The following is a 121896-nucleotide window of genomic DNA, read 5'->3' as shown; positions in this document are numbered from 1 at the left end:
GGAATTAGTTTTTTAAACCAGATGTGATCTCATCTCCTGCCTGGAACAAGGGGGAGTACCATGGATTCCAGTGGGCCATGTCCCAAAAGGTAAATGAGTGAGTGAGTGAATTGAGTTAATAAATAGTGAATCAGTGAATTCTGAACAGACACAAGTTATTGCAAGCAAGAGGTTAGAACAAAATTGCTACCAGTCAGGCAAATTAAAAAAAATCGGGTTTTACCATCATACTATCAGATGAAGCAAAAATACAAATTCACAACTGAGATTAACAACAAAATTGCATTATACTTAAAGGAAGAGTAGATAATGAACAAATATCAATATAAAACTCATATCCACCAAATGGCAAAGTGCCTAAATTTACATAGGAAAATTTAATTGAATTTCAAAAAGAAAAGAATTAACACAATAATAGGAACACAAAGACAGTGAAAATAAACCTGCAAATACTTAAATCCTTTGCAACAATACACAGTAAAAAGAATGATTAATTCAGGAAGCAGCAGGAGAGATACCAACCTAAATAGAGATCTCATAATGAAATCCTGAATAATAAAAATGATAACTGTGAAAAAACAATAATACCAGTAAAGAAAATATACCAAAATTTCTGGGATATAACTAAAGGAAATATTCTATTCCCCAAAACATGTTAACAAAATTTTCAAGACAGCATTAACAAACTGAATATGAAATTTTAAAAATATGAAATTCATTTTTCCATGATTGGGCTTTCCTCTCCTAATTTATCAGAAACTCTTTGGAAGGGAAGGTGATTTCCCTTCAAGGTTCCCATCACTTCTATCCATTTTTTCCCTATTGGTGAGAATTAGGCTGAGAAAAAAAATGTGCTGTTATTGGTTATTTTGCCTTTTGAAGGGTGAAGTTATCATGAAAGGAAATCTTAAAAATTATTAGCTCAGAGAAAACTTCAGCAAATGTCTGGATAATGGAAATTCCCCATGGCAACCATATCATGTTCTTTCTCTTTTTTTTTAAGGCAATTGGGGTTAAGTGACTTGCCCAGGGTCACACAGCTAGTAAGTGTCAAGTGTTTGGTCTGAGGTCAGATTTGAACTCAAGTCCTCCTGACTTCAGGGCCAGCGTTCTATCCACTGCGCCACCTAGCTGCCTCTCATATCATGTCTTTGTATCACTCTTTTGACCTGTTTCTCAAACTCCTCATGCATTTTTTTTCTTTTTTTCTCTTGAGCAACTGGTCACAACCTCTCCCTACATCCATTTTCCTATTTGTCGAAAGTGTCTGACTAAATAAGCTCTAAGGGGCAGCTAGGTAGCACAGTGGATAGAGCACTGTCCCTGGAGTCAGAAGGACATGAGTTCAAATCTGGCCTCAGACACATAACACTCACTAGCTATGTGACTCTGGGTAAGTCACTTAACCCCAATCGCCTCACCAAAAATAAATAAATAAATAAATGAACGAATGAATAAATAAGTGAATGAATGAATGAATGAATAAATAAGCAAATAAGTGAATGAATGAATGAATAAATAAATGAATAAATAAGCTCTAAGATCTCTTCTAGTTCAGATAATTAAATGATGCTAGTCTCTGGTCCACCACCACTTCAAAGTATAGCATGACCCTTCCTAAAACGCCACCCCCAGAACTGCATGTCATACTACAAAGTCCATGTGACTAGGGCATTGTAAAACGGGGCTTGGTTCTAAATACTCTACCTCTTACAGTGAAGTCTAAAACCAAATTATGATTCTTGGCTGCCAATTCTCTATGGCAGGAGTGGGGAACCTTCGACCTTGAGACCACATGTGGCCTTCTAGGTCCTTGGGTACAGCCTTTTGACCACGTCTAGGTTTTACAGAACAAATCCTTTCATGAAGGGGATTTGTTCTGTGAAGTTTGGATTCAGTAAAAGGGCTGCACTTGAGGACCTAGGGGCCACAGTGGCCTCGAGGCTGCAGGTTCCCCACCTCTGCTCTATTGACTAGAGAAAATTCATGATTCTAACAAGGGTTCAAATTCTTAAACAATTATATTTAAATGATTATCTTTCAGCCGTGGATACTACCAGATGTGAGAAACAGGATTCACCTCCAGAGTAAGAAGGAAGAAAATCACCTGAGACACGGGGTCATGCCCCACAGGCACACATTTAGGACATATCTCGTCTAAGAGATGAAGTTACAGAAATGTATTGGAAAGCTCACAGAGGTGAATCCAAGGAAATTGCTTTCCAAGGAAAGAGATTCCAAACAACAGACCTTCATCTGTAAGGAAGCCCCCTCTAGGCAGGGAAGCCATTCCCTTGGGAGAAGTTTCATTCAAAGCATCTTCAGGCACACAAAAGCATCCAGTAATAATAAATATGGGATTCTCTCCAGTTTTCACATAGTCTTACCCAACAGAAAATACTATGAATAAGAGAGAAATCCTGTGCCTACAGGGAATTTGGAAAAGCCTTCAGTAGTCATATACACCTTATTGGAATTCTGAGTATTCATAGTAGAGGGAAGCTATGTAAATGTAAAGGATATGGGAAAGCCTTCACCCAATATTCCTCTCTTATTTCACATGAAAAACTTCACAATGGAGAGAAACTCTATGAATGTCAGGATTGTGGAAAAGGTTTCACCTCCGACTCAGCCCTTACTAGACATCAGAGAGCGCAAACTGGAGAGAAGTAATGTAGGAGGGTCTTCACCTACTGTTTTTCCTCTCTTGTTACTCATGAAAGAATTCATAATAGGGAGAAAGCCTTTAAATGTAAGGAGTGTCAGAAGAATTTCATGTCTAGCTCAGCCTTTACATGATATCAGGGAAATGATACTGGAAAAAAGCCCCATACATACAATGAATAGGGGAAGGCCTTCCCCCACATTTCCTCCCTTATTACTCATGAAAGCATTCAAAATGGAGGTAAACTCTATGAATGTGGGGAGGGTTTCACCTGGAGGTCAGTGCTTAGAGCCCATCACAGAATTCACACTGGATAGAAACCTTGTAAATACAAGAAATACGGGAAGCCATTAAACCAGTGTTTTTCCCTTATTTCACATGAAAGAATTCTTAAAGGACAGAAGCCTTGCAAATGTAAGGAATGTGGTCCCTTTGTAAAAGCTATTTAAGTCTCTGATATATCAACTATTGATATGGAGGGGAGCCCAGAGGTGGGAGTGCACAGATAAGAAAAGACATCCCTGAGCTCCCCAAGCCTACCCCCTAGAAACCTAGAGACAACCAAATCTAGCACTGCTCTGGGAGACACAACTCCGTAGGAGTGGGACGTCCCCAGAGTCCAGACAGCTTCACCCTCCTCCCTTCAGTTGCCAAAATCTTGCTGTTCTTACCTCCACCTTGTGTATCCACGCCCTTCTCTCCATTAACAACCACCTCGCCCACCCCCACATCATCCTGCCTTTGTGGGGCAGGATCCCTACCTAGCCTCTTCCATCTAGGAGATTGTACAAGCGCTCCCTCCCTTTGCAATAGGAAACTCACAAGGTGATATGGGCTTACATTAATATAATGCCTTTGACTGATTCAGCTAAGGAAAGTATCAGGGCTAATTGCCTTATAAGGCCGATAAGTGGTGTAATGGACAGAATGCTGAACCTGGAGTCAGGAAGACCTGAGTTCAAATTTGGCTTCAGATGCCAAAATTAGCTGTGTGACCCTAGGCAAGTCACTTAACCTTTGCTTGCCTCAGTTTCCTCATCTGTAAAACAGGGATAACAATAACATATATTTCCCAGGATTGTTGTGAGGATCAAATAAGGGAGTACTTGCAAACTTTAAAGTGCTAAAGAAATTCAGGCTATTTTATTTGGTACTCAAAGAGGTGGGTGATTAACTGATTGACATTTCTTAAGCCTGTCCTTACACCTATATACCTACGCGCTGTCCTCCCTGGCTGGACTGTAAGTTTTTCCGGGGAAGGTCCTGTTTTGTCTCTGGATCCCCGGGGCCCTGCACGAGGCCTGTCACACAGCTGGTGCCTAATAAAAGCTCCCTGTTTCAGGTCACTTCTCCCCTAGCCTTGAGTCCAATTCTTTAGCTCCCTACACAAGGAAGAGCCCATAATGACTGAATGAAAGTTGAGACCCTCTCGGGAAATTCCCTTATTTGACAGAGGCAGCAAACTGAGGCCATGACTTGGCCAGATATTTGCACACCCGTGGCTCTGCTGCATTTCATGGGACCTTTGCAGTCCCTATTGGACTAGGAGCTCCCGGACTGCAGGGCCAATCGATTTCTTTTTTCCTTCCTGTCTCCGGTGGAAGCACCGCAATGCGCTCTCAGCAGGTGCTCAATACTTGCTCAGTACACGCGCAGAGCCACCCCAGTGGGAGGAAGGAAGAGGAGGGGGAATAGCTTGCTGGTGCACCGGGGCAGAGAGGGACCCCGGCTGGGTGACGTCATCCGCTCGGCAGCGGCCCCGCCCCTTTCCCGGAGCCCGGCAGTGGGGGGTCTGCAGAGCGCAGGCGCAGAGCGGGGGGGGGGAGTTACGCGCCCCTAGCTTCGCTCGAGCCGCTTTGTCCCCATGGGGGAGGGGGAAGGAGAGACCGTGCGTCTGCGCGTTCGTCGGTGCAGCCCCTGCTCCCTGGAGACCGAGCCAGCTGGAGGAAGCTGCGGGGCCAAGGGGCAGCCTAGGTATGGCGGCGGGGGAGTTCGGCGGACAGAGGTGCGGTGCAGGGGGAGGGGACGCAGGGACAGTTCCATCCCCGAGGAAGTTAGCCGGTTGTAAAGGGGTGGGGGTGGGCCAGAGACCCGTAGGGAGGGGGCGGCGACACATGGGTGGACCGGCGTGCAGTGGGAGGGGGCGGGCGGCGGAGGAGGGCGTGTGCAGGGCAGAGGGGGGTCTGGCTGACTTCTAACTGGGGGCAGCGGGAGATGGTGGGTTCGTAACCAAGGGCAACAGATAAGGGCTGGCAGAAGAAAAGCTGTGTAACCAAGGGCAACAGGTGAGGGCCGGTGTGCAGAGAGCCGGGGAAGGGAGGCAGTGTAACCAAGGGCAACCGGAGATAGAGGCTGGTAACCCAGGGCAACAGGTGAGGGCTGGGGTGCAGTGATGGGGGGAAGGGAGGCTACGTAACCAAGGGCAACAGGAGCTGGCGGGAGTGTAACCAAGGGCAACAGGTGAAGGATGATTGGTCACGAGCAGGGGAGGGAGGATGAGTAACTGAGGGCAGAGGGAGAGGGCGGATTTGCCTTGAACCCTGGCTGGCCTGCAGGAACAGGACACCAGAGGCTGGTGAGTGTGCAGCGGGAGGAGGGGAGTTGGTGTGTAACCATCACCTGCAGGTAAGGGCTGCGAGGGGGTTGGGAGGAGCCCCCCGGAGTGGCTGACCGCTTGTGTAACTGGGAGCTAGCGTCCAGTTCCAGCGGCTGACTCGTGTAAATGGTTGCTGTAAGGAGGATGGTGTGTAAATGGGAATGCTTGGGGAAGGCAGGTTTGCAGTGGAGGGAAGGGACCTTCCGATGTGTAAACTGTATAACCGGGTGGGAGGAGCAGATTCTGTGTGCCCACTGTCTGGGGAATGCAAAAGGGGGGATGGGTGCAGCGTACCCTGGCTGGGGATGGAGGGAAGCGAGATGTGCATGCAGCTGGAGTGCTTTGGAGGAAGCTGGGAGTTTCACATAGTAATGCCCTGGTAGGCGTCTGTGTCCTGGGCAGGGCCCCTGTTGGGCTTTGGAAGGCTGGGCTCCGCAGTTCTGCAGGCAGGAAAGGTGCTGTGGGGACAGAGGGAAAGACCTGGGCTCCCCATGGCTCTTTACACACTGTTGTACCTCATATCAGTCTCATGCCATAGGGGCCTCGTGGTCCCCAGTGACAGGACAGAAAGAGGCCTGATGGAAGGGCACTGAGGGGTTGACAGTCCACGCCCAGACCCTACCAGCCTTGGACCAGAAATGTGGGTGTGCCCTGGTTGTAAGCAGACAGTGCATCATGACCGACAGAAGCCCGGAGGAGGGATGGGTAGTCAATCAAAGGGGCCTCTCTAATGACCCTCCCCACCCACCCACCTGCAGTGTTCTCCCTCTGTCCTCCTGCTCCATCCTTATTCTAAGCCACAGCGAAGCCCCTCCTGGCCCATGACCCATATCTTCTCTTCTTTGGGCCCCACTAGTGTGTGATCAGCAGATCTCTTCAGCTCTGGGTCTGTTTCCTCATCTCTAAAATAAGGGAGGAAGTGATCTCTGTTGCTGTTTCTTGCTCCAAATCGATTCTTCTAAAGTAAATAGAAAGCTAGGAAGACCTGGGTTCAGGTCCTCCCTCTAACTCGAATTCTAGCTGTGTCGCCCTAAGTAAGTCACTTAACCTCAGTGTTCTAGGTAGGTCATTAATGGCAAAAGGTGAAGTAGAGGTAAGTTCCTCACCCTGGAGTTCTTTGTCCCGTTGAAATCTCAGATCCAGCCTCTCTCCCTAGCCTTCTTCCACGATCTCTTCCCACTCCATTCGTATCTTACGATGTCTCTTTCTGAGTGCCTTCTTCTACTTTTATTGCTTTCCCTTTATGTCCTTGAGGCTGAGCTAAGTTAAATTTTGTGTATTATATGTAGACTCCTAAGGCTGCATTTGTATTTTGTCAATCAACACGCATTGTTGCAGCAAGCATCATCTGCTATGTGCTAGGTACTGTACTAAGAACTGGCAGATACTTATACCTCCTTATTCCTGGAATCTGTGCCTCTGCACATGTGCACCAAGGCAGCACTGCCTTCTTGGCTTGTCGCATAACCCACTGATTCATAGTGAGTTTGCAGTCCGTTAAAACCTTCAAGATCTTTTTCAGTTGTCTAAAAGCATGTCTTTCTTTATTCTGAACTTAACAAACATGCATGTTTGTCACATACATATATGTATGTGTATATGTATATATATGCATGTATAGGTGTAGAGATATATACATGTATGTATGTATATATGTGTGTGTGTGTGCATGTCTTGTTTATGACCAAACGAGAGAAAATGTACCTATGTTCTCTATAGAAGAGGTAAAATGGATAATTTTGATTATATGAAATTAAAGTTTTTACACAAATAAAACCAATACAGCCAAAAGTGGAAGGAAAGCAGGAAACTGGGAAATAAAATTTATAGCATATATGTATATGTGTACATATGTGTATATAAAGCCAATGTGTACCTATATTGCACATACCTATGCATGTATGCACGTGTGTGTGTTGTATGTATGCATACATACACATATATATATAAATATAGAGGGTTGTGCATGAAATTATGAATCAGCTTGTTTTTCTTCCCAAATGTGTAAATAACAACGTGTAATTTTTTTTGCTTAAAATAGATTTTATTGGTATTGTTTTTAATATGGCCTAGATTTCCTCTTGGATCACTTCTCCTCTTCTCTCCACCCAGGGAGCCATCCCATATAACAAATAATTTCTTTAAAAGAGAAAGAGAAAAAAATCAGCCAAATCAATTAATTCATTGAAAAAAATATGAAAATATAGACAGCGCCCCACATCTGTGGATCTCCCACCACTGCAAAGAGGCTAGGAGAGGCGTCTTCTCTTGTCTCTTCCCTGGGGATCGTGTTTGTTCCTTGTAATCCTGCGCTTTTCATTCCTTATTGTGAGGTATAGGTTCTTTCCACTGACATTGTTGTCATCACTGTTTATATTACTGTCTTGAGTCCACTTACTTCATGTGTCCATGTAAGTCTTCCAGGCCTCTCTATATTCACCATAGTTATTGTTTTTTACAGGATGGTAATATTCCATTATGTTCTTACTTGTCTGTTTGTAAACATTCCTTTTTAAATTTTGAGTTCCAAATTGTCTCCCTCCTTCTAGTCCCCCTCTTATCCACTGAGAAGGGGAAGTCAGGTAAAACACATTTCCATATAAGGCATGTTGTTTAAAAAAAGGGCAAGAAAAACAAAATTTAAAAATATGCTTCAGTCTGCACTGTGTTCATCCATTCTTTCTCGGAATGTGCGTAGTATTTTTCATTGTGAGTCCTTTGGAATTGTCTTGGATCATTGTGTTGAGAAGAGTAGCTAAGTCTTTCAAAGATGATAATCATTATAAGATTGTTGTTACTGTGTGCCATGCTTTCCCTTTGCATCAATTCATGTAAGTCTTCCCAGGTTTTTCTGAAACCTCTCACCTTTTTTCTATAGCATAATAGTATTTCATCACAATCGTATACCGTCACCTGTTCAGCCATTCCTCAATTGGTGGACATCCCATCAATTTCCAATTCTTTGCCATCACAAAAAGAACTGCTATAAATATTTTTGTGTATATAAGTACTTTTCCTTTTTTCTTTGGTTTCCTTGGGCTGTAGACCTAATAGAGATATTGCTGGGCTAAAGGGTATGCACAGTTTTATCATCCTTTGGGCATAGTTTCATACTGCTCCCCAGAATGGTTGGACCAGTTTACCACTCTTCCAGCAGTGCATTAGAGTCTATAGTTTTACACATTTCCTCCAGCATTTGTCATTTTCCATTCCTGTCATGTTAGCAATCTAGATAGGTGTGAGGTGGTACCTCAGAGTTGTTTCAATATGAATTTCTCTAATCATTAGTGATTTAGAGCATTTTTTCATAGAACTATTGATAGCTTTGATTTCTTTTTCTGAAAACTACTTGTTCATATTCTTTCACCATTTATCAGTTGAAAATGTTTCTTATGTTTATAAATCTGGATCAGTTCTATGTATATTTGAAGAATGAGACTTTTATCAGATAAACATGCTATAAACTTTATTTCTCAGTTTCCTGTTTTCCTTCTATTTTTGGCTGCATTAGGTTTGTTTGTGTAAAAGCTTTTTAACATCATGTAATCAAAATTATCCATTTTACCTCCTCTGTAAAGAGGATAGGTAGATCTTCTCTTGTTTGGTCATAAACTCTTCCCTTATCCATAGATCTGATTTTCCTGTGCTCCCCTGATTTAATTATGGTACACCTTGTGGTGGTGTGTGGTGTGAGACGTTGGTTTATGTCTAGTTTCTGCCAGACTGTTTTACAGTTTTCCTAGCAGTTTTTGTAAAATCATGAGTTCTGGCCCACAAAGTTGGATCTTTGGGGTTATGAAACAATAGGTTCGTATGGTCATTGTGTACCTCATCTGTTCCACTAATCGGCAACTCTTGTTTCTTATCCAATATGATATTGTTGTGATAATTACTGCTTTATAATGTAGTTTTAAATCTGATACTACTAAGCCACTTTCCTTCACTTTTTTCCCCAGTGATTCCTTTGATATTTTTGTCTATTTGTTCTTCCAGATGAATTTTGTTATTATTTTTTCTAGCTCTACAAAATAATTCTTTGGTAGTTTGAGTGGTATTATACTCAATAAGTAAATTAATTTCAGTGGAATCATCATTTTTATTACATTGGCTCAGCCTACCTATGAGCAATTAATATTTCTGCAATTGTTTAGATTTGTATTTGTGTGAAAAGTGTTTTGTAATTGTGTTCCTGTATTTCCTGTGCATGTCTTGGAAGGTTGACTCCTATTTGTTTTATACTGTCTGCAGTTATCTTAAATGGAATTTCTCTTTTTATCTCTTCCTCCTGGGTTTTATTGGTAAAATGTAAAAATTCTTATGATTCATGTGGGGTTATTTTATGTGCTGAAACTTTGCTGAAGTTGTTCATTGTTTCAATTAATTTTTTAGCTGATTGTCTGAGGTTCTCTAAGTACACCATCTTATCTTCAAAGAGGCATAATTTTGTTTCCTAGTTGCCTCTTCTTGTTCCTTTAATTTCTCTTTCTTGTCTTATTACTATGGCTAGCATTTCTGGTATAATATTGAATAATAATAGTGATAATGGCCATGCTTGCATCACCTCTGATATTACTGGGAAGGCTTCTATTTTATTCCAATTACAGATAACGCTTGCTCTTAGTTTTGCGTAGATACTACTTATCATTTTTTTAAAAGCTCCATTTACTCCTGTGTTTTCTAGTGTTTTTCATTGACATGAATGTTGTATTTTGTCAAAAACTTTTTTTGCATTTACCGATATAATCATATGATTTGTTATTTTTGTTATAGATACGGTCAGTTATACTTATTGTGTTCCTAATATTGAACCAGGCCCACAATCCTGGTATGAATCCCAACTGGTTGTAGTGTGTGATCTTTTTTTTTAATATTAATTTATTTATTTTCAGTTTTCAATATTCACTTCCACAAGATTCCGAGTTCCAAATTTTCACCCATCTCACCCCTCCCCCCACCCCAAGATGGCATGCATTCTGAATATCCCTTCCCCTAGTCTGTCCTCTCTTCTATCTCTCTCCCCTTCTCTTATCCCCTTCCCCTTCTATTTTCCTGTAGGGCAGGACAGACTTCTGTACCCCATTTCCTATATTTCTTATTTCCCAGTAGCATGTGAAAACATTTTTTTAAACATATGTTTTTAAAACTTTAGGCTTCAAATCTTCTCCCTTCCTCCCTCCCCACCCACCCTCATTGAAAAGGCAAGCAACTCAATATAGGTTGTACATGTGCAGTTATGCAAAACACTTCCGTAGTAGACATGTTGTGAAAAACTAACTCTATTTCTCTTAATCCTATCCTGCCCTCCCATTATTCTATTCTTTCTTTTGACCCTGTCCTCCTCAGAAGTATTTGCTTCTGATTACCCCTTTCCCAATCTGCCCTCCTCTCTATCATCCCCCTGCTCTCTTGTCCCCTTCTCCCCCTATTTTCCTGTAGGGTAAGACAGATTTCCATACCCAATTGAATGTGTATGTTATTCCCTCCTTAAGCCAAATCCTATGAGAATAAGATTCATCATTCCCTCTCACCTTCCCCATTTCCCCTCCACTGTAAGAGATTTTCTTTCTTGTTTTTTTTTTTGTGAGATAATTTACCCCATTCTACCTCTCCCTTTCTTCTTCCTGAGTATAATCCTCTCTCATCCCTTAATTTTATTCTCCAGATATGACCCCTTAATCTTCAACTCACCCTGTGCCCTCTATCTATCTATCTATCTACTATAACATACATATAATTTTTTTCCTCCAACTACCCTAATACTGACAAAGGTCTCATGAGTTACAAATATCATCTTTCCATGCAGGAATGTAAACAGTTCAATCTTAATAAGTCTCTTATGATTTCTCTTTCCTGTTTACCTCTTCATGTTCCACTTGAGTCTGTATTTGAAAGTCAAATTTTCTATTCAGCTCTGGTCTTTTCATCAAGAATGCTTGAAAGTCCTCTATTTCACTGAATGACCTTTTTTCCCCTGAAGGATTATACTCAGTTTTGCTGGGTAGGTGATTCTTGGTTGTAATCCTATCTCCTTTGCCCTCCGAATATTATATTCCATGCCCTGCGGTCCTTTAATGTAGAAGCTGCTAAATCTTGTGTTATCCTGATTGTGTTTCCACAGTACTTGAATTGTTTCCTTCTGGCAGCTTGTAATATTTTCTCCTTGACCTGGGAACTCTGGAATTTGGCTACAATATTCCTAGGAGTTTTCCTTTGGGGATCTCTTTCAGGAGGAGATCTGTGGATTCTTTCAATTTCTATTTTGCCCTCTGGTTCTACTATATCAGGGCAGTTTTCCTTGATAATTTCTTGAAAGATGATGTCTAAACTCTTTTTTTGATCATGGCTTTCAGATAGTCCAATAATTTTTAAATTCTCTCTCCTGGATCTATTTTCCAGGTCAGTTGTTTTTCCAATGAGATATTTCACATTTTCTTCTATTTTTTCATTCTTTTGGATTTGTTTTACAGTGTCTTGATTTCTCATAAAGTCACTAGCTTCCAATTGCTCTATTCTAATTTTTAAGGAAGTATTTTCTTCAGTAAGCTTTTGGACTTCCTTTTCCATTTGGCCAATTTTTCTTTTTAGGGCATTCTTCTCCTCATTGGCTTTTTGGACCTCTTTTGCCATTTGGGTTAGGCTATTTTTTAAGGTGTTATTTTCTTCAGTATTTTTTTGGGTCTCCTTTAGCAAGCTGTTGACTTGTTTTTCATGATTTTCTTGCATCACTCTCATTTCTCTTCCCAGTTTTTCCTCTACTTCCTTACTTGCTTCTCAAAATCCCTTTTGAGCTCTTCAAGGCCTGGGACTGATTCATATTTTTCTTGGAGGCTTTGGATGTAGGAGCTTTGACTTTGTTGTCTTCTTCTGGTTGTATATTTTGATCTTCTTTGTCACCAAAGTAAGATAATATAGTCTGACTCTTTGCACTGCTTGCTCATGATCCCAGCCAACTACTTGTGTTTTAAACTCTTTGTTAAGATAAGAGTCTGCTTCCAAGTGTGTACTATCCCAAGCTTCAGGGTTTGTATAGCTGTTTTCAGAGATACTTGTAGGGACCTGTAAATTTTCAGTTCTTGCAAGGTGGTATGATAAGGGGTTGAGGTGTTTACTCCTTTCCTGGCCTATGCTGTGGTCTCTTAGTGACCACAAGCACTCCTTTCTCTCTGGAACTGTGAGGAAGGTTTCCTGTCCACAGCCACTACAAGCTCCACCACGCCAGCGCTCCTCCTCACCCCAGGACCGCAGCCCAGAACTGTGACCCAGATCCAAGCACAGGCAAAGCAAGAGATTCCTGCCTCAGCACTGGCAAAGAGATCCCTGCAATCTGCCTCTGATCAGCCACTGGATTCCCCCTCAGTCTGTGAGCCAGAAGCTCGGGAAGCAGCTGCCCCCCAGGACCGCCCTCTTGGGGAATGGAGCTGAGACCCCGCCTTCCTCTCTCAGCACCGCAGAAACAGACTTTTCCCACTGACCTTCGAAGTTGTCTTTGCCATGGGTGGATAGAGGAGTCTGGAAACCTCCACAGCTGCCCGAGATGCAGTCCTCTGAGGCCTGCTCCAGGTTTGCTGTGGCCTGCGTGCCCACACCACGCTGTGCTCCGCTCCCAGCCCAGCATGATACACCTTTCTGATCAGTCATCCAGGTTGTCTTGGGCTGGACATTTGTTTCATTCTGTCTTTCTGTGGGTTCTGCTGCCTTGGAATTTGTTTAGAGCCATTTTTATGGGTATTTGGAGGGGTTTGGGGGAGAGCTCAAGCAAGTCGCTGCTTTCACTCCCCTGTCTTTGGCTCCACCTCTTAGTGTGTGATCTTTGTAATACATTGCTATACTGTCCTTGCTGGTATTTTATTTAAGATTTTTGCATCAATATTCATTAGGGAAATTGGCCTATAGTTTTCTTTCTCTGCTTTTGCTCTCCCTGGTTTAGGCATCAAAACCATATTTGTGTAATCAGAGGAATTCAGTAGGACTCCTTCTTTACCTATTTTTCAGATAGTTTATGTAGTATTAGAATTAATTGTTCCTTGAGTGTTTGGTTGAATTCACTTGTTACTCCATCTGGTCCTGGAAATTTTTTCTTAGGGAGCTCATTTATGACTTATTCAATTTCTTTTTGTAACCTAAAGTTCTTTAAGTATTCTATTTTTTGTTCTGTTAATCTGGGAAATTTACATTTTTGTAAATATTCATTAATTTTGCTTAGCTTGTCAGTTTTGTTGGCATGTAATTGGACAAAAAAACTCCCAGTAATTGCTGTTATTTCATCTTTGTTGGTGATGCATTCACTTGTTTCATTTTTGATACTGGTAATTTGGTTTTCTTTTTAATCAAATTAACCAATAATTTATCTATTTCATTGGGGTTTTTTTGTTAAAGAATACAGCTCACTAGTTTCATTTATTAGTTCAATGGTGATTTTTTTTTTACTTTGAATTTTGTTCATCTCTCCTTTGATTTTCAAAATTCTGTTTTGGTGTTTAATTTGTTATCGTTGTCCAGTTTTCAGTCATGTTCTTGAGATTTTTGAACTTGTGTTCCTCCGCATGAACTTTGTTAATAGTTTTTTTAGCTCTATAAAGTAAACTTTTGGTAGTTTAATTGGTATAGCAGTGAGTAAGTGAATTAATTTAAGTAGTATTGTCATCTTTATTATGTTGGTTCATTTGCTGTTGTTGTTCAGTCATTTTCAACCATGTCCTACGCTTCATGACCACATTTTGTGGTTTTCTTGGCCAAGATACTGGAGTGATTTGGCATTTCCATGTCCAGCTCATTTTACAGATGAAGAAACCAAGATAAACAAGGTTAAGTGACTTGCCCAAGGTCACACAGCTAATAAATGTCCAAGGCTAGAATTTGAACTCAAAAAGATAAGTCTTCCTGACTCCAGGCTCAGGATTCTGTCCACTGCACCACCTAGCTGCCCTAGTTCAGCCTACCCATGAGCAATTAAGATTTCTTCAATTATTTATGTTGGCCTTTATCTCTATGAAGAATGTCTAGGTGGTTCAGTAGACAGATTGCCAACCCTGTCAGGAGTCAGGAGGAACTGAATTCAAATCTGGCCTCAGATACTTAGTAGCTCTGTGACCCTGGGCAAGTCTTAACCCTGTTTGCCTCAGTTTCCTAATCTGTAAATTTAGCTGGAGAAGAAAATGGCAAACCATTCCATTCTCTTTGCCAAGAAAATCCCAAATGACATCATGAAGAGTCGGACACAACTGACCACCCCAAAATTATAGTCATTATTATTTCCATACATATGAGTCCTCTACCTCTTTCTTTGATCTCTGAAGAATAAGCTTAGTAGTGATACTGATAGGTCAAAGTATAGGTATATTTTGATGCCTTTTTAGGGTTAGTTCCACATTGTCTCCCAGAATGGCTGGACCATTTCACAGTTCCACAGGTAAGTGGAGCCTACGGTATAAATGTGCCTGTTTTTCCTCAGCCTCTCCAACAAAGTCATTTTCATTCTGTCACCTTAGTCAGTCTGGTGGATGGCAGGGAGGCCTCAGCGTCTACAGCAGAACTGCACAGGTGCCCAGACGATCCTCCTGAGGCATGCAGGGCCCCTCCCTTGCCAAGACGTTTTCAGTGGCTTCGCAGTGCCTCCCGGCTACCACACGAACGCATGGGTCCGGCATCTCGTGCCTCTGCCATCTTTCAAGCACGCTCCTCGGCTTATATCATACCATTTGCCCTGGTGTAGCCCAGACACCCGCCAGACGGGCTCCTGGCTGTTCCCAACACTGGGTATTCCACCTCCGTGCACCCCTATTTCCCTTCCTTGTGATGCCCTCGCCCTTCACATGCCTCGGAAGTTTTGAATCTTCCTTGAAGGTTCAGCTATGTTGCTGTCTCCTCCATGAAGGCTTCCCAGTTCCCCCAGTTGTCATGGTTTTCTCCTATGCTAAGTTATTTGACTTCTTGTGTACTGTGGTCTCATACCCTCCTCCTCCTCTGCCCCAGAGGAATGTAAGCCCCCTGAGGACAAGAAATGCTTTTGTGTGTGGCCTGATAAATGGTTACTGAATCAGTGATTTTGGTTTGGCCCCCAATCTCCAGTTCTGCAGGAAAGTGAAGGGAGAATTCTGAGAGAAGTCATCCAGCCCGAGTCCTGATCCAGAGCCAGGAGAGAGCAGATCTTGGAGCTGCCTGCGGGGGGAGTGGTGCCTGATTCTCTCGCCCCTGGGGAAAGTGAGAGCATTGAGAAGATGTCGGGGATGAAGACTCCCAAGGAGAAAGGTGAGAATGCTCAGTCTCACCTCCATCTCCACGGGGCTGGAGAGAGGAGAACAGAGAAACCTCAGGAGGAACGAGGCCATCTGGTGAGAGGGAGTCTCATTCCCTCACCAGCATGGTCATGCCCTTTGAGCAGGCCAGCCTTCTCCCCAAAAAGTGGTACCAGAATGGAGCGTCAGGAGCAGGACGATGACTTCCCTTCTGGGCCCCACGCAGCCTTCCTGTGAGGATCTCTTCAGCTACCGTCCCTCTCTGTTGGCTCTTATCGACCTAGCCACCAAGTAAAACACTAGAGTCCTGGACCTGGAGTCTGGGAGGCCTGAGTTCAAATCCATCCTCAGATACTTAGTAGTTGTGTGATACTGGGCAAGTCCCTTAACCTGCCTTAGTTTCCCCAGGTGTAAAGTGGGGATAATAATAGTACCTACTTCCCAGTGTTATTGTGAGGCTAAGATGAGATAATATTTGTAAAGTGCTTTGCAAACCTTAAAGTATTAAATCAATATTATTAATGGCAATTATAATATTATATATAATAATTGAATAACTTATTAAAACCATCAGGTTGCCTTCACATACAGTATTTAATGAAGGACTTGGGTGATCATTCTTATTAAATTGCATCTTAGGATAGTCAGTCGGTTAAGGTGGTGGGAAACAAGAAGGCATAGTGGCGTGTTTGCTGGATTTCAAATCAGAAGAGACCTGGGTTCAAATCCTGCTTCGGACACCTAATTAGCTGCATGACCTTGGGCACGTCACTTGGTACCTCTAATACCAGTTTCCATCCAAAAACATAATCCTTGGGGTACCTACCAAATAGAGTTGTTAAAATCAAATGAGATAACGTGTGAGAAGTGTTTTTACACACCGATAAGTAGTAATAAATGCTAGCTGTTTTTCTCTTTTAGGTCTTGAGTCTTAAAAGTTCAGCATAATAATTTAGCCATTTATGTGTCCATCTTTGCCTGTAATACAAATGTAGACAGTGAGGAGGTACAATGCACAGAATGCACAGTCAGCCTTCTAGAGTTCTGATTGATCATTGCATTGATCAGTGTTCTGAAGTCTTTCAGAGTTGCTTGTCTTTATCACATTGTTGTGATGGTATAATCATTCTGCTTACCGCCCTCTGTATCAGTTCATACAAGTCTTCCTGAGTTTCTCTGAAACCACTCCCTTCATTGTCTCTTAGAGCACAATACTGTTCCATGATATTTATATAACTCGTTCAGCCATTCCCAAATTGATGGGCACCCCCTCCATTCTTACTTCCTTGCCATTACAAAAGAGCTGCTTTGAATATTTTTTGTATATATGGGTCCTTTCCCCCTGTCCTTGATCTCTTTGGAGTACAGAAGGAAACTTGTTAATGAGTCACACCTGGTTGAGGAGAGGAGAGGAGGTGTAGAATATGTCTGTAACTACATTTTGTCATGTTAGAGACCTGATATCAGCTTATGGTAGCAGCATGGCCTTTTCTGGGCTTTCTGAAGGATCTCATTGTGGAATCATGAGCTCTATTCCTACTGCCCGAGTCTCCCTTCAATTCTTTAGGGTCTGCTTTTACTCCATTCACCTATTCCCCGTAATCAAGAGAGTCCCCAGGGAATCTTTCATGAAGATGACAGCGCCTGTCCCAGAACTACCCCATTGCCTCTACACTGTGGATATACATTAGGGGATGGAAGGTCTCCCTAGCTCACTCAGTGAGTGTGAATGTTGAGTGCCTTTGATGGTCATTCTATATATCCCATCCCAGCTCAAGTTTTTTCCCAACTCTGCTACATATGAAAACATGCTGTCTATTTCCGGGAGGAGAGGAAGAAGCATAGGATCATTACCAGTAATGATCAGGTGTGTTCTTGGAAACCTTTCCCTCCAAAAGCTTTCTGCTATCTTGTCCTGAAATCATCTAAGGGGTACAACTGGCTTCTCACTTGTTGAGAATGGCTTACAGCAGTTATCAAAACTATCTGGTACTGGCTAAGAAACAGAATGGTGGATCAGAATTAGGTGTACATAATCGTAAATGATGATAGTGACCTCGTGTTTGATAAACATAAAGATCTAACCTTTTGGGATAAGAACTCACTATTTGGTAATAATTACTGGGAAAACTGGAAAGCCATCTGGCACAAATTAGATATCGACCAGTATCTCACACCATTTACTAAGTAAGATACAGTCAAAATGGGTATATGATGTAGACATAAAGGGAAATTTCTTAGGTAAATTAGAGAAGCATGAAACATATTACCTATCAGATTAATCGATAGGAAAATAATTTATGAATAAAGAAGAGATAAAGAGCATTGAGGAATATAAAATGGATAATTTTGTTATATTAAAGGTTTTTGTATAAATAAAACCAATGTAGCCAAGATTAAAAGGAAAACAGAAAATTAGGTGAAAAATTTTTATGACCAGTTTCTTAGTTAAAGCCTCGTATCTCAAATATATGGAGAACTGAGTCAGATTTAGAAGAATATGAGTCATTCCTTAGCTATCATCGCATTACAATGATCCAAGACAATCCTAAAGGACTCATGATGAAAAATGCTATCCCTCTCCAGAGAAAGAACTGATGGAGTTGACAGATTGAAGCATACTATTTTTCACTTTCTTTCTTTTTTCTTTTCTTTGTGTGTGTGTGTGTGTGTGTGTGTGTGTGTGTGTGTGTCTCTCTCTCTCTCTCTCTCTCTCTTTTTCTTTCTTGTTTTTTTCCACAAATGACTAATATGGAAATGTTCTACATGATTACACATGTATAACCTATATTAGATTACTTACTGTCTTGGGTAGGGAGGGATAGAATTTGGAGCTCAGAACTTAACAACAAATGTTTAAGACTGTTTTACATGTAACTGGGGAAAATAAGATATTAAAAAAAAAGAATATGAGTCATTCCCCAATAGATAATAGTCAAAAGATATGGACAGATAATCTTTAGAAGAAGAAATCAAAGCTATATATAGTCATATGAAAAAATGCTCTATATCATTATTGATTGGGGAGAGATACAAATTTAAATAGCATGGAAATATCATCTTACACCTGTCAAATTGGCTGAAATGATAGAAGGGGAAAATGAAAATGTTGGAGGGGATGTGGAAAAGTTGGGACACTAATACTCTGTTGGTGAAATTGTGAACTGATCCAACCATTTTAGAGAGCAATTTGGAATTATGCCCAAAGAGTTATAAAACAATGTATACCCTTTGATCCAGCAATACCATTATTACATCTGTTTCCCAAGATGATTAGGGAAAAAGGAAAAGAATCTATGGGTTCTAAAATACTTACAGCAGTTCTTTTTGTGGTGGCAAAAATTGGAAATTGTGGGGAAGCCCATCATTTGGGAAATGACTGAAAAACTTGTGATTGTGATGTGTGATTGTGATGGAATACTACTGTACTGTAAGAAAATGATGAGCAAATTGATTTTTAGAAAGACTTATATGAAATAATGCAGAATAAAATGAGCGGAACGAAGAGAACATTGTATGCAGCAAAAGTGATATTGTTCAGAGAGTAACTATGAATGACTAAGCTGTTCTGAGTAATATGAACATTCACATCAACTATGAAGGTCTTAAGGAAAATGCTATGCACCTCCAGAGAAGGCACTGATCTAAAGGAGTATGTATTGTATGGTTACCCATATATATCTATGTGAAATGTTAGCCTTCTCTAATGAAGGGTTGGGATGGAGGGAGACAACTCAGAACTCACAATGTAACGAATAAATAAATTAGACTGTACGGGGAAGAGAAGGTGCCCACCTGCACCGGTAGAAGGAGTTCCTCACACTGGAACTCCCCATGCCAATGAAATCTCAGGTCCAGTCCTTATCCCTTAAGATTCTCTAGGGGAATCACCTCCAGTCAGTGTGTAAGGATCTGTGACCTGGTGAGTCCACAACTCACAAGAAAGGATTGTTCCCTCGTGATTCCTTTTCCTATTCCCAGCTCCACCTTCTCAAGACCAGAACATGAAAGAGGATCATAAGAGAAGAGGTCACAAGAGAAGAGCAGGTGCTGCAGTCCACTTGGCCAGAATTCAGGTGAGAGGGGCTCATTTTCCCTCCTGGTGTTCCAAGGCATCATTCAGGGAATGGGCTTCTCGCTTCCCTTTGTCTCTACTCCAGGCCAGTTCCATCCAGAGCCCTACACTACCACTGTTCTCATCCAGGAGACGTGGCTTGTTCTGGTAAATGGTGCCAAATTCCCAGAGTTTCTCGGTCACCGAAGCTGCACAGTGCATTAAAAGGCTTCTAGACCACTCATTTTGTGTTGATTTTATCTCTATCTCATATTTACTTATCAGGGAACATGGTCTGTTCCCATGTCCCTCTCAACTCCCCCTTCCAGGAGAATGTAAGTGCCTGAAGACAAGCGCTGTCTCACTTTTGTACCTGTATCTTCAGTGCCTGTCATGTTGCAGGGGCTTCGTACATGTTTGATGGATGGGTTGTTGGTGAGGCTCAGAACCAGGAGAGCAGTTGCCTTCGTCACTGGTCCCTTCCCCTTTCGAGGGATGGAATTATGATGAAAGCAAGTGAAGAGGCTGTCAGCTTCTCCACTCTTTCTGGCAGGGATCTGAGCGGCTCACGTGCCTTCTTTTGGAGAAAGCCCCCGGGTTCTTCCCACTGGCCACACATTCTTTCTCCTTCCCACCTCCCTACTTGTGTAAGGATTCCCCTCTGCCTCCTCAGCATCCTTCTCTTCTTTGTGTGCACGTTGAAGCCCACTCCCATCTTGCAAAAGAGGACGTCGTTCTCTGGTAATCCAGACTGTGAAGAGGCACTGGGGCACCTGACTCTTTCTTCTAGGACACAGACCAGCCTGAGAAGAGCAGTGAGTCATTCAGCTGTGGCAGCTTGGACACAAGCAGTGCCCACCCCATGCCAGTCACTGTCACGTTCTCCCTGCACTCCGTGCTTGCTGGCGTTAGATTTTCTGTCCTTTTCTCCTCCGTGCTAGTAGTGCCCATAGAGAATGGCAGGGGAAGATTCCGTGTCGGGACTTGCCCCTCCAGAATTGTTACTGCCTTTCTCAGCTCCTTTAGGGCCTTATCTACTTTGAAGTAACTCTGCCCAAAACAAGATTGGCATAGTTCTAACCAGTTTGCCACAGATCATTACATTTTCAGCATGAGCATCCACACCTTGGAAATCCCTAGTCACTACAAACTAGGGCATGATTTTGTTTGATTGATTGTCCAGACTTCAGAAAAGTGTTAATGACACAGATTAAATTTAAAAGCCCATGCATAGTTTGTTTTTTTCCCTTTGGAGAGACATTTACTGCCATACTCCAGTTTTGTTCTATGAACATTGCTTGAGCTCAGGAATGTAGTAGAAGGGAGTAAAGTCATCACCAGACTGAAGGCCTGTTTTCTTTATGCTAATAATGATGATGATGACGATGATAAGGATATCTGAAATGTATGTAACACCCATAAGGTTTACAAAAAGAATTCACATCCATTATCTCATTTGAGCCTTACAACACCCCTGGCAAGAGTAGTGAGTGTTATTTTAATTAAAGCTAATAGACAATATTTGTATTTGAGTATAGCGGTTAGTCTTGCTTTATTATAAGCTATATCTTGTCTCAGTTAATTATACACGTTGGAGGTTTCAGTAGAGTACTTGTTTTCCTTGGGTATATTTTGGGAGGTTGAGCTTACTCAGCAAAATAAAAGCTCTTGACACGCAGGCCTACAGTGGGCCCCCTTGTCCATATGTTCTCAATGGCTATTTGACATCAATAACTCAGAAGCCCTCCTTGGTGGGATGACTGTTCTCGCTCCCTCCTCCCAACTTTGTGTCCTCTGTGGCTCCTGTGAATGAATGGTTCCCAAGTGATCAGGAATGTGCCTGATGTTTCAGGGATTGGTGACCTTCGAAGATGTGTCTGTGGACTTCTCCCGGTCTGAGTGGAAACAGCTGAAACCTGCCCAGAGGGACCTGTACAAGGATGTGATGCTGGAGAACTATAAGAACCTGGTCTCCCTGGGTGAGGAGCACTGCTTCTTGGGACTGAGAATCTGTCTGCCCTTTGGGATGGATGTCTTTGTATCCTTGTTTCTTAAGAGCTGGGTCTGGAGGCTGAGGGAGGGGGGAAGGTCTGAGTCTTGGCTTGATGTGCAGGGTGAGTCAAGAATCCATATAATAATGGAGGGAGATGCCTATATACTTCAGAGACCAAACCCAAGATGTTTCTGATCTCTGTTCATAGTAGAAACATCTCTGCCTTGCAAACTGGGAACCAGCATCTTTGCTGTGCTGGAGCTATACCTTCAGCTCAAAATATTTCCCCTAAAGTTTCAGGGCAGCTTCCTGAAAACATGAAAAGCACCCTCCATCCCCACCAAGAAGGAGTGAGTTAAAATGAACTGCTTTTTCTTCAGCCCCAGTCAACTGTGTGGCCCACCCCCTTCCCCCAGACCATACTTCCTGGGAATATGGTCTGGAGTATTCTCCAGGCTGGGTCTTTTATGTCCCCCTTTAAGCTTCCTAGTGTGCCCTCATGTTACTGTAGAAAAGAAGGCAAGCTTTGAATGCTGAAATGACTCTCTTTCTCCATAACCTTTCCATTTATTTCCCTATAAACAGGGCTTCAGTCTTTTAAACCAGAAGTGATCTCCCGGCTGGAGCAAGGAGAGGTACCATGGATTCTGGCTGACCATGTCCCAAAAGGTGGGTGAGAGAGTGAGCCAAGACTGGGCAAACACTGTGCACACCCTTTGACTCAGCAGTCCAACTCCAAGTCTATACCCAAAGAGATCAAAGAAAAAGGAAAAGGACCTATATGTACAAAATATTCATAGCAGCTCTTTAATGGTGGCAAAGACTTGGAAATTGAGGGGATGCTCATCAGTCAGGGAATGGGAGAACAAGTTGTGGTATATGAGTGTGATGGGATACTATTGTGCTATAAGGAATGCCAAGGGGGATGGTTTCAGAAAAACCTGGGAAGATTTACATGAACCGATGCAAAGAGAAGTGAGTCAATGTGGGAGAACATCGTACATAGTAACAGCAAGATTGGAACGATGATCAAGTTTGAAAGACTTGGCTACTTTGATCAATACAATGATTCTCAACAATTCTAAAGGACTTAACAATGAAAAATGCTATCCACCTCCAGAGAGAGAACTGATTAACTCTGAGTGCAAACAAGTATAATTTTCTCACTTTTTAATTTTTCTTGCTTTTTTGTGACATAGCTCACATGGAAATATGTTTTGCATAATTTCACACATACAGTCTATTGCTTGCCTTCTCAATGGGTGGGGGAGGGGCTTCAGGGAGGAAGAGAATTTGGGACTCAAAATTTTTTTTAAAAGGATATTGAAAATAAATAAATAATAAATTAGGGGGAAGAAAAGTCTTGAGCAAACACAAATTCTTGCAAGCAGCAGCCCAACCAGGTGTTAGCACCTGGAGAAAACCCGCCAAGTAGCGCTCCTCAAAGATGCAAGGGCTCTGGAGAAAGCTGAAGGCGGCCTAGCATGAGGGCCTTCATAGAGCCTCCAACAAATCACTTCCCTGGTGTCTCCTACCTCCTGTTTAACTCCAGGCCCCAAGAAAGGGGCGTTCATTCTTTTTCTCATACTTGTCGCTCTAACTGTACTCTGCACATTCTTTCCTTCCTGTTCCATAGAGGCAGCTAGGTGATGAAGTGGATAGAGCTCTGGGCCTAGAGTCAGGAAGACCTGAGTTCAAATCTACTCTCAGACACTCACTAGCTCTGTGACCCTAAACAAGCCACATAATCTATGTTGCCTCAGTCTCCTCAACTGTATAATGGGGATAGTAATAGCACCTACCTCCCAGGGTTGTTGTGAGGATCAAATGAGATAGTATTTATAAAAAACACTTAGCACAGTTTCTGCCACATGGTAGGCACTATATAATTACTTGTTTCCTTCACTTTCCTTGTCTTTTACCTTTTTTTGTTGTTGTTCAGGCATTTCAGTTATGTCCAACTCTTTGTGACCCTGTTTGGGGTTTTCTTGGCAAAGATACTGGAATGGTTTGCCATTTCCTTCTCTAGCTTATTTTACATATGAGGAAACTGAAGAAAACAGGGTTAAGTGACTTGCCCCAGGTCACACAGCTGGGAATTGTCTGAGGCTAGATTCAAACTCAGGTCTTCCTGATTCCTGGCCCAGAATTCTATCCACTGTGCCACCTAGGTGCCCTTTTTCCTTTCTTTATCCTCAATTATCATCTCAGAATTTGCGTTGGAAAGGATCCGTGGGGTCTTCAAGTCTCCTAAGTCATCCAGCATCAGCTCAGAGACCCCCCAGGGAAAGGAAACCCACTCTCTTCCCAGATGGCTCATTCTACTTTACACTGGGCAAGGTACTACAGATTTATGTATGGGCTCTCACTGCTGCCAGGCAATCCTTCTACGTCTCCTTTATCAGTTCGCTGTCCCACTATCTATGGCAGATCTTCCAAACCTTTTCATCCTTCCTCAAATCTCTCATGGCTCCCCTTTCTACCATCCTCAGCTGAGACCCTTTCCTCATATTTTCCAGAAAAAAACAAAGTTGTTCTCTGCGAACTCCCTCTCCTCCCGTCATCCTCTTCTTCTACCACTCAAATGTCGTTTGCCCCCTCTCCTACTTCAACCCTGTCTCATATGATGAAGTGGCCTTACTCCTTACCAAGGCTAATCTACTCATCCAAGTCATCCCATTCCATCCCATCTCCTCCAATAGATTGCCCCCTTCTTCTGTCATCCCTACTTTTTCACTTATTTTTAATTTCTCCCTCTCTACTGGCTCATTCTCTACCGTCTACAGCCAAATCCTTTTAATTTATGCATCATTTTCCTTGATGAAAGAGACAGACTCTATAATGTACTATAAAGCATTTCCCTTTCTCCCACCTTAGCAAACAGTACATATTCATACTTTTTTGGATTTCTTTTCAGATTCCCTTCATCACAAGACTATCTGTGGGACCAAGAAGTCAACTGTAAAGCAGGATCTCTGTGTAAGAGAATCTTCTAAGAAAAGATGCACAAAAGATAATTCACAAGATTCAAGGCTTAGAAAAGTTTCAGGAGGCAATAGCAAGTCAGAGATACGGAAGGAAAAGGTGGAAAAACAATCCAAGAAGGAAGCACTCAATCACAGCAAAACTTCCAATGAGCCAAGGGCCCAGAACTGCAATACATTTGAGAGAAAATGTAGCCCAGTGTCACTACCTACTTCACAACAGTCAGTTCCAGTGGAAAGAAGTGTCCATAAATGTGATATATCTAGAGAGAGCTTCTTCAGACAGCTTTCAGAACTAATTAAACATAGTAAAATCTCCTTTGGGAAGAATATTTGTAAGTATAATAAAGATAAGCAGACTTTCAGTAACCACGCAGATTCTACTCAAAACCATGAAAGATGTAATGGAGAAAAACTTGGCAAAGATAATAAATGTGGGAAGGATGACGTGCCCAAGAAACCCCATACTGAACATCAGAGAAGCCATACTAAAGACAAACGCAATAGATGTAACGAATGTGGGAAAACCTTCACACGAAGCACAGGACTTTCTGAACATAAGAAAATTCATAATGGAGAGAAACCCTTCGAGTGTGATGAATGTGGGAGAGCCTTCACAGCACAGGGAAGACTTAATGAACATCAGAAAGTTCATACAGGAGCGAAGCCTTATAAATGTCATGAATGTGGGAAAGCCTTCACTGGAAGAGGGCGGCTTAATGAACACCAGAAAGTTCATACAGGAGACAAGCCCTATGAATGTAATGAATGTGGAAAGGCCTTCATACAGAAGGGTACACTTCTTGAACATCAGAATGTTCATACTGGAGAGAAACCCTATGAATGTAAACAGTGTGGGAAAGCCTTCAGACAGAGGGGACAACTTCGTGAACATCAAAAAATTCATACTGGAGAGAAACCTTATAAATGCCATGAATGTGGGAAAGCTTTCTCAGGAAAGGGACGACTTACTGATCATAAGAAAATTCATTCAGCAGATAAACCCCACAAATGTAATGAATGTGGGAAAGGTTTCATCCAAAAGTCGCACCTTACTGACCATCAAAAAGTTCATACGGGAGAGAAACCCTATAAATGTAATCAATGTGGGAAAGCTTTTGTAAAGAAGGCGCTACTTAACGGACATCAGAAAATTCATACTGGGGTGAAACCCTATGAATGTGATCATTGTGGGAAAGCCTTCACACTGAAAGGACGACTTAATGAGCATCTGAAAATTCATACTGGAGAGAGACCCTATGAATGTAATCAGTGTGGGAAAGGTTTCATTGTGAAGGCACGGCTTACTGAGCATCTGAAGATTCATACTGGTGAGAAACCTCATAAATGTGCTGAATGTGGGAAATCCTTCACACAAAGTGGACAACTTACTGAACATCTGAGAATTCATTCTGGTTTAAAACCTTTCAAATGTAGTCACTGTGGGAAAGCTTTCACACATAAGGGACGACTTGGTGAACATCAGAAAATTCATACTGGAGAGAAACCCTATGAATGTAGTCAGTGTGGCAAAGCCTTCACACAAAGTGGACAGCTTAATGAACATATGAAAATTCATACTGGAGAGAAACCCTATGAATGCAAGCAGTGTGGGAAAGCCTTTACACGGAAGGAAAGACTTAGTGAACATCAGAGAATTCATACTGGAGTGATACCCTATGAATGTAGTGAATGTGGGAAAGCGTTTACGCGGAAGGAAAGACTTAGTGAACATCAGAGAATTCATACTGGAGCAAAACCCTTTGAATGCAGTGAATGTGGAAAAACTTTTAGTCGTAGGACATCCTTTTTTTATCATCAGAAGACTCATACTACATAAAAACCTTATGAATGTAATGAATGTGGGAAAATCTTTGGTCATAGAATATCCCATGTCATCAGAGAAATCTTACTATAAAAAACTCTGTGAGTGTAATGAATGTGGGAAAGCCTACAGCAACAGCTCAAATCTTAAAAAAAAAAGAAAAGTATAAGGTAGTTTATATCAGAGAGAATCTCTGTGAATGAGAGTATATGAAATATAATTTTATTATCAAGTTGTTCACACTGGAGAGAAACCATATGAATGTAGTGCATGTGATAAAGCTTTCAGCAACAACTCAGACCTTAAGAGCCATTAAAAAACCTATAGAGAAGGGAAGTCCATAAATACAGTGAGTCAGAGTCCTCAGCAACAACTTGAGTGCTATAAACCATCTGTGAACTCATACATTCTTACAAAAAATGAGTGTAATGAGTATGTGAAACCCTTCAAACAGATAAGATGGCTTATTAAATATCAGAAAATTCATGCTGGAGAAAAACTCTATATCTGTAATGATTTCTCAATCCTGTGCTAACCTTGCATCCCTGGTGTAAATCCAACTAGAAACTAATGAGTAGTTTTGGGATATATAGCTGTAATCTCTGTTAAATGTTATTTAAACATTTTGCATCAATACATTAATCTTTAGGTTTTTTTCTCTGCTTTATCCCTTCTTGGTTTAGGTATCAGGACCATTTTTGTCTCATAAAATGAGATTGGTAGAGTGCCTTCTTTATTATTGAGAAAAGTTTTTAAAATGCTCCTTTAAAATGTTTTTAAGAATTCACTTGCTATCCATTTGGACCAGAAGTTTTTGTTTGGTAGCTCAATTACGGCTCATTCAACTTCAGTATGTAAGACTGAGTTAAATGGCACCTCTGTTTTTTGTTTTGGTAATATTGTTAATTAATATTTTTGTAAATGACCCATTTTTAAAAAATTTTCAGTCTTTCCAGCATCTTCATTGTGTATAATAGTTTCTTATAATACTTTGTCTGTTCGTTATAAATCACATTGGTTATTTTCATTTTGCCCATTTGATCTCTCTCTGTCTCTCTCTCTCTCTCTCTCTGTCTCTCTGTCTGTCTGTCTCTCTCTGTCTCTCTCTCTCTCTCCCCCCCCCACCTCTCTTTCAATTTAGCTGATGGCTTAACCACTAATATTTGTCCTGACCTGTGATTTCATTAGTGTGGGAAATTCCTGATATGAAAATTCTTTCCACCAGTGCACATCAGCAAATGTTCTGTAGCTTATGCTTTTAGAGTGGCTTCGGGTTTTGAAGAGGTTAAGTGACTTGTCCATGGTCATATAACTAATATGTGTCAGAGGCAAGACTTGAACCCAGGTCTTCCTGACTTAAAGTCTAGCCTTTTGTTTTAACTACATGCCTGGTTTTACTATTCTTCTTTCTATGGGAAACATCTCTAATTACTTCACTGGATTCTTAAATTGCATAAAATTGAGGCAATTCACCATCCTGGTTACCTTCCTCTAGACACTCTGTCATTTCTTCCTCTTTGCCCAATTGTTTGCTTTTTAGCATTGCTGGACACCTCATACTATTCTTTTTTAACTTATTATTTCATCATACATAGATGTTGCTTTTTATAGTTTCTGGTTTAAAAATTGTGTCTAGGCACTTTTCTTACTCTCTCCCTTTCTCACCAAACTCCTTGGTATCAAATAAGGATTTCCCCCAAAATATGTTCTTTATGACCCAGGTATTAGTCCTTACTCGATGCAGTCCATCCATCATTCCTGCATCTTGAATCTTGAACAATACCAAAAGTCGGATTCCATTGCCTGCTGCCATGTTAGCCAGCTAATCATTGGCCATATAATCCTTTCTCTATCATTGCAGTCTTCATTTGGAAGTAGTGAAGCAAACCTTCTCCCTGTAATACATTTCAACAAATAATTAAATTCACCATATATTTAGTAAGTATGTACAAGGTTCAAGGCATTATAATAGAGGCTAGAGATACAAAGATAAATATATGGCTGGTTCTGCATTCAAAGAGGCTACACTCCAATGGGGAAAGGTTGGGTATACCAGTAACTATGATATAAGGGCAAACCGCATGTACAAATGTACCAAATACTAAGAGGGCTTGGAAGAGAGAGATCACTTTCATCTGGATGCGAAGGGATAATCAGAGAAGGCTTTTTCTAGGGGCAGCTAGGTAGGGTAGGGCAGTGGATACAGTGCTGAGCCTGAAGTCAGGAAGACCGAAATTCAAATCTTGTCTGAGACACTATCTGTGTGACCATGGACAAGTCGTTCAACTTGTCTGTCTCAGTTTCCTCAACTGTAAAATGGGGATCATAATAGTACCTGCCTCACAGGGGTGTTGTGAGGATCAAATGAGATTATATTTGTAAAGTGTTTTGCAAACATTATAATACCATATAAATGCTGGCTATTGTTACGCTTCATAGAGAAGGTGGTGTCTGCATTGAACCTTGAAGGAAAGTTGTACTTAAACAGGTGGACGTAGTAGGGGACAAGGAACAAGTTCATTTCGTGGATGTGAATTGTGGGGGTCAAGTCCTGGAGATGCAAAAATACAAAACAAGAATGGGGCCTGAAACTCAATTCCATTTGGTGGAGATAATGGGACACAAAAAGGGGGACAGAATAAAATAGGACTGGACAAGCAAGTGGGAAGCTGATTGTAAGTGACCTTGAATGCCAGAATCAATGAGTCAGCAAATAGTGAGCAATCACTGAATGCTTTTGAGTAAATGGTCGATCAGCTCTGTTCATTATCTGTGCAGCAAGGCTGAAGATTATTTGGAGAAGAGATAGCCAAGATAGTGTCGTAGTACTCTAATAAAGTAATCAAGTGCCATGATGAGGTCACTTGGGCCGAATTCATAGCAGTTGTGTTATAGGATATGATTAATGAGGTGGGTGTTGACATAATTACAACTGGCTTGTGTTTTTAAATTTTCTTATAAATTTAAATGTTAGCAAAATATTTCAATAGCTTTAAAAAAAGACAATTGTCTATGAAACCATGAGTTCCTACTACATATCCTTTGCTTACCATTGGCTTTGTAGAATTTCTGATAATGATTGAAGAAAAAAAAATGAAAAAAAACCCCAAGAAATTAGGAAAGCATTCAGATGTTTGGTAAGGAAAAGAAGGTCTAACTGGTACATGTAGCAAAATTTTATCTTGTGATACCAAATCTTAGAAAGAACTTAACAGTGTGACGAAGGGATCCAAGAAACAAATGTGGACAATGTTGGTCAAGTAAACCATGAAGAATTTCTACAAACCATGGTTGCAGAATGAAGACATTGTATGGAATTGTTTATTTGTCTTTTCTCTGTGAGTTATCTGTAAAAGGTCACCCCTCCACCTAAATTCAAAATTATGTGTGTATGTAGTGGTTAGGACCTCGTTCCTCTTGTGGTCTCATGTTACTGTCATTGTCTCGGTATCTTATTCTGGAAAACTGATCAAGTAAATGTTGCCTTTGGCTTTCTCTGCCTCTGTCAAAGCTCTTCTGTACATCCAAACTTAGATGAAGCCAGTCAAATGAGGGAACATCTGAGTTCAGCTTCAGACATCTTCCTGATGAGTGACTCTGGGCCCCGGCATTTCACTTTTCATTGACACTCTACTCTGCATCTGCTGCTCTGCCTGGTTTGGTTTTGTTTTTTTTTTTCCATTCTATGAAACAAGATGCTCCTCCCAGGGTAAGCTGTAATCACCTCTGATCTTATTCTGGTGCTGCTAACTCAAGCCTTGACTGATATCGTGTCCCTCAGCCTCCTCTTGCCTCTGACTGGAAGGCTGGAGGATGGAGAACCAAACTCCTCCCAATGGCTTCCTTTATAGAGGCAGGAGCTGGATTTGGGGGCTCACTTCACTCTGCATCTGCTGCCCTGACTGGTTTTTATCAACTTCATGGAACAAGATACCCCCATCGTGGTAAGCCCCAATTTCCTCCCCCCCCCACTTCCTTTTGTGTATGGTATCTTCCTCACATTAAATTGTAAGGTCCTTGAGGACAGGCACTGTTGAGGTCAGATTTGGGAGAGTGGTTCAGGTGTGAAAGAATTCACTTAGAGCTTCTCTAAAGTCATTGGGAGCTTGATTGCATAAAAAAGCATCATGGGTCTCCTCAGAAAGCAAAAGGAGACCCCAGTATTTGGGGGAGTTATGCTTATATAGAGATTCCAGAATGATGATGTAGTTTGGGGGTTTAAAGATTAAAGACAGAACAAGGATTTTATGACATAGGATGAAGGAGACAAAGAGAATTCTTTATGTCTTAAGGATTTAAGGATAGGGCATGAGGACACAGGTTAAAATTAAAAGGTGGGGGAACATAGGATAAAGGACACAAAAAGCAATTCTTTTAGTACAGGTTCAAGATAATGTGGAAAGGACTTTAGTTACAGAATAAGCTACAGGACATTCACAAAGTACTAGAAAAACAACCCTTAACCCTTAGGGCACCGTTTGTATCCACATCAGTACCACCTTTCTTTTTATTATCCCTAGTGCTTGGCACAGTGCCTAGGATATAGTAGGAGATCAACAAATGTAGATTGGATGGTTTGCCATAGGAAACTCTTTAAGACTATAAATTGCTGATCTGCATTGGTAGAGGGAATTTCCTTGCTGGGAATTTTCTGCACCAGTGAAATCACAGGTCTGGACCAAAACTACTGAACATCTAGAAAAGGAGATGATGATAATTGCAAAGATAATGGGATTTCATCAAGAACAGGTCATGCTCATGAAAAAAAAAATGCTGGATGGGGGGGTGGGGGAGAGGAAGACAACATATATAAAGAAACGGTGGCCAGGGAATGTAATTATGATCTGGAATGTCAAGAAGGTAGTAAGTAGAATAATAGGGTGGCCCATTGGCACCCTCTTTGTAGAAAACAATGGTAGGATACTCCCCCACAACCACCACCATCACAACCTACCAACTCTACACAGCTTCCTAAAGAACTGAGAAGTCTCCACCCTAAGATCAAACCCCTGGACATGTTAATAATCTATCTGAACTCATTCCTCAATAATTAACCAACTCTCACCCCATCATATCTTCCCCATCCCTCTAGCTCTTAAGTCCCAAGCCATCTTTATTCAAACCTGATTCATTATCCCCTACTGCATGCTCTCTTTTTATCCCCCCTCAACTCAAGATCCCCCCTTCCCCGAAACATCCCATTCTAAAGCTACTCACCCCTTCCATTGTGCTCTGTGAAATGTCTACTCTGTAGGTAACAAACTTGCTTTCATCTTAAGTATTCCTTTTCTGGTCCTTCCATCTTCATGGAGTCACCGAAACCTGGCAAACCACCCTTTCCAGCTCTGGTTGCACATTCATGCATACTTCCTCTCCCTCACCCCCCAACACTTGCACTGGTCCACCATGGGTAGTTAGAATATTTTTTGCTCCCCATTACCACTTCTAGGCTCTGCCTTCATCACTTAGTAACCTCTCCAACTTTGAGGTACACTTAATCCATTTTGCCACCTAATCAAGATTCTGGTAGCCTCTGATAACCTCCAGGACACTCTGCTTTCTTCAAAGAGTTCAGTACCTAGGCCAATTTTTTCCCCAACTCCTGTCCTCATACTAAAACACTTCAACAGATAGATAGACAGATACAGGTATAGAGATACTCCATCAAGTACCCTAACTTCTCAGTTACTCAATTTACCCACTTCTCATGACCCATACCCTTGGTTTTGCCATCACCCACAAGTGTTCTGTTTCTATATTCATGAATTCTGAAATTCTCGTAGCTGATCAGTCTATGTCATTCTAGATCTCCCTCTGCTTTACAACCACTAACCCTGATCTTCATCCTCATCATAATCTCTAGACTCTTTACCACTTAGTTCTCTCCTAGGCCATCATCCCTGCACAGGCTATACTCTTCTTCCTTACCTATCTTGACCCCTTGGTGAACCAGTTCAGCTAAGAATCTTGTCTCATATTTCACTGAAAAAATAAGGACGTCTGCCAAGAGCTCCTGTTTATCTCCATCTCCTCAATTGACATCCTGCACATGCCTTTACCCCTGTCTCACATGATGTGGCCCTTCTCCTTGCCAAGGCCAACCTCTCTACATGAAAAAGGGATCCTGTTCCATTCTGTCTTCTTCAGCAGATTATCCCCTTTTTCATTCCTATTCTTTCACTTAACTTCAATCTGTTCTCTACTGGCTGCTTTCCTACTGCCTACAAACATGCCCAGGTTTCCCACAGTCTCAAAAAACCCTCACTTGATCCAGAGAAGTATGGAAAGATCTAGATGAACTGATGCAGAGTGAAGTCAGCAGAACTAGAAAACAATGTACACAGTGACTTCAACAATGTAAATGGAAAGAACAACTAAATACCAAAAGAAAATGTAACAAAGTTATAAAGATCAAGCAGGGCTCAAATGAAGAGAGATGAAAAGACGCTCCTAACCCACCCCGTCATGGAGGTGGTAGGTCCACAAATGTTACACATTGCACAGGTTCCAGATTTTTTTCAGCATAACAATCAGTTGTGCTGACTTTTTTCCTCTCTAAAAAATACTGTTTGGTATATAGAATAGCTCTCTAGGAGGGGGAAAAGGGATACTTGGGATGGTTATTGTGATGTAAGAAACTGAAAATATCAATAAAAAAAATTTTAGATCAAAAGGCAAAAGTCAGGAGATATAGTACTGCCTTTAAGGAACAGCAAGGTCAGTGTTGCTAGATGGTAAACTCTCTGGTGGGAAAGGAGAGAATCAAGTGTAAAAAGACTAGAAAGGTAGGAAAGGACCAGGTTGTGATGGGCTTTAAAAGCCAAACAGAGGATTTTATATTTGATCCTAGAGATAATAAGGAATCACTGGGTTTATGGAATAGGGGATGACATAGTTAAGACCTACAATTTTAGGAAGATCACTTTGGCAATCAGGTAGAGAATGGACTGGAATGGGGAGAAAGTTGAGGCAGGAACATTTCAATTATACGAAAAGCTGATGCCCTAACAAAATCAATGTAGTTAGACAAAAAACACAAAGTGTTGATTGGAGAAAATCAACTATCTCTAAGTGTCCAATACCAAACATTTTTAGAGAAGTAGCATAGATATGTACAACAAAGAGCTGTTTGCTTATAGACAAGTGTCAAAGGATAACAGTTTTTTCAGAATTGCAAGTCACATTCAAAGTTGTTGAAGACACAAACCAGGATTCCTCCATATATTAAGTGTAGTAGGATCCTTTGTAGTAACAAACTATTGAAATGTCATGAGTAAAATTCAGCAAAGATAAACTGAGGCACATTATCTCTGAGCAAGATAACAGTTTATTAACAGGGCACAAACCAATTAACAAAGGGGGAAATGGATTACCTTGATTTTTGCTAAAGACCCCAAAATGAAGACTTAACTCATTTTTATAAGGTTAGAACTAAGACAAGACCAGGGTGGTGACATCATGGGTTTGAGGACAACATGACTGGTTACGTAGCTGAGACATGGGGGACAAAATGATTTGTTGGAAGCAACAACCCCCTTCTTTCCTTCTGTGACTAAGAAATGGCCATTGTTTGAGTCTACCTGCAAGGTTAAGAGATAGTGGCCTAGACATCCTTTGAAGGATAGGTTGGTAGTATAAAGATACTAGACCAGACTCCCTGGTGTTTACCTGTATCCCCCAAGGACAGCAGAAGTCCTTGAGGGAAGAATAGAACAGTGATTGGCAAGAGATTTGGATTTTTAAACTTGAGCCATTACAGGCCTGCTGAATTTCTGCACTAAGTTCCATGACAGTTATAGGACAAAATCAATTAACTATAAATAAGATCAATAAAAATGATACAGAATCAATTTAGTCTTCTCAGAAAGCAAAGTTAAGGGTTGTTGATACAGGAATAGTTAAACTGGCAACTCGATGTAAAAGTACTTTTTCATTATTATTGATATATATTATGATAAAATAAACACTTCCCAACTATACCCCAAACAGGCCCTCAAGAAGATACGTCTTCCCTAAAATATGAAATAAACAGCGATTAAAAAAAAAAAGATAGAATACCTGAACTTATTGGAGCCCCAGGACCTCAAGAGAGACCTCCTAAAGAGGACAAAGATTTAATTGAAGGAAATACTTTACTATTTCAGCCAAAGTAGGAGCTCCAGCTCCCATTCAGCCCTATGCCTGTGCCTGCCCTGAGAATCCTACCTAGCCCTCTTGAAGCTAGACTTCCAATGCTTAGATGTGAGATGGTCTGCTGAGACAGCCATCTGAAACTAACCTTGGGCATCTTAATGCGAGTTGGAAGAAGCATCAGTGTTATAGGGATAATACAATATAATCCTCCTCCACTGTTAAAAATGATGGCCAAGAAGAATTCCACAAAGCTTAGCAAGCTTTATATGAGCTGATCCAGAACTAGGAAAACAATATATACACAGATTACAATGCAATGGAAAGAAAACAAAATGAAACTGTAATTATACATCAACTGAAATGTATAATTATCATGCCCCAGCTTGGCCCCAGAGAATGAAGGAATAAAAAAGCATTTTAAGCACTTACTATGTGCTATGCACTGCACTAGATGCTGGAGATGTAAATATAAGAAGACCATTCTGCCCTCAAGGAGCTCTTATTGTTCTAATGATAGAGACACCATAATGGAATGGTGGCCAGGGGAAGCCATTTTGTTTTGGGAAAGTCAATGGGATGGTGAATGGAAGTATACAGGCATTTGATTGTCATGCTCTTTCCAGAGGCAATGATATTATAAATTGGAGCAAGAGGTGAAAAGGGGTAGGGGGAGCACAGATGCCATAGCAAGACAAGATATGACAGGGGGAGATGGCTGCATGGGATGTGAAGCATGGCCTGGGACTAGTTAGATGTGATGGGTTAGGTAAATTTGTACCCATTCACTCACCAGTCAGGACAGCTCTTCCCTGGAGCAGAGTTAGGCAAGTGAGATCACTCCTTTAGGGAAGGGGAAAAATTGGGGAAATGTACGTATGTCCCCTCTTTCTACAGGTGTGGGGCTAAGGGTGTGGAATATTGTATACTCTGACATCTCAGATAACTGAAGCTTTTATTGATTTTGCTGAACTGCTTTTTTTCCTTTAAATCTTTGTTTCAAGAAATAACTTGTTGGATAGTGGGGGTGGTGGAAATATTTGGAAATAAAGGTGCTGAAAAAAATAAAATACATTAATAAATTAAGATTTTTCAAAGAAATACCAGGTTATACCAGAATAAATTCACTTTCTTTTTATCAGGCAAAATTAGTAAACTGGTAGATTCAGAGAACACTGTTGAGGGAGGTGCTTAGATCTTAGCAAAGCATTTGCTGAGTAGCTCATGCTATTTTAAAAAGCCACATGGGACAGATGATAGTAAAATGACATGGCTTCAAAACTGGCTGAATGCCAGGTTCAAAAGTAATGTGATCTCGGCTGCACTAAGAACAGCATAACATGTGTAAGGCACTTCACTGACCATCACCTCCCATTTATCCTGCCTGCAGCTTGCTTGCACATATGGGTTGTGGCCTCCGTTGGACTGTGAGCTCCCGGAGGGCAGGGGCTGTCATCTGTCTTTCCTTGTATCCCCAGCACTTAGCACAATGCCTGGCACTGAGAAGGACTGAAAAAAGCCTGTGGACTTGACTAGGTGCCATGAGGGCAGCTATCACAGACAGCTCTTTCAGAGATCCTTCAGTCTCACTGGGGTCCCAAGGCTAAGACATTCCTTTTGCTCTATACTAATTACTCATTTTCTTGCTCCATTTCTGAAGCGTCAAAGTGAGATGGTGCAGGAGTCGTGCGTAGCCTTTGTTCTCAGAAGAGAGATGTGAGTGTGGCTTGGAATAATCAATCAGCAAGCATTTATTGAAAACCTTCTAGGTGCCAGGCACGACGCTCGGCTCTGGCTGTACAAAGCCAAGAAGACCATCTCATCCCTCAGGGAGCTCACCAGTATTTGATGGGAAAACAGTGGGATATGTGTAAACAGGAATAAGGGAGATGAAACAAACATTTAGATAGTGCCTACCATATGGTAGCCCTGTGCTAAGTAGTTATTACAAATATTATCTCATTTGAGCTGCATTCAGAATGCATACAAAACAAAAAAATGGCCATGGGGAGAGAGTTACTAGCAGCTGGACAGATCAGGAAAGGCTTCGTGAAGAAAGAGCTTGGATTTTGGAAGGTACAAAGGAACAGGGATGGGAGGTGAGGTACCATGTGTAAGGAATAGCAAGGCCAGTTGGGCAAAGCCATCGTGTACATAACAGGGAATAGTGAGGCAATGAGGTAGGATCTGTTGAGAGCCTGAACAAGAAATCTATGGGAACCAGTGTGGAAGCAGCTAGGTGTTACAGTGGATACAGTTTGGGGCCTGTGAGTCAAGAAGACCCGAGTTCAAATGTGACCTCAGACGCTTTTGTGCCCCAGATCCTAGGCAAGTCCTTTACATTTTACCTGCCCAGTAACCTTAGGGGATTGGAGTGAGGGGCAGGGTTCTCTCTTCTCTGCCATTGGCTTAAGCCCCCAAAGATTATGTTCCCCCAATTTTAAGGGTCCCCTGTGCCCCAGCAGCCATTTAACCAATTAACAGATCAGCCTTTACAAAGAATAGTTACCTCAAAGGCATAGTGAGTGCAAGCATATAAACATTCCCCCCAACACCTGGGGACATAATCCCCCTTTACACCAACCCAGGCACTGAAGAAAGAAAGGGGATTAAGTCCTGCCAAATTCCAAATCCAAACCCCACTGGCTTCTCTGGTCTTCCTTCCCTCCTGGCCTGGCTGCAAACTTCGGCCTATGTTCCTGGCCTCCCAGACCTCCATGGCTGGAACTCCTGGGTTAGGGATTCCCCTCTCCACATCTAGAATTGAAAAGGACAAAGAAATCAGACCAAAACCCCAAGCACACTTCTCAAGGCCACATGACCTAAGGGGATGATGGAGGTGACCCTCAGGTCCTGCCCAGCTGATTGGGGTCATTTATTATCTGGATTCTGGGGGAGGGGAGAGAAGGGAGAAGGAATGTGTCAATCAGGTAGATTGAAAAGTCAAACCCAGCCACCAGGCAGGCCAACCTAGAATGTCCATGTACATGCCAGTTTTTCTGTTTCCTAGAAGCAGGTCCCAGGCATGTTCCAAATGGGTTCTTTCCCCTTAAGTTTTCTGGGCACATGCATTGGATGACATTGGTGTCTTCGATGTCTGACCAAGCTCTAAGATCTCCAGAGCACCTGCTTCAGCCACCATCGTGGCTCAATCCACTGGGGAAGTCTTCATATGCTTGGGGTAGACACCCCTCTAGATCACGAACAGGTTTGAGGCCTATCATTTAAAGATTATTCCACTGAACAAGGTGGAAAGGAGAAGGAAGACTAGGTGAGGTAACTTCACTGGTGTGGGAGCTCCTTTCTGGTTCCACTGCCACTACCACAGGGCCACCTAGCTGCCTCTATTAAGCTGAGAGTTATGCAAAGTCAAGTCATGGATTATTTAATCTCAACCAGTTCATAGGACTTTGTTATGCTCACAGTAAGTACTTCATAAATGATCACTGAAGTAACCCACAAGCTGAGGAGGGAGAATGCTTACCCATGGATGCTTGTGTTAGAGTTATTAGGGCTTATGTTTCCACAGGTAGAATAATGCAGAGATTTAAAGAACAAAGGTCCCAGGAGGTGGCACACTGTAGGTGGGCTGGGCTTGACCAATAGGAAGTAAGTGGATTGTTCCAAGAAGACCCCTAAATCAAGATAGGGGTCAAGCCAGCTCAGACCAGTTAGGGTCAACCTGAGGACACCTGAAAAATGTTAGTGCGCCTGCTTAATGAACTTCATTGCTATTATCTGACACACCCCGCATAAAATTAGAACCTCATTAACGAGTCACGGGACGTATGACCTAGGGAGGGGGAACATACTTGAGCATATCAAGGGGAAACATGTAAGGAAAGGTGTAACCTGGGAAGGGATGGCCCAATCCCGGCCTGGGAGGTTTCACGCCGAATTCAACTGCATAAAAGCACACTTGCCCTTACACTCAGGGCCCACCCCTCCTGAAGAGGGGTGGAGCCCCCTTCTGGCCAGAAACGTCTAAATCCTCTGGACTTTCTTTATAATAAATTTTCTTGATACTAAATTTTTGGTGTCAAGTCTATTTCTAACACTTGCAACAAATGAAATAGTAGTTTGGAAGAGAGGACCACCTGAAGACCAGGAACTCTGTTTCTTCAGTTCATAGATTGTGGGCAGTCTCCTGAGTAATTCTGCCCCAACTGTGGCCTATGGGCATCTTAAATAATTATTTCCTGAGGGACTACAGAAAAGAAGTCGTAACCTGGTCCTGTACCCTTCATTTGGGTATTTGTAATCTGGAAAGTGGGTGGCCGCAGAACTGTAATTAGCCATTTTTGCACCTGGGACAAGTAGGGGGTGGGGAATTGGGGGAAGGGGGGGAGGTAGGCTCAACTGTGGTGCAGCTGCCTAGTGGTTCTTATATTGCTGAAGGATTGGCCCACTGGTTGGGGGTAGGGGGAAGGAATGGGGAGGAATGGGGAGGAGGAGGGAGCTCCAGAAGGTGAACTCTAGATTTCCTGCTGGAGATGAGAAATAGGGCACCCCAGATCACAGCCAAAAGGTGGAGGAGCTGTGGTTGAGGGGATAAAGGAAGGATTTTATCAGCCTGATTTTACTTTTTAAATTTTCCAGTCTATGACAGGCAGTGATGGATGGCTGCTACAAACCAGACAAAATAAACATGAGTGCCTTTATCAAACTTACAGATACAAAAGAGATTGGAAAATTACAGGAAACTGTAGGACAAAAGCAAAGGGCCAGACAATGTTATTAAGTCTGTGGTCTGCACAGTCTAGTTAAATAGAAACTGAATTAATTGTGGGAGTGGTGAGAACATCATGTGACTAGCTGTTTCAGTAGAGGATGGCTTCCAAGACCTTTTCTTCCGAAGTACAGAACTAGCTGTTTTGACCCAGCCCTTCAGAAGAACCTTCTGGACTTTTAAGGAGCCTTGGCCAATTAAGATGGTCTTTATCAGTCTCTCCTGCATGCACCTTCCTGCTGTGTCCAGAGGGTAAAGATCCCAGTTCATCCACAGAGTGGGTGCCATGAACTGAGCCAGTGAGAAGGGAAAGATGTCCTTCCCCTGCTCTCCCTTTATTTACTCTAGCCCCAGGAAATAGACCTGGGCTCTCTATTCTGTGCGTGTGTCCTCAATTTCAGGTGCCATGGTGATCCCCACTAGACTGGGAGTTGTAGCCATGGCAACCTTGAAGCCAGGCTTCCTGGAGAGATGATGCAGCCAGCCAGCCTAGCAGGGAAGCCAAGATAGAAGAAACTAGGGAAACTCTCCCTCCCACTCCAGGGGCTTTTGCACTTGGAACTGGGACTGGGCGCTCTGTAGAAACTTAACTAAGCTATGAACCCCAATAGCTTCCCCTTCCCAGGGGAAGGTGCAAGGTGGGAGAGGTATGCTACACATGTTGGAGGAGTGTGTTTGTATATTTGTTATTATGCCCTTTGAAGCAAATATTTCTTTGTGAGTGGGGGAGGGGGAGATAGGCTTTGTCCCCAATTTTATTTCTTGTCTTACCTGGCCCTCAGGCATTCCACGACCAGTCTGGAAGCAATGCCCAAACTGTCAGGCAAAATGGAGGCTGTTTTCCCCTATGGGCAGAGGCAGCAACCCCTATCCTGGGCCCCAGTATCCAGATGATCAAGTCTTCAGGACTGCAGCTGGAGGGTAGAGGCTCAGAATAGTTTTGGTGGTGATAGGGGGCAGGGGCAAGAACTGTATCCTAGTGTGCCTTCCCTAAAGCAGCAGAGAATAAAGGATGGTGCTGTCATGCTAGAGAGACTTTTACAACTGGGGCCTCCTAGCTAGGCTTGGGGCTAGGAGGCTGAGCCAACATGGAGGCTGTTCTATGTGTTCCTAGCACTTTCAGGACACGAATAAGGACAATCTAAAATTCATATAAATTTGTAGTGGCTCCAGCTGGCCCAGTTGCATGACTTGGTTCTGCTGCATTCAGCAGCAGGTGAGTTTGAAGTAAAGGTCAGACAAATGGTAAGGCTTGAAGCTTGAAGTCTGGCGAGGCATCGGTGGCTATAGTATAAGGGGCCAAGAGATTCGACAGTAAAATGAAATGTGGAGTTGGACAATTTATAGGGTCAAGATTGCAAAGGGAAGAAAGGGAAGCCAGAACAGAAGTGAGGAAGTGGGAGAGCAAGGAGGGTCGAAGTAATTGGAAATGGTAGTGAGAACAAAGACAAAGTTCTGCTACATCGAGGCCCAAGGGAAAAGTAGAATGATAGCAAGTTGTGACCTGGATCATGGAGGGAGTGCAGTTATATGTGTGAGGATGAGATCAAGGCTATGAGTTTGATGTGACAGCCTGAGGTGGAATGAAGCTGTATAATAGGAGTCAAGGAGTCTGAGTGAAAAGGTCAGGTCTTTTATCACCTCTCACGTGGGGATTGCAAGAGCTTTCTAATGGGCCTCGAGCTTCTATCCACCCTACTCCATGTTCCACTCAGCTACCAAAGTGATTTACCTAAAATGAATATCTGGTCATGCCACTGTCCCACCCCTGCTCAGTAAACTCCCATGGTTCCCTATTATCTCCAGGATCAACAGCAAATGCCTCGTTGGGCATTGAAAGCTCTTCATGAGACACCCACCTTCGCTTCATTGCAGAGATGGAAGACTCATGAGTGTGCTTACAGTATCAAACTTTTTCAATATGTTGGCTAGGTTTGCTAACTTTTTAAATTCCTTTTTTTATTCTTTATTATTAGGGATCAATCTCTAGGAAGGGGAGGAGAGAGAAATATCAGAAAATGTAGGCGATATAAAAATAAAATGTAGGAATAAAAATTTATTTTAAAGTATAACAGTTCTTTAAAGTATAAAGACAACACACTGGACTTTGCCTATCTTTCCAATCTTCTTACACAGTGCCCTCTACTATGAATTTTACAATCCTCCTGTTCCTCCATATGATGTTCCATCTGCCATCTCTATGGGCACTGGTTGCCCTTAATTGCCAGAATGCTCTCCTTCCTCACTTCTGCCTCTTAGAAACCTTGCTTTCTTTGAAGACTTCACTCAACCTCCTTACCACCCACTGCAGTAGGCTGTCCACCGTTAGTGTCTTTCCCCCTAAGTTTAGAGGGGGGAGACTCTCATCTCATCATATGTATCTTGTATGTTCTTCTTAATGTACATTTTGTCTCTCCAATTAGAATGTAAGTTCCTTGAGGGTAGGAATTTTTTTTGCTTCTTTATGCCTAATAAATGTGTTTAATGATCATGACAGTGACAATGATGGTGATAGTGATGATGATGAAAAATTGGGAATTATAGGGACTTCTGATTAAGATGGCAGTGTCAAAGATTTACAAGAGCTCAGCTCTTTCACATGTACTTTAACACAGATCCAAAAATGTCACCAAATTGAACAGTGGTCAAGAAATGCAAAGAAAAACAAGAGTAAGCTCCGTTATCCAGCTCAGAACTAGGGGGAAGAAAAGACATCCAGAAACCTAAAACACTCTTCCCCCAGGGAAGCCAACAGAAGTGTAGGTAAACAAGTCAGAAGTCTGCTGGTCCTCTGACAAGAAATACCCCATGGGTATCAGAAACCTGCAGGACTCTATTCCCAAGGGGCAGAAATCCTGGAGTACTCAGACCGGTAAACTCTGGGGATCAGAAGCCCACAACACTCTGATCATGGGTGATGGGCCAGGAGCCGGAGACCTTTGATAGGGATACTCCAGGGGACCAAAAGTCCACAGCAGTCTGACTTTGGATGCTCCAGGGGGTCCTAAAGACCACAATACTCTGACCCCCAATGATCCAGGTGAGCCTGAAACCTCTCAGCCCTCTGAGAATAGAAATGGTTGGAAGAAGCTAGTGGCAAGAGTCAAGGAAACAGAAGTTAGAATCTAAAACAGGGTTTGACCATTCAGTCCAAAAGGGGTAGATCTTGGCCCTAGCACAAAGTCCCAAATGAGGAACTAAGGCTGAGTATACAAGTAAACAGAAGAAAACACCTGCCAAAATGAAAAGACAGTATGACTGAAGAGACATCCAAGAAGTAAACCAGAAGTAGAATAACTCCACAACCATGTGCAGAGCCTCAGAGGGAACAAATGGCTTGGCCAATAGGGCTAGAAGAAATTAACAACGATTAAAACATTAAAAGTGAAGTAAGAGATTGAGATGAAAGAATTAGAAAGCAAGTAAATAGCTTCGAAGGTAGAAAACTTTATCCAAGTAATAGACTTCCTGAAACTTAGAATGGAGGAATTATTGGCCTGCTGTAGAGCAATTCTAGCTGTAGACACGGGATGGGCTTTATCTCATCTAAAACCAGGCCACCAGGCCGCTTCCTGGGCATTCCCAAACCATGCCCCCACAAGGATCTCTACCGTTCCTTTCTAATCCACCTTTATGTGATGTCTCCCTCCAATAAACTCTAAGTCCCTTGAAGACACAGTCTGTCTTGCTTGTATTTGTAGCGCTAGCATTTAGCACAGTGTCCGAACATAGTAAGCATTTAATAAATGTTTTTCACCCACTTGAGAACTCAGACAAGGCAAAATCCTTGTGAATTAACACAGGAGAATATTAATCTTAAAAGGACTCCCTGGGCACTCCTCCTTCACCAGTGTCCCTGCTTCTCACAAGGGCAAACAAAATGACCAACCGCAAGAGAAGAACTTGTGCCGGGGCTATCATGAATGCATGCTGGGCCTACAGGAAAGGGGACTGAAATCCAGCTGGGGACACTCCTGTCACTTCAGAGGCCACTCAGGGCAGGCGCCCAGGTCAGAGAACCCCAATTCCCCCAATGACCAGAAGCTGAGGCACCTTTGTAACCCACCTACTGAGATGTACCCACCAACAAAGGGGGAGAAGTCAAAAAGTAAATAATGGGGGAATACAATTTAAAAGGCCAAAACACTAAAGGTTGCAAAAGGAAACAAACTCAATAAACATTCAGAGTACAAGCAGATAAGTAAACAGAAAATCCTAAAACTAGAATGAAGGATGAGACTCCATCTTTCCTCCCATTAAAGAGACTGCAAAACTCTCTTGAAAACTGCAAGAAAAAGGAAAGTGAACCAGTGCCTCATGAAATACAGAATCCTGCAAACTCCCAAGAGAGCACAGAATAATAAGAAATTCCAAAATGGTTCAAAAGAAAAATTAAATACATTAAGAAATCGAAAATAAATGTCAGCAAATAAGAAACAGAGGTTTATAGGAGCTAATATGGATGTATTTGGTTCCATAAAATTTTAAAGTTTCACACAAACAAAACCAATATAGGTAAAATTAGAAGGAAAGCAGGAAACTGGAAAAAAATTCAGCAAGTTTCTCTGATAAAAGTCTCACTTCTAAAATATTTTAGGAAACTGAGTCAAATGTACAAGAATAGAAGTCATTCCACAATTGATAAATGGACAAAGGATGTGAATATAGTTTTCTGAAGAAGAAATCAAAGCTATCACTAGCCATATGAGAAAATGTCCTAAATCACTAATAATCAGAGAAATATATATTAAAACAACACTGAGGTATCATTTTGTACCCATCAAATTATCTAAGATGACAAAAAAGGAAATTACAAATGTTGAATGAGATTGAAAAAGGAACACTAATGCACTATTGGGGGAGTTCAGAACTAGTCCATCCATTCTGGAAAACAATCTGGAACTCTGCCCCGAAAGGCTTTAAACTATGCGTACCCTTTGATCCAGGGATACTGTTACTACGTCTGTACTCCAAAGAGATCGAAGAATGAGGAAAAGGACATATATGAACAAAAATATTTATTGCAGCTCTTATTGTAGTGGCAAAGAATTGGAATCTGAAAACACAACCATCCATTGGAAAATGGCTGAATAAGTTGTGCTACGTGAATGCGATGGACTACTATTGTGGTGTAAGAAGTCATGGAGTATGGTTTCAGAAAAACCTGGGAAGACTTGGATGAAATGATACAGAGTGAAGTGAGCAGAACCAAGAGAACACTTTATACAGGAACAGCAATACTGTGAAGAGAATTAACTTTGGAAGACTTAGTGACTGATCAACACAATGAGCAACTGTAATGTCAAAGCGTTTATGATAGAAAAAAAATGCTATCCTTCTCCAGAGAGAGAACTAGGGAAGAATGCAGACTGAAAAGCATGTTTTCTTCTTTTTCTTCTTTTTCTAATGGCTAATATGGGAAAGACTATACACATTTGTAGTGAGTTACATTTTTCTTGCCGTTGTGGATTATTATTTATCACCGATTACTATTGTTTGAATTTAGCTCTATGTGGCTAAAATACTGTTTCAACCAGAAAGCTTACCATAGAGGTCAGGCTCACTTCAGAGATGCTCCAGGGAAGCTGGATGGTTGTAAGAAAGGCTTAGATCCCACCTAGTGCCTGTTCCTAGTACCCTCAGGTCTTGTTTTGGGTCCACTCAAAGTTTCTGTTTTGGGTTCAAATAGATTGACTTACCTGCTGGTATACATTTCAAATTGCCTTTCTCTTGGAGACTGCCAGCTGCCTACCTGAGGTCAATGCCCTTACTCCCTTGTCTGAACTCTATGTAATATAACCTCAGGGAGACTTGAGGAGGAAGCCACCCTTCTTTCTGGCTGGCTGACTGACTGGCTCTTTCTCTCTCTCTCTCTCCTAAATGACTTAATAAATTTCTTTCTAAAACTATTTCAGATTTTGGGGTTTATTCTCACCAATAACACCTTCTCAGTGGGCGGGAAAGGCAGAGGATGAAAGGAGAGAATTTGGGTCTGAAAATAAAATAAAATTGAATTTATTTTTAAAGCTAACAAACATGTCACATGTTACAGCTTTAAAAGCCAAAATAAAAAAAAAACTGAATTAGCAAATTAGCCCACATTTAATCCACAATGGAGAGTTTCTCTAAAGAAGCAAGAGATTAGCAGATTTGGAATATAAAAATACTGAAGTGGAGGCAAGTCTGGCAGAAAAGTAGCAAGAAACAAGGCTCAAAGAACATGTGAGCACTCTACAAACCAAAGCAATCTAGAAGACAGAATGCAGAGAGAAACATAAGGATGTTGATCACCCAGCAGAATGTGACAAATAAGACAGCCTGAGAAGGGAGAATGACAAGAATCTGAATAGGACGATACAGGCTAATAAGAAGAACCTCTAAGTAGAAGAGGATACTAAGTAATAGTGGTAGAAGGAGGCTCTGGAACTGAAAGTGGAACAAAGATTATTATGCCTACCCCGGTGTCTTCACTTCCTGGCCCCACATCAGAATCATTAAAGAAGGTAAAATCTACTGTGGAGAAAATTGCCAGGAATGCATTATCTTCTAAACAAGTAAGGTGTCCATGAATGCAAGATAATGGAAAAAATATACATCAGAAAGGTCTGAGACAAAGGGAAGTCTTTTAACAATAAAACAGGCCTTCAAGAGGTCACTGGGGAAAGGGAGAGCATAACGAACCTAAATACTTGGGAGGCCTAAGGCTGAGGTGGATAGGAATGAAAAAGCAAGAAACAGCTGCAGGTAAGAGGATTTTTGTCAAGGCAGTAGATGCCTGAATTACAAGGCTAGGGAGAGGAAGATGTGGACATTTGTTGGCCAAAGACAAGGAGGCAGTACCATTTGGCTGAGGATACCACACTTAATGGCCTTAGGATGATAGAGAGTGGTGGCACAAGATCTCACTCAAGCACCAGAGAAGGCACCTTGGTCTGTAGATACCTGGCACTCTCATGTTTAATGCTTGTTCCAAGATGGGTAGGATGCATGGTCAGAAGATTCTCTGCCTATGAAGTATGCTTGGCTTTTGACTGGTCCTGGTATTTTCCTGGAAGAAGTCCTGGTGGCAGAAAGCCTGGTGTCTGAAACTCTGGTCCTGAAGGCAAGGAAACTCAGGTCTGGGCACTAGATTGTTTTGTGGTTTGGAAGGCTGTTCTGCTTTCTGTGCCCTGCTTTTCTTATGTGGAATGGTGAGACTGGTTGGAGTGGGCAGTGTCTCCATGGGAGACAGTAAGATCAGGCCAGAATTGGCCATCGTAGTGAATCAAGAAAGAGTAGGGGACAGGAATTGGAACAGGACTCCTAAATGGAGGACAGGAAGAAGGGGGCCAGAGCATCACTCTCATCACCTCCAAGATAATGAAAAAGGAGAAAACTGACTCAGAGCAGAATAGTGGTAGACATAGGTCTGTTGTTGGGTGAGGCTTGGGGTGGGGGTGGGATACAGAGAATGGTCTGAACTATCTTATAATTATTTAAGGCTGTGCTGTGCTACTAGCCCCATAGCCCAAGGTGATCAAAGAAAGTGGAACAGATCCTATAATTATTTATAGCCTCTCTTTTGTGTAACAAAAAAAAAATAGAAACTAAGGTAGTGCCTATCAATTGGAGAATGGCTGAACACATTATGGTGCATGAATGTAACCAAATACTATTTAGCTGAAATAAATGAAGAAAGAAACCATCTCAGAGAAACCTGGGAAGATTTACATAAATTGATGCCGAATGAAGTGAGTAGAACCAGAAGAACAATTTATACTATAGTACAAATATTATAAAAACCAACAAGTTGGCGGAGTTGTGAACTGGTCCAACCATTCTAGAAAGCAACTTAGGATTGTGCCTAGAAAAAGCTATTAAACTGTGCATACCCTTTAGCCCAGTGATGCCACTACTAAGTCTATACCGCAAAGAGATGAAAAAAGAAAAAGGACCAATGTATACCAAAGTATTTATAGGAGCTCTTTTGGTGGGGGTAAAGAATTGGAAACTTAGGGAGTACCTATCAATCAGGGAATGGCTGAACAAGATGTAGTAAATGAAGGTAGTGGAATACTATTGTACTGTAAGAAATGATGAAAGGGATGGTTTCAGAAAAACCTGGGAAGACTTCTACGTACTGATGCAAAATGAAGTAAGCAGACGCAGGAGAATAATTTATACAATAACAACAATATTGTAAAGATAATCGACTTTGTTCACACAGAACTGGTACCTCTGGTGGGAGGTCTGCTGAGCCCTTCTCAGGGCCACTCACCCACCTTTGCTGTCTACCTGTCACCCAGCTCTCACCTGTGGCTCCAAGAAGCTACAGCATGGGCAGTGGTCACACCCTGGTAAACCTTCTCAGGAGACAAGCTAAACCAGGTTAAGGGTAACTGATAGGTCTCAAACCTGCTGGTGATCTAGGGGGATGTTTACCCCAAGCATGTGAAGACTTTCCCCAGTGGAATGGGCAGATGAGAACAATTTGTTCCTACGACCATGAAGGCAGCTCAAGCAGGTACTATAGAGCATTTAGAACTTGGTCAGCCATCGAAGACACCAAAGTCATCCACTCTGCATCCCAGCTGTCAATAGCTGTCTTGACTTGTCTTGCCACTGGACTTAGATGACTCTGAGAGAGTAAAGCTGACAACTTTGTACAACTCTGCCTCACTTAAATCCAATTCAAATGCAATTCAAGACATCACCTATGTAGAGATGGAATGAATAATGAGTTTACTAATCACCTTGATTTGCCCGAACTCTTTTATCATACAGGAGAGGCTGAAATAACCTGAGAATCAAAATCAGTTTAACATTCCAGTGATCCTCTGCAGCGTTCACTGCAGAACACGCAGAACACCTCTGCTTGTGCCAGCAACCCCAGGCCTGGCTCAAACTGGTTCATACCAATCCCAAACAGACATGGCTTGCACACACATCTTGGTTCTGGGTACTCTGCATTCCTACTATTCTCCTGCCTCCCTTTGTTGTAAACCATATAATCCATTCCCTAAACCTTCAATCAATTGGAGCAGACAACCAAGGTCTACTGTTCCCCACATGCACCTGTGCTATACTCACCTAATAAACGCTTCTGGGTTTTACCCTTGCACTGTGCCCCCATTCCCTCTGTTCAGGTGGACACTGTACCCCAATTAATCATTCTTCCACAACTGATCAACCATGATGTCATTGGTCCTCTCTGAAATGAAGGACGAACAACAACTGATCAATACAATGACCAACCACAATTCCAAAGGGTTTATGATGAAATGTACCATCTCCAGATAGAAAACTGATGGACTCAGAGGGAAGGGTGAAGCATACATCTTCTTTCTCCCTTTTTTTTTTCGGACATGACTAATGTGATCATTTGTTTTGCACGATTATACATACTTGTAACGGGTTTTGTTTTTCTTGCCTTCTCAATGGGTGGAAGGAGGAAGAAAATCTGGAACTGAAAGCAAAATTAAATTAAATTTAAAAAATTAAAAGGCTTAACCAGCTCTGATCCACATAATGATCATTCGTGATTCCAGAGGATTAATGAGGAGGAATGCTGCCCATTTGATACAGAGGTGATGGTTTAATATGCCAGATGAGATATATTTTTGGAGCTGGCCAATGTGGGAATTTGCTTTGCTGTGCTTATTTATTACAAGGGTTTTATTTTTCTTTGTTTCCCCATGAGGGTAGGCAGTAAGACAAAGAAAAAAAAAAAGTTTGATAATTGAAAAAAATAAAATTTAATTTAAAAAATTAAAAGAAAAAACTAAATTAAGGATGTGCCGATAAAAGTCTCTCCTCATTCGTTACATCTTTAGAGGTTTTCTTGAATGAAGAATTCTCTGATCACTAATGAAGACTCTCCAGTCTGGTTTCTCCTTTATTGATTATATTTATAGGATTTCTTTGTAGAATGAATTTCCTAATGTTCAGTAAAACAGTTACTCTTCCAGTTTTTAAACTAGAAGACAAAGCTGTGTACATTTATTACACCACAACTACATCCCACTTTAAAAAATCATTGACTCTGGAGGTGGCAACTAGGCAAAAGTAAAGATAATTCTAGAACTGAAGTCTCCAGAGGTGCTAGTTCCACTGTACTCTATGCTGATCAGACCACAGCTAAAGTTTCATTTTCAATTCTGGGTGCCACAATGGAGGAAGGAGGTTGATAAACTGGAGAATGTCCAGAAGAAGGCAACTAAGACAGTGAAGGACTTCCAGATCATACCATATGAGCATCTCCTAAAGGAACTGGGAATTATTAGCAAGGAGAAAAAGATTTAGTGGGGAGATCATGACTGTCTTCAATGAAGTATGCAAAGGACTGGTATTCAGAAAAGGGAAGCCTTCTTGGCCCCCAAGTACAGAAGTAATAAAACTGAGTGGAAGTTACAATGAGGCAAAGTTAGATTTGATGTAAAGGAAAACTTCATAATAATTAGAGCTATCCAAAAGTGGGATGCACTGCCTCAGGAGCTAGTAGGTTTCCCTCGCAGGAGGTATGCAAGCAAAGACTGGATGACCACTTAGTAGACTTTTCAAGAAATCTATGCTGTACACAATGACCCACCACCATTCTAAAAGGCTCATGATAAAACATGCTCTCCAATTCCAGATAGAGAACCGATGGATTCAGAGCACACACTGAAGCATTTTTTCCCCTCTTTTTCTTGTTTTTGGGCTGTTTTTTTTTAACATGGCTAGTGTGAAATTTGATTTTGTATAACTATATATATGCTTGTAATAGGTTTTGCTTTTTTTCTCATTAGTTACAGGAAAGGGGGAGGGAGATAATTTGTAACTAAAAAAAAGAAAAAGTAAAAATAAAATTATTTCTAAAAATAGGTATGTTGTATGATATAGTGAGGATTCATGTCCAAGTGTGACTTAGACCAGTTTGTATCTACGATTCCTCTGAACTCTGAGATTCTGTGATCCAGACTGGTTAGCTAAGTGATCTTCACTAGCTCAGATTGACTGATTGACACTATGATTCTATCCTAAGACAATACAGTTAATATAACTTGGAACTATCCAATCCACAGGTAATTACTTAACATCTCAAGAGATATTCTTTTATAAAGAGTCTCCAAATTAAGAATAACCCAGCCATAGGCAAGAAAGTTATTTTAAGTCACTACCTTCCATCTTTTTGTTCCTTGGCTCTAAAAGGTAACTAAAGTGAACCGTATTCATATCAAATACCTAAATGTTTTAGTAAACCAATTTTGAGATCTTATAGTTTAGATGCTACTTCAAATCCTAAATTTATGCTACCCAATTGTCACCAAATGGCAACTAATGTGTATATCAAGAGAAAGATGAACATAGTTAGTTTTCTCTTAAGAATATCAAAACAATTTTATAGTTTGTTACAAAATCTGCGATCTTGACTCTAGAATCGAACAATTTACAAGTCTTTATGAAGACTCTTCTATATTATTATATCTCTGACAGTTAATTTCTAGGATTAAATCTCTGATGGAGCATAAACTACAATCCACAGGTTTTCCCATGGTCAATTATATTGACAGAGTTTTGCTTCAATATGAATTCTTTCATACTTCCTAAGGATGAGCACGTGTTGAAGGCTTTCAACATTCATTACATTTATAGGGATTCTCTCTAGCATGAATTTTTTTATATTATTAGAATGTTCCTTTGAGCTAAAAAAAAAAATTTCCCCAGATTATTATATTTCCCTGGGTTTTTCACCAGTATGAGTTTTCTTGTGTGTGGTAAAGTTTTGTCTCTGCCTAAATGTCTTTCCACATTCAGCACATTCAAAAGGTTTCTCTCCAGTATGAATTCTCTGATGTTGCTTAAAGTTTCCACTCCGGTTGAAAGCTTTCCCACATTCACTACACTGAAAAGGTTTCTCTCCAGTATGAATTCTCTGATGCTTAGTCAAGTCTCCTCTCTGAATGAAAGCTTTCCCACATTCATTACATACGTAGGATTTCTCTCCAGTATGAATTCTTTGATGTTGAGTAAGGCGGTAATTGTTGCTAAAGGCTTTCCCACATTCATTACATCTAAATGGTTTCTCTCCAATATGAATTCTCTGATGGTCAATAAAGGATGTAATATTGCTGAAGACCTCCCCACATTCACTACATTCTTGGGGTTTTTCTTGAGGATGAAGAATTCTCTGATGATTAATAAAGAATTTCCTTAGGCTGAAGTTTCTCCCACATTCATTACACCTAAAAGGTTTCTCTCGTGAATGAATTCCTTGATGTTCAGTAAGGTATTTCTTCCTACTGAAGGCTTTCCCACATTCATTACATTGATGGGGCTTCTCCTGAGAATGAATTTCTTGATGTTCAGTCAGGTACTTTCTTTGACTGAAGGCTCTCCCACATTCGTGACACTGGAAAGGTTTTTCTCCAGTATGAATTCTCCTATGTTTATTAAGATCTCCCCTCTGGCTGAAAGCTTTCTCACACTCATTACACTGAAAGGGTTTCTCTCCCGTATGAATCCTCTGGTGTTGCACAAGAGATGAGCTGTGCCTAAAGTCTTTGCCACATTCATTACATTTATAGGGTTTCCCTCGAGCATGATTTCTCTGATGCTCACTAAGGCGGGAACTATTACTAAAGGTTTGCCCACATTTCTTACATACATAAGGCTTCTCTCGAGTATGAATACTTTGATGTCGAGTTAGTTGATGATTGTCACTGAAGGCTTTTCCACATTCGTTACATTCAAAGGGCTTCTCTCCAATGTGGATTCTCTTATGTTTCTTAAGGTACTCTTGCTGGCTGAAGGCTTTTCCACATTCATTACATACATAAGGCTTCTCTTGAGTATGAACGCTTTGATGTCGGGTGAGGTGGTAATTATTGCTGAAAGTTTTTCCACATTCATTACATTCAAAGGGCTTCTCTCCAGTGTGGATTCGAACATGTTGCTTAAGGTATCCCCTCTGGCTAAAAGCTTTTCCACATACATTACATTGAAAGGGTTTCTCACCAGTATGAATCCTTTGGTGTAGAATAAGGGATGAATTGTTGCCAAAGGTTTTCTGACATAGATTACACTCAAAAGGTTTCAGTCCAGTATGAATTATCTCATGTGTATTAAGGTTTCCCTTCTGGCTAAAAGCTTTCCCACATTCATTACATTTATAGGGCTTCTCTCCAGTGTGAATTCTCTGATGTACAATAAGGCATGAGTTGTTGCTAAAAACTTTCCCACATTCATTACATTTGTGGGGTTTCTCTCCAGAATGTATTCTATGGTACGGAATAAGGTCTGAATGGTAACTGAAGGGCTTTCTGCACTTATACTTAGAAAGTGTCTTTCCCAAGGAGAGTTTACTATATTTACATAGTTCTGAAAATTGTTCAAAGCTTTTTTCAATTGTACATTTGTGGAGACTTTTTCTCATTGGACCTGTCTGTTGTGGAAGAACTGACACTAGATTGAACTTTCCTCCAAAGTCGTGAACACTCAACTCATTAAAAGGTTTTCTGTGAGTGACTATTGATCTCCAGTACTGTCTTTCTGTACTGCCCTTTTGCTTGGCTAATCTGACATCACAATCCCAAGTTTCTTCAAACTTGGGATACGAGGGGCCATCTTTTGTGAATCTCTTCTTGGATAACTCTCTCATAGAAATACCCTCCTTTGAAATCGACTTCTTGGTTTCATATCTTGTCTTCTGAGCAAAAGAAGCTGTAAGAAGGGGAAAAAATTGTTAAAATTCACTGATCTCTGTATTCAGAAAAAAGAAGTTATTTTATAAGACCTAGATTCCATATCTCCAAATCTCCATATTCCAACGATGTTTGCCCAAGCACCACCTTCTGCATGAGGTCTTTCCTGTTCCTCCCAGCTACTGCCTTCTCTACCAATATTACCTTGTGCCTTTTTTAAATTAAATATTCTATTTTTTTTCAATTACATGCAAAAAAACCCCAATTTTAACATTCATTTTTTTAAATTCTGAGTTCCAAATCCTCTCCTTTTCTTCCTCCCTTAACAATTTGATACAGGTTATACATGTGCAGTCAGTCATGAGAACATATTTCCTTATTAGTCATATTGTGAAAGAAAACAGACCAAAACACACATGGAAAAAAAATCAAGTGAAAAATAGTATGCTTTGATCTTCATTCAGACTCCATCAGTTCTTTCTCTTGAGGTGGATAGCATTTTTCATATAAGTCCTTTGGAACTGTCTTAGATCACTGTATTGCTGAGAAGAGCTACGTCATTCATAGTTGATCATCGTACAATATCGCTGTTACTGTGTACAATGTTCTCCTGGTTTTGCTCACTTCACTTTGCATCAGTTCATGTAAGTCCAGGTTTTTCTGAGAGCATCCTGCTCATCATTTTCTATGGCATAATACTGTTTCATCAAAATCACATATTACAACTTGTCCAGCCATTCTGCAGTTGATGGGCATCCCCACAATTTCCAATTTTTTGCCACCACAAAAACAGCAGTTACAAATATTTTTGTACGTATAGATCTTTTTCTTTTTTTATTTCTTTGTGAAAAGACCTAGTAGTAGTATTGATAGATCAAAGGGTATGCATGCTTTTATAGTTCTATGGGCACAGTTCCAAATTGTTCTCCAGAATGGTTGAATCAGTTCACAACTCTATCGACAGAGCATTAGTATCCCAATTTCCCCACATCTCCTCCAACATTTGTCATTTTCCTTTTCTGTCACATTAGCCAATCTGATAGGTATGAGCTGGTACCTCAAAGTTCTTTCAATCTGCATTTCTCTAATCAATAGTGATTTAGAGCAATTTTTCATATGACTACAGATAGCTTTAATTTCTTCATCTGAAAACTGCCTGTTCATATCCTTTGACCATTTATCAATTGGGGAATGACTTGTATTCTTATAAATTTGACTCTGTTCTCCACATATTTGTGAAATGAGGCCTTTATCAAAGAAACTTACTGTAAAAATTTCCCCAGTTTTCTGGCATTGGCTTCATTGATTTTGTTTGTACCTTGTGCCTTTTTCAGATGGGATATGCTAGTTTATGTGAATGTTGTCTCCTCTATCAGAATGTAAGTTCTTTGGGGGCAAAAACTGTTTAATTTTTGTCTTTGTAACCCCAGAACCTAACATAGTTTGGCACATATTTATTATTTGATAAGCACTTGTTGATTAATTTTTAAAAACACACACTCGGGGGCAGCTAGGTGATGCAGTAGATAGAGAACCGGCCCTGAAGTAAGGAGTACCTGAGTTCAAATCCGGCCTCAGACCAAACATTTGACACTTACTAGCTGTGTAACCCCGGGCAAGTCATTTAACCCCAATTGCCTAAAAACAAAACCAAAAAAACAAAAAAATGAAAATAAACACATACACACACAAAGAATGGTCAGTTTGGAAAAGATAGAACAAACATCTTCAAGGAGAAATTGAAGACAAAAACAGGTAAGAATATAGTAACAGAGTAACTACCCAGAACTAAATGTATAACACTCCAGGTTATGGAAAGAATATCATCAGAGAACCACCAGAAGCAATCTTTTATAAAATATTTGCAAAGCGAGAAATAGGAAACAGGTTATAGAAACTACAGATCAGTCAACCTGAAGCTATCTATGGCAAAATTCAGAAAACATAAAATTGATGTTTTGCAAGGCCTCAAAGGAGGAAAAGGCATGGATTCAATAGGAACACATTGGCAAAACTAACCTTTATTGATAAGATTTCTGAACAAATAGACGAGGGGATGTTAAAGGCAGCCAATATCTAGAGTTTGGCAAAGTCTTTCAAGAAATCTTTGTGGTGGGGCACCTAGGTGGTATAGTGGATAGAGCACCAACCCTGGAGTCAGGAGGACCTGAGTTCAAATCCAGCCTCAGACACTTAACACACACTAGCTGTGTGACCCTGGGCAAGTCACTTAACTCCAACTGCCTCACCAAAAAAATAAATAAATAAATGCATAAAATGGGCTTTCTTTGTGGTCAAGATGATGAAATGTGGTCTGGATGAAAGTATCTCAGCTGTTCCTCAGAGATGGTGCTCAGTCTCCTCTCTCTGCCTTTGGTTTTTACTAGCCATTCCCCACGACTGGAATGCTCTCCTCTCTCATCTGCACCCCAGAATCCCCTCCTTCCTTTGAGCCTCCACTCAGGCACTACCTCATATCGCCTACAGGGACAGCTGGCTGAGTAACTTTACCCACAAAGAGTAATGAATAAGAAGATGTCCTCAACCTATGGGGAGTCCTCTAGTAGCACATCTTAGATATGTTAGATATGTTGGCCCTCTCCTCGTCTATGTTTTTATCAAGATGTTCAATGAAATTATAGATAGTTGGTAGAAACAAGCGTGTGTGCAATACTTAATATACCAGATAGCTGAATCAAAAACAATGTTTTTTAAGCTCAGCAGGCTGGGATAATGAGCATGCCTTGTGATCCAATGCTGCTGGTTCCTTCGCTCTTCCTTGAATAAGATACTCCACATTCCTGCTCTAAGCATTTTCACTTGCTGTCCCCCGGGCCTGAAACTCTCTCTCCTCATCTTCACCTCCTGGCTTCCATGACTTCCCTCTGGTCTCAGCTAAAATCTCACCTTCTGCAAAAAGCCTTTCCTATTGGGGCAGCTAGATGGTGCAGTGGGTAGAGCACCGGCCCTGGATTCAGGAAGACCTGAGTTCAAATTTGACCCCAGACACCTGATACTTACTAGCTGTGTGACTCTGGGCAAGTCACTTCACCCCATTGCCTTAAAAGCCTTTCCCAGTCCTTCCTAATTTTAGTGCCTTGCCTCTATTGATTATCTCGAATTGATCCTCTTTAATATACTGAATGTACATAGTTGTCTCCTCCAGTAGACTATGAGCTCCCTGAACGTAGGGACTATTTTTGTCTTTCTTTGTATCTCCAACACTTGGCACAGTACCTGGCACACAGTAAGTGCTGAATAAAAGTTTGATGACTTGGCATGAAATTTAAGGATAAGTGTGAAGCCTTACACTTCAGTTAAAACATCATCTCCACAAATGGTTTGTCAGGAGTCACACTCAAAAGACGTAAAGATTCTGATTGCCACGAGCTCACTACGAACCAGAGTTTCTTGTAGACACTGCAAAAGTGAACACAATCCTGGGCTCCATGAAGAGAGAAGCCTTTTCACATTCATTAGTGTCAAGGTCATAGGAAGCCCTTGTCTTACTCTACTCTATTCTACCCCGCCCACATTTGGACTTTTAAGCTCAGTTCCTCCTGTTGTTCAGTAGTTTTAGTCATGTCTGACCCTTCATGACCCCATTTAGGGTTTTCTTGGCAAAGATACTGGAGTGGTTTGCCATTTCCTTCTCCAGCTCATTTTTATGGATGAGGAAACTAAGGCAAATGGGTTAAGTGACTTGCTCAAGGTCAAACAGCTGTCTGAAGCTAGATTTGAACTCCAGTCTTCCTGACTTCAGGCCCAGAGCTCTATCCACTGAGCCACCTAGTTCAGTTCTAGACACTGTATTTTAAAACCCATGCAGATAAATCATGGTTTGTCCAGAGGAATGGGGCCTTGGCCTTGACAGGAGGCTACCACTGGCCATTTGAAAGCAGCTGAGCAATCGGCCAATCTGTTAACCAAAAAGCATTTAGCCTGCATCTTTCCTATGCAAGATGCCATTCTAGGTAAAGGGATACAAGGTGATAGGAAACAGAAATGAACTAGTCCCTGCTCTCAAGAAGCTCACTTTCATTTGGAACTATGCCCAAAGGGCTACAAAGATGTGCATACCCTTTGATCCAGCAATAGCACTTCTAGGGCTATATCCCAAAGAGATCAAACAAATGGGAAAAGGACCCACATGTACAAAAATACTCATAGCCGCTCTTTTTGTGGTAGCAAAGAATTGGAAGTTGAGAGGATGCCCATCCACTGGGGAATGGCTGAGCAAGTTGTGGTATATGAATGTAACGGAATACTATTGTGCTATAACAAATGATGAACAGGCTGACTTCAGAAAAACCTGGGAAGACTTATATGGTCTGATGCTGAGTGAAGTGAGCAGAACCAGGAGAACGTCATACACAATAACAGCCATGTTATGCAATGACTAATATTGTTAAACTGAACCCTTCTCAGCATTACAAGGATCTAAGACATCTCCAGAGGCCTCGGGATGGAAAATGCTGTCCACATCCAAAGAAAGAACTATGGAAGTCGAATCGCTATCACTTATTTTTACCTTCTGTTGAGTTTTGTTTCATCTTTCTGATGGTTCCTCCTATTGGTTTTAATTTTTACTTACAATTTCACTAATGTGAAAATATGTTTAAGAGGAATGTAAATGTATAGCCTATATCAGATTGTGCGCCATCTTGGGGAGGGTGGGTGGGAGGAAAGGGGAGAAAAATTTTCAACTCAAAAGCATATGGAAGTGATTGTTGATAAATCAAAATAAATTAATAAAATTAAAATAAAATAACTTTAAAAAAAAGAAGCTTACTTTCTATCGAGGGAGACAACATGTACATAAATCCAGGCTATAAAGAATAAAGACAAATAAATAGGCAGTGTCGGGAATGAGGGGCAGCTAGCACTTAGGGCAATCTGGAAAGGCTTCAAATACAAGGTAGTACTTCGGCTGAGACGTGAAGAAAGGAAGGCATTCCAGGCATGGTGGATGGCCATTGCCAGGGCATAGAGCTAGGGAAGGAAAGGGAACACGCATTTATTAAACACCTACTATGTGTTGAGCTAAGTGCTTTACAAGTATTGCCTCTTGATAGGAAATAGAGTGCCATGTGTGAGGAACCGCAAAAAGGCCATTTTGGCTAAGCAGTGTGGGAAAGGACAGAAAGTATGATAAGTTTGGAAAGGCAGGTTGGGGCCAGATTGTAAAGGGCTTTCAAAGCCTCGTAGGAAGAATCCATATTTTATCTGAGAAGTGATAGAAAGTCACTGGAGCTGACCAAGAGGGGAAGTGACATAGTCAGACCAAAGCTGAAGGAGAATCACCCTGGTGAGCATGTGGAGTGAAGGGGGAGAGAGTAAAGGAATGAAGACCAATCATGGCACCACTGAAGTAGTCTAGGTGAGAAGTGCTGAGGCCCTGAGCTAGGCTGGCAGCCATGCAAGAAGGGAAGAGATGAGAGGAACTTAGCAACTGATTAGATAAGTGGGTGAAAGAGTGAGAAGTCAAGGATAACGCCGAGGCCGCACACCTGGGAGACCGGAACAGTGATGGCACCTTGGGCTGTCCAGAAAAGGGGTGGGGGGCGCAAATTTGGGGGGAGATAAAGAGTTCTCTTTGGAATATGTTGTTTCCCCCCACTAAATCCAACCCTCTTCTGAACTGACTTCTTTCCAAGGCATAATTAGTTGGCCAGGTTCAAAACATCAGTCAACCTCGGCAGCATCCCTAATTCTGCTTTCTCCTTTATATCACAGATTTAATCCATTGCCAAGTCTTATCTTCCTTCAAGGCATCTCTCTCTCCTTTTCTCTTCTGCCTGATACAGGCCCCCATGCCCATCCATCTCGATTATTGCAAAAACCTCCAAATTGTCCTCCCTGACTCAAGTCTCTACCTTCTCCCATCTATCTTTCACTTACTCCCCAAAGGGATGTACCTATAAGACAGGCCTGGACAAACTTCTGAAGGAAAAGGGGGATTCTAAGAGCCAGGGGTGAGTAGGGAATGCATGATAGACATGGGGCTGGGGGAGGTAGGGCAAGGCAGGGCAAAGATGAAGAGACAAGTGATTGAGCTTCAGGTCTGAAGAAGGAAGACCATTGTGTTCAGGTGGGAGTGTAATGGATAACGGGGCTGGAAGTCTAGGTTGAGGCCAGGTGGTGAAGGGCTTTAAAAGCCAAGAAGAAGTTTATATTTTATACAAGGTAAAGTTTGTAACCTTGGTTTTGAAAAACATATAGTTTGATAACTGGGTTTCCATGTAATTGACTTCCTCTGTAATTATATTTTTTTAAAAATATTCTTAGAAGGGAATCCTTTGGAGAAAATGTCAGCAGACACCAAAGGCATCCAGGCCACAGAAAAGGTCAAGAACCTGTGTTCTCGAGGTAAGAGGGAGCCACTTATGGGGGCCACTGTAGAGGGAATTCTTGCTCCAGTGTGAGCGATACCAAATGGCTTCTGATTGCCTCTTCCAACTCGGATCTTCTGTAAATCTCTTCAGGTGGTGGCAGTAGGGTCAAGGGGAAAGAAGGAATGACTCTTTCTCTGAAACCGGAGGAGAATTTAACTGGAGAGATACCAGGAAGGGTCTCCTGCTGGTCTTCCAAGACTTACTTAGAAAAGTGCATCTTGGGACACCTCCATCTGGGAGCCACAGGGCTTTGCCTCTCTCCAGCTGGGAAATCACTTCTGGTTTGGAAACAGCAAGCCCTGCTCATGAGAAAGAAACAGGAAGTACTGAAGACAGAGCACCACCCCAGTGCCTTCCCTCTGTTAATTATTTCCTATTTTTCCTGTACATCATTTGCTTCCCTATATATTTGTTTACATGTTATCTATACCATTAGATTGTAAGCTCCTTGAGGGCAGGGATTCTCTTTTACCTCTTTTTGTATCCACAGGGCTTAGCACATAGTAGGTGCTAATAAATGTTTACTGAACTGAATTGAATTGAATCAAATTCTATAAGAAGGTCCAGGGAGTAGTAACAAAAGACTTCAGTAGAACACCCTACATTGTGTTCCCAGGGAGTGCAGGGAATGGATCACAGGGTGAACTGAGGTTCAAATCAAACTAATCCATTTTGGTCCAATCCCAGCTAAGAAATATGAACCTTTCATATCTCTAGGATATGTATTTGAATAATCAATCAATGGACAAACCCCATTAAGAGCCTACTGTGTGTGAGGCAGTGTAGAAAGCACTGGGGATACAGACAAGTCTTGCCCTCAGGGAGCTTACATTCTATAGGGGGCTGTAGATATATAAGCACATGCAAAGTAAATACAAGATAATTTAGAGGGTGAGGCACTAGGAGCTGGAGAGGGCCAGAAAAGGATTCCTATGGGAGGTGGTTTGAGCTCCTCTGACCTTGGAAGGTAAGGATAGCTTGAGCCCCTCCAAAGAGGGCCGAAACCTGGGTTAACCAATCGAAAAGGGCCTCTGATTGGCATAACAGACGTGCCTTGCATGCTGGTAGAAGAAAACCAGACATCCTAAGCATCCTCTTGGAACTACAACGTCAACTGACACTACGACTCCTCTCTTCTCTTATTCCTTTATGGACCCTATCTTATTACAGACTCTGTCCCATTCCCATTTTATGTCATTTCCATGGTCATGGTTAACAGACATGGGGACTATCACTTTGGCTGACACAGGCATCCTGAGTCAGGAGGAGAGAGGGGCTTACTCTGAGGATATAAAAGTTCCCTTCAAATAGCTCTTCTTTGAGTTCAGAATTATTTCTGACTCCCATACATATGTTTCTCTAGCTTAAAGAGAATAAACAGCACGTATACAACCTAATTCCATTTGTTTCTTTATAGACCAACCCTCTGACCCAGTTGACAAAGAAAATGATCCAGAGAGTCTAATAGACAGAGGAGAGCAGAAGGTGCATTCCAGGCACAAGGGAGAGAACTGTACAAACCATGGAGATGGCTATGGGGTATGGTGCATGGGGAACATCCAGGAGGCCAACTGGGCTGGTCAAAAGAACGCACAAAGGGCGGTGCCAAGACTTGGGGAGAGAACCTGTCACTGACAATTCGATCCAACCGCCATTCGTTAAGCACCTACTAGGTGTGTGCCAGGTACTATGCTAGGCTCTGGAAATAAGAAGACAAAATGGAAATGGAGCACCAACACAGAGTGCCTGGCACTAAGAGATGAAGGAATTCATCCACTTTGAGAATATCGCCATACAGCAAATCAGACCAGACCTAAGCACCCCAGACATCTGCAGCCTGTAGGAGGCCACCAGCCAGGAAGAAATAGACTCCATATGTTTCAATGGTGGCTAGGGGAGATTCAGTGGAAAAGCAGAACCATTGATCTACTGTTAGAGAATCCTCAAAACTAGAAACTATGGCGGGGGGGATTATCATTGTAAGAGCAGTCCTGAAAATTACAATTTCTACGTTGCCACCTGGCAGTTCCTCACCCATGACACTCTGTCTCTGTCTCTCTGTCTCTCCCCACTTCTCTGTTCTGCTCTGTCTCTGCCTCTGTCTTCTCTCTCTCTCTCTCTCTCTCTCTCTCTCTCTCTCTCTCTCTCTCTCTCTCTCTCTCTCTCTGTCTCTCTCTTTCTCTGTCTCTCTCCCCCTTCTCTCTCCCTCGCTCCCATTCCTCTCTCCCTCTCTCTCTCTCTCCCTTTCTCTGTCTCTCTGTCTCTCTCTCTTTCTCTGTCTCTGTCTCCCTCTCTGTCTCTCTCCCCCTTCTCTCTCCCTCTCCCTCCCTCCATTCCTCTGTCTGTCTCTCTCTGTCTGTCTCTCTCTCTGTCTCTCTGTCTGTCTGTCTCTCTCTCTCTCTTTCTCTGCCTCTCTCCCCCTTCTCTCTCCCTCCCTCCATTCCTCTCTCCCTCTCTCTCTCTCTTTTTCTCTGTCTCTCTATGTCTCTCTCTCTTTCTCTGTCTCTGTCTCCCTCTCTGTCTCTCTCCCCCTTCTCTCTCTCCCTCTCCCTCCCTCCATTCCTCTCCCTCTCTCTCTCTGTCTCTCTGTCTCTGTCTCTCTCTGTCTCTCTCTCTCTCTTTCCCTCCCTCCCTCCTTTCTCTTTCTCATCTCCTCCTCTTAGCTTTCCTGCTTCCTTCAAGTCCCACCTAAAGTCTGACCTTTTGCAAGCAGCCTTTTCCAAGAAATGGGTTCTGCATGACCGCACATACTTTTTTGTTTCTTGCCTTCTCATTGGGTGGGGGTAGGGGTAAGAGGAGGGAGAGAATTTGGAACTGAAGATGACAAAAATAATAACCACACCAATAATGAGGTCTCTGTGCTTTAAAATAAATAAGCACAGATAATTGTTTTAAAAAAGAAAACAAAAACTGAACTAAAAAGGGAGCTGTTTGCAGTCTTCCCTAACCTTAGAGCCTTCTTTCTGAAGCCATCCCCACTGTCTCCTGTACATGCCTTGTTGGCACACACACACGGTCTCCCCTATCAGGCTGTGAACTCCTTGGGAGCAGGGACTGTTTTCGCCTTTCTTTGTATCTCCAGTCCTCAGCACAGTGCCTGGCACATAGTAAGCATTTATAAATGCTTCTTGACTTGACTATTAGCTCCTAAATATTTTCATCAAGCTCAGAATGAATGAATCAGGAACTGAAAAGGACCTTGGAGACTAGCTGATCCACCTTTTATGTTCCACATTAGACAGCTGAGGCCCCAGAGATGTGAAGTGATCTGTTCACAGTCATATAACTAAAAGGAAGCAGTGTCAGGATTAGAACCTGGACCTCCTGAGTGCGAGCCCATTGCTCTTTCCACTATCTCATGCCTTGTACCATGGACCTCCCAGATAGAGAGGTCTTTGTTTGGAGATGAGAGTTGGGCAGAAAAGAGTGGCATGATGGCTACTGACCCAGTAGCTGCTGGGCTAAAGCAGGGTATGCCTGATCCATCCTCAACGCAGCTGTCCAACTGACATTCCTAAAACATGGACCTGACACAGTGCTCCCTTGTTCCGAAATGTTCAGAGCTACCATACTGTCTCCCCTACAACACTTAGAATATGACTCAATTCACAAAAGTTGTATTGCCTCTACTCTAAAGCACAAAATTCCCAACTAGGCCTTAAAGCCAGCCCTACAATATAGCTCCCACCCAAAATGGTTTTTCCAGACTTGCTTATCTCATGAAACATCCTCCCTTCAAGCCCTTTCCATGCAGATCAAATCGGGCTGGTTGTATCCTGGACATAACATCCCACCTCCTACCTCCATGTCCCCACCATGGCTTCACCTCTGCCACCTGTTAGAGTCTCTAGCTCCCTGCAAAGCACAGCTCGGGTCTGATGTACTATAAGCAGCCCCGCCAGATCCCTCCTGTTTCTCTCTAGAGTAATTTATGTAATTTTGTGTTACTTATCTTCACAGATGTTGCATCCCCCACATCTAAGTTAAACTCCTTGAAGACAGTGTTTTGTTTCTGTGTTTGCCTCTCAGGCACTTAGCACAGTGCCTTGCACATAGTAGGCACCTCATAAATGCTTCAGAACTGCACCATTGACTTTCCAATGGTCAGATATTTGCTCCGGGGGCAAGCTGTCCTTACCAAGGGAGACAAAGTTCTGGTAGTTCTCCAGCATCACCTCCCTGTACAGGTCCTTCTGGGCCGGCTCCAAGTGCCCCCACTCCTCCTGGGTGAAGTCCACAGCCACATCCTGGAACGTCACCAATTCCTGAAAGGGCAAACATTTTGGTGGTGCAGTGGATGGAGCACTAGGCCTAGAGCTGTGAAGACTTGAGTTCAAATCCAGCCTCAGCCTTTTCCTGTAGGGTTAACCACGTCACCCACACTCTCCTACTCAGATTCTAGCGATTCCTTCTTACGTTCAGGATGAAACGTTGGGCATTTAAAACTCTTAACAAGTAGGCCCCTTCCCACCTTTCCAGTTTCTCCCTTCCCCATATTCTATAATCCAGCTTTACTGGCCTCCTTGCTATACCTCATATGTGATGCTCATTTCTCATCTCTACGCCTTTGCATTGGCTGTCCCTCACGCCTGGAGCGCTCTTTCTCCTCACCTCCACATCTTAGCTTCTCTGGCTTTTTTCAAGACTCAGCTTATGGCCTTTGCCTTGGGACTATAAAACAGCTCCAGGCAGTCCCGGTGCTTGGCTGAAAGACCACCATGAACACTCAGCAGCAGCCAGATCAACCAAGGATGTCCTTGATGCACTGCCTGGTTGAACAGCCTTGTGCAATGGCTAAATAAGTCTCCTTTTGTGAACAGCTGAATGGCCTACAAGCATTTCATTTCATTTCAGTACAAAACATAGTATTTGTATTATATTCTACCCAGGAACCAGCCCAACTCAGAGCCAGCGCAGAAAAGAAGGAACAATGTTTTTGCCTCTCTTTGCATCTCCTGGACTTAGTGCACATATGATCAGAGCTCAATGCATGCTGGCTGATTGATACTACTTTCTTCCTTTTTTGTTTTTTGAGGCATTTGGGGTTAAGTGACTTGCCCAAGGTCACACAGCTAATAAGTGTCAAGTGTCTGGTCTGAGACTGGATTTGAACTCAGATCTTCCTGACTGCAGGGCCGGTACTCTATCCACTGTACCACCTAGCTGCCCCTTGATGCTACTTTCTAATTAGATATATCACTCTCCATTACTGACCACAAGGTTTGGGGAATAATCAATCAACCAGCATGTACTAAGCATTTACTGTATATGAGGTACTGTCCTCAGGAGTCAGATTATAAACCACAGATTTATATGTGAGCTTTATCTTACACCTAGGCATTAACAACTGTGACCTCAAACCACTCCTCCCTTTATACGAGCTATCCATGGTGCCCCTTCTCCCCTCCTTCCAGGAGAAGGGCAGATCACAACTCACTGGCAGGAATACAGTCAGTGGACCTTTGTGGATTCATAGGATTTTCAAGTAGGTGCACATACATCCCAATCAGGCTTGGAGTTGGGAAGACCTGAGTTGAAATATGACCTCAGACACTTACTAACTATAAAATCATGAGCAAGTCACTTAACATCTGTTTGCCTCATTTTCCTGATCTGTAAAATGGGGATACGATAGCAATCTACCTCCCAGGGTTGCAAGGAGCAAATAAGATATTATTTGTAAAAGTGCTTAGCACAGTGCCTGGCACATAGGAAGCATGGCAGAAATGTCAGCTGCTATTGTTATTATTATTATTATTATTATTATTATTATTATTATTATTATTTAAAAGGGAGAGGCAGGACAGGCCACAAGGATGGTGAAGAGACAATGCGGGCTGGTTGAAGGAACAGGGGTGCTGAGTCCAGAGAAGAGAAGACTCAGGGAAGACATGATTTTGTCTTCAGGTATTTGAAGGGCCCTCCCATGGAGGCGTCTTCTGCTTGGCTCAAAAGGGCAGATCAAGAAGCAACAGGTCAGACTTATGAAGACTTGCATTTAGGTTTGAGGCAAAGAAAAGCCCCCTAACCCCAGGAAAGCGATCCAAAAGTGAAGCAGGCTTTCTCAGGTAGTAAGGGAGTCACCAGAGGTCTTCCAGAAAAACCCAACGGCCATATGGGCACAGAGGGGACGCTTGGTCGTTTCACATCCTCAAAGCCCTAGATGTACTCAAAGGGGTCAACGTTCGAGAAGATATGTTGTATTGTTTGGTTTTTAATCTGATAGCTGCATGGCACGGTCAATAGAACACTGTGCCTGGGAGTCAGGAAGACCTGAGTTTGAATCTGTCTCAGACATTTACTAGCTGTGTGTCTCTGAGCAATTAACAACCTCCATCTGACTCAGTTTTCCCATTTGTAAATGGGAATTACAATGGCATCTACCTCACAGGGTTGTTGTGAGGATTAAAAGAGATAATATATGTACACATTTATTACAACAGAAAACACTAAAAGACAACTGAATTCAAGTCAAATACAAATATAGTTTTTGACCCAGGTAGCCAAGTCTGAAACCTACATCCCTTCTGTTACAAACGGTACTCAAAGAGTCCAAAGTTATGCATACTATCAGTTACATGAGATAATTTTTCTGAAGTGTTTTTTTTAATTGGAGAATATTATGGATTTGGGGAATTGTTTGTTTGGAAGTAATAGATGTGTCAAAACAAAATGTATTAATAAATTTTAATATAAGGAAACAAAATAATTTACGGGGGGCAAGGTTAATAGATTCAATTATATAATATCTACCTGATGAAATATAAGAAAATTTTAAAAATAAAAGAAGTGGAATAAGAAACATGATTCTTTCTACATATGCATCATAAAGCTTCATTTGTAGAATTTATAGGCAATTGATACAAATCTATGAGTACAGTATGTAATCTCAGTGGACAAAGGGCCAAAGGGCCAGACAGTCTACCAATGAAGAAATATGCCTAGTAATAATAATAATAATAATAATAATAGCTAGCATTTACATAATGCTTCAAGGTTTACCAAGTGCTTTACAAATATCATGTCATTTGAGCCTCCCAACTCTAAGACATAAGTGCTATTATTATCCTCATTTCACAATTGAGAAAACTGAGGCAGAGAGAGGTTGAGGGACTTGCCCAAGGTCACCCAGCTAGTAAGTGTTGGAGGCCAGGTTTGAACTCGGATCTGCCTGGCTCTAGGTCCAGTGCTCTATCCACCAGCTACGAATACTTTGAAAAATGTTCAGCATCACCAATGACTAAAGGAATAAAAAGTTAACTCATGAGATTCTGCCTTACACCAACTAAAGTAACAAAAATAAACTAAAATGATCTAACTTAATGTTGGGGGGCTGGGAGGAAATGGACAAGCTTAGACATTCTGGTGTCTTTGAAATATCCAGTATTTCTGGGTAGCGATCTGGCACTTCCAGGCTTCCCTCATTCTAAGAAATCACCCCAGCCCTCATTTCCTGTCCCCGTATTTCCAGCACTGCTACCATATGTGGGTAACCTCTTTCCCCACTTTCCTTTGCCTTTCCCATACCCTCCAGAAGACTAATTTTTTTCTGATCGAGTTCAAATCAACAAGCATTTATTAAGCACTTACTATATGCCAGGCACTGTGCTAAGCACTGAGAATAGAAATATAAGCAGAAGACAGTCCCTACCCTGAAGGAACATACATTCTACAGGGGGAAATGATACATTAAAAAAAAAGAATTTTTTTTTCCCAAGGAAAAAGAAAATATACAAATTCAGGGGGAAAATTTAGCAGGACATGATAATGAGGAAGAAAAATCTGCCTAGTCCCAGAATGCCAAGCGAGAGAAAGTCCTGATAGGTCAAGCTAAAAACAAAGAAATAAAGCTGAAGAAAATAGCTTACGAAGCTCATGGTGTGGTCAATATGGAAATATGTTTTGCATGACTGCACACACATAATCTATATCAAATTGCTTGCCTTCTCAAGGAGAGGGAAGGAAAGAGAATTAGGAACTCAAAATTTTAAAACATGAATGTCAAAATTTTGTTTTTACATGTAATTGGAAAAAAAATTAAATATGTTTTTTTAAAAGAAGTTAATGGTGGCAACTTTTCTGTGGTGACAACTAGACACTGAGGGGAATGGCTGAACATGTTGTGGTATATGAATGGGTTGGAATACTCTTGTGTTATAAGAAATGAGGAAGGGGATGGCTTCAGAGAAACCCAAGAATACCTTTATGAACTGATACAGAGTTAAATGATCAGAACCAGGACAACAATTCATACAATGACAACAATATTGTAAAGACAAACCTTGAAAGACTTAGAAACTCTGATCAGCCCAATAACCAATACGAGGAATTCAGAAAAACACAGAAATATTTGTGTGAAGTAAGCAGAACCAAGAAAAAAAAATGAACGTAATGAAGATACCACTGGAAAGGTAAAAAATGATAAAAATGTAAGTGAACTCCATAGAAGCATAATGACTAAGCTTGGCCCCAGAGAAGAGATAGGAAAGCACATTGCTCTCCTTTCAGGGGAGCAGTGAGTGGAGGAGAAATAAAAATAATAATGAGGGCTAACATTTATACAGTGCCTCCCATGTGCCAGGCTCTAGGCGAAGTGCTTTACAAACATTATCCTATTTGGTCCCCCCGAGACAACCGTGAGAGGCAGGTGTTGTTATTAGATGTCACTGACGCTGTCACATATGATTCATTTATTGGTGGGCTTTGCTGAACTGCTGTTTCTGATCTTTGTTACTGAGTAAGGGAAGGGAGAGAAATATAGTCATCATTATTGTTATTGCATCATTAATAATGATACCTAGCTTTTACATAGTGCTTTAAGGTTTACAAAACACTGTACATGTGCATTTTCTCATTGGATCTTCACAGCAACCCCGTGAGGCAAGAGCTATTATTATCCCAATCTTAGAGATGAGGAAACTGAGGCAGATAGAGGCTAAGTGACTTGCCTGTGGTCACACAGCTAGTCGGTGACTGAGGCTGAATTTGAACTCAGGTCTTCCTGACTCCAGGCCCAGTGCTCTATCCACTGCACCACTGAGCCGCAAATCAACGAATGTGACGCAGTAACAGATTTTTAAAAAAAAGCAAAACACTTTTTTTAAAAAAGGGAAACAACCAAAAAGAACCCAAATGAATGGCCAAAGAGGAGCCTTCTGCAGCAGGCAGGAAGCTTAGAGGAAGCATTCACTGGACAGGGCTAGGGCACAACGGGAAGATGAATGGATCCTGGCCCAGGTCCTACCCCTGGTGAACCGAGGTAGGTATATCTCATCTCTGGGCCTCAGTTTCCCCATGTGTGAAATGGGGAGGGGGGAGGCTAACATGATTTCTCATACCCTTTCCAGTGCTAACCCCCCTCCTAAATCTACCCATATCCTAAGTCAGATTTCCCGATTGTTTGCTGGAGAATAACCAAGTGGTGGGACGTTGGATTGGATTTGGTTGCAGGGGCACTGGCCAAGCACAGGGGAAAGAGAGGTTTGAGAAACAGGACGGTATTTCAGAAGAGGCAGGAAAGCCTAACTCACCTGGGACTTGGCCATCAGGTGCCCAGATGTCACGCCCTCCACCTCCTCCTTCACTCTTCTCATTGGGGGAAGGACAAAATCTTGAGAAAGCAGAGCTGGGGGAAAAGAAAAGAGGTAAGCGGCCAGTCCTAGCAGGCAGCTTCCAGATCCCCCCGGGGGGACAGGTCCCCACACAGCAGCTGGCTGGCAGCCCAGAGGCAGACGAGAGGCAGCCGTGTCAGTTCTCCTTGGATCACAGCCACAGCTCATGGGCCCAAATGGGCAGGTTCCCAGGGACAGAGAACCTCCTGCTATGTCCTGGGTGACACTGAGTGTGAGACTCAAGGTCTCCATGACTCAATTGCTTCACTCTTGGAGGGGGCAGGAAGGGCAGTCCAAATCTGTGATTTAACTCATGTCTGAAGCTCTCCAGTGAGGAACATCCCTATAACGATACTCGGCTACTCCTAGTCCTAAGAGGGTTGCTAGGCCACTGGGAGGCTAAGCGCTTTGTCTCAGGTCACACAGGCCATGGACCTAGAGGTGGAAGGGGGCCCTGCCTCTAGCCCGGACCCTTGAGCATCCAGTCTACTGATGTCTGTGGATGCCTCACAATCGTGTCTCTAGGTGTATAAAATAAAATGCATAGGATTACAAAGAAAACCAATCATATTGAAATACGGTCACTAAAATGATTTTAGCTCATACGTCCCAGGTTAAGAACCACTTCAGTCCTAGAAAACGGAAATGACTTGCCCAAGGTCATGCAGGTAAGAAGCCTCAGAGATGGACTTGGACCCAGATCTTTCTGACACCAAGGCAGGCTGCCAATCCCCTCTGCTGCTAGGCTGCCTCTCCACATCAAATTAAATGTTTCCATTCCCTTCTCTGGTTTGTGCGCAATGTGTGAGACCTGTTCAGGTTGGCCTCTGATGGCAGAGCTCAGGGCAATCGGTGGATAAGACTAGGAGCCACAGGGCAGAAGTCACCAAGCACCCATTTAGGCCTGATGTTGGGAGAAACACGATGTCCCAATGGTTAGAGCCATCTCTAGGGAGGATGAACTGCTTGGGGGCAGTTCAGTCTTCCACCTCTCATTTGGTATATCTTTTTCCCAAAAAGACTGAACCAGAAGGCTGCCAAGTAGCCTGGTGTTCTGTGATTTGGTGTGAATCAACTAGCTGAACTGGTGGAGAAAGCTAATTGAAGGTTCTCTGCAGACACCTAGCTTTCAGAAGCCCCCCTCGCGTCAGCAGCAGTGAAGGGAAGATCACTCCCAGCCTTGCTGGGGTTGCACACATTTGGATTGAACAAATTTTACATGCTAAAGCTTGGAAGAAGGAGAGAAAAGGATGGAAACGGAGTGATTGCCCAGGAATGGGCTCTACTGAGGGATGAGAAAGGCAGTGGAAAGTGACAGTGGTGCTTTTAAAAATGAAGAAAGGAATATCAGTAAGACCCTTTTAAAACTAGTCTAAAGGATGCAGTCATAGATTGAGAGCTGGAAGCAACCTTAGAGACCACTGAGTCCACCCCCTCATTTTACAGGTGAGGAAACTGAGGCAGACAGCAGTTAAGTGACTTGCCCAAGGACACATAACTAGTAAGTATCTGAGGCAGGATTTGAACTCAGGTCTTCTCAGCATACTACTCAAGATCCACCTCGCCACCTCCATCGGCCTGTAAGAGTCTTCACTCACTAAGCCATGGAGATCTGCTCTTCCCTACCTCACATCAGAAGAGCAGAAAGGATGCGGGTCTGCAGGGCCCAGAAGGTGAGCCCAGGGATGGCACTCTCCCATTGACTGCCCTGCTCAGACTGAGGCGTGGCAGGTGAATGGAGCTAGACCCAGACCGCCTTGGCTACTCTTGCAGAACCGAGACAGAGAATTCTAAGTCCCTTCTAGCACGGTATCTGTGGCCCAATGAACGGTGTTTGAGGCAGGAGGGGAGCTGTTACGTCTGGGCTCCTGCTCTCCCTGCCAGGGTTCCCTCATCTACTCTCCCCAAAGGTGTCCCTCCCACACGCCTCTTCTCCATACCGCTCCACGCCCCCAGCCCCAGAACTCCTCACCTCTCTCTTCAAGCATGAGGAGCCAGGAGGCCTCCATGGTCACCTCTCAAGGCTGGTCTTAACATCTGGCTTTTCTCAGGTCCTCTCTCCCCAGCCCCAGTGACGGGGACTTGCCCGATCACCCGAAGCTCCAGGACATCTTCCTTTCATAGATCTCAGCACTGAAGGTCCGGGCAAAGGTCTGGGCATAAGTGGGATGGATTTGGGCTCCCAGAGGGCTGTCTTCCAATCCCTCCACCTTTCTGAAGAGCTGGCCACTGGTGCTCTGTGGATTCACCTTCAGGGTGCTGGGGGCCAGAGACAAAGCAGAGTCAACAATGAGACCCAGAAAGCACCCCCAAGCACTTAGCCCAACACAACAGTAGGCACTTAATAAATGCTTACTGGCTGACTGGCTGACAATCACACATTCTAGGCCAGGCCCACCTAGAGTATGTGCTGTTTTTTGCATGTCATTGTCTCCCCACCCAGCCCCAGAATGTGAGCTCTTGGAGGACCAGGCTGTCTTTGCCATTCTTTGCAGCCCAGCACTTATAGCAAGGTACCTGGCACACAGCAGGCGCTTAATAAATTCTTGTTGATGGAGTAAGTCCCAACACAAAACTAGGCATGAAATCATCTCCCGCGATTGCACTCCATTCATTTGACAATTGCCTAGTACACACAGCATGCCAACCTGTGGCAGCTACTACTAGACCAGGGATCTTAGGAGGCGGGAGGCTGGAGAGACACCCGAAGGTGGGAGGGGGCAAAAAGCGGCTGAACTGAGACAGCTAAGCGGCACCGGGAGCAGAATCAGGAAGACCTGAGTTCACATCCTACCCAGCCACTTAATTAACTTGTGACCCGGGATAAGTTACTTAACCCACAGCCTGCCTCAGTTTCCTCATGAGATAATATACATAAGTGTCATATGAATGGCAGGCCTGAAGGAAGCCTTTCCTTCTGAAATCACCTTCCATCTACCCTCCGTATGTGTATATGTGTATGTGTTTATATGCATGCATGTGCACATAACAGTCTCAGCCTCACTCTCTTCCCGAGCTATCAACGTCCGGCGGTAAGACAAAAGTCAGGAGGACTGGCGATGGCCCGGGACGCAGGGGGCAGCCTCAGAATCTCCAGTGTCTGCCCAGGCTCAACAGCAGCATATGGACATGGTGTATGTGTATGGTGTGTGCGTAGGGCACAACAAATACAAAATACGTTGTCTCCCCATTAGAATGTCAGCTGCCTGAGGGCAAGGACCGCATCTTTGCCTCTCTTTTTATCCCCAGCTCTTAGCTTTGTTCATCAGTCCTGTCAGACTCTTCCTGACCCCATTTGGGGTTTCTTGGCAAAGATACCGGAGTGGATTGCCATTTCATTCTCCAGTCCATTTGACAGATGAGGAACTCAGGCAAACAGGGTGAAGTGACTTGCCCAGGATCACACAGCTAGGAAGTGTCTGAGGCCGGATTTGAAGTCAGGAAGATGAGTCTTCTGATCTCAGGCCCAGGGTTCTAGCCACTGAGCCACCCAGCCTAGTGCTGGCACACAGTAAGGGCTTGTTGCCTGACATCCCTGCAGCTACCACCACCCCCATCTTTCCCTGTCCTAGGCATCCCAGCAATCTCTCAAAACGGCATCTCCCTGGACCTCCTGGTATCACACATACGTGAGGTACATACATACATACATACATGATATGCACCTGCCATCATGGATACTCACAGCTCCAGCTTCCTGAGACCCCCAACACCCAGCCCTCAGGTTCTCCAGCCCAGGGTCTGAGAGTGTTACCCAAAGACGGCTGGATCTGGTGCCTAGGACGGAGCTCCCTGGGTGGGCTCATACACACAGGTGTGTGTGTCTACACAGGGAGACAGACCCCAGGCAGAGACAGAAGCGGGCCATGCAAAACCCCGGACTCTACTCTCAGAGTCTGAGCACACCCCCGCCCTGCCCTCCACCCTTGCAGAGCCCCTTCCCCTCCCTCTGGCACGCATGCACATGCAATCCCACACATACATGACTGCACGCACGCACGATCCCCAGCCCCTCACACACTCACACACGCGTGTCACGCCCATGCACACACAAGCCCAGCTCCCCTCCCTGGCTCCTGTCCAAGTGCCCCAGGAACAAAGCACCCGCTCCATCCCTACCCCTGCCCAGCCCTGGAGATCTGCGCCTGCGCACCTGAACCCGGTCCTCAGGACAACGCTTAGGACGAAGTTTAGGAGATCCTCTCAGGACCAGTTTAGGGGATCCCTGGACTGGTCACTTACTCTTCAGGGACTCTGGGAAATGGAGGCATAGAAGCGAACACAGCCTGAAGGACTCTGGGAAATGTAGTCCAGAGAAAAGTGCATGCTCCAATTAAGTGTGTAGTAAGAGGAATCGAGGGGCCCAGGAACATATTTTGGAAAAAAAGATTTCATTAGGCTCAGCAAATATTGATTAAGTTTCTATTGTGTGGAGGACCCCATACTAGAGACTGGGGGAAATATGAACGGTCTCTGTGTCCCTCATGTAGCCTAGAACCTAGTTGGTTGATACATGGGTAATAGCTGATAGGTGAAATGTACAATTAGATATGTGACTAGTGAATTAGAAAGGCACAAGAAAAGTGCTTTGTAAGGTCTTAAAGGGAAAAGGCAGTTACTAATTTGGCGCATCAGGTAAAACTTCACAGGAAAACAGCTTTTAAAATGGGTGTTAAAGGATGCATTGGAATCCAACAAAAACCTTAAGGAGACCATGCCAAAGGGAATCAACAAGGAAGGATAGAAGGTTATCTTAGTGGGAAGGAAAATAAAAAAGAATATATTTTTAAAAAAGCTTGAAGAAGGTGGTGCCAGATTGCTAAGGGTCTTATATTCCAAGAAAAGAAGGTTGAACTTTATTCAGCAAACAAAAAGAAGGCATTGCTTTCTCTCTCTCTCTCTCTCTCTCTCTCTCTCTCTCTCTCTCTCTCTCTCTCTCTCTCTCTCTCTCTCTCTCTCTTTTGACAAAGATAGTTGGGAGGCAGCATGCTGCAATGGAAAGAGCTCTGCACTTGGGAGCCATAAGACCCAAGTATGAATCCCAGCTACTGCCATTATAAACTCGGGCAAGTCACTTAACCTTTCTGGGTCTCAATTTCCTCACCTGTAAAATGAAGAGGTTGGACTCCATGACATTTAGTGTCTCTTCCAAATCTAGCTCTGTGTACCCGCATAGAGAACATTAGTCTGATAATGGCATGACTAATGGATTAGGGCAGGAGGAGTAGAGAACAAAGAAATTATAATTGCCTCCATAAGACAGTCATGAAGGCCTGAACTACGCTGCTGGGAGTAGCCATTGACAGGAAGATACAGGTGTTAATAGAACTACGAATACAGAGAAAGATGGGCAAGGTTGAACTTATTAACAAATTTGGTATGTGAAATGAGGGAAAGAAAAGGGTCAAAGAGTCTCTTGGAGTGGCAATCTTGGAGTCATCCTTGGCTTTTCTCTCTCTCTCTCCTCTCATATCTGAGCAGTTAGCAAGTCTGGTGAATTCCTTCATTCAAGCAGCATTCATTAAGCCCTTACTATGTTACATTTCCCATTTCCATGCCTTTGGTTGTCCCTCATGCCGGGAGTGCACATCCACCTCACCAATGCCTCTCGGAATCCTTTGTTTCCTTCGAAATTCTGCTAGAGTAGCACCTTCTACATGAAGTCTTTCCTCATCACCTTAACTACTAAACCAATGTCACCCCCCCCAAAAAAAAATTACCTAGTATTTATCTTGTATATATAATAGGGCATTGGAGATAGTATTGTCAGAACAGTGTGGCATCCCCATGGGGCATGTTCATCTGGCATTCCAGGCCAGCTCATTGAAGCATGGGGAAACAGGGTAGAAAGAAAGCCTTCAAGCTTGTGTTATGGAGTATTATTCTCCCCCTTCCCCACCCAACTTCCAAATGTGCATTTATCCTCTGAATGTTTATTGTTAAGACTCAGAGATTCATATTGTATGGTGACAAAAAAGTCTTTTCAGTGGATGCTGAGCTGGAAGTCCATGAATACATCCATAATGAAGGCCATCCCCCACATGTGGCATGGAGATGATGTTGTACTGTTTGAAGGAAGGCAGAGTAGTACCAAGCTGAGGACAGGATCATGCCAGCTCCTCTCATGCCAGCTTCTTTCCAGAGTCTTTGCCTTCAGAAATCTCTTTTTTTTTTTTTTTGGCGAGGCAATTGGGGTTCAGTGACTTGCTCAGAGTCACACAGCTAGTGAGTGTCACCACCTAGCTGCCCCTGCCTTCAGAAATCTTAAGTTGAGTTGGACTCATCCATCTTCTCTCTTGAAATCAAAGCCAGGGGAGGCAGAGCCAAGATGGTGGAGAAAAAAACCAGGACGCATCTGAGCTCTCCAAAATTCTCTTCCAAACAACTTTAAACAATGCCTCAAAGCAAATTCTGGAGGGACAGAACCCACAAAAGGATGGGATGAAATAATTTTCAGTCCAAAACAATTTAGAAGGTCAGCAGGAAAGAGCTATCACATGAGGATAAGGGTGAAGCACAAGCTGTACCAGCCCAGGCTGAGCCTCAGCTAGCCAGCAGAAGGCCTTGGGAGTGACTGGATCAGCAGCATCAGTGGTTGCTTCCAGAGCTCTCAGACCACAGATGGTAAGGGCATCAGACACCTGGAGATTATAGGGGTTCCTGTGTTGGAAGTGGCCACAGGATTCTGTTACATTGCCTGTACTCAGATCTGGGTGGCAGTCCTGGGTCACAATCCTTGGTCACAGTCCCAGGGCAAGTAGGAGCATTAGAACACCAGAGCTTATGGCCACAGGGGAGAGAAGTCCCTGGTCATAGTTCCAAAGAGAAAAGAGTGCTTGTGGTCACTCAGAGACCAGAGCATAGACCAGGAGAGTAGTAAACACACCTCTCCTTAGATCAGACCACCTTGAAAGAACTGAAAGGTAAAGACCCCTAGAACTAGCTCTGAAAACAGCAGCACAAAAAACCTGAAGCTTAGGACAGTGCTGTCTGCACTCCAGGATCAGAGACCAACTTTAATGTAAAGTGAAAAGAAAAGAAATAGGCTGGGGAAATGAGCAAGCTACAAAAATTTCCCCTTGGGTAAGATCTGGGAGATCTCTCTTTTAGTTAAACTGTTACTTTGCTCCCAATGGGAGAGCTCCTTCATTTTGTATTGTCTGGTATATGTATATGTAGATAGATAGATAGGTAAGTGTATGTAACATGTATATGAAAAAAAAAAGAACTTGACCATAAAGTTACTATTGTGACAGGGAAGAGCAAAACATAAACTCAGAAGATAATAAAGTCAAAACTGCTACATCCAAAGCCTCAAAGAAAAATGTGGATTGGTCTCAAGCCATGGAAGAGCTCAAAAAGGATTTTCAAAATCAAATAAGAGAAACAGAGGAAAAATTGGGAAAATAAATTACAATGATGCAAGAAAATCATGGAAAAAAAACAGTAAATAGCTTGATAAAGGAGGCATCAAAAAATTGATGAAAATATTGAAAAAATAGTGAGGAAAATAACACCTCAAAAAACAGAGTAGGCCAAAAGATTAAAAGGGCACAGAAATCCAATGAAGAGAACACCTTAAAAAAGCAGAATTGCTAAACGGAAAAGGAGGTACAAAAATTTACTGAAGAGAAAAACTCCTTAAAAAACAGAATTGGCCAAACGGAAAAAGATGTACAAAAATTCATTGAAGAAAATATTTCCTTCAAAAGGAGAATTGACCAAATGTAAAAGGATGTACAAAAGCTCACTGAAGAAAATAATTACTTAAAAATTAGAATTGAGCAAGTGGAAGCTAATGATTGCATGAGACAATAAAACAAAGTAAAAAGAATTTAAAAAAAATGGAAGAAAATGTGAAATATCTCATTGGAAAAAACAACTGGCCTGGAAAATAGATCCAGGAGAGATAATTTAAGAATTATTGGACCACCTGAAAGTTATGATCAAAGGAAAAGCCTAAACACCATCTTTCAAGAATTCATATAAGAAAACTGCCCTGATATCTTAAATCCAGAGTGTAAAGGAAAAGCCTAAACACCATCTTTCAAGAATTTATATAAGAAAACTGCCCTGATATCTTAAATCCAGAGTGTAAAGGAGAAATGGAAGGAATCTACCAATCACCTACTGAAAGAGATCCCAAAATGAAAACTCCTGGGAATATTATAGCCAAATTCCACAGCTCCCAAGTCAAGGAGAAAATATTGCAAGCAGCCAAAAAGAAACAATTCAAATATTATGGAACCACAGTCAAGATAACACAAGATTAAGTAGCTTCTATATTAAAGGATCAGAAGGCTTGGAATATGATCTTATGGAGGTCAAAGGAGCTAGGATCACAATCAAGAATCACCTACCCATCAAAACTGAGTATAATCCTTCAGGGGGAAAAATGGATATTCAATGAAATAGAGGACTGTCAAGCATTTCTGATGAAAAGACCAGAGCTGAGTAAAAAATTTGACTTTCAAATACAAGACTCAAGAGTAGCATAAAAAGGTAAACAAGAAAGGATCATAAGGGACTTAATAAGGTTAAACTGTTTACATTCCTAGATGGGAAGATGATACTTGTAACTCCTAAGAACTTTCTCATTATTTAGGCAGTTAGGAGTGTACATAGAGGTCAGAGATGTGAGTTAAATATGCTATCTAAACATCTATAAGATATCTAAAAAATGAAAGTAAGGAGTAAGAAAGAGGAACACACTGGGAGAAAGGGAATGGAAGAAATAGAATGGGACAAATTATCTCAAATAAAAGAGGCACAAAAGAGTTTTTACAGTGAAGGGGAGGATGGGGGAAGAGGGAGAGAACATTTAAATCTTACTCTTATTAGGACTGGCTCAAAGAGGAAATAACATACACACTAAGTAGGGTATAGAAATCTATCCCACCCTATGGAAAAGTGGATGGGAAAGGGGATAAGATAAGTAGGAGGAGCTGATAGAAGGGAGGGCAGATTAGAGAAGGTAACAGTCAGAAGCAAAACACTTCTGAGGATGGACAGGATGAAAGGAGAGAGTAGAATAAGTGGGGAAATAGGATGGAGGGAAATACAGTTAGTAATCGTAATTGAAAAAAAAAATTTACAGCAAGTTTCTCTGATAAAGGTCTCATTTCTTAAATATATAGAGAACTGAGTCAAATTTATAAAAATAAGAGCCATTCCCCAATTGATAAATGACCAAAGGACATGAAGAGGCAGTTTTCAAATGAAATGTTCAAAGCTGTTATCAACTGGACCAAATCTCATGGCCTGCAGAGGCCAGAGCTGAGCAGACAGAACAGGCAAAAACCACTGTGCAGAGACTTAGACAGCAGTTTATTTTCTATAGTGAGGGAAATGGCTTTCAGGCAAGAAGGGATTAGACACATGTGCTGGGGCCCCACCAGGGGGGACCCGCTTTAGTGCGGGCAAATCTCAGTACTCATACCAATGGCCACGCAATGAGCTGTGGCCCTGACAATGAGGGGTAGCAGCAACAATGATTCATAGCAGAGCTTCATGACTGGAACGTGGGTCCTGCAGGGACTTGTCTGAGATCAGAGAACACCTGGTGTTGGCATGACACAATTCTGGGATTTGCTGCAGGAGATCATCCAGAGGGTGAGCACAAAGAATTGGTGTTATGCCAAGCTCAGGGCACAGCCTGCTTGCTGGGCCTTAGTGCTGGAAAAGAGAGTGTCTCCTAATAGTATCCTGACACTATCTATAGTCATATGAAAAAATGCTCCAAATCACTATTGATTAGAGAAATGGAAATTAAAACTATTCTGAGTTACCACCTATCAGATTGGCTAATTGACAAAAAGGGAAAATGACAAATGTTGGAGGGGCTGTGGGAAAGCTGGGACACCAGTGTTCTGCTGGTGGTGTTGTGAACTGATCCAACCATTCTGGAGAACAATTTGAAGTTCTGCCCAAAGGGCTATAAAACCCTTTGACCCAGCAATACCACTCAGCCTGCCTCAGGTCTATATCCCAAACACATAAAAAACACAAAGGAAAAGGACCTATATATACAAAAATATTTACAGAAACTCTTTTCTGGGTGGCAAAGAATTGGAAATTGAGGAGATGTCATCAATTGGGGAATGGCTGAGCAAGTTGTGGTATAGGATTGTGATGGAATACTATTGTGCTTTAAGAAATGATCAGCAGATTTTTTTTCTTCTGTTGTGTTTTGTTTCCTCTTCCTGGTGGTTCCTCCTATTGGTTCTAATTCTTACTTACAACATCACTAATGTGAAAATATGTTTAATAGGAATGTATACGTATAGCCCATATCAGATTGTGTGCCATCTCGGGGAGGGTGAGGAGAAAAATTTTAAACTCAAAAGCATATGGAAGTGATTATTGATAAATCAAAATTAATTAATTAAAAAAGAAAAAGAAATGATCCACAGGATGCTCTGAGAAAAACCTGGACAGACTTACATGAATGATACAAAGTGAAATGAGCAGAACCAGGAGAACTTTGTACACAATAACAGTAATATTGTATGATGATCAATTGTGAACATCTTAGCTATTCTCAGCAATACCATGATCCATGGCAATTCTGAAGGACTTGTGATGAAAGTGCCGTCCATTTCCAAAGAAAGAACTGATAAAGTCTGAATGCAGATTGAAGCATACTTTTTTTTAACTTTATTTTTCTTGGGGTTTATTTTGGTGTTTTTTTCCCACAACATGACTAATATGGAAACATATTTTACATGACTGCATATCTATAACCCATATCAAATTGCTTGCCTTCTCAATGAGGGGGGAGAGGAGGGAGGGAGAGAATTTGTAATTCAAAATTTAAAAAAACGTTAAAAATAGTTTTTACATGTAATTGGGAAAAAATAAAATACCAAACAGAAATGCAAAAAACAAATAAGAAAGGAAGAAAGAAAGAAAGGAAGAAAGGAAGGAAGGAAGGAAGAAAGAAAGAAAGAAAGAAAGAAAGAAAGAAAGAAAGAAAGAAAGAAAGAAAGAAAGAAAGAAAGAAAGAAAGAAAGAAAGAAAGAAAGAAAGATAAAAGACAGGGAGGAATGAAGGAAGGAAGTGTTATAAATGAGCCCACCAAGCCCCCTCCCTAACTACAGCAAGGCTCAAGTTCCAGGCCCAATAATTAAAGAAGATTCATGTATTACTTTTCTTTCAAGAAGCAGGGGCGTTCCCAGTAAAGAAGTGCAGCCAATACATAAGTGAGAGCGAGCTTTATACTGTTAACCCGGCGCAGCCCCTCCCTTCAGAGCTCGGATTGGTCCGAACTCTTCCAGGTTACAATCTTTTCGAACCACTCATCTCATGTTCCTCCTCAACATGTTTGTCCCTCCTTCATCCCACGTCCCACATTATGTGAAGGAGCAAAGTTCCCTCCCTTGGGGTGTGTCAGATAATACGTATGAGGGTAATTAAGCGTGTTAGCCCAAAGTTGGTGACTGCCCCTTGACCCTGGCCAGTCTGAGCTGGTTTCAGCCTGGGCCCCCTCTATCGGGAAGTTTTTGGTTAGACTGGCGTCCTCTTCTAAAAGCTGATTGGTTGGTGGTGAACAACTTTCTGGTACACCTTTTACACACTTACTCCTTGACATGTTTCTCCTCTTTCTTCAGACATCCCCTGCTCGGAAAATGGCGGGTCTTAGCCGCTCCCCGAGGTGGAGAAGCTAATATTTATAAGTCTAATAAGCATGCACACCCTAAGCAAAGCTGAACCTTTGTCCTACTTACTAACTTCTATCAGCAAAAAAAGATAAGACCAGCTTTATCCCATTTTACTTAGCTCCTTTTTAGTGGTTGTTTCAATCTTTTGGAACTTTTTGTTCTACTTGACTAACTTCTAATGGCAAAACAAGATAAGACCGGCTGTATCCTGTTTACTTAGTTACTTTTCTAGTGGTTGTTTCAATTTTATGGAAACAAATATTTTTATTACATCTCTCAGAAAGAAAGAGAGAGAAAGCCGGAAGTGCCCGAAGCCCTAAGAAATGGAAAAGATTTGAAGAACCTAGGGCTCTCAGCTCACCACATCTGCCCCACCTCTCACACAGGTCCACGAAGTGGATCTCCACCAATAAGGGAAAAATTCCATACCAATGGGCTTTGAGACTTAGGTTACATATTTTTCCAGATTTCAAGTAAATGAATATCTGGGGTGAGAGTACCTAGGTGACCGATTAGACTGAGATATGCATCAAAGCTATCTGAGAAGTCCCACGAGAAACCAGAATTGGTAGCCAAGTCTGTAGTAGCAGATGTCAGAGAAAGTTGCCACAGTCTAAAAACTTACTAATGTTCTTACGAGGCCATTTCAGTAAATCTCTTTGCTTTGAGCTGATTGTGTCTGTAGGTTGACTATTAAAGAAAAAAAGCACCCACGGCCGCTTATGAGCTATAATCTCAAGAGTACAGACCAGCACAATACTTTGCTGTCCCGTTGGGGTCCCAACCTGTGGGCAGAGTCGGCAGCGATGGCCCCACTGTAGTGGTGCTGTGCTACAGTCTAGACACTGTATATATTGTTCTCTTGCTCTGCTTTTTTACTTTGCCTCAATTTATACAGATGTTCCCATATCCCTTTGAATTCCTCATATCTGCCATTTCTTACAGCACAGTGATATTCCACAGCATTCATATACCATCTTTTTTTCAACCATTCCTGAATTAATGGAAACTCATTTTCCTTCTGACTGCTATCACAAAGAGAATATTTTGGCATAATATATACTACATAAGATAGGCATATAGGAAAGGACTAGAGAAAGTCCTCCTAGGAGCTGGAAACCTAAAGACACAGAACTGTCAGTGGGTGAGTGAGTGAGTGAGTGTGTGTGTGTGTGTATGTGTGTGTGGTGGGATTGAAGGGGCTACAGCGAAAGATTGACCTTAGCACAGCCAGAAGTGACCTTGGGGAGTAGTAGACAAGATTAGACAAATTCTGTGGAAGCCTTCAAGGAGTTGGCTCCTCCCTATTGTACAACCACATATTTTTTCCCAGAATCAGAATCAGACGAATCCACTCTAGAGCCCTGAATGTAATCAATCAATCAATCAGTGAGAATCGACGAAGTCCCTTCTACATGCAGGAGATGTGCCGGACACTGAGTATACAGACAAAAAAAAATTAGAGTCTAATTCTTCCAAAGTAATTATCCAGTGTTTCAAGGAGCATTTAGACCAGGCAGGGACATTAATAGATAAATAAAATAGTTTTACTATTGCAGGCACCAGAAACAGGCTATATGGAGCACTCAGAGCTCAGTCAGACATCAACTGATGCCACCCACTTCATCCTGAGCCATCGCCTATTGTTCTGACCTTTGTCCTGCCACTGGACTTTGAACACTGTGGAGGAGAGAGTGAGGCTGATGACTTATGCAACTCTGCCTCACTGAAATCCAAGTTACACACAAGTTAAAAGACATCACTCATACCGTTTTTACCATTTCTACCCACCTCAAAGTCCCGTGGCAGCACCTAGCGACATCCACAGGTGCGGTCACACTAGAAGCCATAGTCACAACCCTGCACACAGGCGGCCCAAGCCACTGGGTCGTCTTCTCACTGAAAGCAGCAGAGGGATTTGGCAGCCTGTGGGTGTCTGAGCAGCCTTCTTAAGGACCGAACTGCTCACCTCCTGGTGTGAGGAAGAGGCTAGAAAAGGTGCCCTCAAAATTGTGTGCTTTGCCTGCTTACTGCAGCAGGCAGGGAATCCCACCCTGTGGTCAAAACACCAAAAAAAAAATTGCAAAAACTTTTCCAAAGATGATTCGACTCACCATCGGTAGGTGGAATGTGCCCACACTTATGGACAGCATGAAATCAGGCACACCTGAAAGCGTTAAAGGTTGTTAAGGCGTCCCATGAACTTGTCTTTTTGAGTTGCTATGTTTTCCAGAAACACTGGACCCATGGGGCAGCTAGGTGGCGCAGTGAATAGAGCTCTGGTCTTAGAATCGGGAAGACCTGAGTTTAAATGTAACCTCAGATAATTAACACGTACTAGCTGTGTGACCCTGGGCAAGTCACTTAACCCTGATTGCCTCACCAAAAAGCAAAAACAAAAATACAAAAACAAAAACCAGAAACACTGGACCCAGAGCATGCAGGAGGCTCTGGATGTGTGGAGGACGAAGCTCCCTCTGAGCTGATATAATTCGTTGTTGCACCCCAAGCTGGACTCCCTGTGCATCCTTGGGAGGCAAGACAGGCTTCAGCCAGTCTGTGCCAGGCTGGGATAATGCTTGTGCAGCTGGGGTCCTCCCAGACGAGCAGACCCTCCTATCTTCATGGTCTGGCAGTTCCCACGGGAAGGAATGCAGCTCTTACCTGGCTCCTCCTGGTGAGGCACGGTCTTGCCTTTTTCCCACCTCTGCTGCCCAGCTCCCTCTCCCATGTCCTGCCCCTTCCTGATATCCCCTCCTTCCTTTGTCCTGCTACTAAAAAAATGTAAACTTCTGTGAGGACTGGGAACTCTTCCGGCTCTGCTTGCATGTTCATTTCTCTGGTAGTAAGCCTGGCTTTCACAGAAGTCTCCTGACGCTGTGATTGCCTGTTGACAATACACATTTGTTTGCATGTTGTATCCTCCACTAGATTGTCAGCTCCTCGAGGGCAGGGGCTATCTTTTGCCTCTTTTTGTGTGCTTAGCACAAAGTAAACATGTAGCCTGGCACGCAGTAGGTGCTTAATAAATGTGAACTGAATTGAATCTAGAGATTAGTAGGTGAGAGACGAGTGCAGAGGACAATCTGCTGGATGGGAATAAGGTGACAAAGGGAAGTCTTGGCCTTATTGGGGTCACTCACGGGTCCGCGTCTGGAATAAAGCCTGAGTCTGGGGTGGCCCCAGCCCGCACACTTCGAGCCCTCCTCAGCTCCCCTCAGCAGGAGGTCCCTGGGGGGGGTGGGGGCACCCAGGATTGGAGCCTGGCTTGCAAGCAGCTTCCACAGGAGGACGGGACAAAGGGGCAGTGGAGGCCCAACCGGGGCAGGCTAATGTTGAGACTGGGGACAGACTGAGGCTATGGCTCGGCTGGTTGTTAAATTTTCAGCGTGTCAGCATTTACACCTGAAATGAGCCGACCCTACAAATGGGGGCTTGTTTGATTGTTTTATTGATTTCTAGAAGAGAAAATGATGGAGAAAACTAACATTGCGGAATTCGGCCTACGTTTCGCAGGATGCATCTATGTGGCTACGCCGGGATCACGACCCCACGTTCCGCTGAGCCATTCACGGCAGGTCTTCCCACAGCGAAGGGCGGGGCGGGGCCGGAGCTCGTGGCCCCGGAAGTTGGGCAGGGCTTCTGGCGGAAGTGACCGCGTGTAAGAAAAGGGGCGGGGACGGGAACACTGGGCCGCGCCTCCACTTCCCCCTCCGCTCCGGCCGTGTGCGCGCGCGCGCTTGCTCTGCTGCGTGAGTGCGTGCGTGCTGGCGTGCGTACGCGGCCTTGGCGCCCTGGCGTCGGACTCGCCGGAGTCGGGCGTGTCCCGAGGCAGTCGAGGTCGCGTAGGGGCTGGGGCAGGTGCGGGAGGAGCGGGCCGGGCGGGGGCGTGTCCCGGGACTGCGGAGAAGCCGGGCCTGAGGCGCGAGGAGAGCGGTGAGCCCCAGGAGATGGGGGGGCGGGGAAGGGGGGGGAAGAGAGGACACGTGACCCTGCGGAGCGGGCACGTGATCCTGCGGGAGAGGGCACGTGACCGTTGGGGGCGGGAGCGGCCGGGCGGCGCTGACACCTGCGGCCGTCCGGTGCCCGGCTTGGGGTCTTTTGGAGGGGAGCGGGGGGAGGGAGGGAAACGAATGTTTGTGACACTTTGGGGTCTTGCTCCCAGACCCTCCACCGATATCACGAGAGCAGCCTGTAAACAGCAGTGAAGTGGTGGCTGATCATGACGATAGCTACGGCGGGTATGGCGCCTGCTGTGTGCCAGGCGCCCTCCATTATCGCCGGTGAAGGCTGGCCGTAGTCGGTAGACGGCAACCCAGGGAATTCTGGGAAAGTGAAGCCGAGCAGGTTAGCGTCACTGAGCAGACCGGGCCCGACCCGAAGCAGGAACTTTGTTCAGTGCTCCCTTTTTGCATGCCGTGTGCAAACAAGCCGTTGCCCGTGAAGGATCGAATTTCAGGTTCTCTGAATGTTCTGGAAAGCTCACAATTGTGATAGTGACGCTTCTGCTAAACCGTCATAGAGGGGTCCAGGACCGCAATTATGGATTGGGGGGGCGGGTTCTGCGGTCTCAGAGCCATCTCATCAACAGCTGCCCCCGAAGCCTTTTTTACTGACCTTCTTTGGGCCCGCTTGTAGGGCTCTAGGTACATCTCTATTTAATTTCACCCTCCTGACTTTGGTCTGTTGTTCTCGATCACTAAAAATTGTTTGGGAGCCCTGATCCTTTCAGCTTGGTCCTTCCCAATTTTGAGTCATCCACAAATTTGCTCATCACGTGAGGAAGCTCCTCCATGAAAGACCTTGATTAAAATATTGGACCTAATGGGCAAGTACCTCCCTGAGGCAGTCCCCTGAAGAGCTTGGCATTGACCCGTGTGTATACAAGGTGTCCCAAAGGTCTTAGGGCAGTGTTTAGCGGTCAAACCATTAAAGCTTAAAACTGCACTAAAATTTTTGGGACAGGTGTGAGCATGCCACACTTGTGGTATGCTTATTCAACCAGTCTACATAAGTGTATTGCTAACAATTTATATAATCACATTTTTCTACCTGCATGTCTCCAAATAGTTCAAGGAGAAACTTTAAAAATAATAATAGCTATCATTTGTAGAGTGCTTGAAGCTTTGCAAAGTGCTTTACATATGTTATCTCATTGAATCCTTAGAACAATCCTATGAAGTAGGCACTATTGCTATCTCCATTTTGCAAATGAGGAAACTGAGGCTGAGAAGTAAAGAAACTTGCCTAGGGTCGCACATCTAGTAAGTGACTAAGGCAGGATTCAAACTCAGGTCTTCCTGGCTCCCAAGACCAGTGTTCTTTCTACTTTGTGGCCACCTATCTGCTTCAAGCCTTGCTGTAATACAGGTAACCTGTGGTTATAGCATTCTTCTTATCTATCAAATGAGTGTCCTGTCGAAAGGGAAGTATGGTTACTCTGTCATGCATCACAGACTGTCTAAGTTGGAAGAAACCTCAGAGGTCATTGGATCATAGATTTAGAGTTGGAAAGGACCTCTGAGACCACCTATATGTCTCAATGGAGTCCTTCCACACATCTCTGACAAGTGATGTGACATCCTCCACCTGAAAATGTCCAGTACCGGGGAACCTGCCGCCTGGAAAGGCGGCCTTGTACTACCTTCTGTGTCCAAGCACAACAAACCAAATATTTTTATCTGTCATGCACAGCCTGAATCTTCTCTTCTGAAACTTAGCATCCCCAGTTCTGTCAACTGATGGTCACGTCCCCAGGCCCTTTTCCATCCTGCTTGCCCTCCTCAGGAAACTCCAGCCTATCAGGATCCTTTCCAAAATGTATCCTTTCTAAAAAAAAAAAAGAATATACATATATACATATATATATATATATATATATACACACACACACACACACACATATATACACACACACACACACACACACACATAGTGCCCAGAATGGAACACAGTATTCCAGATATAATCTTGGTGGTGATATGGCCATATTTCAGTGGTGGCGCTTACAGTCTACTAACACCCCAGAGTTTTGTTTGAGACAAACTGCTTACTGTTCCCCCATGCCTTGCCATCTTTTCTTTTCAAGCTGATTCCTTTGAACCCAGATGTAAGACTTTACTTTTATTCCTGTTAACTTTCATAACCTAACATTTGTCCCAAGTCCTTGGTTACCAATGCTAAACACAGAAGTCTGAGTCAAGCCATTATGATGTGCCTTTTTTACCCACTATCTCTAAAACCTCCCTTTAAAAAGTCCTTTGTGGGGGCAGCTAGGTGGCGCAGTGGATAGAGCACCGTCCCTGAAGTCAGGAGGACCTGAGTTCAAATCTGACCTCAGACCAAACACTTGACACTTACTAGCTGTGTGACCCTGGGCAAGTCACTTAGCCCCAATTGCCTAAAAAAAAAAAAAGGGAATAAAAAGTCCTTTGTGAACCTCAGTAAATTCAGCTTGTTCTGAATTTTTGTTCTCCCAACATTATTCTTTTATTTTTGTGTTCATCATTTGGTACCTCCTGTTATTTCTTCTGTCTCCTGAACCTGAGTTGATCAGTGAATTCCCTGTCATCCACATTGGTCTTCCTAGCCAACTTCCCCTTTTCTTCTCTATCAGAATCATTTCCCTTTGTGTTTTCAGGATTTCGTTTTTTCTTATCCCCTATTTCTTCCTAGCTTGACTCTTCTGTAGAATTTTAGTCCATGGAATGCTACCTTTCCTCTTTCACAGATTCTAAGATTAATAAGCAATTTTTCTCCAAGGTTTCCTTTACTTCCACATGAGCAACACATTTCTTTATATTTGTAAGAATCATGTCCAGAAATGAATCCTATTGGTTCTTTTACTTTTCGAGGATGAAATAGCAGAGAGAGCCCCAGCAAGCATCTGGATAATTGAAATCCCCACTCACTACCCTCTCTCAGGCCTCTTTGCCAGGTTTGTGAGTTCCATGTGCCTCTCCACATTGGTCTGTTTCAGATAGGTGCACCTTTTCTTCTATCTACATTTTTTTTTAAATGTAGCCCTTTCCCCACACAGTGTAATTGGTTTTCCCTTAGGCTCTCTTACCACCAGCTCTGTCCTTAGACCTTCAGGCTGGTCTGATCTGTGACTTAACCACTGAGTTTCGATGCTGTGTCTGAACTGAATTTTCTGGGGGGATGTTTGAGGGTTGGCAGCCTCCAGCTGTTTGTTTCTCACAGCCCTCAGGCATAGAAGCTATTCCCCAGGGGAATCTTACACACCATACATGAAGGACCACTTGTGTTGTCTCCTAAGTCGGGGGGGGGGGGATGGGGGGCGCGGCCTACATGTGAAAGAGGGAGTTAGTTGTTGTCTGTCTCTCTCTCCCCCTCCCTCTGTTCCCCCCTACTCTCTCCCTCTCTCCCCTCTTCCCTTTTCTCCCCCCCTTACTTCTCTCTCTCCTCTTTCTCTCCCTGTCTCCCTCTGATGTATCCTAACTTCTACTTCAGTTTTCCTCTTCCAGATCTTCTATGTGCAGAATCTAACTTCTAAGCCAGTTTGAGCGGGAGTTGAGTCTGCTTTGTGGTTTCTGCTTTGGGAAGTGGGGGGAGCCCAGTCTCTTTCTTGTCCCCACATCTAGCCCGCCCCATAAGCTCTCCCCTGAAAACATTTGTGCCATCCTGGACTTAAGCCAGTGGGTCTTTGCCCCTGACTTTCACCTATCAAAATACATTCATGTCTTTTATCTCATTTTGTCCTGGTGAGAAGCCATTATGCAAGTGGGGCAGTGGCTGAATCATCATTTTATATATGCAGAGCAAAACCAAGTGACTTGTTTAGCCCCTGGGGACAAAGCTAGGGCTAGAATCCAAGCCTCCTTGATAATCGCTAACATTTGTATGGCACTTTAAGGATTGCAAAGCACTTTACAGTTATTGTCTCATTTCACCCTCACTGCAGTGTAATGAAGTAGATACTTTTGTTACCCCTATTTTGCAGATGAGAAAAAGGCTGACAGAGGGTAAGTGACTTGCCCAGGGTCATACAGCTAGTAAATATCTGAGCCAGGACATGAACTCAGTTCTTCCTGACTCCAAGTCTAGCATTCTGTAATATTTCACCCAGCTGCCTTACTCCTAGTTATTCGCCTTTTTCTATAATGCTCCACTGCAGCTCTGTTAATGAGGCTTAAAAAAACCAAACAGATGTTTCCACATCCTGTTAGCCCCACAGTCTTTATTTTTTTGTATATAGATTTTTGTGGATTTTTTATTGTTGTTTTCACATCACCTCAGTTTCTCCCAGTGTTCCTTCTTCTTTCTTCTCCCAGAAAGCCATCCATTATAACAAAGATTTTTTTTAAAGAGAAAAAATAATTTAGCAATACTGGCCAACATATCAAAACAAATCTGCCGGCATATACAGTGTTCTACACTCAAGGTCTCCAGCTTCTGCAAAGCAGCAGGGGAGGTGTCTGTCCTATCTCTTCTTTGGGACCAAGGTTGAACATTACGTGGCAACATTCAGTTTTGATTATTTGGTGTTTTTTGTTCTTTCCATTTACCTCGTGGAGGTCATTGTGTCTCTTGTTTTCCTGGCTCTGTTGACTTCACTTTGCGTCATTCACGTAAGTCTGTCCAGCCTTCTCTGCATTCATTGGGCTCATTATTTCTGATGGCCCAGGCATATTCTGTTACTTTCCTGTCCTGCAGTTGGTTGAATTCTGCCCAGTCCTTGGGTTTCTGCTTTGTTTCCAGTTCTTGGCTACTACAAAAAGTGCTGCTAGGAATATTTTGGTATATACAAGACTCCTTGGGCTCTATGCCCAGCAGTGGAATCTCTGGATCACGTGATGTGAACCTTTTCGATCTCTTTATTTGCATAATTCCAAATTGCTTTACAGAATGGTTGTAATAATTCACAATTGCCCCAGTGTTACGTTAGCGTGTCTGTCTGTTCCCAAACCTCTAACACTGACTGTTCCTTTCATTTCAGTAATCTTATTCCCACCTTCTTCCTCCCTCATTCCTAAGGAGGTCAGGCTTGATCCAGCCTTTCCGCTCTCCAGCTAGTGCATGATGTAATTTTTGTTGTAGCTAAGCCAGGACCAGACCTCCGAGGTCTTGTTTTTCATATGTCCTAAAGCAGAGACTCTAGCTCCTTATATAGTCCTTGTCGCAGTCATTGTGTCTGTGGTTTTCCTGGTTCTGCTTTCTTGACTTCCATCGTAGAAGTCTTCCCATGTTTCTCTAAATTCTCCATGCTCACTTTTAATTAAAACACTCTAACATTCCATTACATTTATGTAGTATAATTTGTGTAGCCATTCCCTAGTCAGTGAACATCTGCTTCGTTTCCAGTTTTTTGCTACCACAAAAGATGCTGCTGTGAATATTTTGGTGTACGTGGAACTGCCTTTCTGTCCCTGACCTTGTTGGGGCATGTGTTTGGCTTTGGAATGTCTGAGTGAAATAGTATGGACAGTTTAGTCATTTGCTTTCTGTAATGGTTGGAGTGAGTCATGTATCAATGTGTCTGTCTTTCTGAAGCTCTCTACGTGGACCCTTCCCAACTTTTGTCGTCTTTGTTCATTTTCAGTGTGTGCGGGGGAACCTCAGAGCTGAGACCTTTATCATTTCATCTAGTTGTGACCTAGTCCAGTCTCCTGGCCACAGTGGCTGGAGCCCTCCTTACGTCCTGTCTGAGCAACAGTGGCCCCAGAAGTAAGTGTTCTGATGCTCTTTTCTCTCAACTGAGCCTCCTACTCTGTGGGCCACATGTTTGCCAAGAGCTGTCAAACAGCTTTTTCCAAAGAATTCAGCAAACTCATTTTTTCACATATCATGTCAGCTAATGACTGGACTGAAAATTTTGTTTCATTAATAGGTAGTTGAGACACAAAGAGACTGATTTGCACACTCAGCATCACACAGAACCTGAAAATTCAACTGGCATGTCCCAATTCTGCAGCCAGAGTTCAGTCCCGTGGTACCTACTACATGACCAGAGGGGCAGGTTTGGGGCCCTGAGGATTCTGATTCTAGGCTGCCTTTCGATCTCCGACTCTGTAGGGATCCTGGGTCTCTCACATCTTGGCTAGAGTGTTGTCATTTCACCCTGATGAATTTGGAACCGCCAGGCACGGATTGGTCTCCTTCATGAATTCTTTCTTTTCCTTCAGTGCTGGGTTCTCCAGATTCTGCCCTTCCCCAAGAAAGGGGAGTAGAGGAGGAGGGAATGACTTCTGGGCTCCTGATGGCCAGGTCCCTGGTGAGTTATGGTTTCTTCTCTCTCCTGACATTCCGCTTTGTTCCTCTTTCCCTTTTCCCCTGGCCCCTCCACTCTCAAGTCCTGTTCGGGGATGACCAAAGCCTTGAATGGTCTCTTTTTAATGGCTCTGGCTACATGGACTTCATAGAGCTCATGGATGTTAGGACTAGAGTCCAACCCTCTTCTCTGACATAACGGTAAACTGAGGTCCAGGGAAGTAAAATGTTTCATTCAGAGTCACCTGTTGCAGAAATTGTGTAAGATCTGAGGTCTCCACGCTCCTTGCCCTGTGTTCTTTCCATTCAGCCTCAGTATGTCAGAAGTGTTCCCCTTTTCTTAGTGCCCTTCTTTCTCCTGGGGATCATTTGCTTGTTCATTGAACCAGCTGTATACTGTGCTGAGCCAAATGCTGTGAAATAAACCAAGTCCTTATTGTTGGGGAGAAAAAATACATATCAGAAGAAAAAGTAATTATTAGGCATTTTTTCCAAATGGAAAGTCAGATCAGTAAGACTGTAATGGAATGGACAGTACGTCAAGGATTTGTGATTTGGCTGTTGGGGATCTTCTGTATTTATATAGACCCCAGCCCCCTGTATACCTTGGTAGCTAAGCCTCCAAGGGGTCACACAGCTGGTATGTATCTGAGGTCCCACATGGTGCACGTCCCCAGTCCCTCCTCTGACCTCTGGACACAGTGGAAGGAATTTGCACACAACTGTCCTGACCAGATACATGACAGATCTATTTTGCTCAGCCTCACCTAGGCCCCCACTGCCCCAAGGCAGAATGGAATCCCTGTCTCACTCCCCCAAAGCTATTCCAAACCTTCTCTTCCCTCCTGAAGCCTCCCTGTGCTTCCTGTCTCTCCTTCAGCTAGGACTTTCCCTGTCCCTTTATTTCTGAGACCATTTGATGGGGATGGGAGGGGAGCCGCTTCCTTTTTTCTATTTTTTTTAATCTCAAAACTCCTCAAGGGGCAGCTAGGTGGCCCAATGGATAGAGCATCAGCCCTAAAGTCAGGAGGACCTGAGTTCAAATCCAGCCTCAGACCAAACACTTGACAATTACTAGCTGTGTGACCCTGGGCAAGTCACTTAACCCCAATTGCTTAAAAATAAAATTAAATGAAATTAAAAAAAAAACCCTCAGCACAATCTGCCATTCTGTCCTCCTTTCCCCCAGACTCTTAACAAAGAGATCCTCCCATAATTATGTCAGAGTCATCTTCTGTGTGATCCCCCCCCATATGCCGCTAGCGTCTCCCTCCCAAACTTCCTTGTATCTCACTATTTTGTGTTTCTCAAGGCAGCCCCCGCTGCATGCACAACAGGTCCTGTTCCATGCCGTCATCACCAGCAGATTTCCCCTCTCATCCCCAGTCTCTCCCTTCTCTTCAGTCTCTCTCTGTTGGCTGCTTCCCTTCTCCCTACAAATGTGCCCATATCCCTCCATCCCCACAAAGCCCTCTCTTATGGCTCAGTGCCAGGAGAAGGCCGTCTACAACAGGTGCCTCCACTTCCTCTCTGTTCCAGACTCTCGGCAGTCTGCCTTAGGACCTCATCATTCAGCCAAAACTGCTGCCTCCAAGTTACCACCAATCTCTTCCTTGCCACATCCAGCAGCTTTTTCTCAGTCCTCATCCTTCTTGACCTCTCTGCAGCCTTTGACACTGGTGACCAGCCGCCTTCTCCTTGAGTCTTTGCTGGTTCTTCTCCTCTGTCTCCTTTGCTAGCTGGTCATCCATGTCACTCTCACGGTGGGGGTTCCTCGAGGGTCTGTCCTACACCCTCTTCTCCTTCCGTACTCATTCACTTGATGATCTCATCAGCTGCCATGGGTTCAGCCTGGACCGCCGGTCTCACATCTCTGATTGCCTGTTATACACCTTGAACTGAATGTCCTGTAGATACCTTAAATTCAACATGTCCAAAGCTAACTCCACAAACCCATTTCCAAACTTCCCTGTTACAGTCCAGGGCACCAGGCTCCCAACCTCCACGCCATCCTGGGATCCTCTCACTTCGTACCTCCCTCTGTCTGAACAGTTGTCAAGTCCTATTAAGTCTGCCATCGTAACGTCTCTTATAGGTGGCCTCTTCTTTGCTCTCGTGCTGGCGCTGCATGGCTCCTGATCGCTCATCGCCTCACAGCTGGACCATTTCGTGGTCTGCCTGCTACAAATCTCTCCTCACTCCAGTCTGTCCTCCACTCAGCTGTCCGAGCGATGATCCCAAAACCTAGGTCTGGCCCATCATCCCCCTCTTTATTAAATTCCCTATTATTCCATCCCCAGGATCAAATAAAAGACCCTCGCTTTGGCCCCCAGAGCCTTTCATAGCCTGACCCCTTCCTACCTTTTCTGTCTTCATACGCCTTCCTCTCTTCCACAATATTTCTGCAGTACAGCAAGATTGACCTTCTAGGTGTTCCCCAAACGAGACCCTCCAACTCTTGGCTCCCAGCGTGTTTCTGCCGAGAACACTCTGCCTGCTCGTCTCCACCTCCTGCTTCCTTCCAGGGTCAGTGACATCCCCCCTTCCCTACCAGGCCTTTCCTGGTCCTCCTCACTCTTACTGCCTTCCCAATTTATCCCGCTTGTGGTTTGCTTGGCCAGGGTTGTTTAATGTTGTCTCCCCCCATTAGATCATGAGCTTCTTGAGCACAGGGACTGTTCTTGCTTCTCTATTTACTCATCATCTCTCCCACTTAAACATAAACTTCTTGCAAGTAAAGAATGTCTCCTTGTATTTGTGTCCCCAGCACGTAGCACAGCCCCCAGCACATACAGCGTGCTTCGTAAATACCCGCTGCTTGATTGGTTAATAAGCAGTCCACACACAGTCCTCCTTTAACGCCTCTTGTTAGCGTGGAGTTGATTCTCAAGTTCTCAGATACAGTCTAGAATCACTTTGGAAGTAGGCCCTGCAACAGATGAGGTCTACCTTCCAAGCCTAGCCTGGCTCAGCATAGGGAAGGTCATCACCCAGGGACTGGCCAGTTGGACATCAAGGCTTTATCTGCCATCTGATTAAAGCAAGGAAAAAGTAAGATGATTCCTAGCTTACTTATGATGGAAAAAGAGTGGACTGAGAGAAATGATTATTTCTCTCTTAATAACCAATTAAAAGGGGGGGTGGGAATCCAGGTTTTTTCCTTTTTGTTTTCTCATCTCTCCCTTTAATTGGTTATTATTCATTCTCTCATTAATTGTTAACCAGTCAGACTTGATTTCCATCTGTCAGGAACATCCACTCTTCCAAGGGTGTATAAGCATGAGTGGCCTCCGTGATTCCTTTGGTTTATGAGAGAAAACCAAATAACTGTAATTTTATTAATTATCTGCTAGCCATAGTTAATAAAACTTGATTATTAATTACCCAGAAATTACATCTTTCAGACTTTTCATGTGTCGCAGGACAAAGAATCTCAGTTTGTTGTGATCTTTAAACATTAACTTATTTGTTGAGATTTCCAACTTGAGATCACACAATTTGAGTTGGAAGGGACCCCTCCCCCCAACCTCAAGAGGAATCCCCTTATTTCAGACCTGGCATGCAGCCTCTGCTTAACACCCCCAGTAACAACATGCTCTTGACTTTCTGTGGCAGCTAGTTGGGCTTTTGGACAGGGGTAAATGTAAGGAGATTTTGCCTTCTGTCAGGTTCCCATCTGCCTCTGCAGTTTTTCCCCTCCAGTCGTGAGTCTGTCCTCTGCTGCAGAAGAGATCATGTCTCATCCCTCTTCCACAAAGGCTGTGCGGAGTCTGGCTAGCTAGTGTACTTCACCTTTCTCCAGGCTAAACATTCCTAGATTCTTTAAAGGAGCCTCCCATCACAGGACCTCAAGCCCACACTCTCTCCTTGTCATCTTCCTTGGGAAGCTTTCCAGGTTTCTCAGGGCCCTGCTGTGGGCTCTGCCCAGAGTGCAGTACCACCAGACCCTCATAATAACCAGCATTTATGTTTGCACAGCACGTTAAGCTTGACTGAGTGCTCTACAGATATTATCTCATTTTATGTTCACAGCAACCTGGGAGGGAGATGATATTGTGATTCCCATCTTACAGATAAAACTGAGGCAAGCAGATTGTTCAGGGTCACACAGCTGGGTAGTCTCTTGAGGCTGGATTTGAACTCAAGTCTTGCTGATGCCTAGTCCTGGTCCAGCCACTGTCCACTGGGAAGCCAACTAGCTTCCCTAGCACACAGCTTCTGTTTAGAGAAGCAAAGGAGAATCCCTTTGGTGGTGTGCCAGAGTTAAAAAACATCATTAAATGGCACGCTTGGTCCTCTTGCCTTGCCGTGCTTGTGATCAGTGTTTGCCACCACAGAGGACCATAGGTCTGCCCTAGAGATGACAGACTTTAAGCCTCAGGAGGGCAGGGGTGTTTGATTTTTGTCTTTGCATCCCCAGCACCAAGCTCCGTGCCTGGCACCTAATAGTCGCTTCTTAAATGCTTACTGAACTGAGTCTGGCCCAGACACTTGCAGATGGGACAGGGAGCTCAGGCCTGAGTGCAGTATGACGAGAGTGGGCTAGAACACAGTAAGGAAGTGATGCCATGATTTAAACCATCCCAGGCTGTGCTGTGATGCAGAAACCCTCCTAGGACTGGTGGATGGAAGTGCCTACCTGGCATACTAATCTCTCTTATCAAGAAATTATGCTGAGATTAGAGCAGGTGGAAGCAGGCTCAGAGAAAGAGTGAGGGGTTCCACATGGATCCTCACTGGCAGGGAGGAGGGCTTGAGGAGGCCCCTTCACCCTGGGTCGACCTGCTTCTAAAGCCAGGATGCCTCTAAGCTGGCTCAGGTGCCTGGAGGGTTGTATCCCTTAGCAGACATGATACTTGTCTTTGGGTACTTGTAGGCGGTGGAAGAGGAGTCCCACCTTTCTTCTCTGCCCAGCCAGCCTGTCCATCATGGCGCTGCCTGAGTGGCCCTGCCCCAGAATTCTGCTTCATGCCCGTTGTGTGCTGTTCCTTCACTTGATAATTCATGCCAGAGGCTAGCATTCCCTAATCTTCCAATCTTATCTCTTTTCTCCCTTGTGAGCTAGACCGCAGGCCATCCTCCACTGCTTTGCCTGTATGGCTTGATTCCTGCTGTTTTCCAGGGCTCTGATGCCCTTCCTGCTCGCATTTTTGTCTCATTAAATTTCTCCTGTTCCTTAAGGTCCAGTAAAATGTAGTCACCATGAAAACTTAGTCTCACTAACTGCTCTCCTGATCCACCCTTCTGTAATGGGCGGATTTTTTCCCCCCTCTCCTCCTGCAACCAGCAGAATATATCTGTCTTCTGGACACCTGTAATAACGGAAGCAGTCATTTGGAAGAGAGAACAAGGTGATGTTCATTAGAGCTAGTGACACCTTACCATATACATATATCATATTAATTTTCTTTGTGGCCATCCTCTTTATTCTGCCTAAAATGTGTCAGTTGGGAGTGGGCCTTGCTTAACACGTGTGTCTGTTTAGAAAGGGGTTTTGATAGTGATTGCTGCTGTGACTGCTGACTCTGTGACAGTAGGGTTTTGCACAAGATGAGGCCTCTAGAAACTCTAGAGATGGCACATGCACAACTCCTAGAACCAGCCTGCTTCCTGTCACCCTCGTGTTCCGCCTCATGGATGGTTCCTGAGTGAGCAGAAATGTTGGCTCTTTCAGGAATCGGTGACGTTCCAGGATGTGGCTGTGGACTTCACCCAGGAGGAGTGGGGGCGCTTGGAGCCGGCCCAGAAGGACCTGTACAGGGAGGTGATGCTGGAGAACTACCAGAACTTTGTCTCCCTTGGTAAGGACAGCTTGCCCCTGTGAGCTGGCATCTGTCTGTTGGGCTAGCCTTGTGGCCTGGCTGAAGTGCCAAGCTGGGTTTTACCTTAGTGTTCAGGGATAGTCGTGAATGATGATGGTAATGGGGACCATGGCTGACATTTGTATTGTACTTCAGGGGTTAAGTTCTGGTTCCTTATTTGATCCTACCCCAAACCTGTGAGGTCAGTACTGTAATCATCCCCTGCAGTCATCCAGAGGAGGAAACCTCAGTTCCAGCGAGTCTGCAGATCAGCAGTCCTTTATAAAAGGGCTTCCATGTGCCAAGCATGAGAGACAGACACTAGATGTCTTTCCATTGGCCCCATACTTTAGGAGTGTCTGAGCAACTGTTTGAATACAGGTCTTCCCCGACTTTCCCAAGCATGGATTGAGTACGTCTGAGATGTAAGGCATTGTGCTCGGTGCTGAGAATACAGACTCACCAGTGAAAGAGTTCCTGCCTTGGAGGAGCTTATGTTCCAAGAGCGGCATGATGGCCGTGGCACCATGCTGCCTCTTTGCCCCTCTAGTAATGGGGGATCTCATTGTTGCTCTTTCCTGGCCCCAAGGAACAGTTTTAGATTTATGCAAGCAGAAATCCCAGCTTTGGGTTACTTCCTGTGTTGGGTTCCCTCAGGGCAGATATTTTCTCCTGAAATCCCAGTGCAGATCCCTGCACGCTTGAAAGATTTCCCTTCCTCTTGGCAGGATCAAAATAAACTGATTTTTTTGCTTCTGCAATGAAGGGGTGAGACCACATGGCCCTTACAGGCCCCTCCTATGGGCCCCTGCAGCTGGAAATCTCTGATCCCATGGACTCGGTGATCTGACCTCCATATTGCCTAAGAGCACCCTTGGTGTTAATCTCTGCCTGCCCCATTTTTGTTAAAGACAAAGGGGCTGCAGTGAATTTTGAGATGGATTTCTGTTCTCAGCACTTTGCTATTTCTTTCCCTACCAGGAGGACTGCCAGCCCCCAAACCTCATGTGATCTCCCAGTTGGAGAGAGGAGAAGCACCATGGATAACAGAGAGAGAAGCCCTGGGAGGCATTTGTCAAGGTGGGTGAGTGAGTGAGTGAAAGCAGACCGATTGTAGTCCTTGCCAGCAGGAACTTAGTCAGTAACGTTGGAGTCCCTTTGAAATGGTAGGTGGGGAACCTTCCTCAAAGGCCCCAGCACCAGGAGGCAGTTGAATTTGGTCTAATTACTGGTTATCTGTTGTCCCTGGGATCTCCTATAGGCCCTCTTGAGCTTGAACAAATATGTAACACTTCTCCTCTTGTCTTCCTTTTGTTCCTTTTCTCTGATGTTCACCCTTCTGGACTGTGGATCTCAGCCTTTCGCCCCTCCGTATTTATTTTCTCCTCTTCATTCTGGAGGTATTAAATGAATACTGTGGTCTGGGACCTGTGTAAGATACCAGAGTTTGTTGTGGTCCAGTTGTGCCTGACTCTTCATGACCCCATTTGGAGTTTTCTTGGCAGAGATACTAGAGCAGTCTGCCATTTCTTTGCCTAGTTCATTTTTGTGATGAGAAAACTGAGGTAAACAGGGTTAAGTGACTTGCCCAGGATCCCACAGCTAGTAAGTATTTGAGGCCAGATTTGAACTCCTGTCTTCCTGACTCCAGGGCAGGCACTCTATCCACTGTGCCACCTCGCTGCCCCGACTAGAGCTTAAGGTACTAAAATAAATGCATTCCTGCCCCGAAGAAGCCAACACTATCTTCTTTATATCTCCCTCTTCATGTATTCCATTCTTTCTGTCTTCAGATGTAGCTAGGGCTGGCTGGTACTTTAAAGAAACAAGTTTTGTTTACCTCCTTTCCCCCCAACACTCACACACTTGCTGTTAGACTCCCACTTTCCTCCGCACCTCAAGCATCTGTGATCTCCGTTTGGTCGTTAGTTACCCAGCATTTGGTTGGAGAAGCCTGCGTTGAGAGCAGACCCACCATTCCAAGGCAGCCTGTTCATATCTGAGGCAGCTCCTTTTGTTAGGAAGTCTGTCTTCCCATTGAGCCTGAGTTACTTCATTTGCGACCGTGACATCTTCTTTGGGGCCAAATTAAGTGGGTCTCTTCTACATGATAACAGCTGTCATGGCCTGTGGAGTCTCCTCCTGACTCACCTTTCCCTTCTTTCGAGCTGCCATCATAGGGCATGATCTTCAGGCCCTCTTCTGGATGTTTGGCAGTGCATCAGAATCAACAAGAACAAAACAGAACTGTCCTGCTTGGAGCTTATGTGCCATTCCTCTGACGCTCTGTCAGAAGCATTTCCACACCACTTTCATCCCTTGCTCCATAAAGTTCATCCACCACCAAGCCCATCTCACTGTGCCCTTTGGACCTTCCCCCCTGCCCCCCAACTCAGTCGTCTTAACTTCCACCATCCACAGATTTTACAGAACTTGTTCCTTATGCCTCCTCACCTAAAGCAGACAACATGGCGTTCCTCCCAGTCCTCTGTCTAGAGAGCCACGGCTCTTTGACCACAGCCTGACCCACAGGGCCAGCTCATCACTGCCACCCTCAGCCCCTTCCTCTGTCACCAGCATTCAGTGGCACAGCCTTTCTCAAGGTCTATTCAGTGTGTGCCCCGCTCCTGTCCTTGTTCCAGAGGTTGAGGACCCAGCTCGTAGTCTTCCTATCTTCTTTGGAGATGACGTAGTTGTGCAGATGCCTTCTTGGCAGTAGGCACCCTCATTTCATCAGCCTCCTTAGTTGCCATCCCAGTGTCCGGCCACAGATGTGTATGCACACACACCAAGCCCGCTCTGGGCCCTTATTTAGCCTTTGAAGCTGTTGACCAATTCCTGTGCTCTCAGTCTGACTCTGCCACCCTGGCTTTGCCTCCCTCCATAACTAGTCATGACCCCAAAGAGGTCGTGTACGTGATCGGGGCTGAGGGTCAAGCAAAGATGAGAGTCAAGATGGACTACTGACCTGCTGGACCATGGCCTTGCCCGCCAGCCCACCCCTGAGCCCTCAGGGTGTGCTGTCTTGAGCAGCTTCCAGCCCCAACCTTCTGTCCTCCTCACCTCTCTCCTCAGGCGTGAGGTCTAAGGCCTCCATGGTCACCTGGGCTCAGGGCTTCCTTGCTGACGTCCTGGCTTCCGCATCCAATAGGGTTGGCATCACTGGAGCATCAGCATTTCCCTGCCCCCTGCTTCTCATCCCCCTGGGCCCTGGAGCTTCAGGGGAAGGTGTGCCAGCTCACATTCTACCATCTGCATGAGGCTTCTGATTAAAGTATTACAGTATATGTGTGATTAGTTGTAAGGATCAGTAAATAGTGGGAATTTCCATTGGAGATTAATATGTTGAAACAAAATTTAGCAGTAAAATTTTTTAAATAAAATAATTTTAAAATCCAAAATTGATACAGGTGCTTCTGTATTTTGATTTAAATTTAATAAATATTGAAGAGTAAAGGGAAAAAGTATAGAGCCAAAGGGCATAATCCCAGGTTAATAATCCATTATTCACTAGCCTTTGAGAATTAAACAGTTCAGCCAGTTACAAAGTTACAGGCTGTCCAACTATTGACCAATTAATATTTCTTCAGCATGTTCATGGAGGAATCTTTTTTAAATTGATGTTTTTAATAGAGGAGCTAAGTGTAAAACCTGTGTGTCACCTGACTGTAGTTTCTAGGGTTAGCTCATTTTTCCTTTCTGATAAATAGGTCGTCTGACTCCAGAGCTGGTGTTCTTGATTAGGCAAACAGTCTAGAACATGACCAGACAGCAGCTTCTTTTCTTGTCACACAAAGAAATATAGATGTTCATACTTATTTGTTTATTTCAGATTCTGTTATTTGGAAGACCAGATTTGAAACAAAGGAGTCAGCTTCAAAGCAGGGCATTTCTGTAAGAGAATTGTCCAAGGAGAGATGTTCAGAAAATGCCATCTGGGATTCCAGGTTACCAGAAGATTGGGATTCTGGGGTCACTTTGGAGAGGCAAAATCAGGAGAGATGGTCTCAACAAGTTTTGGTCAGTCAAAGAATAATTTCTAATGAGTTGAGTGTTCCTGAATGTAACACTTCTTTGAGAAGCTTCACTGTAGGGTCAATTCTTGTTCCAAAACAGAATGCTACTATAGGAGAAGAGCAAAGTCAGTCTGATACCATTGGAAAGACCTTCATACAGTCCTCAGAAGTTATTAAGCATAATAAGATTGCCTTAGGGAAGAAACTTTGTAAGTTTAAATCTAAGAAGCCTCTCAATTATCATTCAGACCTCTTTCAGTATCGGAGAATACACCCTGGAGAGAAACACCTTAAATGTAGTCATTGTGGGAAAGCCTTTGGGAGCAGATCATGCCTTATTGCACATCAGAGAATTCATACTGGAGAGAAGCCCTTTGAATGTACTGAATGTGGGAAAGCCTACAGGCGTAAGGCACATCTTACTCAACACCAAAGAATCCATACTGGAGAGAAACCTTACAAGTGTAATGACTGTGGAAAAGCTTTCAGCATTGATTCATACCTCATTAAACACCAGAGAATCCATACCGGAGAGAAGCCCTATAAATGTAGTCAGTGTGGGAAAGTCTTTAGCCAGAAAGGTCACCTTAATCAACACCAGAGGATTCATACTGGAGAGAAACCCTATGAATGCAACGAATGTGGGAAAACCTTTGGTCAGTCTAGACACCTTAGTGAACATAAGCGCACTCATAGTAAAGAGAAACCCTTTGAATGTAATGAATGTGGGAAACTCTTTAGACAGCTGAGAAACCTTAGTGAACATCAGAGGATTCACACTGGAGAAAAACCCTATAAATGTAATGAATGTGGGAAGGCCTTCAGCAACAATTATGTCCTTATTCAGCATGAAAGAATTCATACAGGAGAGAAACCCTATACATGTAATGAATGTGGAAAGGCCTTCAGTCGTGGGACATACCTTATGAAACATAAGAGAATTCACACCGGAGAGATACCATATAAATGTAATGATTGTGGGAAAGAATTCACTGACAAAGCATCTTTTATTTACCACCAGAGAATTCATACTGGAGAAAAGCTCCACAAGTGTATTGAATGTGGGAAAACTTTCAGCCAGAAAGGAAGCCTCAAAATGCATAAGATGATTCATACTGGAGAGAAACCATTTGAATGTCATGAATGTGGGAAAACTTTCAGAAATGGGGGTCACCTGAGTGTACATAAGAGAATTCATACTGGAGAGAAACCATTTGTGTGCAGTGAATGTGGGAAAGCCTTCAGAGATAGTGGAGGCCTTAGTGCTCATCAGGAAAAACATGGAGAGAAACGTTACACATGTACTGACTGTGGAAAAACCTTCAGAAATAAGGGATACTTCCGTGTACATCAGAAAACGCATACTCAGGAGAGGCACTATGATTGTGATGAATGTGGGAAACACTTCAATCTGAGGGGATCCTTTATTATTCATCAGAGAGTCCACACTGGAGAGAAGCCCTATAAATGTAACATATGTGGGAAAGCTTTTAGTTACAATACATCCTACAGTAAACATCTGAGAACTCACACAGGAGAGAAGCCCTATAAATGTAACGAATGTGGAAAAGCTTTTACTCAGAGGGACTACCTCATCGAACATGAGAGAATTCATACTGGAGAGAAACCTTTCAAATGTAATGAATGCGGAAGGGCCTTCAGGCAGAAGCAAACATACAATGCACATAAGAAAATTCATACTAGAGAGAAGCCCTTTAAATATAATTAATGTGGGAAAGCTTTCAGCTAGAGGGAACATATTATAGAAAATCAGTGACTTTTATACCAGTGAGAATCCCCATAAATACAATGATTTGAGAAGGTAACCGTCATAAACCATAGAGAAAGCTAATTCAGAAAATACACACTTGAGAAAAGCCTTATGAACATAATGAACATGGGCCAGATTTTAGGTGTGTATTTCATTTGTTAGATAATTCATGCAGGTTAACTGTGGCTTTAATAATTTGGGGAATACTTAAGATAATCTGGTCACCTTAAGAATCAAAAATGTTACGTTTTTTCCCAAGGTACGCTATTTGGGGATTTGAGACAGAAAAGTAGCTATAATAAAATATAAAACTTTCATGTCCCTTTCTGCTGGAATACACATTTTTAACTGACATTATCTAGCAGTTCAATTGCATAAGAGCAGGTTTTGAAAGAACACATATACCACAAGACCACAATTTTAGAAAACCCACTAAAATATTAGCAAAAAGGAGAAAACTTGGTAGCTTAGAGCAAAGAAACAAAACACGACAGATAAATGACGGTAAGGTGACTTTCCTGCCCATAGCAGGAGGATGCGTAATGGTGAGAGTACCCGTCTTCATGTTTGTCTTATGTTTACATTAATCATTCTCGGGCCCAGATGGGTCCACTTTACATGTGCTTTGTTGCCCTGGCCAGTAGCCTGAAAAGAATGATAGAATGTTAGAACTGGAAGATAACTTGAAGATTACCTGGTTTAACTACCTCTGGTACTGAAAGATGGGACATAGAGCACAAGAAGAGGTATTTTGGTTCTTCCTCCAGCTGCGAGGGAAAGTGAAGTTTCCAGCAAAGGCAGGTGAGACTCACTGGTGGTGAGTGGCTGGCTGTCAGTTATTTGGCAGTCTAGCAACCCTACATTCCTTCCCTGCACGTGCACACCTCAGCTTCACTTTTGATACCTTTGGAACAACATACAAGTTCTGGGAAAGGTGAGATTTGACAGAGAAGAAAATCTAGGTATAATTCTTTTGTGTATTCTTTGTGTAATTTGTTTTTGTGTTTCATGCCATGTTATATTGATGCTGGCAAGGGATCTGAAGACCCCTAGATTAGAACCAGATGAGCCAAAGTGTTGTGTTCCCAAGGTAAACCCCGGGGTGAGACAGGAGCCAACATTACACAAACATTCCTTATTTCAGGTATAACTTCTTTTCAGGGTCCTGGGTCCAAACTTTGACCTGCTGGATGGTTCCATAATTCATATAACAGAATCTCATTAATTTGATCAGGGTACAGATTCTGTGGGTTACCATTGATATGCTCAGCTAACTTGCATCCTTTCAGAAAATCCCACATGGGAACCCTCACCAAATATGTCATTGAAATAACCTTTCAAGATCACAGTCCATAGAAGACAGTGAGGCCATGTGTTGCATCATAAATATAGAGCAGTGTTTGCTCTAGGATATCCTTAGCTGGAGTAGAAAGTTCCAGTTTAGATTAGATGCCCAAATGACACGAATATCACTGGGTTACCTCAACTGTCAGAGGAAAGGAGCCCTGTGTCATTTGCTCTGCCCTTTTACACAGTGGGATAGAAGCCTGTACTCATTTTGTGAGCATGTGTTCATTCACATTCACTAAAGACTATTCACTAAACATTACTGAACAATAGTTACTTCCCAGGCAGCCCATTGAGGTCATCAAGATGGGAGAAGAGGTTAAGGCTCAGTACCCTAGCTAGTCTATGTAATCTAGTTAATCCTCCCTTTCAGTTTAGCCAGTAAAGATGCTGCATCCCCAACCCCTCCCTCCATTCCTCCAAATCACATTGGTAACCAGAAACAACAAGGGGGCATGTAAGAAGCGAGGATCTGTCTCCAAGCAGTACTAGTAGAGAGTGCCTCAGGCAGGTGTCTAGGTAACGGTCTGTGGGATAGTGAGGTTCACCAAGCGTTTCAAGCAGTCAGTCCTGAAGCTTTCCCTTTTTCCCAGAGTTGAATATGGGCCTACTGCTATGAATCATTGACATCGCTGACATCTCACAGTTCAAGCTCCTGTCACTTCTTGTCTAGATTATTACAATAGCGTCCTAATCAGTCTTGCTACCTGAAGGCTCTCCACGTTCTATGCCATCCTCCACACAGTTATCAAAATTATTTTCCTCAAACACCAATCTGTTACTCTTCTCAAATTCCACTGACTCCCTGTTGCCTTGGATAAAATAAACGCTAGCTTTAAAAACCTTTTACAACCTGGCCCCAACCTGTCTCCCCAGTCTTGCTCTCTCTCCCATTGCAAATTGCAATCCAGGCAAATTGGCCTCTCTGTTCTTCACATGTGACATAACACTCCATCTTGTATTTATTTGTTCTGTATATATTTATATATGTGCTTGTCTCATTAGAATGTGACCTCTTTAAGAGTGGGCGTTGCTTCATGATTTTGTATTTATTTGTATTCCTGCCTAGAACAGGGCCTGGCATGTGGTAGATGTGTAAATGCTTATTGATTGATGGATCTCCCATTCTCTTCCAGGTCCTAGTCCAGAAATATGGTATGGATCATTGGCCCAGTCTGATCAGTTGGGCTGGGCTGAAGGACCAGGCCCTTTCTCTCTGTGGTATAACATTTCTCCTCCCTTGTAATTTGGGAGTATTGAGACACAGTGGTTGAGCGATTCTGCAGGCCTCCCCACCCCCAGCAACTCAAGTGTCCCGTATTTCTAAATCCTACATGATCATAATCTGATAGAAAAGCGGTGTGCTATCATTGCATGAGCTGTGAGTTTACAGTAAGAAAAGACCTGAGCTTAAATTACAGGTTCTCACATTGACTAGGTTTATGATCTTAAAAAGTACACTTAATCTCTTCTGTGTTTATTAGTTAGTGTTTTCTTTAGTTTATTTCTGGAGTTTATGGTAGACTAGAGGAAATCTTGGCTTAGTCTGCTAGTCTGACATGTGCCCTGGATTTCGATTGGAAATTGGAAAAAGCAGATTATAAAGGGGCAGTAGGATCCTAAGGGATTAGAAATGTTCAAAAACGAAATTCTGAAGACACAAAGGAAAACCATTCCAATGAGGAGGAAAAATGAGAGACTTAAGTGAATGCGTAGAATCCTTACCAACTAATTTTTTTAAAAGACCAGTGTAAAGAAGATTGTAACATAGGTATTAGGATTAACAAAAGCCTGGATTTATTAAAATGTATATTTGCAGGAATGCTAAAAGCTCTGAATGAGCTGTGGGTGATAAGGGAAGTCAAGGACAACCAAAAAAGGTTCTTTTAGTTACATTAGGAGTAAGAGGAGGATGGAAATATGGATGTGTTTGCTTGCAACGTGATAACGGACCGCAGAGCATGGCCGCTCTGTTCTCATTTTGCATTTTCTTATCCAAAGAGAATGAACTTTGCAGGGGAAATGACTACTCTATTGATACTTGGGCTTGGTAAGAGGATAGTAAGGTAGCACCTAGTTGTCCTTGATGGAGTCAGCCCTTCTGGCCCAGATGGAAGCAGTAACATGAGATTAGGAAAGGGTAAAGGACCTGATTTTCAAAAAGGGAGAGAACAGTCTGCAAACTTATGCCATATCATCTCGTTTCCCTTTTTTTTAACAATGTTGTTAAGCTAGTAGATGACGATAATGCTGAGAATATAATTTACCTGGGGTTTTAGCAAAACATTTGACCAAAGTGTCTTGTACTATTCTCAGGAAGGAGCTGGAACTGTGGGTTAGATGACCATACCATTATCAGCGAATGTCATCAATGCCTTGGATAGTGGTGGCCTGTTCACCAGAGGATGCAGAGCTGGTGAAGAGGCAAGCAGTGGGTGACAGGACATGAAAGGATCTGGACTTAAGTTGGATTTCGGTAGGGATAAATGTAAAGTCATACACATTTATAATGGCCTGTGAGCTCAATGGGAGTCAACAATGTGGTATGGCAGTCAGAAACCAAATGTGTCTTCAGCTGTATTGAAAGGCTTCACTCCCAGGAATAGGGAAGTTTTAGTCCTGCTATGTTTTGCTCATTAATAAACCTGGAGAGCATCTAGAAGAGGGCAGCCAGGGTGGTGAAGGGCCCTAGGGTCTGTGTCATGTGAGGTCCAGTGGAAGGAATGAGGCATGTGAGCCTGGGCAAGAGAAGACTCAAAAGGGGGCATTAAAACTAGTCACTGTGTTCTGCTGCTGCTTTATGCTAGTTGCTTAGATTATTAATTAAAAATTCATTAAAATTGTTCGGTAACTTTTTTTGGCCAGCGTTATTTATCTAATTTCAGAATCAAGCCAGCCTTTGCCTTAAAGAGCTAGACACCTCACCATCTCTTCTCTGTAGTTAGCAAATCCTGTCTATTGCTGGGTCTGCTTACTTGTTGAAGATCATGCAAGAACCTACTTAACCCTGCTTTTATTGTTTGGTTTTTGGGGTTTTTTTGGTAATCAATTCATTGACTCATCTACCCTGTTTCTTCCCTTGGAATGAATGGGTTTGATCAAGTCACCTTCTCAGTTTGGCCACTTGGACTGTGGGAAATCCTTCATTTAACTCTTTCCTGGGTCATGAGCAGAGAACCATACTGGTTGTTGAACCTTCTCTTATCTTGGTTGTGTCTCCCCTTTCTCAGCCTAAGTTTGGCTGCTCTGTGATTTGTCTTTGTTAAAATTAAACTGAAAAATAAAGGTGTTACTCTGGTTGCAAATTTGTTTTCTGTTTTGTCTTTTGATTTATTGTTTTATTCCTTACATGAGGTCTTCAGACACAGATTTAACTAGAGAGGAAAATGCAATGAATTAATTTCCCTTTATAAACTTGGTTGCAGTACCAAGGTTAACTTTACCTCAGAGGTTTTCATGGGGCCAGAGTTTGAGTACTTTAGAACCTCCATTTTAAGGAAACTTTCCAGACCGGCTACTGACGGTCTTCTTTCTTCACCAGCCTCCGCTCCTGGTTCTTGGCATTTTCTCCATCGTGCAACAGCCTTCTCACCCTGGAAGTGTCCTTGGCCCTTACGCACCCCCTTCTGACTTTGGTTCCTCCCAGAAACTCCATTTTAAGGAAAGTGCCCACACCAGCTGTGTCTTCATAGGCCTGCCTTCAGATTCCCCACACCATTCCTTCTGTCCACACTCCTCCTCACTACCTTTCAGCTTCTTTTTATGTGTATTATCGCCCCATTGGAATGTAAGACCCTTGAGGGACTTACTTTGTATTTGCATTCCTACTGCTTAGCAGCAAGCTTGGCACATAGAAAACCCTTAATATATGCTTGATCACTTGACTATGGCTACCGGAATCTACCTTTGAGGCTGTCTAATTCAAACTCTTCTATTTGTGAAGGAGGAAACAGGCCAGAGAAGAGAAGTGATTTGCCCTAGGTCACAGAATAAGTGGCAGAGCTAAGATTCAAACCCACATCCTGAGACCAAAGCCAGTGATCCTTTCACCATATCATGCTGCAGTATTGGTAGGTAATGGTTTACATTTTATTAACAGCTAGCTGTTTGCTGTTCTTTACCTTAACTGTTTACTTTTTAGGCCTCTCTGGACTTTTTTTTAAAAATGGTGTTCTGGGGGCTTTTTTCTATTTTGTTACCTCATTGTTTGGGAAGATGTAGCATGTAATATTTCCACATTTCTGTCTTTGCTAAAAGCTTTGTGTCAAAGCATATGTCTTTAGGACTTCCAGTGAAGATAGCTGCCTGAAGGGGAATCATGTTTCCCAGGTTCCCACATACCTGATCCAGCAAAAAAACTGAAATTTGAAGCAGACTGAATGTTGATCAAGAAATACAATGAGAACTCAGATTCTTATAATCTAGCCAATGCTTAGATTCTTAAAATCTAGCCACAGGCTCAGATTCTTAAAATCTAACCGCAAGCTCAGAGTCTTATAATCTAGCCACTGCTCAGATTCTTAAGATTCTGGCCTGCTTGCATTAGCAATACAAATGCTTAGGTTCCTTAAGAGTCTGGCCAATATGGCAGATGTTCTAATAAGCCTTGTCTTTAGCTGAAAGAAGGCTTGGGTTAAATTCATTTGGACAGGACCCATGTGTTGTGATTGTGGGGGTCCCAGCACCTCAGAACTCCTAAACGTCAACATTTTAGTGGCCCATATAGGGAAGCTGCCTAACCCCAAATTTTTCTCCAGCCAAGACTGGAAGGTACATAAGCCCCACCCCCTTCTTTCTTGCCCTGCAGTTGGGGTCGCTCTTCAAGTATCTAGGAAGGTCAACCTCTTTAGGACCCCCTTGAGGCAGGGACAGCTCTATGGCCCTTGCCAGCTGGAAGCAGTTTCAGAAGCCAAGACCTTTGTCCCTTACCCCAAAAGAATTTGGGTCCCATTTGCTTGAGGGGGGAATGATGGGGATGGGATCTGGACCCCAAAAAGGAAAAACCCTGGACCTTCCCACCTAGCCAAATCTGTAGGGTTCACCTGAGGCTGTAATCCTATCAACGGAACTTTCATTGTGGCTAAACCAAATCTCCCAGTTCTGTTCTTTTACCTCCCGATTGCCCCTGGCCCCTTCCCACCCTTAATCCTACCTAGACTCCATTCTCCCTTGGCCAGGTGGTCCCTGGTGTTCTGTTCACCCAGTGCACTGGCCCCTCCCATCCAGATTCTCCTTAGACCCCTCCTCCAGTCACCCCAAACTACTTGGCCACTCCTAGATCCCTCCCATCGTCTTTCTCTATATAAGGTCCATTTTGTCTCCATTAAGGTGCCCAGATTCTTATAATCTAGCCTAGTGCTCAGACTCTTATAATCTAGCCAATGGCTCACTAATGTTCAGATTCCTTAAGAGTCTGGCCAATCTGGTGGATGTTCTAATAAACCTTTTCTTTGGCTAAAAAAAAAAAGAAAGAAAAGAAATACAATGAGAAACAATAATGATGTCTTCCCCCACAAGTCTGCCCAGAAAGTCATCCAGAAGGCCATGAGCAGTAGCAAAAAGCCGCCAGCAGAGTCAGTGCCTGCCCAGGCACACAAGTCCATTGTGGCCACTGCAGCCCCCTGGCCTGAGACTCTTCCTGCCTTCCCGGTTCTGTGTCCGGAAGCAGCAAGGACAGGGTCAGTCAGCGAGTTCACTAGGTTGACTAAGCCCTTCCTCCGTGCCGTTCACTGTGCTACACTCAGAATAGAAACAAAGGCAAAAACAGAATTCTTGCTTTGAAGGTGGAGGAAGCATGCAAAAAAAAAGTATAAATACAAGATAAGTAGTTTATGCACCTCTAGCGTTATTTTGTATGGGCTTTATTCCATCTTTGCAGAATGGGGTCTGCCTCCCTCTTGACGCCATGATCCTTTTCCCCAGTTGTACTTGGCCCTAGGGATCACCAAAATTTATTGACAACAATGGAAGCCATTTTACAACTTGTTCAGTCTTTTAAGTCGTGTCCAACTCTACATGACCCCATTTGGGGTTTTCTTGGCAGAGATACTGGAGTGGTTTGCCATTTCCTTCTCTAGCTCATTTTACAGATGAGGAAACTGGGGTAAAACTGGGTTAAGTGACTTGCCCATGGTCACACAGCTAGTAAGTGTGTGGGGCCACATTTGAACTCAGGAAGATGAGTCTTCCTGACTCCAGGCCTGGCACTATCCACTGTGCCACCTAGCTGCCCCGTTTCCTACTACTGGCTTATTAATTGTTCATGCTCCTTAAATCTCAGGTGACCTTAGCAACTGGGTTAAAGAGTTTCCTCGTATTAGAAGGAAATCTTCAGAAACTTAGGAAAGAATTGACTGAGTATCATCAATTTTCATAATCCTGCTTGGGCAAATAGGAACTGGCTTCTGCAGACTCATTGCCCACTGAGATCTGGCAGTGACTTAGAGATGAGGTGCAGGGTCCTGTTTCCAACCCAGGGAAAAGTCAGAACCTTATTCAATTGTGGCAGAAATTGGTTACTGCTATTTCCATTATCTGTCCCAGAAACACAGGTGGGAGGGGGGAGGATCAATAATTGTACGCAGGATAAAGACAAACACCCCAGGAATGATTGAGACCACGTGAGAAATTTTTTCAAAACCCCTCGAGTAATTGGTGCCCCAGTTAGCAGTGCTAGAAATCCTCTTGCCATATAACTTAAAGATTTCTGTCAGCTTTGGTATGGGCAGTGGACCCCCTGCCTTGTGTATCCTGCTGGAGTGGAATCAGCAGCAGGTGCTTTGCCATACAACAGGAGCCTGATGGCATGCACCTAGAACTTCAGCTAGGGAGGGATTGAGTTCCACCGGAACTAAGCTTCTGTCTGTAGCTTCAGCATTGGTTGATGTTGGCCTTTGAGAACACAATGGAAGTGTTCAACCTGTCTCTCCAGAATCCTTATCACTGACAGTGTGGCTCCGGGGTGGCCTTCAGGGCATCATAAAAACCCTTGGGAGTGTTACTGTCAGTATAAAACTGCATTTCATCTGCCTTCTAACTGAGCCAAGAGTCCTGCATCCCTCTAAGCTTTGGTTGCGCTTTACTTCCGATGGAGTTAAACATGGCCTTCTTAGAGACACATAAACTATCCTGCTGTTAGACCATGTGGAGTTAGTTCTTGCTTTTCATTTAATAGCTTCCCAATTTCCCCATCATTTTCATCAAACCACTTTTGCTATTTATGAGTATCCTGGCCTAGATGAGTAAATGCAGTGCTGTACACCAGCTCTCTGAAAGCTGCCCACTCCTTTTCTGCTCCACTGTGGCCAGCCTGTGGTGGCTCAGCTTTCCCTCCAAGTTAGCAACAAACTGTTGGCACTCAGAGAAGAGCTCTAATGTGTTCACGTTAATGCTTCTGGTGGTCATTTTGCCTTGGGGCTGCTGCGTTTGTTGAATGTGAATGTTTAGCTTGGAAAGGATAAGTGCTCCACGCATCACCTTTGTCACTCTCACATCCTGTCTCTTCTCCTTATAATAACATAGTCTATTAAATGCTAAAGTTCACTTATCTTGGCACTATGCTTTCCAGGTATGTACACCTAGGTGAGGCTGAGACACACTGCCAGAGCTAGCTCAGTGTTTGTGAGGCTCCAAAAGAATGTGTGGGAGAGAAGAGTAGGTGGCCAGCCAAACTGAAGGTCTCAGAGCTGTTGTGCTGACTTCGTTTTTTATGCCTGGGAGACCTGGACAGTATTACCAGTGCCATGCCAGAAAGTTGAAGCTCTTCCATTTGAATTGTCTTAGGAAGATTCTGAAGATCACCTGGCAAGAAAAGGTACCAAATACTGAGGTGCCTTCTTGAGATGAACAAATAGGTTTACTAGTTATTCACTATTTGTAATGGTCTTTTGTATAAATAGCAGGAGTCAGGTCTTTCCGCATAAGCTTGTAGTGCCCACCCCTTTAAGCAACTATGGAAGTAGTGGGCTTTGCTGCTTCAGCTAAGGTTCCACCTTCTACAGAAGGCCTTTCCTGGTGCCCCTCAATGCTAGTGACATTCTGTGATTACCTCCAGTTTACCCTACATATACTTTTGCATGTTGTCTGCATCATTAGAATAGAGCTCCTTAAGGGCAGGAAGTCTTTATGCCTAGTTTTCCTTGGTCTTTAAGTAATAGTACCCTATATAATGTATCATTGCAGCTATGTAGACAGGGAAGACAACACCAACAGTGCCCAAGGTGAAATACGTTCTCCTGAACTTAAGGGCTCACTCGCTAGGAAGGGTTCACTTATAAGATCCTACTCCATATTTGATAAGATCACATAAGCAACAAGATGCCAGACTGAACATGTTCTCTGATCCCCATAGCTTCTCAAACTTCTCCAGAACAAAAATTATGTGCTGAAGACAATGCAACTTTAACAGTTACCATGGTCTAGGATAGCCAGAATCTGAACGAAAGTTTTTAAAAACCCAGGAATGGATGCTTACTGACCCTGAGCTCGCTCAGACCTCTCTCTCTCTCTCCTCCCCTGCGACTGGCAGCAAGGCTGCACTAGCAGACCCAAGGACAGGACACAAGCTTCTATCGAAGCTCATTCCTGTACCCCAGTCCTTAGCCCCTCTTTCACCCTCCCCCTCTGATTGTGGTTCCCTTGAGGGCTAGATCTCAAAGCATCTCAACCTCCTCCCACACTGGACACTTAACAGCTCGCTAACCTAGATCTCTGCCACAACTGACTTCTGGGTGGTCGGAACAACCCCAGCTAAGTGCTGCACTCTTTCCCTTCAGGCCTGGCGGAGCGCTGTACAGCCCCCACATGTACTGTGGTCTGTCTGGGTGACCTGTCCCACTACCTCTGCTCCGCAGTACTCTTTCCACAATGGTTGGACTAGTTCACCCCCTCAACAGTGGCATTAGTGTCTTTACCCTCCCATACTCCTAATGATTACTATTTTCTGTTTTTAACTTAAAATTGTGTTAAGACTCTTGGGAGTTTTTGTGCATTTATGCATTTTTTAAAAACCAGTGTGGAAATGTCAACGTTGTCCTGCTTCTCTGCATCCCCTTCAAAAATTCATTGGGTTCTAAGGTATATTTTTTAAAATTGTATTGACACTAGTCTTCTTTTTTTATATCATTATCACTATCCCCAACTCCAAAAAACCCACATTTTTTTTCTCCCCCTCCCAATAAAATTCTTCTTGGTTTAAAAAAAAAAGTATAGTCAAGCAAGACAAATTTGTGTTGTAGTACTCCTGATTGGTCATTGCATGAACCAGAGCTCTGAAGTCTTTCCAAGTTGTTTTCTCCTGTATAGTGTTGTGGTCATTGTATAAATGGACCTGGATTCACTCACTTCACTTGGCACCCATTCATACAAGCTTTCCCAGGTTTTTTCTAAATTTATCCTTCTTATTTCATGTCATCATAGCACAATAATATTCCATTAAATTAGCATGCCATAATTTGTTCAGCCATTCTTCAATTAATAGTCAGCCCTTTTGTTTCTAATTCTTTACTAGAGCAAAAGATTCTGCTGTAAATATTTTTGTAAACATGGGTCCTTTCCATTATTCTTTAATCTCTTTGGGGTATAGACCTAGTAGATGTATTGCTTAGTCACAGGATATGCACAATTTAGTGACTTTTGGGATATGGTTATAAATTGTCTTCCAGAATGATTGGATCAATTTACAACTCCATCAACAATGTATTATTGTGCCTGACTTCCCATAGCCCTTCCAATAACTGCCATTTTCCTTTTCTTTTTGCAAAAGAAGTGGAACCTCAGAGTTATTTTGTTCTGCATTTCTATAATTATTAGAGATTTGCAGTGGAGGGTGTGTTCAGAGAGGATTAGTACCTCTGGTGTGAGGGCTGCTGAGCCCTCTTCAGATCTGCCTTCTACCTTTGGTGTCTACCTGATCCATACACCAGTAAACCATTGTGGCAGACGGGCTAGAGTGGGCTGAGAGTAACCGAGGGGTCTCAAACCCATCAGTGAATTAGGTGAGGTATCTACCCCAAGAATGTGAAGACTTCCCTGGTGGAATGGATGGATGAGAACAATTTGTTCCAATGACCATGAAGGCAGCTGAAGCAGGCGCTGTGGAGCACTTAGAGCTTAGTTAGACATTGAAGATGTGAAAGTCAGGTACTGCATCTTGAGCTATCACTTGTCATCTTGACTTTGTCCTACCACTGGACTGTGATAACTGTGGGAGAGAGTGAGGCCAATGACTCCGTGGAATTCTGCCTCACTTAAATTCAGTTTACACACAAATCAAAAGACACTATCCATACCATGTTACCATTTTTACCTATCTCAAAGACTTGTGGCAACAGGCAAGAGACAAAGCAGCAGATGCACATACGCTGGGAGCTACAATCACAACTCTGTGCACGAGAAGCCCAGGCCATAGAGTCATCTTCTCACTGAAAGCAGCAGTGAAATTTGGCAGCCCCATGGGCATCTGAGCAACCTTTTAAGGATGACACTGCTCACCTCTTGGTGTGAGGTAGGGGCTAGAAAAGGTACCCTAAAAACTGTCTGCTTACCCAATCCTGACCTGATGACCATGGCAGTCAGGGACCTCACCCTGTGGTCAAAACACAAAAACATGTACAAAAACTTCTTCAAAGATGATTCCACTCATCATCGGTAATGGAATGTGTGTACACTTATAGACAACACAAAACCCAGTAGACCTGAAAGACAAATATTTCTTGTTACAAGAGTATTCATCAAATATCACATCCAAATAGCAGCCCTGAGTAAAGCAAGGCAGGCAAATGAAGGCCAGCTTACTGAAGTCGGAACTGGATACACGTTTTTCTAGAGTGGCCTCAGTAAAGGGGAGCACCAGAAACTGGCATGGATTTTGCCATCAAAACTAATCTAGTCAACAAGTTTGTATACCTACCAGATGGACTGCACAACAGGCTCATGACAATGTGATTGCCATTTGCAGGAATCATCAGTACCTATGCTCCCACCATGATGAGCCCTGATAAGGTCAAAGAAAAATTTTATGATCTGGAGGCCCTTATCATCAATGTGCCAGAAGAGGACAAGCTTGTAATTCTGGGTGACCTTAATGCTAAAGTAGGCTCAGACTACCAGACTTGGCAGGGAGTTCTAAGGAGAAATGGAATTGGAAACAGCAATAGCAGTAGGCACTTACTATTGAAGACTTGTGCATTTCATGACCTTCTCATCACTAACACCCTCTTCCATTTACCTAAATGCAATAAAACTTTGTGGATGCACCCTCACAACAAGCATTAAATAGACTATGTGATTGTAAGGACAAGAGACAGACAGGGTGTAAGAGTAATGAAGGCAATGGGTGGCACTGAGAGCTGGACTGATTATAGACTTATTCTCTCCAAGCTAAATATTCACATTCAACAAAAGCAGTGGCCCCAAGGCAAAATGACTGCCAGAAGACTTAATGTCAACAGATTAGAGCACTTGTCTGAGTGGGAACAGTTTGTTGCTAACTTGAAGGGAAAGTTAACCAACACATGGTTGGCAACAGTGAAGAAAAAAGGAGTGGGCAACTTTCAGAGATTTGGTGTACAGCACTGCATTTGCTCATCTGGGTCAGAAGATCCCGATTGTTCAACGCTGTGACATGAAATTTACATAAACCTTGAAGAGATGGTTTTCCAATCATTCTTTTCTTTTCCTCTTCCTCTCAATTAAAACTTTCCTTCTAATTCTCCAAACTACAGCCTTGCAATGGAAGTTTGTGCCAAAATACAGAGCAGTGTCATGTAGTGGTTCCCCCCTCCTCTAGATATGGGGTCTGTCAGTTGGAGAAATGAGAGATATCACAAAGTGAATCTGGGTTCCCTGCAAACCTCAGACACAACAGTTGCTTGTAGAAAACCACAAATCGAGAAATATCAAAATATCAAGTAATCCAAAAGGAACTTAAGAGATATACAGTAGGTTTAATAGGCTTCAGCCAATATTGAATTTGAGAGCTGGCATAAAATACTTTATCCAGAAGTATGAATGGAAAAGAAAGTGATCCAGTCATGTAACAAGAATGAAAGACAATAGAGTGACAGCTCCTTTGCTATATTAGTGCCCTTGAAATATTAAAAGATCCAGAAGAAGGCCTTGAGTGCATTGAATGAATTCTTCATGGAGTATTTATGGAAACATTGAGGCTGATAATCCCATTGGATAAGCAGGACAAGCAGGTGTGGGACATGGGAAGAGTCAAAGAAGCTGGATTTGAAGTTGGCTCTGAGGTTTACTTGCCTGTGAGGCCCTGGGTGGGACTTCCTAACCTCAACACTTTCATCCTAAAGATCCACTCCCAAGGCCATACCTCCTCACCTCCCATTGGCAAGATTCACCAGATTCAACTCTCTGCATCTTACTCCCTTTGACATATCTGCCATCTGGTCACTTTATTAATGTCTAACCTGCTGAATATCTCCTACTACTGTCTAAATCCCTTTCTGGTGCTGACCTCACAAGTGGAAACTAAAGCTAGTTTTAACTTATAATGTAGAAGTACTCCCTGCTTTCAGAAAAAACATGGAAAGACCTACATGAACTGATGCAAAGTGAAGTGAGCAGAAACAGGAGAACACTGTATACAGTAACAACAACATTGTATGGTGATCTACTATGAATGACTTAGCTATTGTCATCAACACAATGATCCAAGACAATTCTGAAGGACTCATAATGAAAAATGCTATCCATATGCAGAGAAAGAACTGATGGAGTCTGAATACAGATCAAAACATACTATTTTCACTTTATCTTTTTCACTTTTTTTTCATCTGTTTCTTTTTTCACATGACTAATATGGAAACATGAATGCACATACATAACCTATACCAAATTGTTTACCATCTTAGGCAGGGGGGAGATAAGGAAGGGAAGAAGAAAATTTAGAATTCAAATTTTTTTTTAAATGAATGTTAAAATTTGTCTTCATATGTAATTAGAAAAATAAAATACTGTTAAGAAATGCAAGATGTGCAGATTTAGAGAATCCACCCTAAATGTTCACATGGACTATTTGTGCCTGACCTGTGGTAGAGCCTTCCAAACTTGTATTGGTCTGATCAGCCACAGTCAGACACACTGTACCTTGACTGTAACATACTAATGTCATTTTGACCCTCTTCAAGAATGGAGAACACTTAGATTCTTAAAATCTAGGCAACAGCTCACTAACTCCTTAAGAGTCTGCCCAATATGACAGATGTTCTAATAAACCTTGTCTTCAGCTAAAAGAAGGCTTGGGTTGAATTCTTTCGGACAGGATCCACATGTTGTGACATTGGGGTCCAAGCACACCTAAACTTCATCAGGATCAAGAAGACTCAGACAGATTGAAACAATTGAACAACAAAATGGTGAATGGATAGTCACTGATACAGAATGCCTAGGCAACCACATGAGTTCAGGAGATCCATCATCAATATCAGAGGTTCCACCGGCACCTGGGGCAGTAACAGTGGCAGCCAGAGTGATGGTGGCTGCCCAAGGGGAAAGCTCTTGTAGACTATTTTGAGAAGACATTTCACTGAGTCCAACAGCTGCTTCAGGCATATTATGCCCTCTCAATGGAGAGAAGTGTTGGCTATGGGAGAGAGGAAGGTACCAATCCTGGTAGTCCAGCAGATAACCACACATCCATGAAGATGCTACAAAGAGAAAAAAAGGACTTCTGGAGCCCAGATTTTGGAGATTCCCTCTGACTACATATGTTTTACACATGTGTGCCTATGCTTTAAATTTAAGTCTATTCTCCTCATGGATCTTGTATGTGTAGGGAGAGAGTACACTCCAAATGGGGAAGGGGAGGAGTTATTTTTGTACCAACTATCTTCTTAGTAAATCCCTTTCCTAAAAGCTTAAAAAAAAAAAAGAAGAAGAATGAAAGACAAAAACCAACCAACTACCAGTGATTTGGAGGCTTTTTTAATGTGGTTGTTGTCAATTTGTCTTGCTTCTCTTGAGAACTATGTATTCCTATCCTCTGACAATTATCTATTTCAGAGTGATTCTTATTCCTGTTTATCAAACCTTTATTAGAGAAATCTACTGCAAATATTTTTTCCAATTAACTATTTCCCTTCTAGTTCTAACCAGAATGGTTTTGTTTTTGCACAAACTTTTCAATTTTGTGTATTCCAAAATTTCCATTTTTACTCCTGTGATTCACTCTACCTTTGTTTGGTCAAGAGCTATCCAGAGTTGTAAAGATACCTTCTTTTATTCCCCTTTATGATATGATCTTTTCTATCTAGGTCATATATCCACATGGAGCTTTACTCCACTTCATACACTCTTTGATTGAGTTGTGCTCTCCCTCCTCACTTCCATGTGTTTAAATATGTAGCTAGCTTTCTTCAAGACTCTGCAGGAATGGAGATGGGGGAAAGGAGAAGAGAGGAAGGGAGGGGAAATGGAAGGGCAGAGAGGGGAGGGGAGGAGAAGAGAAAAGGGGGGAAGAAGAGGAGAGGGGAAAGTTGGGGGGAAAGAGGGGAAGGGAGGAGCAGAGGGGGAATAGAGGAGACATAATTGTAGTCTTCAAGTATCTGAAGGGATGTCCTGTGGAAGAGATATTAGACATGTTTTGTTTGACCCCAGAAGACAGAACCAGGAGCAGTGGGTAGAATTTCAAGGAGACAAATTAAGCTTGATTTCAGTGCTGCCTCTAATGGTGGTAACGTTGCTGTCCTTGGAGATGTTCAAGCAGAGGAAAGAAAGAAGGAAAGGGGGAAGGAGGAAGGAAAAAATTGTTAAACACTTCTAGATTTGCAAAGCACTGTTCTAGCCCCAGAAATACAAATTGAAAAGTAAGACAGTCCCTATTCTCTGGGAGCTCACATTCTAATAGAGAAAGACAACACATGAATCAGCTGCAAATCAGATGGAAAGGTCTCATGATCCTTAGGGTACAGCAACAAAGCAGATGGCCATGCATCTTTAATGTCCTGGGGAACTAGAGCTTCTAAAAAGGCAGGGGCTGCCACACCTACAGAAGCACCACAATGGTGACTTCTCTGAATGATAAATGCAGGGGCCATACTGGTGATAAGGTTTGCAAATTGCTCTAGAAATATTTTCTCATTTGATCCTCACAATGACAAATTCTGCAAGCACAGAAGAAAGACCTTCAAATACAAAGGAAAGGAAAATTGATTAACACAAGATTATTCTGCACCTACAAGAAAATTTTTTTTGGGGGGGGTGGACACAAGATGGTGGAGTAAAAGCAGGGACTTGCCTAAGCTCTCCCCAAAACTGCTTCACTGGTGCCAGTGACTCAGTTGCCCCAAGGCCTGCTTTGGGTTTGCTGGGGCCCTGTCTGCACTGGACTGTGGTCCTCTCCCACTGTGGTGCAACAGACCTTTCCTGCTGAGCTTCCAAGTTGTCTTGGGCTGGAAATTTATTTTACTCCATCTTTTTATGGGTTCTGCTGCTCTAGAATTTGTTTACAGTCATTTTTAAAAGGCATTTGGAGTGGTTTGGGGGGAGAGCTCAGGCAAGTCCCTGCTTTTACTCCACCATCTTGGTTCTGGCCCCCCCACCCCCAGCAGGAGTGGCTAAATAAGCAGCAGCAGTAGCAGTGGCAGTGGATGCTTCCAGAGCTCTCAACCCATGCTACTGGTCAGAAGGAGATTACAGGGGTTTACAGGGGTCTCTTTGCTGGCACTAAGGCAGGATTCTGTTGCCTTGCCCGTACTCAGACCCAGGTCACAATCCTGGGTGGCAGTCCCAGGGTGAGGAGGAGCACTAGCACAGCAGAACTTGTGGCCACAGCGGAGGAGGAGGACCCTTATCACAGGTCCAGGACAGAAAAGACTGCTTGTGGTCACTCATATTGGAAGAACTAAAAACTGACAGGTCCCTAGAAGAATCTCTGGAAACAGCTGCACAAAACCCCTGAAGCTTGGGACAGTGTACCTCCACCCTAAAAGCAGAGCCCTACTTTAACAAACAGTTAAAAGTCAAGTAATAGGTTGTGAAAATGAGCAAACAATGTGGAAAAAACCCCTCTGATTATAGAAAGTTATTATGGCGACAAGGAAGATCGAAACGTACACTCAGAAGAAGATAACAAAGTCAAAGCTCCTACATCCAAAGCCTCCAAGAAAAAGATGAATTGGTTTTAGGCCATGGAAGAGCCCAAAAAGGATTTTGAAAATCAAGTAAGAGAGGTAGAGGAAAAATTGGGAAAAGTAATGAGAGTGATGCAAGAAAATCATGAGCAAAGAGTCCACAGCTTGGTAAAGGAGATGCAAAAAAAAAAAATACTGAAGAAAATAACACCTTCAAAACAGACTAGGCCAAATGGCAAAGATCCAAAAAGCCAATGAGAAGGAACATGCATTAAAAAGCAGAATTAGCCAAATGCAAAAGGAGGTACAAAAGCTCAGTGAAGAGAATAATTCCTTAAAAATTAGAATGGAGAAAATGGAAGCTAGTGACTTTATGAGAAATCAAGAAGGAATAAAACAAAACTAAAAGAATGAAAAAATAGAATTCAATGTGAAATATCTCCCTGGAAAAACAACTGACCTAGAAAACAGATCCAAGAGAGATCATTTAAAAATTATTGGACTTCCTGAAAGCCAGGATCAAAAAAAGAGTCTAGACATATTCTTTCAAGAAATTATCAAGGAAAACTGCCCTGATATTCTAGAACCAGAAGGTAAAATAGAAATCAAAAGAATCCACTGATCACCTCCTGAAAGAGATCCCAAAATGAAAACTCCCAGAAATATTATCACCAGATTCCAGAGTTCCTAGGTCAAGGAGAAAATATTGCGAGCAGTCAGAAAGAAACAATTCAAATATGGTGGAGCCACAGTCAGGATAACCCAAGATTTAGCAGCTTCTACATTAAAGGATAAGAGGGCTTGGAAGATGATATTCCAGAGGGCAAAAGGAGCTAGGATTACAATCAAGAATCACCTACCCAGCAAAACTGAGTATAATCCTTCAGGGAAAAAATGGATATTCAATGAGATAGAGGATTTTCAAGAATTCTTAATGAAAAGATCAGAGCTGAATAGAAAATTTGACTTTCAAATACAAGACTCAAGCATAAAAAGGTAAACAGTAAAGGGAAATCATAAGGGACTTAATGTTGCCTTCTTCTCATCATTAGGGTAGTTAGAAGAAGTATATATAGACAGAGGGCACAGGTGTGAGTTGAATATGAAGGGATGATATCTAAAAAATAAAATTAAGGGGTGAGAGAGGAATGTATTGGGAGAAAGAGAAAGGGAGAGGTAGAATGGGATAAATTATCTTACAGAAAAGAGGCAAGAATAAGCTTTTACAGTGGAGGGGAAGAGGTGGGAGGTCAGGGGAAGTGAGTAAACCTTACTCTCATCAGAACTGGCTCAAAGAGGGGGAATAACATACACACACACAACTGGCTATAGAAATTAATCTTACCCTGTAGAAAAGGAGGGAAAGGGGATAAGAGAAGGGGAGTGGTGATAGAATGGAAAGCAGATTAGGGAAGGAGGTGGTCAGAAGTAAAACATTTTTGAGGAGGGACAGGGTGAAAGAGAGAGAATAGAATAAACAGGGTGGGGAGAATAGGATGGAGTTAGCAATTAACTGTAGAAAATGGAGTTAGCAATAGTAACTGTGGGGAAAAAAGCATTTCGAAGCAAGTTCTCTAATAAAGGCCTCATTTCTCAAACATATAGAGAACTGCCAAATTTATAAAAGTAAGAGCCATTCCCAATTGACAAATGATCAAAAGATATAATCAGTTTTCAGATGAAGTAATCAAAGCTATCTATAGCCCTATGAAAAAAATATTTGAACTCACTATTGACTGGAGAAATGCAAATTTAAACAATTCTAAGGTACTACCTCATTTCTATTAGATTAGCTAATAGGACAGAAAAGGTAAATTCCAAATGTTGGGGGGACATGGGAAAAATGAAACAAAAAAAGGGCTGCTATAAATATTTTTGTACATAGAGGTCCTTTTCCTTTTTTTTTTTTATCTCTTTTGGGATACAAACTTAGTATTGCTAATTTCAAAAAGTATGCATGGTTTGATGGCCCTTTGGGCATAGATCCAAATTGCTCTACAGAATGGTTGAATCAGTTCACAATTCTGCCAACAGTACATTAATTCTTTAGCTAGAGTTTTCTAAACAAATCATCATATTGTCTGGGAAAAGTCATAATTTTG

At 42.9% G+C, this 121896-nt stretch overlaps 3 protein-coding genes across 3 annotated transcripts; 2 read left to right on the top strand and 1 right to left on the bottom strand.

The window, feature by feature from the left end:
* The first annotated feature begins 4490 nt into the window (after positions 1 to 4490).
* LOC110219744 (uncharacterized) lies at positions 4491 to 29847 on the top strand. The gene is made up of 6 exons (XM_078145947.1): positions 4491 to 4639; positions 15330 to 15509; positions 19478 to 19572; positions 21403 to 21529; positions 22129 to 22212; positions 24461 to 29847. The coding sequence occupies exons 2-6, from the start codon at positions 15479 to 15481 to the stop codon at positions 26365 to 26367; spliced, it is 2244 nt and encodes a 747-aa protein (XP_078002073.1). The 5' UTR covers positions 4491 to 4639; positions 15330 to 15478; the 3' UTR covers positions 26368 to 29847.
* A 15363-nt stretch (positions 29848 to 45210) lies between these two features.
* LOC110219745 (uncharacterized) lies at positions 45211 to 73122 on the bottom strand. The gene is made up of 6 exons (XM_021003366.2): positions 73032 to 73122; positions 70851 to 71137; positions 68798 to 68892; positions 63406 to 63532; positions 59471 to 59566; positions 45211 to 52891 (listed from the first exon to the last, which is right to left on the bottom strand). The coding sequence occupies exons 2-6, from the start codon at positions 70885 to 70887 to the stop codon at positions 50901 to 50903; spliced, it is 2346 nt and encodes a 781-aa protein (XP_020859025.1). The 5' UTR covers positions 70888 to 71137; positions 73032 to 73122; the 3' UTR covers positions 45211 to 50900.
* Positions 73123 to 84071: 10949 nt separating this feature from the next.
* LOC110219747 (uncharacterized) lies at positions 84072 to 107008 on the top strand. Its single transcript, XM_021003374.2, has 6 exons — positions 84072 to 84474; positions 90101 to 90225; positions 90684 to 90772; positions 96443 to 96569; positions 97551 to 97649; positions 100402 to 107008. Coding segments are annotated over exons 2-6 (2229 nt in total). The 5' UTR covers positions 84072 to 84474; positions 90101 to 90224; the 3' UTR covers positions 102315 to 107008.
* The last annotated feature ends 14888 nt before the right edge of the window (positions 107009 to 121896 follow it).

Source organism: Phascolarctos cinereus, unplaced genomic scaffold, assembly GCF_003287225.1.
Source record: "Phascolarctos cinereus isolate Bilbo 61053 unplaced genomic scaffold, phaCin_HiC Scaffold_726;HRSCAF=1367, whole genome shotgun sequence".
Taxonomy (NCBI): domain Eukaryota; kingdom Metazoa; phylum Chordata; class Mammalia; order Diprotodontia; family Phascolarctidae; genus Phascolarctos; species Phascolarctos cinereus.
This window is presented reverse-complemented; position numbering and strand designations above follow the sequence as displayed.

Coding starts and splice junctions, on each gene's coding strand:
- LOC110219744 (XM_078145947.1), top strand. CDS start 15,479: ATGTCGGGGATGAAGACTCCCAAGGAGAAAG. Junction 15,510..19,477: donor GAAGACTCCCAAGGAGAAAG/GTGAGAATGCTC, acceptor TCCTATTCCCAG/CTCCACCTTCTCAAGACCAG. Junction 21,530..22,128: donor TAAGAACCTGGTCTCCCTGG/GTGAGGAGCACT, acceptor CCCTATAAACAG/GGCTTCAGTCTTTTAAACCA.
- LOC110219745 (XM_021003366.2), bottom strand. CDS start 70,887: ATGGAGGCCTCCTGGCTCCTCATGCTTGAAGAGAGAG. Junction 63,533..68,797: donor ACCTGATGGCCAAGTCCCAG/GTGAGTTAGGCT, acceptor TTGCCCTTTCAG/GAATTGGTGACGTTCCAGGA. Junction 52,892..59,470: donor CCCAAGATGCACTTTTCTAA/GTAAGTCTTGGA, acceptor CCCTTCTTACAG/CTTCTTTTGCTCAGAAGACA.
- LOC110219747 (XM_021003374.2), top strand. Junction 96,570..97,550: donor CCAGAACTTTGTCTCCCTTG/GTAAGGACAGCT, acceptor TTTCCCTACCAG/GAGGACTGCCAGCCCCCAAA. Junction 97,650..100,401: donor CCTGGGAGGCATTTGTCAAG/GTGGGTGAGTGA, acceptor TGTTTATTTCAG/ATTCTGTTATTTGGAAGACC.